This window comes from Pavona decussata, unplaced genomic scaffold (genome assembly GCF_977016875.1).
Source record: "Pavona decussata unplaced genomic scaffold, jaPavDecu1.1 SCAFFOLD_51, whole genome shotgun sequence".
NCBI lineage: Eukaryota > Metazoa > Cnidaria > Anthozoa > Scleractinia > Agariciidae > Pavona > Pavona decussata.
Window position 1 is genome coordinate 3600001 of NW_028145473.1, and position 120000 is coordinate 3720000.

A 120000-nucleotide genomic window follows, 5' to 3' on the forward strand; every position below is an offset into this window, starting at 1 on the left:
CAGTTCTTTGATGTGGACCAGGGCAAACTAGAGTGCAAGTTTTATTTACAGCCAATGTTCTGGAAGAATCTAGAACTGCTGATGCAACAGCATTGCATGGTGTTATCACTAAACAGCTTCAAGTTTTGAATATTACCTTTAAGAACCTAAGGGGTCTTGCCATTGATGGGACAAGTGTAATGACTGGTAGGAACTAGCAGTGATAAAGGAGGTGGAGAGGGAGGTCACACAACAGTGGGAAATCTTTGACAACTCTCCAAAGAAGCTTGCGGCATACCTAAAAGTTCAAGACGAGATGAAACAACTTACACTTGCGGCTAAGGCAAACAAGAGAATTGGCAAGCGGTTAAAGAAGGCCTGCAAAACACAGTGGCTATCTTTTGACACTGCCATAGCAGCAGTATGTTCAGACCTACCTTCCATCCTCCAAACCCTGCGTCAGACCCATCTTGCTATGGTCTCCTGAAGAAGCTTATGAAAGTAAAGAAAATAGGCACAATTTACATTCTTCGTGAAGTTCTTCCTGTACTAAGTGACCTTAGCAGAATGTTTCAACAGGATACAATCAACTTTCCCCCATCAAACCGTCAATCACCGTTTGCAAGGAGAAACTTGCTGCACTTGTTGAGAGCAAATCTCCAAGTATTTGACAAGACAGCCATACCACCTAAACAGAGTGATAATTACATGGATTATGGCAAAGAGCATATCGATGTTCTGGCTTCTCACTACTTCCCAGGAGATGAAGTTTGTCAAACACAGCTTCAAGCTGAGTGAAAACTCATCAAGTACGACCTTCTCACATGGAAGCTGCCTCAAACTGTCGGAGATGGTAAACTTTCTTGCGCATAATGGATCATGCAGCAGCTCGTTAAGCAGAAGTTTTCTCACCGCGGACACTTCCCTCTGATGATCTCTGTTGTAAAAATCCTTCTTGTCATTCCAGTATCAAATACTTTGCCCGAAAAGGGGGCTTCCAAAGTGAAGTTAATCAAGAATCGCCCCAGAAGTCTTTTAAAGGGGGACATGCTAAATTCGCTGATGCATATCAGTTTAAATGGTCCATCTGTTACTTCAGAGGAAGGCCAGCTAGTAATCAGAGATAGCGTGGTTTCCTGGTTGGCTGCTAAAAATCGCAAGAAACTTCCATCTGTTTCCACTGCCACTGGTCCTTCCACACAACCAAAGCCAGCAGAACCCAGTACCTACACACAGGGTACTCAAACAGTGGTTGAAGAGCTCGCAGAGTAAATGCGTGTGGATGATGAGGTTACCCTTGCGGCTGAAAAACTAGGGCTTCCTTTAGATAATGAAGTGGATTATCATGAATCGGATAAATCTGATTATTACAGTGATTTTGAAGATGATTAGAGCAATCTAATCTGTAATGAAAGAAGTATAACCTAAAACATCATGGTTTCTTCAATTTTTTGTGTTACAGTTACTTACATTTCAAACAGTGAATTCAAAGAGTACACACTGACAGAAACCGTACAATACTGTGAAAAAGAAAAGTTGTGTTGAAGACAAAATACAGTGTAAGAGAATAGTAGTTTCCTTCTTGTGCACTCTAGTTTAACAGGATATGGCATGTTGATGTAAAGAAAATAAAGATAAGGGAAGGCATGGTGAATTAAAGTGGTCCACGCCAGTTATACATGACTCCAGGTAATACACAAAGGTGGATTCCACAACTATAAGATCAACTTAACCTTTTTTTTTATTTTACTTAGTTTATTTGCCACACACAATTAAGTTACAATGATTACAATGGTTACAAATGATTACAAAGTTACAGTGATTAACGTACAAGAGATAGAAAAGAGTGGGAAAACCATGTACAAATCAACACAATGATTGCTGCAAATAGGCCCAGATTGCATTTCAGTGCATCATTTTTGGCAAAAATGTCTTGGGGGAGGCCCCCAAGGACCCATCATGAAAGAGTGCTGACATCCCTCCATACCCTCCTGTAGCCGTTTTTCCTTACACCATTATGTCATATGACCATTTATGGAAAACGTAGGTTATGTGTGAGTAATTCTGTTTCCCGAGTCAACTCCGAGCCCAAGTCACATCCGAGTCCGAGTCAATTGACCGAGTCACTGGTCAGCAGTGAGTAATCCCGTTTCCCAAGTCAACTTCGAGCCCGAGTCTCATCTGAGTCCGAGTCAATTGACCGAGTTACTGGTCAGCGGTATACCTTTTAAACTCCTGGCCACGAGGTTTGTCTTTCGGAATGGCGAAGATGGCAAGTGGTAAGTACAATGTTTATCAAATTATGTACATCATAATATGAGTTTACATACAGCTGTAGTTGTGTTCTTTACATAAAGTATGTGCTGTTGATAATAGAGAGCTTTTTTATTTTCACTTCTGAACAGATATAAAGGACAGGGACGGGATTAAATGCATAAGTTAAGTCCGTTTCTTCTATTCTTTTTCTTGGTTTAACCAGCAAAGTTATGTAAATAATTTGTTCTTTACTCTCTACAGCTTCCTGAGTCTGTGGAAGTTTGGACCATCAACAGGTAAATAAATACGGCTTTTGTCACTTTTAAGGGAGGAATGCATCTAGGGTAAAAATTGCATGCACAAATGAGGAATAATTTTAGTGTGGGAAGCTGCGATCATGTTGGCTGCCATGCGGAGAGTAATAATGACATTTTAAAAGTTTATTCTACTTTTTGTCACTTTTGAAATGGATTTTCTATAAATTAAACCTGTATGTTTAATGCAAGCGATTTTTGTTTGCAGTGACTGTAGTGACGAGGAGTTATCTTTTCTAGCGTGGGACCTTGAGCGCGCAAAGGAGCCCCAGTGGTAAGCCATTACAAAATTGTCATTGTCAACCCAATATTTTGGAAAAGCATTTTTCGAAGCTTTAAAGATCATTGATCAATTAAGCTTATAATATTAAAACAAGCGAAAAACACCGTACATGACCCCCCCCCAAAAGGTAAATTCTGCCCCCCCCCCCAAAAAAAAAAAGAAAAAATGCAGTACACCCCAGGGTACAATTGCCTAAAGTATGTTCGAATTCCTTGCAGAGTGAATTTTATTTAGCAAAACGTTTTTAACAATATTAAACAATTCCCTTTATTTATCCATCTTAAGCAGCAAAAGATATGGTTCAATTTAAAGTAAAAGTATTTCAAGCTACATGTGCAATTTGTTGATCAATACAGTAAGAGTTGAAAGATAATATCAAACAGCTGTGTGATAGAGAAATTTCTTTTTGTTTGTTCCTAAGAAATTATATGTATCTATTTTAAGGTATACATCCTTTGGAAAATGCTTGTAAATGGGTCATCACAAAGCATTCATTACATACCAGGCCAAGGTGTTCAAATTGTCATGTTGAAATGACCAAGGGTGATCTAAAGATAACATGTGATGCCCGATGGACACCACCCCCCAAGAACAAAGAAGGCCAAAGCTTCACAGTCCCAAGAACCTTCCATTATTGTTTGAAATGGGAATGTGTCAGTGGAACCCCCCCCCCCCCCACCAAGCGACAGCTCCATCACAGAACCTCCACATGTATTCCGTGTGGATTTCACTGCAAAGTTCACTCCAGACGAGTGGAAAGTTGTTACTTTTCATTGTCATTCGACTAAGGGACAAATCATTATTTCTTCTTGTGTCATGTTGTAAAGTTGACGGTTGTTGTTGCATTTGTTGCTGTTGACTTTTGAAAAGTTGGGTTGACCAATGAAAATATTATTGAAACAACTATGGAAAATATATATTTTTAATATATAAAATTGGGTTACATGATCAGAAATAAAAATAACACCCCAGAGAAAAAAGTGAAAGTCAGTGCCTCTTTGTAGATTAACAGAAAACTCTTGTTTTGTTAAATTTATGAACATTATTATACTGCTTAACAACTTCTTACATGTAGCGAAGCACGGTATTTGTGTCATGTGACCAACAAGAAATTTTCAAAGGTAATCTGAATAATCTTCCCACAAAACGTTGTGTATCTTTCAGTGAGTTGAAATTCTAATAAATTTTTTTTTAAAATTAACTCCACCCACTCATTTCTTTGTGGAGAGATAAGTCTCATTGTCATTTGTTTGCTTATTTAGATAAGAGAATTTGCTATTGCTTTACATCAAACACCTTTGTTAAAGCAAATTTGTCTTAGCTGAAATTTTAACTTTTTAAAGTTTAGAAGATAACTTCCCAGGCCCTTTGACCTGCTCTGATCAGTCTTACTGCAAAGTGAATTTTAGAATCATTGCAAAGTCCAGTGAGCCTGTAGTACACAACTGTGAATGGGTGCACACACCACCTGCCAAATTTGAGACTCGAATGGTATGAAGATGAACCATATAACCACTGCACCAACCCTGCTTTGTATGGCATATACTAAAACGAGAAATATGAAATGTCAGTCAGTACGCAGTTCAATCCAATCTAAGTCCAATCCAAGCCCGGTTACCAAGCTCTTGTAGACATCGCAAATGAAAATAAAATTGCTGCCCTGTAAAACTACCTGAAATCTGAACGATATGGCGGTTAACAAAAGTAAGATGGAAAAATCCATATTGTGCACAAGCCATACAGACATGACATTCACACAATTTCAAAAGCTGAGAGGAATTGTCTTCTTCAGTGGTTTCCACTTTTGCGAGGCCTAGGCTAGTAAATGCAAAACTCTCTCCTCGTTTTTTTTTTTTATAAACAGTGATATATAAATACAGGCAAAACTCTATTTTCTCTCCAATGCTTGCCACGCTGAGAGCTTATTCGACCTCATTCGGGTTATTACAAAGTAATTTATCGGACTAGTCTGGGACCGATCAAGCGTTCGTTGTTCATCTGCGCGTTTGAACTTCCAAAACCAATGGTTTCCTCCATCAAGCATTCAGTGTTGCACTGAAGTCGTACCTTGTTGGACCATGAAAGAATTTGGCAAAAGAAACTTCTATTCAAAGCGATATTTTTGTAATACTTTTGGTGTTGGTGAAAAAAAAAAACAGCTGACCAGTGACTCGGTCACATGACTCGAACTCGGAGTTGACTTGGTCAACCTGTAAACTCGGTTATGTGTGGGCAGAGATTAAACAGACTTCAAGTTGTTGTTGAGATCGAGTAGTTGCGGATGTTTCTGCCTATTTTCTAAATGCTACAAATCTGGTGGAGAATCGAAAATCCCAAAATGACTACCGTAAAAGAATTACAAGGTATCGTGGCAGGCCTTACGGCAATTGTTATGCAGCAGGCAGAAGCACAGAAGGCAGCAAACACTCAAATTGCTAACCTCACTAAAGCATTGCTCCCACATGGCAGACCTCCTGCAGCTCCGGCTACAGCCCAAGTAAATTCCTCATCTTTACGAATGCCTGCTCTTCGACTCCCGCAATTTTGTTATGACCAGAACACTCACAACGATGTTAACGAATCTTTCGATGTTCAAACGATCCATTTGCAAGCCGCAACTAAGCTCACCTTGCTACAACAAGAATGTATTGGCGAATGGCCTAATTCCGTCTTGTCAATAGAAAAGGCTAAATTTACAGATGAAACAACACCTCTCCAAAAGCTGGACAGTTTTAAACAAGCCTTAAAATCAGCATTTACCGAACCACCAGAAGTACAATGCCGTCGTCTGACGTCTGACTTTTCTACGATACGACAGCAAGTCACAGAATCAAAAACATTTCATGCTTAAAGCAGAAGAGTACAAAGATCTTTCTGAGATCGCCGAAGCTGCAAAACTGATCAAACGTTCATTCAGCCCTTCCCACATTCAACCCAATAAACAATTGCCGGAACAAACTAACCCTCTTACCACGAATCCAGCTCCTGGCTTTCCTCATGGTCGAGGCAAAGGATCCCGATGTTATAGCTGCAACTCCTAAGGCCATACCAAAGGCAACTGCCCCGAAAAAACACAGAAAAACCACAATTCTACGAATCCCCAAAGATGTAACAAAGTTTGCCGTTTATGGAACACACATCAAGGATCTCCCTGCATCTTACCAGACCAATTATGCAGATATGGCCATCTTTACAACTGTAACACTTGTTCCAAGCCGGGCTGCAAGGATATTAACCATGCAACAACTCGTCCACCTGTTGCAAACTCCTGCAAAGCTCAACCACCACAGGCAACCAAGCCGGGACACACACTTCTCAACCACCATCCCCTGGTGTCCAGTCTCAGTCTTAAAACCGTCCGCTGTTTTTGATGCCGACTTTACCCCATTCTTCAAATGAATTGCCTGTTAACCTGAATCGTTCTATTTTGTCATGTCAACACACCTCAGCTGGTAACGTCCTTCAGCTTCCACTTGATTCCTGTTGTTCTGTTACACTGTGTAGGCTGGATCACGCACACCAAATCAACTCCGCAAGACCTGAATTGAAGTACAAGAAACTTGAAAAGCCCATTCCAGTACAAATGGTTGATACTAGTGCCTCTCTGAATGCTGTTGCTGTCCAAGAGGTACCAATTGCCTAGCTTCCAAACAAAGAAACACTACCAGGGGTATGTGTGTGAAAATCATGTGAAAAGCATGTGAAAAGAAGCAACAATGTGAAATAAATGTGAAACATGTCACATGTGAACAAGAGCAGAGGTTCACATGCATGTGAAAACAACACAAGCCATGTGAAATTTTTCTAGTCATGCATGTGAATTTTTTTCACACAGGTGAAACAATTTTGTCATGTGTGCGAATTGCTTTTAGTGCATGTGAATTTTCTTTCACACATGTGAAACATTTTTACCATGCATGTGAATTTTTTCTAACATGTGATATTTTTTTCACATGTGTGAAAAAACCTTGTCATGAATGTAAAATTTTCCAAATACTGATTAATGAGTCCTCAGCGGCAACAAGCCAACCTAGTATGTGTAGTACTGGTTAATCTAATTGCAAAATATATTAAATAAATTGGGAGTTATATACTCATATAAAATAAAAATAGCTAAATAAATAGAATTAGTATTGTAATGTTATGTGGCAAATAAAATAAGTGTATAACATTAACGTATATTTAGTACTTAAAACTGTACACCAATAAAATTATATTAAGCAGTCCTTGAGAAGCACAACCCTATTATACCAAATCAAGGCTGTTAAATTGCCACAGACTAGCCTCATTGATCTCTTTAGGAGTGACATGGGTCTCATAAACAGAAACAATTATTATTTACACATTGTTAGAATTGAGAAGCCACATTACAAGGGAATTCTCATCATCTAATGCTGTGACCATTGGTTTAGATATATTGTCTAGATGGAAAACCTTCTCTTCTAGCTCTCTATAGCTAGTGTCAATGTAGAGAAGGCCACTGTCCTTGTCAGGCCTTAAACTGTTGGCATACAAATCAATATTTACAAATTCAATTGTTTCATTTTGATGCTGAAAAGAAACAAAATGTTTAATTTGGCCAATCCTTGTAACACAGGGGCCACTCTTAATCACTACAATAGAGGATACTGTTCCACCAGTGTTTGCTGTATGACCCTTCCATTCATCAAGTTTCCCTGTTGTCTTGTTTTTTCTTCCTGCAGAAAATGATATTCTTATATTTTTCATACAGCTTTCATCAAAATGCAATCCACATTCTTCTTTACAAAAGGCCAGCTCAGCAGGCGAAAGTTGGTAATCGTTTCCTTTTTGCCTTTGTTTGTTGTCAGAGCCAACCTCTTCATTTACGAGGATATGTGGTTGTTTGTTGACATCTACAGACACTCTTCCCGAGTACCGCATATATTGGACCCAGTCAAAGATCTATGAAAACAATGATTAAAGTCATTAACATTTCTCATAAATGGTGAAGGTTTAAGTCTGGATTCGAGCCAAGTGGCTCATCTGGCCATAGCCTATCACTTGGTTTCTAAATATTTGTCATAGAGTCATTCAATTATTAATCCTTTAAAAATTAATGTACTAGTAATTCAATTATTATTGGGAGCAACTTTACATATAATTATATACTTTGTGATTGGTTTTTGTAATATACAATTTGGCAAACAACACACATGCATGCCAAAGCCAGGGTGACAATTTCTACGGTATCATACTAATCGAATGAATAATTTATGGTATCAACGACTAGTTTACTTGCCTTATAGGTTTCCATTACAGTTGCCTCTGGATGGAGGCGATTCATCACCCTTTGACAGATCCAGCTGTTAAATCTCTCATAGACATACATTGTCCAACTGTGCACTGGGCCGTGTTGTTGAATCCCTTGCACAATGTGATGCAGAAGGTGGAGACTCATTGTCTGCATAATATGATAGTTCAAAATATTGTGTCATTGTAAAGTCACAACTTGGTGAATCGTGGTGTACACATGTACTAATTCATGTTTCCCGATAGGCTCCCGCTCACATTTATATAACGTACCATGTGTTAAAATTCTTTTTAATTGAAATTATGCCTGGAACAGTGGAATTTAATTGTTTGAATTAGTGCCTATCCCTGCAGATCATCTTCATATGGGTGCATAAATAAAAACAAGATTCACACAGCATTAAAAAATGGCAAGCCCAAGGTAATATTACATGGATTTGGCCAAAGTCACATATTTCTAGTTACCTTAGCCAATTCAGACCACATGATGATCAGTTTATTCTCAAGGAACTGAGTGCACAGGAGAATATCTATTATAAACAGAATAGTAATGTATATGTACCATTATTGGATCATATATATGGCATATATATAAAAATGAGACACTTACCTGGACAATGATAGGGAAATCTCTCTCAAGCATTGCTAACACCAGGTTTACTTCCATGTCAATGTTAGATAAGTCATCAGCACTGATTGAGTCCTGAAATAGCAGTGCAAGTACATCTAGTAACTTAAAGAAACTTTTTCTCTGCTTATCACCCAGGAGACCTCTCAAACAAAACTTCGTGATGCCATCAATTGCAATCTGAATAGAAAATTAACATCAGTAATTAGTTTGAAGGCTGCCAACTTAAGCTTAATTGGTATATCTGGTATATAGCACTTAGTAGAGTTCACCTCTATGTGTGTACGGATCATGAACTGGATCACAGTGAAAAAGGATCGTTTAATTCAAGATGCAATATGATGATACATAGTATAAAAAAGGGACAGGTTAAACACGATTCCTACTGACCGCCAACAAATGTAATAATGAATTGGTGTCTTAAACTTACTTACATAAACCTACCTGCTTCCAGTCATGGGATTTGATGTAGGTCTTCTTTAAAAAGAAACATTTAGGTTTCCAACCATATGCAGATGGTACACGAATATTCTTTACTCTTGTGTCTGCAATTTTCATTTCATTTTGAGAGAGACGAAATGGAGCATTTGGGAGATTTGCAGGTTTCTTCTTAGTTGATTTTGTTTTCTTGCCTTAAAAACGAAATAAAAAAAGTATAAGGTAAGTATATTGTGCTTGTTTAAAACTTTACATAAAAGCACAAAATTATATGAAAAAACCTACAGCTTTCTTGCATGCATGCCTTGCAATTGCTTGCAGACTGAGAGCTTTAATACATTTATCTTCCAGTTGTAATTGTTTCCCTAGCTCTGACCAAGTGATATTAAAGACAATTTTAAAAGTGAGATGTTAGGCTAGTAAAACAAGTTTCCAATGTATACTAGGCTAATCTCAAATTATGCTCCACTGACCTCAGTCAGAAGAACTAACAAGTCAAGATTCAGGGGAATAACTCTAAATTTCTTTTTTTATATTTCCTCACTCCTTTGAAATAGGGATCAATGGATCAGAGAATAATTGGGAACTAGTCTATAAACTTTATTTAACCTGTTGCAGCTGGTCCATCATCATCTTGCTCGTCCACCCATGAATCTGGAAATCGACCAAGTCCTTTTTCTGTTATCCTTAACTTCTTCGAGTCACCTGATCCAGTGAACAAAATGTGAAATTCAGATATCACATTTTTTAGGAGATGCATCATGTCAGGGTAAACCTGTTTGGTGCGGTCAAATTCTGGGAGCAGCATGAAACAATGGCAACCCTTGCTTCCTGTTGCTTTGGCAACATTGGCAGCTTGTGTGGCATTTTTTGCCTTGCCATGGGCAACACTACTCCACAAAATGTCCATGTTGGTAATCTTCTTGGGTGGGGGTTGATTTTCAAGTTTTTGTTCCGGGAAATTGCTGCAGTCTTGCCGTAGAACATGGTCTTCAGGAAGGAACCGCCTATTCTCCAAGTACACCACCTTGTCAAGACCACCCACATGTTTGCCTATAGAGTAAAAAACAGTTAACTATACCCAAATATTTGGAATACGTGTTATAAAATGATATCTATTACCATGTCCTGACGTGTTAACACTTGTGTCATCATTATATGGTTCCAAAACCAGTGGTATACTTTTTACAAACATATTGAATGTACTGCAAATAATGTATCTGAAGAACTTCATGACAAATTGTGAAATGATCTTAAGGCTGGTGCGTGGCCGAAACTGCAGGGTCCAAATTAAAGTTTAGTAAATAGTCATAAGTATTACTTTTCATTAAAGCTTGAGCATTAAATAAGTGTTAATCCCCAATACTAAAATAGATGGCCCCAGGCATTGCATTATTTGGGTATATCGACATATGCATGTTGGCTCAACATTTACTGTTTGTATGGGAATCTTAAGGCATATAATTTTCTTACAACGTTTCTTATCCCATTCCTGGACATATAAGTCCCCTGAATTATGTCTGAGATAAAGTTAAGGCTCATTGAAGTATATCACTCTCAATAATTGATTGGAAACACCATTATTTCAAGTGCACCCTTCAGTTTCCTACTTACCATACAATTAAGCTTACCTCTGATTTCACACCACATGCACCCCTGCAATGCATTTGCTCCAACAGCACTAAAGAGTTTATTCAGGCCTGGGTAATCCAGTACATAATTTAAGATCTTAACTTTAAACGTGAAGGGGGCTTTTCTGAAAGCATCGTAAAACTGAGATCCTGACAGCTTCAAAAGCTCATCAACAACCAATTCAAGATAAGGGTCAACTTTCTTTGGCTCACGCCCATTGTTGCCTGGAATTATCCCCACCAGAAGCATCTTTTCAAACAGTTTTCTGACGCGTTTTGGGAAATTAAGGACAGTTAGCATTACGGGCCACATGGAATAGACGACCTTGTTACCACTAAATGGATTAACTCCGTCTGTGGATAGTTGCAGGGCCAAGCCACGAAAATCGCCTTTGAAAAATCCAGTTTCGGAATAAACTGACTGCCAATTTTCCGATACGATAACATCCTGCAGCGTTGAACTTTCAGAATCAACACTGTGAGACTGCAAGACTTCAGCGATTGTAGCAGTGCCAAACATTCGTCTCCATCGGGGCTCCAGTGGGTAGTAATACAACTTTCGATATGGCTTTCCTTTGCTGATGTACCGAGGTTCTTTACATTCTGGGCAACTTTCCTCATCGGAGTAGTCGTACCAATCAGTTTTGCGAAAAAGTACACAGTCATTGCGGCATGCATGGTAAGTCACGCAGGGCAACAAGAATGGCTTGATAAAAGAAATGGCTTCATCGTAAGAAGATGGAAGATAATTATCTCGTGGTAAAATTTCATCATGATGCAGTCGTAGGAGATCAGAAAGAGCGCTTTTGCTTGTTCCAGGGTGTTCAGTAAACCACGAGAAGTAGCCACACAAAGCCCGAAGAACGCTTACTGTACTTCCTTCAAACAATGGCAAATTAGCTTTATCGCTACAGTACAGTTCTTCTTCGTCTGCAAGTTGTTGTAAATAGTCAGGTAGCTCACGAACACTTTCAGTGTTTGTCGATTCGCTTTCATCGCCAGAAGAACCAAAAGGCGGAAAGCTATAATCACTATTCTCTGATGAAGGCGAGGCCGTTGATTCCGTAGTCGCGCTTGGAGGTGAACAGTCACTGGGATCATCGTCACATGCAATACCAGCAGAGAGACTTCTCCTGGAAACGCTAGATTCAGATGAAGAAGTTTCGTCTAGCGATGAGAGTTTGGTTTCTTTAAGTGGTGGTTCTTTAATCTGAGAACTGCTACATGGCATAGAATGAGAACCTTCTTGTATCGTTGCATTGTTCTCGGAACTGTTTTCTTGCATGTCTCTCTCCTCGTTTCCTTCAGAGGACACGGATTCGTCTGCAAGTCCAAAACGCTCAATATGTTTGTTAACATCGCTCTCACTCAGTTGCACACGATTTACGCATAGCGAACAAGGACACAACATTAACGATTCCTGTCTGTGTTTTTGTTGGGATTCGCGCATTTTTCTCTTCCTATGTAGCTTCGAGAAAGGCATTCTGTGAAATTAAGTTCCACGTCATACAACGAAAAATGTATCCACAAATACTTAGTGCCAAATTTACAACGAACAGCATCGCAAAACACAACACCATGCTTTGAATGCTTTGAATTTTCTCACGAAAGCAGTTTCCAGTGTTTCTTCGTGATTATGCCACTGCTGCTGTACTATATCTGTCATCAGTAATGTGATGAGTTTGTATCTTAAATTTTGTACTGCTTGCACGCAATCACACGAAAATGGAGAAATAATCAATTTAGACAATTTCAATGCAGGACAATGTATCTTTCTCGAGTGGAAAAGCAGTACTTAAAAAAAAACTGAGGAAGGCTATTTTTCAACAGCATTTACACCGACTTCCTTTAGAAGTACCCAGACCCTTTTACCTGAAACGTCTTACCGCTGTTCACGCACGTCTTATTCTAAGATATCAAGCTAGCCATGGATCACGCACACTCCCGACTTTTATGTCATCATAAAACGAGCCCATGTTCTCTGTTCTAATAGAACTAATAATGTCAACAGCTCGGTTTCTCGGCTTTATTTTGAATGTTAGTCAGAAAAAACATTTTAGGCAAACAAATGTGTCAGTATTGGAACCCCTATTTTTTTAAGAGCCCAACAATTGTCACAATTCTGTGCCACATGATCCCTGATCTATTTCTAGAACTGGATTACTATTGGTCACATTTCACCTTAGCGTGACCTGCGGTAAATTCAAGTTCTTTTCTTCAGCACTGAGATCTCTTTGACTTATCAGCATTCAGTGCAGAGTTGTTCGGCTGTGTTCTCAGTTCTGTTGCCCTTAACCAACTCTTTTGGTAAAATGGAAAACCTTAACTTTAGTCCTGATCAGCTAAAAGAAATCTTATCACTTTTCGCAAGTGGAAAGCTTCAACGGGTTTTTGAAGAGGCTTCCAGCTCCATGGGGTTGCACTCCAACGTTCTTCTTACTTCAAATGGCATTGCTCGCAATAATCCGAAGGAAGATGTCGAAGATCAAGTTAGTGAGGATAAAACTGGGATGGCGAACCTTCCCCGGAACTGGGCGAAAGGGAATCGGACGGGAAACAAATTTTTTTGGAGTTGAAGGAAACAGCCCAGAAGTACACAGCACGAGAATTACTGGAGAAAGCAAACAAGGGGACGAAAGCTACTTCGGCTCAGCAAACCTTTAGGGTGAGTAAATTGTTCCCTTGAACTTTTTATAAAGCCGTTCTCCATGTACATATTGAAAAAAGAACTGTGAATTCCCCTTGAATTTGCAACAGAACAATTGTTGCATAATTAATAAGAGCGGGAAAATTCCCACCTATTTTAACTGCATAATAATTAGGGACGTCACTTCGTAGTCTTCTCGTGAAGAAATCAGTAAAGAAATGTTCCACCTCAATCCCAAAAAATGACTTTATTTTCCTTTTCTTGGTCGTGCAGTTTGTTTTACGCCGAGCAGCTAACAACAGTGGGCTGTGGGAAAATCCCCCAACCATGGCAAAAATTGGAGGCAAAAAGATGGAGCGCTTTCTGAACCAGGCAAGTGACTTGCTGACTTATTCATGCTACCAGGGTAACCCTGTAAGTGCAACGTACGCGAAAGCGCGAATATTAGGTGGCCTTTGTACAAAACTTCATAACTATGACTTCCTTCAGCCACGGAGCCTTTTCACAGGCTACTAATTTTACCATTTTGTTTTACGTAATGGGCAGTGATTGGGGGATTATGACACTGTGTGAAGGTAAAATACCGCTATGTTTTTGTGTTACACCAATACAAATCCCGGCCTGATTTTTTTTTTCTTCAGGTTACTCAAACACTTCCGCAGTTATGTGGGCAATCTCGAGAAATCAGAAATAGGCTCGCCGAAAGCCTTCGTTACAGGAGAAACCAGCTAAATAACACCAAATATTGGGCACGGGCATCAAAGGTACTATATTTTATTTGTTTCAGCAAGCATTTCTATTTAAAGTTTATCTGCTGATTTACGAACTAAGCCTCTGACCTCAATCCCTTGATCTTTTACAGTTGACATCACATATGGTAAGCTTTCAGAGTTTTATATAAGACTTAACATAATAAGCCGATCGAAAGTCGTTCACAAAGTAAACAAAAAAAAATGATTTGAAGAATTTAGCGTAATGATAATTTTCCATTCCAAACCAAAAACAAAACAGCAGTCACAAGTGCCATTCAAGTTAAACCTTTAGAGCAACACTATATAGTAAACTGAAGAGAAAAGAAAAATACCTGAATAATTAGTAGGATGTTGTCGATTGCAGCTGTATTCGATTACGCAAAGGAAAACGGTAATTTATTTAACTTATAGCAGTCAACAGAAAAATCAACTTACGAGAGAAACGAGTTTCAAAAAATTATCGTGAAACTAGAATTTGATACTTCCTTTGCTGTTCATATTGTGACGGGTACGCTATTCCTTCTAGTTACGATTGTCCCAGAACCAAAAATTTGCTCCTGTACGAGAATCCTCCGTTGGTTTATAGGTCATGTAATACAACACGATCTATCAAAATTGATTTATATTTGTTTCCGGGTCCTGGGTAAATATTTATAATGTAATTGAACCCAGAAAAACTCCACTTGAAGAAGACTTTTAATCGAATGATTTTTCTTAATGTTTTATAAAGCTAAAGAAGTATCAGTCCATTGCCACAAAGCATGTTACCAAGTCACCACAAAAGTCAAAGAGTTACTCAACAACAGAAGTGGTAGAGAAGGCACTTCATGAACAGATTATTTCAGATGAAGAGGATGAAGGCTTTCAATTCTCTGCAGGGTAATATGACATCCTTTGCATTTCAGATTTGATATTTTGACCATAAGCTGTTTAGTATCAGTGACAAACAACAATTTATTATAAGTAAAGCTGGAATCCATTCAGCACATTAATGCTTGTTAATTTGTTATAACTTCAGTATATAAATGGGGATAGATTTGAATACTTTGTTTTTTTTATATAGTTCCATATAAGTAACCCATGAGTTAATGCAACAAACAAAAGGTCGAGTCCATTTTACTTACAAGTTTATTATTTGACTTCCACCTCTTTTATCAATGACTAGACAAGAACTCTTTGCGATGGAAGGAGCTGAACGCCTGGCAAGAGTGACATTTGTGAGACAGTCCTCAAAAAATGGTATGGGTAAATTCTGTTTCATAATACATGTACATGTAATTATTTTGTTATTTTGATTCTTCTCTCTTTCTTTTTTTATTTTTATTTTTTGGCAATTGGGTTCCTGTTGCAGTTAAAATTATGGCTATCCCACCAGGATCCAAGTGGCCATTTCACAAGGGCATTCTTTGTGATTAGTAAACAAGGAAATTAATGTTAAATGAAGTTGTGATGATCTGAAAAGAAACAGCTGAGATTACAAATGTTAAGTTGTTGGTAGTATATATTAATAACTGTGCGACCTTGATATTGGTAACTTATATACATTGCCATTCATACCAGCTCTTGTGTTTCAGATGAATATGCCCTTGCTGTAATGCAGAGCAACTACATTAACAGCACCAGGATGGTAAAACTAAAGGGTCCTAACAAGCAGGAATTTCTCCATGAAATTCAGGTACGTACCCGTTTCAGCTTCGCGAAACGTGCACAGTTGACTCTGGGAATAATACATATTGAGGGACAGAATGATAAACTTTAATTAGTGTAAGTTTTGAAGAAATGGAGATTATTAATTGATATTTCTTGTCAATGTTTACAGAATGGGGCAAAGTTCTACTGGCATATGAACCAATTAGTTCCTCCTGTGGCTAGCAAGCTGAAGGAAAAATCAAAGGACTCCCCAATGCCACCTACAAAGAGAGTAAAACAGTCTACAGTAAATGGACCCCCCAAAAAGAAATTGAAGGTATATAGTAAGCTTACCTACATGTAAGTGGAAGATCTATAAGCAGATCTTTGCTGACGTAAATTGGTTAAATTTTGCCTCATTAGCATACAACTTTGTTCCTAGAAGGCATCATGCTATATATCAGTGGACTAATAATCAGCAAAAGTTTTATCTCTTTGCGGACAAAACTGCAAGATTTCTGGGTGGCAAAAGGGCTAATGCACCCATACATTCTTTGTAAAATTTTGAGTTTTCAAACCCAAGTCACGGAAAAAGTAATGATTGAACATATCGAGCTCAAATTTATAGCGAAAGTTATAATTATTTGTGTCTAATTCTTTCAAAATTCAGAACTAGTATATCTGTAGCTCTATAATAGAAACTGAATAGCTCTATTAGAAACTGTTGTCTGAAATTTATATTGGGAGTGGGGGTGAATCACAGATATTCTGCAGTAAAAAAGTTACCAACTATATAGCTAGAATAAAATAATCTATTATGACCTTTTCCTTCTAAAAATACTTAATGTCATGAAAGCACTAAAACGCGTGGCTAGAGAATCGAAAACGTAAAGAAGATCCAGATGAACTTTACTTTTTTTTTTTCTTGTTTGGCCATAATATAATAAAAATTTTATTAACTGAGGTTAATTAGTTGGTATGTATGCGATAATCTTGAAATTGCATGCTCATGAGTGTAAGACCTCACTGTTTTCCATCCATATTGCATACTCACACCCTGAGTCAAGATTCTCCCATGCAGACTTCACTACGCTCTGTTAATAAGAGCTTAAATTAAAGGTAAATGTACTCCATATTTTCCCAGATTTTAGTTTGGCCTAAGTGCATACTGATTGTTTAAAATTTAGGTTTGTTCTTGATCAATTGCAATTTACATTCCATCTTTTTTTTTTCAGGTCAGCAAGCAAGTAAAAAAGAGAGTTGAAGGTAACCAAAGCAAAAAACTTTGTTAAAATCAGAATTATTAAAGGATATCTAGTGTATCCAATTGCATGCATGTTTGCGCAGGAAAGGAAGAAAAAATATTTCTCACTTTTTAAACAGCCAAAGCAACTGAAAATTTGTTCACATGTTATTTTTATTTCTGCTGTTTTCAATTAGCCTATATATCAAATGCTTTTTCAGAATCATCTTTTATTGTTGATGCTACTACTTCTGAGAACTCAAGTCATGATCAGCTAGATGACTCTGGCATTGGCAATGGACTTGAGGTGGCTGCTGACTCCGGACCCTTACCTACTGAAGTGTGAGACAACTCGCCACCTTGCCCCATCAAGGTAAGAAGTATATTATTAAAGTATATTAAAGTATAAAAGTATATCATAGATAAATATAACTATATCAGTGACCATGCGGATAACTTACCAACCTGGCCACACACACTACCACCCCCAATTGGGCCTTTTAGAAGCAATGAAAATTAACATAATTAACAATGCAACAGTACAGTCATTTGTAAAGTTTGCTTCAGTGATAATGAAGAAACATTAAAGAATACTGTAGACAATTCCATTTTATTAAGCAAGATCTAACGCATGTACTGTACTGTTGACTTGCAGGCACATGATAAGGAAAACCTATATGTGGGCCGCTGGGTGGCTGTGGCGTATGACATCGGTTTTTTTGTGGGAAAAGTGACAACTATTGAAAATGAAGAACGGGTAACAATAAACTTCTTGATGAAATATAAGGACAGTTTTAAGTGGCCGAAGAGGAAGGACACTGCCACTGTGAATGCCAAGTATATTTATTACTCTTGCCCACGCATTCAACAAGTGGGTAACATTTTTATCATATATAATGAAGATTACGTGCAAACTCTATATGAAAATTACAAAAAAAAGTACATGTGATTGAATTTTTCATTTTATATTTTATTTCTTGCTATGAGTAATTTTCACTAAGTGTTGAAAGTATTATTAATTTGTCAATTACTTTCGTTTCTTTTTGCTACACTTAAAGTTAATGATTGACCTTAATTAAAAACTTGCATAAATCTTATGCAAGTTTTCACATTTTTCATGTCAGCTACGTATACGTACAGTAGTCAGAGTGTTGCTAATTATTTCAGTTTTGATTGGACCAATTGACTGTTTTGTGTTCCTTGTGATTGACCAGAGGCAGAATAATTACTTCGGTTGCACTGAACTGAAAATTGCTTCAGCGTTTAGGTATACAACCAACATATGATTATATGACTAACTATTATATTTCAGTGAGATTTTTTCCACTGAAATTTTAAAGTACCATTATACTTTTACAATTATTTTCACCGCAGGTGTAAATTAAAATTGTGCTGTCAGTGAGACCATTATTACTAAATACGGTCATGGTTATGGAGATTTTATACTAATTATACTGTAGTCATCACTTGCATGCTGGAAAAGTGACACATGTGAACAGGTGTACAGGATGTAACTTATAGAATAGTGTTTAATAGGTTGTCCTTGGCTGATACAATTCTAGTCATCATCGGTGTGTTACGTTATATATATACATCTAAATTTGAAGGTTAGTAACTTTAAGATTCCATTTACTTTATATATAGAGATATAAATTAAATTTGTATAAGAATTGTACTATTCATTGAATTCATTGTATAAGAATTGTACTGTTCATCAAATTGCATTACGTATGCAAATATATTGTAATAATTATATTGCTTGTGAAATTTATTCCCATCTACTCATTGTGCACAGTTGCGCATGAGATCATATAACACAAAGTGCAAACTAAAAATTAAAACGGTACTGCATGTACATGTTATGTCTATCAAAAAGTGTAATATTGCATGTGAACTCTAAATGTAATGCCACCATGCAGGTGAAATTATGTTTGTTAAGTAGCATGGGAAAGATATAATAGTTATATTGCCTTTATTTGATTAAAAAATGTGTGAAACCTCTTGTGAAATGCTGGTGGCATGGTGGTGAAGGAGGGTGAAAATGTGTAGTTTCAATGTGTAAACGGCTTTAAAATGCAGGTGAAAAAAGTGTGAAACAGCATGTGAACTTGTCTGCTTCAAATTGAATTTGCAAGAAACTTCATGTGAAATGAAGGTGAAAATGCATGTGAATTGAAGGGGTGAAAATTCAAGTGAAAATGCATGTGAAATTCCATCAAGATTGACTTAGAATAAACATGTGAAACTCCATGTGAAATGCTGGTGAAAATGTGTGTGAAAGGGTTGACATCGTTTCACACATGTGAAAAATGCATGTGAAATACATGTGAAAAACAAGTGAAAAGTGTGTGAAAACAGGGTGGTTTTCACACATTTTTTCACAGGGTATTTCACATACATACCACTGGTAGTGAAACTGTTCATGTTGCTCTTGTTGTGCCCAATATGTCTTGGCCATTCTTGTTCGGTGAAAATAACTTAGCAGCTACTCACGCCTTCTCTGACCACAGAGAAAAAACTGTGACATTCTGTCACCCTGCTATGAATTTTACTATTTCATGTGATAAAGAACCAGTCTTACAGTAACCCAATGCTCTAGTTCCTGCCTTCTTATTGGAAAACCAAATGGTCACGCTGCACCCACCAAGACCACTGTTTACCGCGGTCTAAACCTACTCACCGTTTACCTCACTTTAAGTGCAGCATCCATCAGGTTGCTTGGAAACGACTTACGGCTAACTGGTCATGAACTGGAACTGAGTGCATCCCCAGTATGAACTGTCATGGACTTCCCGTCCGACACAGGCACCTCTGATTTTCAGCAACTCAGAGCTATGTTCTTGTGCAGTGTACAAAGAAGAGCGCTCATGTTGATCATTCCACCTTTGGTTACCTGTCACCTTGTGCTGCTCAAAGTAAAGCTGAATTCCAGGATGCACTACACCAGCACAGCTGACATCATTTCTTCATCACCCGATGCCTATGACTCGCTCTTCTGTCAGTCTCCTGTCGATGCCTCTCTTCTCATGAAGACCCCTTCACCTATCAGGTTTAGTAAAAGAGACCCAGTACAACCACACTGCCCTAAGCAGGCCAATCAGGAAATGCTTACAGCCGGTCTTGTTCAAAGCTCCTGTTTACTCCATCCCTTCAATCATCCTGATAACATGGATGATCGAGACCTACCTCCTCTGTCTGTTGTCGAACTCGATCCATTTTCAGAAGAATACCATCAGAAACTGCGAAATGAACTGTGCCTAGAAACTGATGAATGCAGTGACGTGCACCCTGCAGTCCTCAATCCATTGCACTGAGCACCACATAAACACTGGTAATGCACCGTCTTGCTACAAGCCACTATACAGGATGTCACTGTCAGAACTTAAAGCCGTGTACGATCAAATCAATGCACTGCTAAAACAGGACATTATTCAACCCTCCAAGTTTCCTTGGGGTGCTCCAGCAGTTCTTGTACATCGTAAGGACTTACACGGAAAACCCTAGCCTCCTCGCTTTGCGGTCAATTATCATGCACTTAACTCAGTCACCAAGAGTGATGCATTTCCACTTCCTCAAGTGATAGACATCCTTAACTGGTTTGGTGGTGGCATATCAATTGCAAAATTGGACCTCGCTAATGGTTATTGGGAGGTTCCCGTCCGAGAGGAAGACCGTGAAAAAACAGCCATAGTCACCCACTGTGGATTGTTTGAGTTTGTCTCCAGGGAGCGTGGAGACTTTCCACTGAAAACAGTTATCGTACATGTGGGTTGCAGTTCAGTCTGGGAAAATCTACCGCCAAGGTGATATGCCAAGAGTTTGAAAGGGCCCTGTGTCTAAAAAAAGACTTGCTCATTCGATTCCCCTACATTGACGAGGTTCAAGAAGCAATGGATGACTTGAAGAGTACAAGTTTCCACCAATTGTGGTAGTTATTGATGGTTGCCACTTTGAAATGTATGCACCACCGGAGAACAAGGAGGACTACTTCAATAGAAAGCAATACTACAGTATAAACCTGCAAGGAATAGTTAGATTAGAGTTGCTTTTTCATCATATAGATGTACACTTTCCAGGAAGTATTCACCATGCACGAGTTTTAAGGCTGGGTGGATTTTTTGATCTTGCAGAAAATGAGGACATTACAGCGCGCACAAGAATAGTTCACTGAGAACTGTTGGGGCCAATGCTTGTGGGAGACGTTTATCCTTTAAATAATGGGTTAATTAATCCATTCTCAAACTGAAGGCATATTTCGCATCAGAAAAAAACGCTTTAATGTGAAATTAAGTGCAATGAGATCAGTGGTCGTGAGAGTGTTTGGCTTGCTTAAAGGTCACTGGAGAGCATCACTAAAAAAGATTGAACAACATCATGTTTCTGTGGCTAGGACCGTCACAGCAGCATGTATTTTGCAGAACGTTCGAATAGTTCAGGGAGATGCCTTCGATGAAGATAAAAACCGGCTTGCACCTGATGATGAGGGTGATGACGATGAAGCACAGGATGGTACATCTACACGTCAGTGTGCTAGATTTTTTAGTTGCCCAGGGACTTTTGTAATTTTTGTAATATACCAAATTCCCTCGGCAACTAAATAATCTAGCATAGTTTGACGTGTACTTTTAATTTTTCTACTTCATGTAGACTTTAAATTCAGCCATAATTATGTGTTATATGCATCTTGTAATAAAATGTTTTTCGTAATTTTACTGTTGTAACAATATATCTTTCTAAAAAAGTATATCTTTCTGCTCTTCAGCTGTCACATAATACTTGTTTCTAGAGAATGCAATTTGCAAATTAAAAATTACAGAATTTATTAATTAAGCTTAATTTGAATTCTTTGAAGGAATTCCCACTACCATATCAATGAGGTACAAAGATGACTGTCAGTCTAGAAACTATATGGTTCAAGAGGAACAAAGCTTATAAAAATATTTATAAATGTTAAATACCCATTTTAACGTGAAAATTTAAGACAGCAAAGTGATTGATTTTAATCACTTTTTAAACAGTCCTTTAAGATGTCTTTTAAACCAACTGCCAGAGCCTTAGTTTGCTCTGTTTGGCTTTGGATAGCAGCCTGTTGAACCTCCATACTTCTCTTAAAATGCTCGCTCTGATTTTCCACTGATAAGTGCCACATGTCGCATACTCCTTGCATGTAGGGGTCTTCATCTTGATCGTTGGCCAATGGCATCTTTTGTTTTCTTTAGGCCATTTGCCATCTTGAATTTTCCTCCGGCTTCCCTCGGTGGGGAGCCATCTGAACTAGTACCACCAGAGCTTGGTTGAGGATCTGATGTTGTTGTTTCTTTTGGAGAAAATTATGCCAAGAAGAGATCAAGAAGAAGAGGAGGATGAGGAAGTGGTTGTCTTCACTGAAAAGAACGATGACAGTGTTGGAGATGACGACGAGGGTGGTGTCAGACTCTGAATCAGATGCTGAGATGCAGAAGAAATGATTCTGGAAAACCTAAACTACCTGTAACCTAATAGTAAGCTAAAACATTGCTTGCAATAAACTAAAACACCTAGAAAAACTAACAACAACAACAGCAAAATTGTTTCCTGTACTCTATTTTATGTTAATTATTATTTTTTTTTTTGGGGGGGGGGGGGCGGGGAGTATTTAGCGAGGGAAAACGTATCCGGGCGAGTACAATGAAAACGTCACTCACCCAGGTGAGTGCTGAGAAATTCAAGTTTCCAACCCCGCAGCACCCATTTGTTTGAAAGGACAGGTAACGTGTTAGTCGGGGAAGAGCTCAAATGTCAAGTTTTTATTTCTGACGAGCAAAAGGAAATCGATCTCGCTACAACAAGAAACAATGTCCTGCAAGTTGTGAAAGATTTTCTTCCCCCTAACTACATATTTACAAAGCCTGTTGGAAAACAAGAGCGTGCACGTATTCCTGTAGCCTTTGGACAAGAAACTTTTGTATCACTAGGAAAATGTCTCGTTCATGATGATGAAGATTCACTTAACCTGTATCTTCAGGAAACAGAGTCGGCGGCAAAAAGGACTTCGAGCACACTAAGTACCCCGAAACCAAAGTGTCTGCGTCAACAGCCCATCTTTAAGTACTTTCAGACTTCTGGAACGACGACGACTTCAGCTGCAGACTACAGCGCAGCACGTGGGCGAGTGTATTTGCACTCAGAATCGACCATAGAAAAGGCCACAGACCGAAGACAAGATTATTATAGGTTCTGGAACGAGAAAGCGGAAGAGTTGTGCTCATCGCCTAGCTTTTCAAGATATTCTAAGCAAGAACTGCATGGGATCATTGACACCCACTGGCGAATGCATGCCACCGAACTGTGCATCCAAGATGCCGAGCGAGAAGAAGAATTGGCGAAATCTCTGTCGCAGGAAATTTCGGGGCACAAATTGGCCTTATCGGCAGAAACTGTCAGCAAGAACTTAAATTTATTACGAGAACAAGACCGGCAAATAAGGTCTATAAACGAGGAGATTACTGCACTGCGCGCTCGAGGACTCTCACCACAAGTTAAGACGACTATCAAGCAGAAAGAAGAAGAACTGAAGAATTCCTTAACAGAGCTGAAATTGGCACAGGATCGTTTGCGAAAATCGGTTGCTGGTCTGACCACTTCGCGAACCAAGGCGCTTGCTTCGGTAAAAAGGAAGACCCAAAAAAGAAATTCTCAAGCAAGCAGTGAAATTGAAACGGACCATGGAGACTCCTCTGAGGAGCTGGCAACAATTAATGCCAGCGACGAAGACGACATAATTGCCAGACAGGTGATCGATGATGACTGGTAGTTTAAGACAGTTAAATCACAGCGCGTGTTTTTTTAAGATCGTGATTACAGCAAGAAAGTGTATCTTGGCTACAGTTTTTTAAGCCTGGTTTACACGTACGACGGAAGCATAAGAATAAGCATAAGCACAAGGATGTTTACACGTGCAATAAGTATAAGCATAACGTGACATACGCAAGTGCAGAAGCAGCCGAGATTTGATTCCAACATGGCGGAAAATGGCAACGCATGAGTAATGGAAATTGTTCCATTCTCTTGTGCTTGTGCTTATGCTTGGGTCGTTGCGTCGTACGTGTAAACCGGGACAACGCAAGCATAAGCACAAGCGCAAGCACAAGGCGCTTATGCTTGCGTCGCACCAGTTTACACGTAGGTTTCTTGTGCTTATGCTTATGCTTGCGTCGTACCTGTAAACCAGGCTTTATTTGTTAGTAAATGTGCAATGTTTTTGTTTAGGAGTTATCAACTTGATGTAAAGTTGTTCAGTTTATGAATTTTACACAATAATTTTGTAAGCCAGCGCGAGCACAGTAAGGTTGCAGTTATTCACTAGTGAAAGTGTTGTTTTTGTTTAAGAGTCATGATTCAAAGTTGTACAAAATTGAACAAATTTTCACAGTAATCTCGTAACCACAAAGATATTAGAAACATAATGGTAAAAAATAAGGGACCGGTTTTTTATTGTTACACTATATACATGTTTGTTGCACCATTGCAAATAAACTCGTCTTCGTCGTTAAATGTTCACTTTTTTTCTGGTAAAGGTAAAAACTTAATAAACTGTGACCGTAAGTAATAAGCAACTGTTAAATCAGAAGCTACTGCGGCTGCAGACGTCTCGGAAGGGGACAACGCAAACTTGAGAGAAATTATTTAGAGTAAAAAAATCATTCTGTTTACGTTTCTCAAACCTTGTTACAAAGACGCTACAATTTTACGTCCCTAGGACTAAGAGGGGAATCTGGCTGAAGTTTGAAAAAGCCGAGAAGTAGGCAGACTAAGCTGATAATTGTAGACCTAGATAAAAAAACACCTAAAAAATACAAAGTGCGAAGGTGTGAAAGTAAATAAGCGTTTTTCTTTTCATTATTATCATTACACCAAACAACTGAGATTTCAACGGGGCTAACGTGAAATTACACAACGGTGGCGCGCTGGGTCTGGGTACGAGTAGGAATGTGTCAGGCGTTTCAGGTTCTTCGTTGCAACAATGTTGCGACGGCTCGTTCTTTAGTATCTTGTTGTTCGCGTTTTCTGCTGTAAAAGGACCTGCGAAGGAACTTAGATTGTCATTTATGTCAGGTGAGAAATATGTGAACAAAATATTTCTACTATTTCAGGGTCTGAGAGCGCTGAAGTGTCACCGCACAAACCGTTCGAATCGCGTGAACTGTCGGTCGAAATGACCCCTGCAGAAGACTTTTTCAAGTTCAAACCCCCCTCCCCTGGATTTCCAGAGTCTTTGACCCCCCCTCCCGCGAGAATTTCCACAATCCCATCTGTCGGGGGGGTGTGGATTTTTTCTGGAATAACCCATTCATAGAACTTTTACCATTGGTATGGGAAAGAATATGTGCATGTAACTGTTGCCAAGCGTTGTTACCATTATGTAATGGCTCAGCATAAATGTTATCAATCAATGGACCTAAAATGGGAGGGTATTCCTGTCTGGATTTCAAATCCCTGATGTAATTTAACAGTTTTTTTCTCTTAGTAGATGCAGCTAGGTTTGTTTCTTCCACTTCCCTTCTCTTTGTTTCTACCTTAGCTGCTGTCTTAAGCCTTTCTTCATAAAGCCAGGGTTTCCACATGCAATCTGCAGATGTACCTAAAGTACTTTTGTCATCGTCACTCACATTCCCAAAGGGAGAAAAACAGTGAGCAGTTAGGTAGCTCTCCACTAAATGTGGATGCCCAATTCATGTCTGACGGCACACGATCAAAAGAGAATTGGCACATATTGAGTATTACAGAATTTCTTGTTAGAACTTGCTGATATGTATGTAGCCATTGACCAGTGTGATCAATTTATAATGCATTTTGGAAGTGAAAAATACCATTCACGGTAGCAGTGGGTGCTGATGGGTATGAAGATAGATCGTGGACAAAATGTTCCACTCGTTGTTTTGTTATGGCGTTTCATCGTTTTCGTACGACAATACTTCTAGTCAAGCAGCTGTTTTCTGAGTCCGACTCGCCAAATTGCCAGCTCGACTCGGCATTCTAAGAGGTCAACTCATCACTTTGTGAGTTTGTGTCGTCATCTTGTCAGTTCGATTCGTCGACTGGCCCTCTTTGACCCGTCGTTTTACGAGTTTGACTCACCACTGACCACAACGGATAGTCGTCGTTTGTCGTTTTGTCATGATGTTTCATTGTTTCGTTTTGGCGTTTCGCCGTTTCGACTCACAGAGGCATAAATTCGACGTACATTACACGAACTGTTTTCTATTTTCCTGCGGTTTTGGTCCTCTCCATGTGAGATCCAAAACCGACTCGTTGAGAGATGGAGGAGTTGTGGGGAATTTTGCAAAACGCCATAAGCAATTTCGAAGACATTAATTTTTTAATTAATTAGTTTATAAAAGCGTTTTTCGAGGAAACGCTTATGTGTATTTATATTAGTTCCTAGGTGATTGGTTTTTAAATGGGGTTCAGGACTCCTTTACAGATTATCCTTGGCCTTTTAACCATAGATTGTAATAAATAAAAAAATGAATGAATGAGTAATGTAGCCCACATATTTGCAAATAAGCTCATTTGTTGTTGCTGGCAAATCATTTGAGTCGCTATTTTTGGAACACACAGACTGAAAGAATGATGTTTAGTACCTCAGAGCCCAAAATATTTTACACTTTTAATTCTAGCCAGAGCTAGTATTCTGAAGGCTGTAATTGTATGTCAAGCTTACATTACCACAGGCTTATTGACTTGTCCTATCTACTTTGTTCAAAGCTGAAGGGGTCTGTGTCACCATGACTTTGAAATAGCACTAAACATTGGTTTGTTGCCAGTCTTGATGAATGCACTGAACATATTTTGTGCTTGAACGAAAGTTTCGTTTTTCTGTGTCACACGTTGATTAATGACACCCAGATTTTTGACAAAGAGACCCTTTCTGCAGGTCAAACATGATAGGACTGGTAAGGACAGTGAATTAAGCTTGGAATACCCAGCTTCAAAAGCAAAGCATTTTTGCCTAGTAGGGTCCTAAGCCTCCCTTGGCTGTTGTATTCTTCTTTGTTTGTTTTGACTTGTCACAAGGTTCAATTAAGATTGTAAAATATCAGCTGTCAATGATATCTGTTACTTGGCACGTGAATCAGTCTTCGTCTATTGTACCTTTAATTCTGCGAACTTTGTACTAAGCTATCATTCTGTAATCGAGCAAGCAGTCTCTAGTCTTTCTCTTTTTGCTGCAAGCATATCATGGGTACACGCTCACGAAAATCCAAGATGCCCATATCTGACGATTACACCACAGGCCCAGCTCTCCAAAATCTGTCGGGCTACCTCGAGAACCCTTTTCCATCTCTCCCTCGTGCAACAGCTGATCAACAAAAGTCCCAAAGCACGAAGTCAAAGAAAAGCACACCACAAGAGATAACGACCTCAGCAGAACATCAACCTTTGTCGTTCGATAAGCAGATCAAACTGGAGCAATTTAAGCAAGGCAATCTACAGTTGCAGTTAGAGATCACAAGGGCGCAGCTAGAGCTAGTGAAGCCAAGCCCAAACATTACACCCTTCCAAGCTATCAGTTCAATGAAACCAGAAGCACCGTCACCTCTTGACAATATTCTTGCCTCGACGCCCTTTAGACCACCAACCCAAGAAGTACTGGTAGAGGGTGGAAGTGTTCCAACTCTCAAAGACTTGCGGGCCGAAGACAAAAAAAAGCGCAAACATCCTTCCCTCTTGCCTAATGATTACCTTTTCTTCGCAAAAGGTAAGATAGATTACGACAAACTCTAGATTTCGGAGTTTGTGGGTGGCTTTCTCGAATTCTTAAATAGTCAGTCAGAGTCCGCGCAACAGTGCTATTTAGCGAATCTCAAACTGCCATGGACCTTGCTGCCACATATTCTTGGAACAGCGAACGGAATTTCCACTTTTTAATCAACACAGCGGTTGAAGCTGGGCATTTGTCTCTCCAACATTTTGACCAGATAAAGGATAGGGCACAAACTTTCTTCACCCACACTGATTTGCCTCCAGCACCGATCAGTCGATGGAAACTTTGACAGTCTCTCTTTGTTCTAAAATGGTAGTAGTCTAATGTGAATTACCAGAAATTATCAATAGCCTCCCTGTGTAGGATCATTGGAAATGATTTCCCAGGGTCGAGTGGTGGTGCAGGAAGGGGGTCTTTAAGACTAAAATCTTTGACAGAATGTATGAACCCAAACTGGAATCTCCAAAGGGGAAGAGGGGCTGAAACCAAAACTCCTATTTGGGGTGTTTGGATATCTTCTGGAACAGGGTATTTGAGCAAAGCCACAAACTTCAATATTATTATATTAAGGCAAAGAAAAATGGTCAAAGGTGCAAACATTTAAAAAGCTCGGCAATGAGCACCAGCTGGAATGTCTTGGTTTGACACAGCCAGGAGAGGGGTGGGCTGGGGTTTGCATTGACTGGTGCATTATTGTTTCTAATATGTAAATTATAAGCATAGAGTAGTCTGAAAGAGTGACTATATTGTCAAAATCTCGGTTACATCAGTAGTAACATCTCAAACTGTGCTTTCCTCAGGGCAGCTTTCCCACAGTACAGGTCAGCCTCTCATGGGCCACAACCCAAAGCAAGGAAACAAGGCCCGACATTTGTCCTCATTGTGATAAAGGACACCTGTACCCATGACTCTATTCTCCTGCACTCCCCAAATACAAACAAAACACCATCACTGGCTGAGTCTCATACTTTAAGTCTTGCTGGTCTGAGTAAGAGGAAAGTTGTTTTTCCAGACAAGCGAGGGGACTTTCTGAAATTAAGAGCTACATTGGAAAAACTTCATCTGGAGAGATTGGTCCAACCCTCCCTGGGCGATGAGCAAGTCAAGACATTCCAATTCAGAGTATTAAAGAACACTTTGATACATGCCCTGGGGGGAGTAGTGGAGGAAGCAGCAGTCACAGCATTTAAGGGGGTGGCAGTCTCTGGATCAGTAGCCCAGGAATGAGCAGCCAAGGAACAAACAGCCAAGGAGCGAGCAGCCAGGGGAAAAGCAGCCCATGAGTGACGGGTTTCTCTTCTCAGATATGTAACACAAACAGAGAAGCAAGGTTGTGGGTGGATCAACTGTCTGAAATGTTTCCAGATTCCACCAAATGCAAGATCGAAATTGCTGTTCAGAGGTCAGCAACACTTGAAGAAGCTGCAGATCATGTGTGCGAGTTTCAAGAAGAAATAGTCATGGTCACAAGTGTACCTGAAACATGCACTGATGGGACATTATATTTTGCATCGTGCGAAAGTGTGGTTGAAAGCCTTATGGCCAATGTCAAGACAGATGATTACAGCCTCAATGTCGACAGAGATAAGGTTTGGAGAGGAGCGCTAATATTTTACAAAAAAAGCTTTCACTAACAGTCACATATTAAGGAACAATCTAACCATTTCCTTCAAAGGAGAGGAAGGTTTAGATGCAGGCGCCATTAGAGCTGAGTTTTTTTAAATGTTGTTGAAAGAAATTCAACAACGGTTTTTTGAGGGTTTAGAGTGGTCTATGCTTCCTATGAAAGACAGCTCCAAAGGCCTACTGTTTCAGCTTGCTGGAATTATTGTGAGCCACACCATTGCTCAAGGTATGCAACCCCACTGTATGTACTCTCTCAACTATGAAGACAAGATATCCCACTTAATGCAGGTACTTTATCGTACTAGTACTATGGTTTTTGTTAAATTTATGGTCATAACTTTCAAAAGTACGTACTAATCTAAAACCCCCAACCGTGTTTACACTCTCGTCTAAACGCAGCTATTGACCAATGAGAGCATGTGTAGGAGCTCACTTATTTTATAATGCTTTTTGGGAATAACCATAAAAGAAATTCAAGCACAACCTAACCGTAGAAAATAATTTTTTTGCTCAGAAAATTTGCCCCCCTCCCCCTCTCTTTCTCAAAAATAATACACCATTTATTTTCTTTCAAATATAATAATTAAAACAAAAAACAGCAAGTGAAAAGTAACTAATCTCAAACAGACTTTTTACCTTTGCAACCTCACATGACAAAACACTCAATTCCTACCATACATAATAGTTTAACCCTTTCACTCCCATGACCTGAAAGCAGCAGGCATTACATGAAAACCAATGTAGCCTGTGGAATGCATTTCGTCTGGCCCGTTGTCCGAGGAGCACCATGTGATTTTGTTGCCATTGCAGAGTTGAAAATCATTAACTCCAAGGAGCATGAACTAGTCATCCGCAACAACATGGGATCACTGAAAGAACTTGAAGCGTATGGTCAACATGCGGAGGGAGGGCAGCTGCTACCTCTCAAATACGATGACCGCTTATATGAGTGAAGCTGCTCTTCATACAAACGGCTCCTGTCACCATCTTTGCAAAAAGCAATAACCAACAATAAATGATATAAACAGTCTGCAACATAGAGCATAAACTGTATTCAGAGGGAGACTGGGGCTAAGATAAGTATTCCAACATGATGTACAGATACAATCGCTGTCTGTAGTTACAGCATTGATATTTTCGCTGTTCCTGGTGGTGCTCAGGGTCTTGCATTTATCACAGCACTTTAGACACAACTGTTTCCCATACTGTGCAGAGTGTGCCTTTCAAATGTGGTTTTGGTCATACATAGCAAAATACTTACAAAACATTGTCGCCGATAAGTTAACAACACTTCACCAACAGGTCACTAACAGTTTGCCAACAGTCGGCTGTTTGTCGGCCAAATGTGGGCCAAGAATTTTGACCAAAACTGCCAGCTGTTTGTCACTCATCTGTTGACCAACTGTTGGCCGCTTGTCGGTTGACTGTCTGCCTTATGTCGGCCAACTGACAGTCGTCTGATGGGAGACAGTTGAAGAAGGGAGCTGTTCTTCACAATTGCTCAATTTTTATTAGCTGCGTTTACACTAGCCATTTTACCCTTAGGTAAATGGCTCTTTCCCACGGAGAAGCAACTTCTTGTGTGAAACAGATTTTACCTGAATGAAATTGACAGGAAATTTCCATGGATAAAAAAAAGAAAAAAGAACAAAGAATTACCAATGACAGTTCCAGAGGTAACTTCTTTGGGTTAATAACAACCAAAAGCGCCTCACCCAACCACAAGAAAGTGAAATGCACCAAATACTAGAAATCCGTGTTGGTTATATGCTGTGTCCATCTTGGCACCAAATCGTACCCTCTACTGCATTTCATTCTCAAACCTCTGAGTTTTTTTTACGTTTAAATCTGTTTGTATGGTAGATTATAGCATATTTGACATTTTTATTTTTCTGCAATAAAGATGTGGAGCAAGATCTTGCTGCTAGGTTTCCAAACTTTTCTGAGGCAGCGAATTGTTGAACAGGCTGGCCCTTCGTACAAAGAAGAACTCCCGAATACCACCTAAACCTTACCTATTTTCCTTGGGGAAGCCAGTTGCAATTCGCTGTCTTGTAGCCTTGCCGATAGTGCACAACTGCTGAGCAGGACAAACCAGGAGATGAATTGCTTAATTTTAGCTTACAGAAACATCCTAACAAGGCGAAAAGAGCATATGGGACAGTATTATGGATGAATTCATGGATTTGTGCCGTGAAGCAGGAATCAATACTTCCAAAACTTTAGCACAGATTAAGGATAAATGGAGAGGACAATTTGAAGAATACAAAGCTGTCTGTGACAAGAACAACAGGGCAGGATGAAACCACAGATCACAATTTTACGATGACATCAACGAATTCATGGTAAGGCCAGACAAAATGACACCACAGTCCCATTTAGCTGCCATGATGCTACTAATATTCTGTTGTGAGGCTTGCGGCAACAATTGAGTGCGATAATTTCTTGGAGTAATTCCTTGGCGTCTTGCTTCTTCTCTGTTTTCATTTGTTCCTGTACCTCAGGAGGGCTTCTCTGTGAATAATGTGAGAAGGGAAACAGTTTTCCATCAAAATGGAAGTTAATTGTTTGACATTGTTCTGAAAACCATTCCAAGTATTGTAGATTTTGAAAGCCATATCCACTAGTGTGCAAATAAGACCAAGTTGCAAAGAATAGGACGTGCCGCGGAAAAAATTAGTAAGTAATCCGTATAAGCCTTCTTACGATAAACCGACGTTACATGAGATTCGGGATAACTGTTGTCAATCAGGACATCTAAACAGGGGGGTTGGCGATTTTCCTCCCTCCATAGTAAATTTAATGTTGATATGTTACAAGTTGATATAGTCAAAGAATAATAGAGCATCATTTTCATTGTTAAATAAATATAATGTATCATCAACATATCTGCAATAAAATAACGCTGCAGCCGTTGTAGTTATCAAACCAGATCCTTTTGTGGTGACCCATAAAAATGTTGGCTAGGACAGGTGCGAGGGGACAACCATTGCCACACCATCAATTTGGTCATAAACGTTCCCATTGAAGGAAAAGTGGGTCTGAGCAGTGGCAAACAAAAATAATTCCTTTCGATTAGACTTGCCGAATTTAAGATCAGGGTTACCCTCTACAATGTAATGTGTGGCCAAGTCAATGGATTCTTCAAGTGGTATGTTGGTAAACAAACTCTTAACATCAAAGGAAACCATCGATTTATCATGAGTGGATAAGTTGGTAATTTCATTAACAAAGGAGAAGTTGTTGTGGAATGAAATAACAAGGAGTGAGCATAAGTGCTTCGCTAAATTCTAATTATAAGTACCAACAGAAGAGACTATGGGGCAAAAAGGGGAGTGGAACCCAGTACCAAGGCCTTGTGCATTTTGGGCAAGCCATAAAGTCTTGCAGGTTGTTACTCAGGGATATAAATGATCATAAATTTCACCAGCAATTTCTGCCCTTAAGTAGCGTTATAACTTACACTCTCTTGTAATAATATTGTAGGATTGGCCCTTAGCTGCTTGAATTTAGAACTGAGATAATGCTACATACATACGTACGTACGTACGTACGTACATACATACACACATACTTCATTTGATCCTGCAGGTTAAAAAGACTGGCAGCCATTGGCTGATGTGGATCTGCATTACTAGTTTACAATAATTACAACTAATAAAAGAGAAAAAAATTTAAAGAACCAAATATGTACAATGTACGAGTAAAAAACAAAAGATAAAAGATAAAAATAAAGTTGAAAGTGTCAATAATAATAAAAGTTATGTGATTTATTTGTGATCAGTGAACACTCCTTTTCCAATTTGAAACTGTTAATAAATTTGGAGAGTTGCTTTAGACGATTTTTAAATGTAGTGACATTATCGTCGTCTTTAACGCTGCTGGGAATTGAGTTCCAGATCATAGTTCCTCTGTGTCGAAGAGAAAGTCTGCCTATTTCCTTTTTGGGTCTGTCCAGTACCAGTTGTTTGGATCGTCGAGAGTCATACTTTATCACTTTCACAGAAAACAATTCAGTTATTTGTGTTGGGCCAGCTTAATAAAAAGCTTGGTGAACGTGTTTTAGTATAGTTTTTTTTTATACATGTATGATAGTGGCAGCCAATTCGCTTTTTTTAGGGATGTAGGTGCAGTGTTCGAAATTGGCGGTCGTCTGAGACGACCAAAAAGTTTACCTGGCTACCAATTTTTAGTAAAATTAAGAGGCTGGTTGCCCAGGGAAAAAACGACGGACAACCCAGCCAAAATAGAAAATAAATTAATCATAAACAGCACCCAACTTACGTGACAATTTTGTTTTGTCAATGTCCGATAGTGTGAAGTTAATAATAATGAAATTGACTCAGCTAAGCTTTTCCTGTGTTTTGGATATCTGTAAATTTTACAAAACATTGCCAGATACGAAAATGTACGAGACAAACACAAAGTTTCATGTCTGAAGGCGATCAAAGACGCCATTTTGAATATGCCACAACTTAAACCCAGACTTCCGCGAAAATCATTGCCGCACACTAAGAACTTGACCGCCTCAAGCTCTACACAGCATGTAAATAAAGGTAGGAACGTTACCACAATTGTTCTCAAATTCTTTACTTCGGTTTTGATTTGTTATGTCTTCAATTAGCAGTACAGTTACAAAGTGCAAATGTGGCGTGAAAATGTGACAAAAATTGATGTTTTTTTTAGTAGTACACTTAAATGTGCAGGTTTTTCTAACGGGCAACCAAGGATTCATCAGGGCAACCAAATTCATGGGTTTGGTTGCTCGGCTTTTGAAATAGGGACCACCTGGATTTTTTTTAAATTCCGAGCACTGTAGATGTTATCTCAGTCGCCTGGTAGGTCATGGATAAGCCTGGCTGCTTTTGTGTGGATCTCCTCCAGTTTACTGAAAAGCGGTGCTGTACATCCACCCCATACTGTGATGCAATAGGTAACTCCTGGGACAACTGTTTTGAAATAGATTTCCTAGAGTACTTTGGGGCGAAAGCATGGCATTCTCCTCAAAGCTCCAAGCTTTTTTCTGTAACTCTTGCATAATCCATCGATGTAAGGTGACCAGGACAATTAATTGTCAATTTCCACGCCTAAGCAGCCTCAGAGTTTACAAAATCAATACTGTTTTCTTCGTATCAGAGTTCTTGAAGGGGGCCAATTAGAGCTTTTGTGGACAGGAGCATAGCTTCACTTTTGCCATTATGAATCGAGAGTCTGTTTCTTTGTGACCACGTGTAAATTTGTTTAAAACTTAAGTTCAGGTGCTGGGTGACAGTATCAAAGTTGTCGCCAATGCAGTAAGCCGTGGTATCGTCTGCATACATCTCGACCTCGCCTTCGGTAACAGCATCGGGCAGGTCATTTACTAATAATGACACTATTGTCATACAATGGTCTATCCAAGATGACCACGTCATTCCCTTAATCCAGTTTGAGTAAGACAATGTCCTTGTTCTTCTTTAACTTCTTTAAAATGTGGAAAGGCTTGACATCACTTTGGGAAGGCTGATGAGAGGAAACGTATACGTTTACAAGATGAGAGAAGTCCGCTTTAAGGTTTCCAGATTGTCCTTTGTCAACAATGTTCTTAAACATGGAAGGATGAATGAGTTTGAAACAAGTATAAATGTCGAATTTGCGAAGGTATGATGTTGACCTTCAGAGCTCTTTGTAGTATCAGTTTGGGAGGATACCAGTTCTGGAAGAAAGTGTGATGTCACATTTCTTTTGTTCTTGCGAAAATACGCAAAAATCGGCAAAAATAATGGAGAGAAATTGGGGCCAAATGCTAAAAGCTCCTTACCAGTCTCTGGGCCCAATATCTGGGGACGTTGAGTAGCAAATCTGGTAGAAACAAGATGGCTGCTAGCACGGTTGCATTTTGGGGACGAAAGTAGAGTTAACAACGGATATTTCAGCCAACGAAAGTTTGTGGATTATGGACGTCACCGCCATGTTGGCGGACATAAAATGAAAGTATACCTTTTTTTGTTTTGTTTTCTCTGTCACAGAGAATTTGCTAGTCCAAGAGAACAATTTTCCTTGAATGTGCCGTTGACAAGTGTTGTTTTTGGAAAGTTTCGTCGCTGGTAACCACCCAGGAAAAATGGTGACCCTTTTTAAAGTTGACTGCTTGAATGCTTTACTCGTACACTGTGTGCATTCCTCGATATATCGCTTCGATCTAGACAAGAGCGCTTATGTTCGCTCAGTCATAACCGTATTTGAGGCATAATTTTAGGCATCATTTGAAGGTGTGATAAATCAGTGAGAGTATAGGAACTTAATTTATAGTTTTACTACTTCGAAATAAATTTGCAAGTGTTTGCCAATCGCTGTTTTAAAGTTTGCTGATGTTTCATCTTTCATGCTCCTACTGTTACAGTTTTCATTCCTTGCTAAATTGTGTTATTGTGGGGAACTCAAAATCGTTACTTTCCCGAGGTTAACAGAGTGGGTCACATGATATCGATCTCGTATTTCAAAGTCATTGTGCATTGTTGATTCATTGTTATCTTAGTTCGTGTTCAGCTAGCTGGTTCGATAGTTAGGTCGATATTTTTGTTTAAGTCCTAAACGCTAATGTCTCAGTACAATTTACGATCGCTTTCTACTCGTGATTATGCGGCAATGGATGGCGGCGATTTGGATGATAATGAGTTCGATTTTCCTCCAGCGATAGTTCCGCCTGGCACCAGTAATGGCAGTAATGGCAATCCAGCTAGTCAATCTTCCACTCCCCTCACTTCAAACAGAGAAGCAAATGGATGGAAAGACGAGATTGCTGAGTTGAACTTAGTCGTTACTCAGGCCAAGGCCGAGAATGCAGACTTAGAAAGTCGAGCAGAGCTCCATGCACTGCGTAAGCGGAACACTCTCTTACAGAGTAAAACTGCTCGCGACAAAGCGTTTCCAGCGGAACGTGCAGGGGCCAACGAACCTTCGGTTACGATTAAAGATCTCTGTGCTGATCCTGCCTTAACCGCTAGGGTTTCTGCTGAAGTCGATCGTCTTGGGCTATCTTCAAGCGACTCGGAAGACAAAGACGGGGCGTCCAACAAGAAGAGTGCCCGAGGTACGAAACTTAGGTCAGGGAAAACTGCTAAGCTTACCAGTCGTGTAGTCACGCGGCAGTTATGGCCACATAGTTTCCTTAGCCTTGCTTATGTATCAAAAGACTGGAATTATGATGAGCTAACTCTCGCCGAATTCGCTGCCGGAGACGCCTCCATTTTGCAGCTAAAACGCCTCTCTCCTGATGAGCGTACTGGATGTCTCGATCATTTCATAGTGTTGATGTATCTTGTAACTCAGTCTGACTGGCCCGCCGTACAAGAATTTCATGTAGCTGTCCTCTTTGAAATTGAGTGTGGCCGTGCTCGTTGGGGCGATTCATTCGCTCATTTGGAATCTCAGCTTCTTCGAGCTGCGACGACCAAACCTACAAGCAGCTTAGGCTCTTCTCGCCAGCTCGGTGCTGAATTATTTTGCCGCAACTTTCAGAGCGGAAAGTGTCCTCATAGCAAGGATCATTACGGCATGATTCGCAGTGAACGAAAATGGCGACAGCATATTTGTGCCAAGTGTTGGACTTTGTTGCGCTCCATTATGAGGCACACAGACTTTTCTGAGGATTTCCCAAGCCTTCCAGCTTCTCCACGCTCTTCTCTGGATCCTTCTCCAGTCACATCTGCCTGACTTTTGAGTGACGCCGTGTTCCCGAATAACTCTTATTTTCCAGACTCTAGTAATTCAAGACTTTCTAAGACTTTTTTGCCTGTTGTTGAGCCGGGCTTGCGTTCTTGAGACATTGATTGTTATGCAAGTTCTTCACACGATATTGATGCTCCCGACCCACCGTTTTTATCGCCAGACTCTAGAGTTTTTGCGCCTGATTCAAGATGTTTTACGACGTGTTCGACGGTTGCGACTTCTGATTTATCTTCGCCCCCTGATGGCAGTGTTTTTCTTGATTTACATGCCCGTGTTTTCGAATCTCGTGTTTATAATTTTCAAGGTCTTCGTTTGTCAGTGCCCTCATCGCTTCGCGTGCCGGTTTGGAGATCTTATCTACAGGAGTACACGGATTATGCCGTTTCCGATTTTTTGGAATTTGGCTGGCCAGTTGGCTTTGATCGTTCGTGTCCACTTCCGAAAACTGTTCAGTTTCACAATCACAAGGGAGCTATTAATTTTCCTGACGCAGTTGATATGTACTTGTCATCGGAGACTGGGAGACATGCGGTTATTGGTCCGTTTGAAACTAATTTTTTCTCATGTCCGGTTGCGGTCTCTCCTTTAAACTCTGTTCCGAAGCCAGATACTACCGAACGACGAATAATTTTGATCTCAGCAGGCCAGTTGGTTCTTCGGTAAATGACGACATCCCTTCTGGAATTTATTTAGATCAGGAGTTTGAGCTTGTCTACCCAACTGTCGACCTGATCGCTGATCGCGTGGCAGCACTCGGTTCTGGTTGTTTACTGTTCAAACGTGATTTGAAACGAGCTTATCGTCAATTCCCAGTGGACGCTCGTGATTATCCACTGTTAGGATACCACTGGAATGGTCATTTTTACTTTGATGTCGTGTTACCTATGGGACTTAGGACTGCTGCAATGGCTTGTCAACGTTCCACGAACGCTGTTTGTTATTTATTATTTGGATGATTTTATCGGTGTTGCTCCAGCGGCGAGGGCATCTCGTGATTATGACTATTGCGGCTCACTTCTTACTGAATTAGGACTTAAGAATCTCCTTCTAAGGCTTGCCCCCCATCCACATGCATGACTTGTCTGGGTGTTCAGGTTAACACTGTGGAGATGACCCTTTTTGTCACCCCGGAGGAACTTACGAAACTTGAACTGTTATTGTCGCATTGGTTGACAAAGAAATCGACGATCAAATCAGAACTGAAAATACTCAAAATAATTAATTTCCCGAGGTTAACAGAGTGGGTCACATGATATCGATCTCGTATGGCAAGGTCATTGTGCATTGTTGTTTCATTCTTATCTTAGTTTGTGTTCAGCTGCACGCTTGATAGTTAGGTCAACATTTTTGTTCCCGCGCTCCCCACCCTTTGGTGGGCAGAGAGGTTGTTATTGTTCTGTTTTCTTCTCTTCCATCTCCTCGTAGGGGTGGTCGTGGGTTAATAAAGCCTTTCTCTTTGCCAAACAAGGTATGTATCAATGTCCTTTATAGTATAGTTGGTGTTCGAGGGGAATTTAGTTTCATGTGTCTTGACTGCCTACAGAAATTGTAAGAAATGGAGGTTCATCACCAAATTATAGAGAACTCTTGCCGCATTTGTGGAGCTAACATCAAGTTAAAGGAAAACGAAAGACAAAGTGCAATCTCTTCCAGCAAAAAAATCTCTCAAGTGTGGCAACAAAATGTGGCTCTGGATTCCCCAGATGTGCAGCCTTTACATATGTGCAATAAATGTACAGAGATCTCTCTGTGCGCCAATGCTAGCTATACCTATGTGGAGAATTGAGATGCAATCAAGGCTGCAATGCAAAGATTCTGATTATCTCCATAACGAATCTACAGGAATTATTTTAAAAGTTGTTCCAAAAAATTATATATTAAAAACTTAACTGAGTAGGAAATAAGCATTTTTATATAAATTATAACCAGATGATTTGTGACATAGCATGGCTCTGTATTGTTTATGCATCCAATGTGGTAACTGGTGGACTGATGTACAACAACCCACTGAGAATCCCTCTAAAAATCAATGAGCATTCCTTTGTCATTTCAGGTGGGATTTTTAATGAACTTTTTTTTTTTGTATAGGGGTGTGCATGTCCAGGGATTCCATGTGGCGAATCTTGTGCGGAATGCTTCATCAAGAGCAAGGCAATTATTGGAGAGTAAGTACATGTACATTACACTACAGAACTTACAACAAAGTGGAAGGGTGAAATGTGAACCTTGTTCATTTTGACCACACATTACAAAAAAATGCAAAATAAGAGTACAAAAAATATTTATTACAGGGACAGTGGTGAGAAAGCCTTAGGAGAAACCATAGGGCTTATAGAATAAGGATTCCTCATTACAGAGGTGTTACATACATGTACATGTATACTGTTTGAAGACTGAGTCGCTTGGTACAATGATTATTACAGTTGAAAGGAATGGACGGGAAACAATCAATAAACATTTGAGGACAAAACATGCAAGGTTAAAAATAGAGCTACAGATGCTAGATTTAAAGGAGGAAGGAGATACTGAGTTACAAATGTCTTTATCTAAAGAATTAAAGTACCTAGGTCCTTGATAGCATACAGAAAATAGTGTGGTGTTGGTTCTACAATGCAATTCTTGTGTTTTATAAAATCATCGTGTTGTTTTACAGGCGTTAAGATAACTGATGGGATTGCCATCATGCTTTTTTGTTATCAAATTAATTTGACTTGATGCTGATGTCCATTGTCATTGCATTATTAATGTAACGAAAGAACATTTACATTTATTTTGACACCACTATGATTTATCTTTTAAATATTTCAGATGGACAGGCATAAGGGATGATCTCCTCTTTCTCCTCGAAGAGGAGCTTTGTGATGTCAACTTGTGTGCTTTGCACTGTGAACTGAGAAATACGGAGCAGCTGTTGAGTTCCTTGGGCAAGCATGCATATGAATGTGGTGGGCTCAAACAATGCAATGCTGTTTTGTCAGAGTATGGCCCCAACAGTATGAGGGGGAGAGATTGTATTGTAGTAAAAGTAAAGCCTGGGCAGGAACGTGCTATTAACAGGCACAACATTCAAGTCGTGTCTTTCTCTGGTAATACAAACAACAACAACAAAGTTTAAAATTACCACACATTTTGTGTTAACCAAAAAAGACAAAAAAAATGTGATAAATGCTATTTTAGTCTTTGTCCAAAAAGTTGTTCATCTGCAGAGACTGTAACACTTGGCTTCAAGTTCTTGCTTAATAAGCAACAGTAATAAATTTAACTTTCATTTTCTCTACTAAAATTATTTAACAGGATTTCACTGCTTCAACATGTGACTACAGTCTCACTTACGATTATGTGTTTGTGATGTTAGCCAAACATTGTGACTTTAAGGTGGCTTACTACAGTATTTTTGACAACATAAATATCACGCGTGCGCGTACTGTCACGTAAGCCCCACGCGAGTAGAAATCACGCGAGCTCTCAAGGTAAACCCCAAAACAAATATGACGACCGCGAAAGAAATTTTCCGTTTGGTTTGTGAACGGTTGTTCCCCTGGCCGAAGAGTCATAACTGGGCTTCCCTTTAACAGATGCTAGTGTCAAGGCTTTTGAAAAAGATTGTTTTGCCCCGTGAAAGAAGTTTATTGTGTTAGCGCGACCTGCTTAATCACAATGTCAACGTCACATGAAGCCAATGAAGAAAGTCGGCACGACCAGAAAGTACAACCATCTCCTTTAGTTTGGCTAAGTTTTGCGGGCACAGCTTTAGTATAAGGCTGGTTTTCAACGCACAAAAGCGTAGTTCATGCAGCTGGAAACAACAAAGGCAGTTCAACATCGCTTACCGGTCTCCGACTCCAAAGAAAGCGTAAAACAACTGCTTGTATGAGCAGAGGAAACGAGCGGTTTTGCTGCGACTTTGTCACATCCCCGCACTGCGTCCCCGTAAACATTGGCAAAAATATCTCCGAACTTCACTTCTCTTCCTTGCTAGAAAAAAGGTACATCAACCTTTCTTTCATTCATGTCCCCTCCCGGAGAATCCAATCGATGGAAACCGATGATCGGAAATTCAATAGATCAATCGATAAAATTAGTTAATTGGTATCGATTGGTATCGGCCAATCGATGACCAATGGATAACCACACAAAAACCGTCGATTGATTGCTATCGATTGGCTCAGCAACCTCGAACAGACCTCACGCACGCTACCTATCCGATCATCTGCCATTTTTAGGAAGCCCTATGGACCCAGTCTTTTCAACTCAAAGAATATACCCCGTTGCACGTGTACTCGAATTACGCACTTGCCCGTCATTGCCTTTCCGTGTCATAATGTCTAAGCAAGACGTCCGGGTAGAGGCTTTACTGAATATAAGGTGCATCGTCAAAGGCTATCATCTTTGCCGTTTTGAGGTGAACATCGGTGAAGTGTTCACTGCAAAAGAGAAGAGGGGAGAACGCGGAAACGCGTTTAAAGTTGTGAACCATCGTGGCAGCTCGCCCAGGCCTGTCAACCCCATTATACCGTTTTAAAAAGAGAAAGAAGAGAGTATTGAGTATTGAAATGTATTTACAATTACTGTGTACAAAGTTGTTTTTTATGCGTCGATTCCGGTTCCGTCAATCTGCAACCAATCGATACCAATTTATCTATCGATTGGTATTGATAATCGATACCAATCAATAACCACACGAATCTTCGCCATTGATTGGTCATCGATTATCAATATCAATCGATTAATTGATATAGATTGGTATCGATTGATATAGATTGTCATCGATTATCGATTGGATACTCCGGGTCCCCTGAAGTGCTCGCGGTGATTTCACTGCTATTGCGGGTGCGGGTTTTCCCCGAAATTAGCGCATGCATGATACAACTTTCATTGTGATCACAAAAAGAGACTTTTAGGCGCCAAATTCTCAAAAAGTAGTCATACAACCCATGCCCAAATTTTGAGAACTGGGAGACTGGGACTGGACACTATGTAGTCAAGATGTCGTGTTGAGCTCCATGCCGAGCAAACGTATTTTCCACTTAAAATTAGCCTTACTCGTTACCACTCGCGCTGTATGTCTGGTGTACGACTTAGATCAGGAAAAAGAACAGGCAAAGCAGGAGTTGTTGAGCGGAAACCAAAAGAAAAGTCAAAGGTAACGAAAGAAGAGTCGACCGTGAACGACGCCATTCTTGAAGAGCTCAAATCCCTTCGAAGTGACCTTACAAAACAAATGCAAATAATTAGTGACGAACTCGCAACTTTTAAAAACACCACTGATGCCCGACTTGCGAAGATTGAAAACGTAATTTCAAAAGTTGAAGCCGAAAGTAGAGAAGCTCGAAGAAGATGTTGGCGGCTTGAATACAACGCTAAATGAAACAGAGAAGTCTTTTCAAGAATGTAACATGGAGTTGAAGAAAAGAGTAGAACGCTTGGAACTTTCATTTTCATTCATGTCATTCACGAGATATTAATATTCGAGTGCTGGGTGTGGCTGAAGAGGATGGCGAAAATTGTTTTACGATAATACAGAATTACTTTACTCTTCTTGGTTTCCAAGATGACATCGGCGAAATAGAAAACGTACACCGTACCGGCAAGAAACAAGATGGCAAACCCAGACAAATCATTGCTAAACTCTATAGCAGACCTTTCAAGAGAGAATTTCTTTGTGTCGCTAAGAGGCCTGAAAATAAAGAAGCATTGAACGGAATTTGATTTGTTGAAGATTTCACTCCTTATGACTTCGAAACCCGAAAAAAAAAAAGCACTCCCAATCATGAAAGAGGCTTTCGACAATGGCAAGAAGGTGCGATTTACAAGAGGAAAGCTTTTCATAGACGCTAAGGCAGTACCTGTTGACTAGCTGTTACCAAATTTGCTTACTTCGGAGCACAACAACGGCAATGCTCTTTACAATTAATACCTGGCGATGAATTCGCTTGTGTTCAGACGGCCTGTGCCAAAGAGCACAGGAGCGAACTTTGTAAGCTCTAGAAAAGTCCTGTTACTCTATTTCTTAGTTTTCGCTTTTGTTTTAAGTGGAATAATTGTTTTATTAAAAACAATCAAGAAATATTGTAAGTTATGGCTGGTTTCGCTTAGCAAGAACAACCAGAAGACCATTGTAATGATCCCTATCCTTGAGCATGGTATAATAGCTCATATACCATGGCCGCTAAGCCAATCAAATCCCTGGAATTGCATTATACAATGATCCATTTTTTAATGATGATAATTATTATGGCAATGATAATGATAATGATAATAGTGGTGACTGCAGGAGAACCTGCTCACATCTCAGTTTTGGAATAAGTCATAAGATACACTCTGAGGTCTTACAAAAAACTTATGTACAAACGCATTCGTAGAATTTATTTTGTTTGATGTTAAATTTTCTTAAAACCAACCCCTCTGCTTGAAAACTAAAAAATGAGAATTAAAAAGTTCAGGTCTGAGGCTTCATTAACCAACAAAAGCTTGACTAAGAAAAACATACGATTCGCGTTTGCACCTGGATGAAACTAGTGCAGAATAATTCTGCCCATTAATGCTAATCCAAAAGTACTCTGTTTTAGTAAGAAACTGGAAAACATGAAAGATAAACAAGGCCACGTGATAATTTCTGACGTTTCTTAAACTATATAGTAACTCAATACTTTACCTTGAGCCATTTTCTGCACAATCGTGGAATTCGATCTGTAATTTAGGTCTGCAAAGTGATGAGAATATATTCTTTGGGCAGGTGTAGCCTGATACTGGTAAATAAGCGCTAAACGTTGAGCCTAGTTCTGCACAGCAAAATCACACTAGCCACCATCTTGAAAATACATAAGGCCTGGGACTAGTGTCGCAGGGAAAACTGGTACCCAGTTATAAGGAAGGGCGGGAATTTTCATCTAATGTCGCATGAACATGGTGAACAAGCAAGGTGAAATGTAAGTTTAAACTAATTTGAATTTCCTAATGGTTAAGTTTTCATTTCTCTTGAGCTTAAAATTTGTTTTCTCTCTAGGGATAAACAGGGTGATCCCAAAAAAGGTATGGGATTATTTTTTTCTGAGTATTAAAGCAAACATGTCTAGATCTCCGCGAACGCATTTTCCTGAATAAAAATTAAAGCAGTATCCCAATTGTTTAGTAAGTTTTTTCCATTTCTTTGTTTCATTTCTTTTTTTCTGTAGCAAAATTGGAATTAGAAGAGAGCGCTGCTGGTAAGAATACTGATATCTAGCTTATAACAAAAATGCAGAATAAATAAGTCATTTTTTCTGTAAAACGATCATCTTTGACCTTTCTCTCGTTAGGTTCCTCATATGTACAGTTAAACCTTCAAAAGAACATTATTAAAAACCTTATTTTTAACATTATTTTAGAAGACATTGGAACAGTTATTACAGACAAGAATAAAGAAGAAGAACCTAAGAAGAAGCAAGGTAAAAACACTTCACTCTGTGAATCTTTTTAAATAACTGCCAATCTTGTACCCAGAGTCCTAAGGGTTTTTGGTCAGCGGGTGGGCACCAGGAGAGAATCTGGGTATTCTGCATATACCCACTGACCTTTCTCTTGTTAGTTCCTCATATGTACAGTTAAACCTTAAAAAGAACATTATTAAAAACCTTTTTTTGAAATATTATTTTAGAAGACATTGGAACAGTTATTACGGACAAGAATAAAGAAGAAGAAACTAAGAAGAAGCAAGGTAACAAGACTTCAATCAATCATTAGTTGTTTATTATAAGTCAAGTGAAGTGATTAAAAATAAATCTCTCCCAACATACAGTCTTAAAATGAATAACAACTGTGTCTTTTATTCCTGAATTACAGAACATCAACATGGACATTACAGTAAGTGAATTAACTTTTAAATAACCATTTCACAATAAGGATGATAAACTATAGGCCCTGTCTTACAACCTTTGTTTGTTAACAACTCTGTGGAACATTTAAGAAACAACCCACTGGTCGCAAAGGGAAGGGGACCTAGATGTCTGCAGGTCTTTGTGTATATTAGGGGAATAATTAGGTGGTGGGTTTATTCTAGAAGCCAGATCATCCAAGAGCCACATATTTCATCTACTCAGTTTACATGCAGAAAGCTGAATCTTAATATACAGCTATTTCAATTAACGTTGTCGGATTAAAATCAAGCTAAAAGACAAGACCGCAATGTTTTGTGGGATTATTTTTTTATGAATAACTTCATCAAAATCATCCCTCACATGCAGGTCATTCTACTGCTAATTACAACCTATTGTTTTCTCCAGGCATGACTGATTTTGATGAATTTATTCATAAAAATCCCACGTAAACTTTCGGTCTTGTCTTCTAGCTTCATGCTTTGAACCGACAACGTTAGTTGAAATGACTGTATATATATTTTTTTAACTTTCTTTTCAGGATGCTGGTTTTGCCACCAAATGGGCCATAGAAGGGGAGAGTGCCCAGAAAGAAAGCAAGGAAAGAGTTGGTGGTCAGAATTACGAGATGTTGCTGATTGTGATGGTGAATATAAATATATTCTTTGGAACAATAGAGAAATTAAGATAGGCGGTATAAAACGTGTTTTATAAACACTTTTTTTCAAAAGGTATTGAGTATACCGAAGACTTATTCTATGAAAAGACAAATATTGACCCTATTAATGCTGTCAGAGGAGAAAGGCTTTTAAACCCCATTTTTTTGACGTGGACAGGATTAAGAGACTACAAGGAGGGACGGATCGAGAGTAAATATTGTATGCACGAAGTAAAGATACGTTAATAGTTGTAGGCTTACAATTGAAACTTTCGTTGTCAAACCAAACTGGACAATCTGTTCCTCTGAATCGACAAACACGTCCACCTACTTTCAATGTTGTTCTTAATTGGGAAAATTTTAAATGTCGTGACTACTATCGATTGTTAATAAAGCTCAAGTATGAAAAGGCTAAGAAATGGGCCAAGTTAGGGGAAGAATTTGATTTAGAAGATAATTATATCACTGAAGCAGTTTCCAGTGAACCCTACTTCCGATCTTTTCAATATAAAGTATTGAATTCTATTCTTTTTACCATTGACATCCTTTTTAAATTAGGCTACATTCCAAGCCCTAACTGTTCCTTTTGTCAAGATACCACTGAAACTAGAAACCATATATTGTTTAGTTGTCCCTATTCACACTCTTTTTGGATGGACGTTGTTGCGAACATTCTAAAGAACATAAGTAGTTCCTGTTGTCTCTTACTGCGTGACGTTACCAAAGGAATCTTGAAGGAGGGAATGGATCTAGTTAAGTATGTAATAGTTTTAAGAAAAACCTATTTATGGAGTTGTAGGCATAAAGAGATTAAACCGTCTGGAAGCCACTTTAAGAAAATTCTTGAAAATAAATACGAAACTGAAAAATATCTTGCATTTAAATCAAATAGAATTGTTTCTTTTCGCAATAAATGGAAAAACTATGAAAAGTTGCTTTAAAGTGGCTATAACCAATAACTAATCCTTTTTTTTTAGTTAATTATGGAATATTATCTTGTAAGTAATTTAACAAGTGCACACACGCAAAAAAAAAGAGAAAAGAAAAACCCTTTGTACAACCTTTATAATTTATTGTGCCTTGTGAAACTTACTAGTGAAACTTATGTAGAAGTATTGTTATACAAAAACTGTACACTAATACTCTGTGAAGCTCTCCCTTGGCTTTTTTATTTTAATAATTATTTGCAAATAAGGTTGTATGTTAAGCAAGATTGTATATTAGATAAAGAATGTTAAAAAAAAAATTGAGAACTGGCAAAACTCAAAAAGTATTAACCTCAGGCAGTTTTTTATAGGAATCTGTAAGACATATTTTTATTAATTTAAAATTTGACTCAATTACGACATTTTCCTCTGTGGTGAAAATTCTGTCTTACGGATTTTTGTCTTCTTTTGCAGAAATGTTTATTCATGGCTTCTCTTCAAATCCTGAAATTTTGAGCTAGAGTCGTACAGCTAGTTTTGGAGGTGGAAATGCTCAAAACATTTAGTTTCCAGTCCTTCTCCGAGAAATCGGCCTGCTATTTTTGTTGTTTTAAAGCTTGGCAAAATCGTTTTGAGATAAAAATCATCTTTTCTCACTGTTGGAGTAACAAACAACACCAAAAAAAGTTCCTCCTTACTGTTTCCTTTGCAATGGAATTATATCTTATTTTATCTACTAAAAACTGTAGTAAGCCACCTTAACTGACCATCTTAACCCATTGCAGCCCACGTGTTTTCGACAATTTCACAAATTAGCATATTGTTAATTATTAACCTAATGTGCAGTAAAAATAGACAACTGACTGGGTCAAAGAAACAGCACTCCTTTGGTCTAGAATAGCTAGAATTTCTAATTGTCGAATAAAATATCCTAGCTGCGAATTAAAGGGTCACTACGATCAAAATTTTGCATCCCTTTTTTTCTTCAGCTTTGGAAAGTAGAAGTGATAAATACTTACCACGCCAAATTTTACATCGAAATTCCAATGGGAAGGCCAGTTATTTTAAACGCGAAGTTCAGCTTCGCTGTGCCACCATTACTCGATCGACAAATGACCGTGAACTACATAGAGAGCTGGATCTAGTTGCACTGACGTGAATATGACGTCATACCGCACAACAACATGGCCTGCTTTCGAATGTTCGATCTCACTGAAAGAAGCCACTTCTTTTTATTTTAGTGGCTCAAGGGCCGTCTTTACAACGCACACGTATTGTGGGCACACGAAAGAGACCTAATGGTGGTTGTTTGAACATTTATGGTTCTGAAATACGTCTAAAGGGGGTAATTTCTTCTGACAAATCGTCTTTTTGTACGTTGCACCGAAGTACTAGAGACATATCCTCTCGACGACTTCGACAGATGCTTCGAGGAGACTCAAACGCAAGGACTGCCATACAATGCTACTGCCTCGATGCTTACCTTTCCAGGGTAAACCGAGGGACTAAGTGAAGCTATTAGGCCAAGATAACTGATCGGAAATAAACTGTTTTCGTGAATGCGTGCAATGAAAGCAAGTAACGCGGAGTGGTGGTGTGTCTTTTTTGTTTACAGCTCATTGTAATGCTTTGTTTGTCTGGTGTTCATTACGTCTACTTTCTGTAAGTGTCATGCTTTGGTAAAATAAAAGTGCATAGATACTCCATTTTATTCAAAATTGCTTGTGGTATAATAAATATTGACAATCAACTGCCTCGAGTTTTTCGAATGCTCTCTTTGTACAAAGCACCCAATATATTTCTGAAATACTTGTATGCCGACTGTAGAATACACAGCAAGGCGAGATTTTTGATCTGTATTAAATGAGGAATTGTAATGAAACTGATTGTGACATTGACATGAAAAATTCATCTCTATATATTGAAACAATCACATGATATGCGAAAGTACAGGTCACAAGAAATTTGCAGGCAACTTTCCAGCTAATGTGGACCTGCTGACACTCCAACTTGCAAAATTTTCTAATGTAACCATCACTGATTACTGTGAGTCAAGAAGGTCTTGTGGCAATCCTATTTGGTCTGTGTTATTAACTAATTATAATACTATTATTGAGCAATTTTTTTAAACATCACTTGTAAATATACTTTGACTGCACCTTTGTGCAGACTTGCAGTGAATATTATGCTGAAAGTTATCTTCTGGGACAAGTCAAGATAATATCTACAATTTAATCATATTAGTTTGTACTAGAGAGAACAAATGAACCAAACTGACAAAATTATGAGACAGTATTTTGTCCAAACCCTTTCCTAAGGAGTGTGGAAAACTACCAGTGCTTGGTAAATTTCATCTTTGTGTTTGCATAAGTAATTTTGTATTTGTGCCTTCTTTTGTTTTCTTGGCAAAGTCTGTTATTTGGACAGCCAATTTTACAGCATTTTTTGTACAACATAATAAATTTCTAACAAAAGTATTGCACTGTTTTCGTATATACCAGAGACAGTACAAAGGCGTCAACAAGGTCACCTAAGCACACCATGGTAAATAGGACTACCCATGGTAAATAATGCCATAGTAAATCCCACTTAGCTTTTAGTTTAGATCTGTCAACGACACTTCCTGAACCTTAAAATATTGGGATCTGTATTATTAGGGTTAGTTTAGGGAAGCATGAAGGCATTTTTCACAGTTACAGAAGATACCTTGTCCAGAGGAATGGGGCAGGATCTTACACGAAGGATCACATTGTACATAATGTGCAAATTTATAAATGGAAGGGAGAGGAGGAGAGCTACCAGCAAATTTTTGCAATATTTAGCATTGATATCATATCAATATGACAAGTAGGTACTGGTAATGCAGACTGTGTGTGTGGTTTTTTTAAAAGTTGCTGTCATACCCATGTCATCAAGAACCACTATGCTGCAGGCATGGTGAGAGTAGACAGCAAGACTGGCCTCTGACTTCAAGGGTAAACTTGTCTTTATACAGGGAAGGTTTTTCGCCAGTGGGATCATGGCATGCATTCTTGTGCTCTGAGTATTCTCATTCTTGAAAATGGTTATCAGAGAGGACCACAGCAAAAGGCATACCTTTAAATTTGATCTTAGAAACTGTCAACATAGCTGATAGGAGAGTCTTCAAAAAAAAATCTCCTGGATATAGGTCAAGCACATTAATATAAACAGTGAAGGGATTATGGAAATAGTTTACTGATGGCCCGTTATTTTGTTGGCTTGTTCATGGTGAGGGAGATTTGATTGTTATGTCATAACAGCAACAACAAAAACAAAACAAAAAAGCCCCCTCCCCCCTCCCCTCCCCCCCAAAAAATTATAAAATGTAATAAAGTAAAATATGTGGTATCATTGGCATAAAAAATGGCTTTGATATTTAAAGCAGGCCCTGTTCTTGGCTCTGGTTATTTTCTGAAGGCCAAAGTTAAAACCCACAGATATCAACATCCAACATACGAAAGCCAGGCTATTTGACAGAAGGAAAAAGCTAAACAGAAAAGAAATCAACAAACACATAGTATAAGTATAAAGCATGAAAATGTTTGTGGGGTCATGTAAGATAAAACTTACAAAGATGAAGTTCATGTCGCTGAACAAAAACAAAAAAATAAGCTGTAGTTTATGTGAAAATTTAGGTTAAAGTATTTTGGCCAATCTCCAAGAATAATTAAGGTATATCTGTGGAAAGGATGGTCATTCTTTCATAACTATAATATTTCAATTTTATGTCTGTGAACATTGTGTGATTTTGTGGGAAAATACACAATACTGTTACAGCACAGTGTTATGCTGGCTCTTCTCACTCAACATGTAAAACGATTACAATTACAGTCTCAGTTTTAAGTGAGATCAAGAGGCTGGTTTGCTTGTTTCATTCAGATTCACACATCCTCATTGACAAAGGAACAAACATTATTGAAATAACAAAAATGGGTAAGATATGTTGCAAGCCTACTAAGGTTTCCTCTTAAGCTGTCCTCCTAAACTTTCTTATTAATCTTTAGTTTTCCAGCTGCATTTGAGGGCTTTACAACAATTTATTGATGAATGTTACTTGGACTGTGGCTTTAAAATATTAGGCCCCTCATGATTACTTCATTTACTGCTTGAAAGTTGTTGTAGAATGAGGAAGGGATCTAACCAGGTAATATCTGGTAGATTACAGCCCTAGCTGTAGTATTGTACCATTGCAAATATTCTGTAGATTACAGCTATAGCTAACCACTTTTCAACTGAAGTTAATTATACATCATTTTAGTCTTGTCAAAGCTTTATTGAACTATAAAAAAAACGAGGTTAATAGTTCTTTTTTTCTTGACTCATTATGCAGCTCTGATTGATACTTGCAAACACCATACATGCCACCAACATAACATCAACATGTATTGGTCTGGAGTTATCCATCCTATTCAATAATTTGTTGCTCAAGTGCTTCTGCGAATGGTGATTAGGTTCTGTTTACTAATCCCAAATAGAAAACATGCCCAGAATATTAAATAACCACATGTCTACCTGAATTCGTTTCTTCTTCGGCTTTACATGTAAATCCCAGGCTTGAATGAGCTGTTCGCGTGTCTTCAAAGCGTATTCTTTGCAGTCATACGACTCCAAATCCACCGCCAAGGAAATTATAATCCAAGATATTTAGTAAAATTGTCCTTTAGATCGCTTTTCACCAAACTGGATGGCGAATCTTACAAATAATCTTGCCTATTCACTTACTTAAGGACTTTCGATTACTGAGGTTTACTGAGTTCTTGCAAGGAACGCACGATGTTCGATGCGCGTATGACGTCACACAAAGATCTCATACAAGCAACCGCATTTTAGAATCACCACGGGCGTCACTTTGCCGTCGGAGTAATGGCGGACGGGTTTTCAACGGTTTTCGGCCACTTATTCCCAGGATCAGTAAGCTTGTATAAAGCTAATTAATAGCTATTTTTGCAATTACGAACTCATTTAATGGATTGGAACACGGAAAGGGCGAAAATAGAAGTAAAAATTTTCGTCGTAGTGGCACTTTAAAGATTACTCGAAAAACAAACCTGAAGGTAAAAATTTCGAAAATTTCGATGAAACTTGATCCTCGCGCGACATAGCAGTAATTTGATCCACTTTCGAGAAGACGTGTCTGTTTATGCAAGATTAGGCAGTCATCACGTTTCATCAATGAAAAAAGAAAGAAAAACAGGCAATAAAACTTTCATAAATGAAAACTTTTTTCAAATAAGTTTTTGTATTGGTCTTAGAAGAGAAGAAAACGCATATAAGCAATTGTGAGTCAATTTTGAAGCAAATTTATCGACCTGTGCGGAGCACGCTTTTCAAAAATTTTGCAAAAACTGTTCAGAATACGCAGAATCGATCAATTAGAATAGTATTTCAGTACAAATTCACAACCAAACCTGTAATTCTTTGTGAGTTGTATTGCGAGAAACACTCGAACATCACCAAGAAGGTCCATGGTGAAAATAATGATTTGAGATGCCCACCAGCTTGTCGCCTCGGCAAAACTACAAATTTTCCTCGAAGCATAATTTCTCCGCCGTTAATGCTTGGATTTCTGCTGTTGAAACTGTCGGATATTCCTTAAAAGTTCCTCTTTCGATTTACCGTTTGGAAAAGTTGTGTTTTCCTTCCGAAAACGCGAAATTGGCGTCTTGAATATTTAAGCCTGAAGCGTGCGGCCCGTCATGATGGCTGAAATATTTTTCGGAAGACAAAAACCTTTTTATGCCGATACAATGCACTGAACGGAATTCGGGAGCTCTGCGCGGGGGCGCACTAGTTTGCTGAAGATGATATGATGTACAACAAATGAACAAGTCCAGATTTGGCATTCCTTGGCCACTTAAATACTGTGGCGGTTTTAATTGAAACTCAAATAAAAGTGAATTGTTTACAATGCCAATGGTAATTAAAATATCATTTTCAGCAAAGGTGGGGCGAAAAAGGCGCCCCACAGCTGGTAAGCGAAAGTACAAACATAAATGATAATCCGAAAGATGGCGAGAAGGGAGCGGAGGGCGGGAAAATTGTTTTCGCCAGGAGATATACTCGCTGTGATGGTGAAAGCAAGAGGGAATTCTTGCCAATGCGACCAGTCTTTTATACTAGCGGACAAATTAGGCTCTCCCACACGATTGGCTGTTATGTCACATGACAGACCACCATCGGATTAACAAATATGTGCCTAGACTACAATCGGTCAATGTATCGACATAAATAACATCATGCGTTGACATGATGTTTGGTTTTATGCCGATACAATGCACTGAACGGAATTCGGGAGCTCTGCGCGGGGGCGCACTAGTTTGCTGAAGATGATATGATGTACAACAAATGAACAAGTCCAGATTTGGCATTTCTTGGCCACTTAAATACTGTGGCGGTTTTAATTGAAACTCAAATAAAAGCGAATTGTTTACAATGCCAATGGTAATTAAAATATCATTTTCAGCAAAGGTGGGGCGAAAAAGGCGCCACAAGCCACACACAACTGTGGCAGCCCCACCAAGACACCACTGCAGAGCTCGCGAATTGGAAACAAGAATAGCGAGTATAATATTGAATAGAGAATAATTTTGACGGATCAGTAACAGCCCATGACTGGCTTACGTCACCGCTGAACTGTAACAATACTCTGCTGATAACAGGCGCACGCAAAACGACAGAATATACGGTATGGCAGCCCATGTCTGACCCAGGGGTCTATCACGCTATAGTTAAAGAAATTGAGTTAAATTTATAAAATATGTAAGGAAAAGAATAGTTGTTTTTGTTACAGCTAAATAATTATCAATGGAAACTGTAGCAGCCCATAACCAAACCCATTGTACCAAAAAACACTCGATAGAAGCAACTAACTAGTTGACGACAGAAAATGTAGCAGCCCATGTCTGTCCTACATGGTCGTCAGTGGGGTGTACAGCGATAACTAACTGACAACAGAAAATGTAGCAGCCCATGTCTGTCCTACATGGTTGTCAGTGGGGTGTACAGCGATAACTAACTGACAACAGAAACATGTAGCAGCCCATGTCTGTCCTACATGATCACTCTAGTCACTGTCATTAGCATAGTACTTATAACTCTCCAGAAATGATAGCAGCCCATGTCTGACCTACATTTGTTGGAGTCATACACAGAGAGAAAAATGATAGAATTGAGTTGGTGCGTGACCTGTTCTACCTACAGTATTAGACTTAATTGGCGTGAAGGTGTTCAGAGCGTATATATAGTTTGAAAGCGTCAGATTTCCAGCGGCCAAGAGTGCGGATTTGAGCGTCCGAGAAACCCTTATCGGCCGCAAGCAAAGCAGCGCCAATTCGGAAGCTGTGGCCCTTATATCTACTAGGGTCAAGGCTGCAAAAGTGTAAACAACGAGAGAGTTCGGTGTTAAATTGGTAGACCGTAATAGGTGCGAGGTTTTGTTGACAGAATAACGGGCCCGGTAGGGCCCCTCGCGTTTGGCAATATTCTACCATTGCTTGCACGGGGCAGAACGGCAGTTTCCTCGCGTTCAATTAAGATTTCAAAGGGTTTCCGGTCGGTATTGTGCTTAAATGCGGTAATAATGATCTTAATCATTTGTGGTTGGCCATTGTGTACCAAAAATTTTAAATCCTTAAATTGTAATATGGAATCGACACGATCCACACTCTTAGCCGCCAGTTCACCAACACGAAAGAAGCCGTAAAAGGCTAATAAGAACATCGCGGAGTAAAGACAACGTTGAAAGGCCGATGAATTGGTGTGACGGAGAGATTTAATAAGCTCGTGCAATACCGGTCGAGTAATGGGTAAACGGAGGTCAGCCAAACGCTGGCGGCTTAAAGCTGTTGACAGCTTATGAATCAAAAACGATTTAGTTGGGTCGGAATAACCTTTGATCTTGTGAACATAACTGATAGCCGAAAGATAAGAAATCGTAGAAGGTGCGAGTTTCCTTGCCGATAGGTAAGATATGAAAAGAGCTAATTGGTGAGAAGATAATGGTAGCTGGGGGGTTGATGACCCACAAAAACGTTCATAAAAAATTTGAAACGACCCCCATGCTCTCTGGTACGATTTTTTGGTGCCGGCCGTTAGAGCTGAGCCTAATAAATCCCTCAAGTGAGTGACCAACTCTCCGGTAGAAGGTTCGCTGGTACTGTTGTTGGGAATTCGTCTGCCTCTGGCGCTAGTTCCTTGAAGTTGTCTACCTGAAATCGGGAGATGTAATCGGCTTGGCTGTTCTGCAAGCCAGGAACATGCCGAGCACGAAATAAAATATTATAACGTAGGCAACTAAGAACCAGGTCACGTAGAAGAACCATTACTGACTTATGCTTAGATGTTTGATTGTTGATAATCTCCACGAGGGCAGCATTATCTGTGAAAAATAGCACGCAGCGGTTAGCCATGCTAGTCCCCCAAATGTGGACAGCAATAACAATGGGAAAAAACTCGAGGAAAGTAATGTTGAAACTGTGCCATTTGTCAGGAAAAGCGCCGCCAAACCAGTGCTTTCCAAATATCGCACCATAACCTTTTGATGCCGCGGCATCTGTATATAATTCAAGTGTAGAAGAATTGTCCCAGCGATCTGACAGAAAAAATGCCCTGCCATTAAAATTATCTAGAAAGTCTAACCACATGCGTATATCAAGTTTAGCTTCTCTGTTTAAACGGATGTGGTGATGAGGGCGTGTCAGACCGGTGGTAAGGTCAATTAAGCGGCGTAAAAATGCACGGCCTGGGATGACAACTGAACAACAAAAATTCAACAGGCCGATTAAAGATTGCAGCTCGCGCAGAGTAACGGTAGATGAAGTAAGGTGCGACATTTGGTAAGCTTGTCTAGCGGCAACCTGGCCTCCTGATGCACAGAATCAAGCTCTATGCCAGCGAATTGTAAAGTGGTATCTGGTCCCACTGTTTTCTCTTCAGCAATTGGGACTCCGAGGAATTTGCACATAGCGAGAAAATGGTGTAGATCTTTGCTGCATTTATCTTTATTAGGTGCAATAAACAAAAAATCGTCTAAAAGATGTAAAACGGCAGAGACATGTAAGTGTTGCGTGGCAAGCCACTCCAAAGAAGAACTGAATTTTTCGAAAATAGCACAGCTTGACTTCAAACCCATTGCTAGACACCGATCAAAATAATATTCATTCGCCCAGTTGATACCGAGTAAAGGGTATTCCAACGGGTGAACAGGAATAATACGGAATGCGGAATTAATATCCGTTTTAGCCAAAAAACAACCGGCCCCGAAGTTTTTTAGAATAGAAATGGCATCGCTAATCGTAGCATAATGAACTGATGAGCATTCATCGGGGATGGAATCGTTTACAGAAGAACCTTTAGGGTATGATAAATGGTGAATTAATCTAAATTCGTTAGGAGTTTTTTTGGGAACTAAGCCAATGGGCGAAGTGCGAAAAGTAGGATAAGGGGGAGCCTTGAAAGGTCCCACAACCCTACCAGCTTCGATTTCCTTCATTAATTTTCCTGAAACGACGTCCGGGCTCTGTGGCGCACTTTGTAAATTAGGGGACTCAAAAGGAGATAATTCGCCGATGTAAGAAATTCGAAAACCATACTGAAAGCCATTAACTAAAAGGGTTTTAAGGGCTGGAGTATAACCGGCTAATAAAGCCTCAAACCGGTCCGCTTTTACGGGCGTGACTGGTGGGCTGTCCAACACTTGGAGTAATAACTGGCGATCCTGATTTGCCAACATTGGAGCGCTGGTGGGTTGGTGAGACCTGACATTGGCTGGCGGGATGTTTGGCATGGCATTTAAAGCAAACATGCTCATATTGACATCCCCTACATTGTCTTCCAGCGTGAAACGTCCAGCATGTCCCTTTTGGGAAATTTTTTAGTTTTGGGGTGTCGTCAGAAGCCTTCTCTGAATAAATGGTTACAAAAGTGTTAAAGGCAGTAATCCACTGCTGTATATTGGTCACTTTTTTTGGCGTGTGAGAAGGCTCAAGTGTTAGCTGGGGTTGACCCGAGGCACCCGCAGTGGAGGTCATTGAAAGGGAATACTTTTCACGGGGGGGAGCTACTGACAATAACGCCCCAAAATCAATGTATTCATGAGCCCAGATTTTGGCTTTGATTTTAGCACTAACTCTAGCACCTAAATTCATACCGATACTGGTAAATAGCTGACGGGGTTGATCTCCAGCACCCAAGGTAGAAAGTTGTGGATCTGTGGACTGCGTACCTGTGAGTTCTGTAAGGTTGGTAACCTCCTCGTCCACCACATGAGCAACTTGACGGTCTGCTGGACGGTCTGCTGTGGGGTGGCTGTCAGAGACATTCGCTAGGGGCTGCACGGCCAAGGCATCTTTAACGGCTGCAGAAACAGCAGCGGTAATCGTGGAGGTGAGCGCTTGAAGATTCAACTGGACCATCCCCGAGCCTTGAGGAGGCTGGGCTGGAGGAGGTTGAACTTGTAGCATGGTAGCTGGCTCGGCCACTTGCAGATCAGATGCAGGCAACGGGCGAAGACACTTAGCACGTCTTGCAGGACCAGCAGAACGCTTCTTAGGTGGCATGATGCAGCGAGAAGAAATAAACTAAACAATAACGGAAGTTAGCGGACAGCCCTAACCCACATGCAACGGAAGCGAAAGCGGGAAAATTACAACCTCAGAGGGGCCGAATTAATTAAAGTAACCGCCAAGTTTTTGCGGTATGTGCAAACAGGAAAAAGCTGTTTACCGACTGATACGACGACGTTTTGTCCTGGGAGATTAACAAAGCCCATTTTCACCAATAAATCGATAAGCTTGACAGAAATACCAGTGCATTGGACACACCTACCGAAATAGGCGATCAAAAAGGATTGTACACTCATGCGGTATACTGCAAGCAACGATAATAACCAAAGCCGGTATAAAACAAAGGCACACTAATGTACTGTGCACTCAGGTGGCTAAAATGATTAGCCAACCACAATCAGATAAAGCCAACGTGAGCAGCAAGTTATTCATATGTATGCGGCAAATTCCTGCCAGCAAAAATTAGCTGAATCACGAGGCAACAAAAACACGGCTTGGTTTAAAATGTACACTGTACAAATATTTAAAGGAAATCAAGGGCTTGGATTAGCTACAAACAAATAGTCCGGCCTAGTGGTCGGCACGTGAACAATAACGCAATGACCTCAAAACGGCCCCTCTGAGACTCCGAAAAAACTTATATTGCCCCTGTCTATTTAGGTGCACACCATCACGAGCGAGAAATCTCTGGGAAGAATTCCAAAAACCCCGATGACCCCAGAAAAAGGAATAAGGGAGTGCCTCCAGGAACGTTTTAACATAGCTGTTAAGTGCGCGGACACGCGCGTTAAATACAGGATTGGATCCTAGAAGGGTTTGGCATACACAAACAAGCTTAACATTGTACGTGTCGTGCAAAATGGTTACTAACTCCTCAATAGCAGAACCCACCACTAAAGGATCAAGCCGGGAAAGATCGTTGGTTCCCAGCTGTAAGATAACTATGTCTGGCGCGAATGAAGCGACCACGGGGAGGTCGTATTGCATCGTTTTGGCCACAGTTCTACCCCCAACACCATGCCATTTGAATGTAGCAAGGGCAGTTAACAAGAATTGATGGTTATGGTTGGGGTTTGCGGCAACAAAGTATTCTAAACGCCTAATGAATGAATGCCCAAGTATTAAAATCTTAGGATGAGCCATGCTAATACTAACCAAAAATAACTGCTACAACTTGCCTGAAAAATTGTTTTCGCCAGGAGATATACTCGCTGTGATGGTGAAAGCAAGAGGGAATTCTTGCCAATGCGACCAGTCTTTTATACTAGCTGACAAATTAGGCTCTCCCACACGATTGGCTGTTATGTCACATGACAGACCACCATCGGATTAACAAATATGTGCCTAGACTACAATCGGTCAATGTATCGACATAAATAACATCATGCGTTGACATGATGTTTGGTTTAGTGTCCAGACTCCCCTAAGACCTAAAAATATATGCGCAGTCGGTGGATTCTGATTGGTCAGTCTTTTCCAAAGACAATTGGAACAATAGAGGACAAAATTATCCGTTCTAGGGGAGGTAGAAACCCTTGCGCGTGCGTGTGAGGATTTGCGGTTGGTTTTCGGCGCCTCGGCCGCTAATGGGTTAATCGATATTTACAGTTGTAAATAATCACAGACATACATATGCTCCCTACATAACCTTAAACCACAATCACCCTTTAGTATTGGAACTCTGTCCAACCAGATAATTCATGTAATCTTGACAGCAAAAACTCATTGCTTTTTAGGGTCCACAGAACGGGGGTTTTTGGATAATATAGAAGAGATTGTGGTTAGATCACTACCAGAGGAGAACTTAAGAAATTTTATCAAGGACCGAGATGTGATTGAAACATACTTACTAAGGCATCGTCCACACGTATCTGGAAATTTGTGAAAACGCCCTTTTTTTGACGAAAACGGCTTGCGTTCACACGTATCCAGCGTATTTTCTGGCTGTATCCGGAAATTTTTGAAAATGCTCTCCAGAGTGGAAATTTTTTTAGCCAATACGAATAGGTATACGTGTGGACGGTCGTATAAGGAAATTTTCGAATACGCTTCCGACATTCTCCTGGATCCAGTCTTCACGGCGAGCAAAAAAAATATTTACGGAAAAAATTTCCGGATACGGGTGGACATGGCCTAAATCAAGTTACATTCTGTGAAGAAATGGTTCAGGTATATCTTGTGAATACAATATTCATGTGCTCTTCAAAGCATCCTTGGGAGAGTTACAAGCAGTAACTTATTATGATATGAAAGGTTAACGCTGCATGCTTTTGAAATGTGTCTGTAAGGGTAATAAGGCATAGATTCTATATGAATCACTTTTATTTTCATAAAGCAACCGGCACATGGAGGTACAGTCAACTCTATCAATAAATTGTGGACACCATCAGAGCTGCTAGTTAGTGTCCTTAATAGTGAGAGTGGATAATGGAAGAAGATTATTTCAGTAGGTTATTAGTCTGTAATTTACTTTTACCAGGGATTAACCTGCAAGCTGCACTTGTCAATTTAGGTTATTTTGTACTGAATATCCTCTTGCATGTCGCACATGTCAATTTGGGAAATGTTGTTTATCCTTTCTGGTTCACCCAGGTAGAAGTCCTGGCATTGATATGTGCCTGAGCGCTTCTGGGATATGCAACATGGAAATTATTATTTTGAGTCGCACATATCAATCTAGGTAATGTTGTATATCCTTTCTGGTTCACCCAAATAGAAGTCCTGGCATGTACGTGCCTGAGCGCTTCTGGGATATGCAACATGAAAATCATTACTTTGAGGCAACATGTCAATTTAGGTTATATGGTATATTGTTTCTGAAAATTATTTTGAGTTGCACATGTCAATTTAGGTAATGTTGTATATCTTTTTTTGGTTCACCCAGGTAGAAGTCCTGGCATTGATATGTGCCTGAGCGCTTCTGGGATATGCAACATGGAAGTCATTATTTTGCGTCGCGCACGCCAATGTAGGTTATATGGTTTATGGTTTATTGTTTCTGAAAATTATTTTGAGTTGCACATGTCAAGTTAGGTAGTGCTGTATATCCTTTTTGGTTCACCCAGGTAGAAGTCCTGGCATTGATATTATTATTTTGATTGGCACTTGTAATTTAGGTAATATGGTATATCGTTTATAAAATATATTTTTAGCTGCACATGTCAATTTAGGTAATGTTGTATATCCTTTCTAGTTCACCCAGGTAGAAGTCCTGGCATTGATGTGTGCCTGAGCACTTCTGGGATATGCAACATGAAAATTATTACTTCGAGTCGCACATGTCAATTTAGTTAATGTTGTATATCCTTTCTGGTTCACCCAGGTAGAACTCCTGGCATTGATATGTGCCTGAACGCTTCTGGGATATGCAACATGAAAATAATTATTCGAGCCGCACATGTCAATTTAGGTAATGTTGTACATCCTTTCTGGTTCACCCAGGTAGAAGTCATGGCATTGATATGTGCCTGAGCACTTCTGGGATATGTTTGGCTTTCATAATAAAAACTTCTGCTATTGAGCCTAATACACATGTTGCTGACTCATTCGGTTGTTTCATTCTAATAACTGCCGATTTTGCATAATGCTGATATAAGGAACTGAGACTAAAAAAAAAAAAAAAACAGAAATCAAACCACCAAAACACTGCAAAGGTCCTTAGGCTTCTTGCAAAATGCTAGATTCACTTTCCAAACATAGGAGATTAAAAATTACACGTGAAACAGCTGGAAACAGCAAAGAAATCTAAAGTGAAATTTCCTTTTCTTCTCTCACCAATGAATAGTTCGTAGACTCAATACATATTGTTCATGTGACTTTGAACTGTTCGCATAAAGCGCTGGCTGATGGCCTTCTTGGCGGACTTGAGTGACAGTATAAGTAGCACCTTGGTTTGTGTTGATTGGTGCCTTTCGATCCTCTCTTAGGCTTTTGTTTATTGGGGGATTTCCATCCCCCTCGTTCAGACTAGAAATTGTTCCCTCGGCCGTCCGCCTTGGTACCGATCGGCTGTTGTGTTGTTTGATCGTGGGCATCCACGCTTCAGGAATTTCAATTCCATTATCCCTAGTGATGTTGTCAACAACAGCCTAAGAGAGGATCGAAACGCACCAATCAACACAAACCAAGGTGCTACTTATACTGTCACGCAATCAGTCTACACCATCGCCTGATGAATACTAGCAGTATAGCCGTCGAAACCTCGCCATCCACATCTTTGTGACTCAATCGTGAGACAAACGATTAACTTATCTATCATTTTAAACCACGATGACCAACACCTTTCATAATATTGACCTGAAATATGGGCACACAGCCCTAAGGTTGATTCGTCGACACGAGCGCTGCTGATGCAAGCTTGCGCGATATGCTAACCACCTCACCTTTCTCATAACGTTCGTAAGGAACCACGTTGTTCCTAGAGACCCTCGGGTCCTTTCGCCAGTTCCAACCAAAGGTGGTCACAGAGTAGCCGAACTAGCATCCTTGAGGTTGCTGAGAGAGAATCAGACTAGCTCAGAGGGCTAAGGGAAATGCGATGCAAGATAGCCACTCTACAGCGAAGAGTAAAACAGCCTCTCTTTCGCCTAAAGATGCTTCTGAGATACTTGAAAAGATCACATGCAATACAAAACGACTGTTTAATAAGACCAGAGGCAGACAGAAATGAAAGTTTGATAACCTGTTGATCGAGAAAGAGTCTTCTGTTTCAATGACTAGAACACCTCATGTTGACAGAACACCTCAAGCTGACAAATCCAAATGGGTTATCAACTTATCCTCCAGGTCCTTAAGCGACGCTGAGGTATCTTTACTACAGAAAGGGTTAAATTTTGCTGTAACACCTACAAGCATCTCAGCCACTGAGATAGTTGCTAAGGTTGAATCTGCAATAAGACCACTTGATGCAGAACAGGCACCCACTGTCAGGAGAAGCGTAAACCCTATCCCCCAAAAGGCTAAGCCTCCTGAACCTAATATCACCAGGGAGATGAAACAAGCTCTCAAAGGTTTAAAAGAGGATAAGAACATTATGATTCTCCCGGCAGACAAAGGTCGTACCAGTGTAGTGCTAGACAAAAACACCTATAACGATAAACTGAAAACACTGATTGAGAAGGGTCCATACCGACTTCTTAATAAAGACCCAACGGATCGTCTGAGCCGAAAGTTGACTGAAAAGCTTCTGAACCTGAAGCGAGGTGGGCACATGACAGAGTCCGTATATAATAAGATCAGGCCCAAACATAAGCAACCACCTAGAATCTATGGCCTTCCTAAGATACGCAAGGTAAATATACCACTGAGATCTATAGTTTCTTGTGTAAACACCTTTGCTTATGATCTGTCTTCCTACCTAGCCGATGTGTTATCTCCCTTAACAGGGAAATCAGAGTATACAGTTAACAACTCAGCTCATTTCGTGTCCACTATGAATGGTGGGAGGGTACTAGAGAGCGAGATCATGGTGTCTTTTGACATAGAATCACTGTTCACAAACATACCTATCAAAGGCGCCGTACAGACTGCGTTACGGAAACTAGAAGCTGACCCGTGTCTTGCTAACCGCACGACTTTAACACCTGCACAAATCTGTCACCAAGGCATGGGCGAGACACAGGAAATCTTTATTCTTGATGCGAATGACACATCGCTTGCTGTCAAGGAATTTCGACAATTTGAAACCAAAGTGTTTTCTCTTGCGAGTAGCAACCCCACCTTGTGGCATCCCAACTGAACCAAAGGGACACTCATTCCATCCTTTGGATGACATGAGGGATACGTCTTCTGCTTGGCTTAAAGTGAGCTTGTCTTTCCATCTTGTCAAAGTTAAATGAAAAACCTAGACTGTGTAGCTCTTTTTATAATACCGAGCTTAAGATCCGACGACGGCGGGTGTCTATGACGGTGGGCGGAAGTAAGAAAGTTGCAAAATAACTTCCGGACAGCCGTCGTGAAAAGTTTCCCGCCGTAGCGGGGTTGTTTACGATGTCAAAATGCCGAGTTTGCCGTAACGTCTTAAACGTGAGTAAAATAATCCCATTTTAGGTCTTATTCGGCGAAATTCTTTGATACTTTCGATAGTTAAAGGTTTTTCAATCTTAGTGGATCGATTTATTTGAGCATTTTATGAAAAGAAAAAGATTTTTAAAGGATTAATCTCCGTTTCATTTTATCAATGTTGGCGGCTGTCAATGACCACATGGAAAGCCGCTGTGGCTCTGTCACGAAGCCGCCAATTGCAAACCACAACCAGTAAGTTTTCTTTTTTTCTTGATGTACTGTTAGGAATATGTATTAAAGTCAATCATTAAATACCCTTTTTGAATTCTGTTGTGTTGTAGCTAAATTAGACGAGTCGTCCTTCATCGAAATAACGCGTCAACATTCAACATTAATCTCGCCTCAGTTTGTTGACAACACAAAATCGAGCTTGTTTTGATCCAGATCCATCCGACAGTTTTGAATTAACAAGGAAAAAGGCAAAGGAATCATCGCAGAACCAAGTTTTGGTCTATGCAACATTTAATGAAGATACAATATTTCAACTATATTCCATTAAGTCATAATCATGTCGTGGCACGATGTGATTATGGCTCTGGAATGGTGGGATGATTTAACGAATTTTTATATTTACAAGTTTGTTTTAAATCTGGTTTGGAATTGTCGGTATGCATATTTACATGTTGTCTTGTTACCTGCATTGAAAAGATGTAATTTTAAATGGCAGAATCTTTATGGAATGGGTAGAAGAATTTCTGTGTCGTCGAAGCTTTTAAGGAGAGGGCCATGAGCCGATCTAAACGAAGCTATAAGTACAATAAAAATGATTTAACCCTTTCTTCAACTCGTAGCCGTCCTCTGGTCAGTTTCTGAAGGTTTACTTTTTACGCCTTATGAAGGCGGCCTCTCCCCAGTTTTCCACAGTCATAGCTGCCATCGCAGACACCCGCCGTCATCGGATCTTGAGCTCCCTAATGATTAAGCGAATACTGAGGAACACTCAGGATCGAGAAACACAAATCAACACCTTTTTGAAACAATATACATTTGTTTTTTTGTCAAAAACTGCTTTAAAACAAGAAATTATCTGGTTTCACAAGATTTCATTTCATTTCTACTGTTTGACATTGAAGAGATAATAGAGTTGTGACATTAACCAATCGAAAAATTAAGCATTTTACCCACGCGTCCGTGTTCACGGTATAATCAACTGGAGCTTGAAATAGTAGCATCGAAACGCACCAATCACATAGCTCGCAAATCTGTCCACAGTGACAATTTTTTATGTTCAAACACACCAATCAGGTAGCAGAGCAAAGTGACCAATCAAGTTGTTTTGACTCAGTTATGAAAAAGCCCCGAACTAAGAGTTGTTACCCACTTGTCTTTACAACTGTTATCTCTTATCTGTTATCCCCATCAACTATCATGGATTGTAAAATTGTAAGAGTTGTCATCGGAATGGTGAGTTCATTATATTTGTTTAACATGTCATTATGCTCATTCGTTAGGACTTTAAAAGTATTAGTTTCGCTTCTTGTTTGACTTAAGCGCAAAGTATTTTGTGTAGGAATGTGTTGCAGCATGCTTCTCTTCTCCGTTAGTTTCGCTTCTTGTTTAACTTAAGCGTAAATTATTTCTGACATTGATTCATTACAACAGTTAGGTTGCAAGCTAAATTCAAAAATTGGTTATTCGCTTTGACTTGAAAGCAAACTATTGCCGTTTGCTAAACTTGAGTAGCATCAATACGTTTTGGTGAAAAGAAATCGTGCTTTTCAGCGCGTTACATTTTTCTGTTAGTTTCGCTTCTTGTTTGACTCAAGCGTAAAGTATTTCTGACATTGTATCTGTGATAACACAGTTAAGTTTCGAGTGAAATTCAAAATCTTTGTTCGTTCTAACTTGAAAGCAAATTATTGTTGCGCGCACATGAAATCAAAAGGTGTCTTCAAAGAAACCGTGCGCGCAAAGTTACTGGAAAAGTTTCGCTGCGTGTTTCAGTGTGTAGAATCCTGTGCTAGGTTTTTTGCAGTGCGTTAAACTCGAACAATTTTATTCCTTGTTTGACTTGTGCGTAAAACTATTTCTGTGAGTGTATCATTAGGTTGTGAGTTAATTCTGACTTGAGAGCAAATTATTACCGCGCACGTATGGACTTTCGCTTCTTGTTTGACTTGAGCGTAAAGCATTTTGTGTTGGAATGTGTTGCAGCACGCTTCGCTTCTCAGTTGGTTTTGCTTCTTGTTTGACTTTAGGGTAAATTATTTCTGACATTGTATCTGTAATAACACAGTTGAGTTTCAAGTGAAATTCAAAATCTTTATTCCTTCCAACTTGAAAGCAAATTATTGTTGCGTGCACATGAAATCAAAACGTGTGTTCAAAGAAACCGTGCACGCAAAGTTACGCGAAAAGTTTCGCTACAGCTGTACATGTTTAAGTGTATAGAATCCTTCGCTAGGTTTTTGCAGTGCGTTAAACTCAAACAATTTTGTTCCTCGTTTGACTTAAGCATAAAACTATTTCTGTGAGTGTATCATTAGGTTGTGAGTTAATTTTAAAATCTTTTTTCGTTCACACTTGAAAAGCAAGTAACTTTCGCGTGCTCAGCTTTCTACTGTATACATTGATTTCTTAAGGTAAGAATTTAAAAGTATTTATACCAATGTAATAGAAAGTAAGATTTGTTTTCTTTACAGAATTTGGACGAGTGCGTAATTTGTTGGAAGGAAGGCTGGGATATTGAGAAGATGTCATGCTGTGAACAAGCTATGCATAGCGAATGTCTGGACACCTTGAGGTTAACATTACTTCCAAGTACCTCCAGGTGTCTCCTCTGTCGGACGGAGCTGCCCCTTCCTTGGAGCATGGAAGAAAAAGTTGAGCAAAATGATTTATGTTGGACTGTAAAGAGGTAAATTATATTTATTTACTCTTGATATTAAAGTGTCAATTGAGTTTTCTATAACTCACGCTTGAGTGAAATGGTTAATTTAACCCAGCGAATAACTCAATTGTTTTTTTTTTTCTTGTTTTCTCAGAATTGCTGTGCACTTAACGCTCACAGGGCCGAACACTTTTCGTGCGTGACGTGTAACTATTTTTTTAGACTACTAACCCTATACCAGATGATGGATTTGGCCATAAAGTTGAGATCCTCAGTTCAATGTGGGCACGAAAATACAGAAGAGTGTGTCAGGTGTCCACCGCTTAATAGATCAATTGTAGAAAATTATTTAAGTCAACCTTTATAATTTTTGTTCACTAGTATTTTTAATAATTTATTTTTAATTGGTTTCTATTCAACAAAACTTTGATATGTAATTTTAATAATCAATATTTCGCAGTCTTTATATTTTTCTTGAAAATAGTATGAGTGTTTTTAAATAAAAAATAGATCATATTTTTGTATTAGTTTAGTATTTTCGAATAGTTTCTTTTTCCAAGTGTAATAAAATAAATTGTTATCAAATGTAAATAAGTTTTTTTTTTTAAATTCAATTTTGTAATTTTAATAATTAAAGGCAGTTTTTCCATTCAATGTTGTTTCTTTACGGTGTCATTTTGAATACTCTTCTCATTGGTTTATCACACGTCCTTTGTTCTTTGCCTATATCTGAACCACCACCCGGTTGGTTGGGCGGAAACGCACCACCAAAGCACAGTACACTTGATATACTAAACTCCAAATTATACATACACTTGCATCTTATAAATCCCTCTTACACCTAGATGTCTTGCATCTCATTAAACCCTTCCCCATATCTACCAAAACCGGTTTAGGTGACCCTACTAAACTCCAAATTATACATACACTTGTATCTCATAAATCCCTCTTACAGCTAGATGGTTTGCATCTCATTAAACCCATCCCTATATCTACCACATGTCATGTCATTTCATTTAACGTTTAAAGCCGGTTTAGATGACCCCGGAACAACCTCATTAACTCAGGGCCGCTGCATAAATGAATAAAATTCTCCCAAGCATCCCGAATAGACTACTTATCCTAAACAAGTGCCCTCTCAACCATTTGGTTATTAAAGAGGGTAAATGTTCCGTGGACGTAAGAGCATTTAACAATCTCTGTTTGGAAAGGTAAATAGATGACTCTGTTATTGATATCACGATTGCTATATTACACTCTCAATCCCCTTTCAAAGAATCCGTGTTGTGCCTCCCAGCACATACCATAACCTTGCTCAATACTGGTGATGAGGATTTCATCCAAGAATGTTTTAAGGAGAAGCTACTTAATATCAATCCTGAAATGCTCTGTTTGGTTCTGGTTCCTATTAACATGAGTGACATGCACTGGGGACTTATGGTCATCGATGTTCGAAGCAGAGAGGCCTTCTTTGACGATGGACTTGGATGAACCTTTCCAAAAATATCGCTTGTTCATCAGATTCTCAGGCAACTTCATTCTTTTTTCCCAGGATGCGCGTCTTTCGCTTTTAAACATTGGTGTATGGTAAGTTTTAAACGGTTTGGAATACTAAGATTAATTTGCCCAGAAGAAGAGTTCTCTTCCGCATTTTTTCGGCTCATACGCACTAAATCAGGTTCACATGCACACATTTTCTGGCACCAGAGTATACATTTCAATCGTAGTTCAGACGCAGACGATCTTAGCCAGTCTAAGAAAAATTAACTCAACACTAAAGAGAATGAAATTACAATAAAGAATAGTATGAATAGTCCTTCTGTAATTGGTTGAAATTAAAATCTTTGAGATGTTATTCATTAAGGAATTGATACCTGAGTTAAATACTCAGAAAGACTCTATTCGCACCAAACTCCTTACATGGCTGCATGCGAATACTTCATTATAATCACGTATTTTCGCTTTTATTTGTCTCTTAGGAATTCTTTGACTTGATAATGATGTTAAGGAAAAGTCGAAACTTCATCGCTTTTTGAACCAAGATGGTTTTAAATTTTTTAAACTTTTCAACATTATCGCAATTTTTCATTGTTAAATTGTTCAAGAATAGCAAATACAAAGAAAATTCTAAAAATGTTACTAACAAGAAACACAGGCAAAAAGAATCCTTACATGCCACAAACCTTTTCTAAATTGAGTGATAAACAGTGTCCTTTCTTTTCCTTATAAAACCTTTGGCTTTTAACTGCTTAAATGGCCGTTACCTTCCTGGTAGCACCAGTAAAGTTTATTAGTTTCGTAGTCAGTTGTAACATAACTGTGATCAAGCCGCTCATTTTGCCACTTTTTTTCAGGGTCAAAACCCAGTGATAAAGTGGGTGATGCCCCAAGGGGGGAAAAAGCTGTTGACTCACGAAAGCGATTCAGCGACTTAGAGCTGACAACCCTGGACACAGAGTTTGACAGCTCTCAGGGGAGACCTTCAAAAGCTGTCATTGAAACCACAGCAAAGGTGCTGAAATTGGAAGAGAAGCAGGTTGGTGGAAGAAAAAAATACGGAATAAATAGCAGAGCGAATAGCTGCAAGTGAAAGGCATTATTCCCGTATTATCTTATATCACCTGATAATAACAACTCTTTTGTATTCGATGTTTCTTAATCATTATTTCAAATGAGCTTCAGCTTAAATTCAGTCGTTAAAATGTTATTTTTTTACGCAATGGGGTCACGCGATGGTATGTGGAGCTGTATTTCTATATTATTCTAGTTATTTATTTATCTATTTAATTATTTATTTAGATTACAGATTGCTGAAGATTCACCACAAACATGCTGTCCCCAAATTGACAGCGATTTGGTTTCTTATTACTTATTAATTAATTCTGTTCATTTCTTTTATGGTACGTTTCACCTTTTACTGACCACGCTCAATTATAATAATTTTTCAATTACTTATTACACAGCCCCATAAGCTATATTAGCTTTAAAACCAACCGTGTGTTAAGTAAAAGTTGTTGTTGTTGTTGTTATTGGTTCAATAACCAAAGAAGAAGAGCAAAGCAGGACCTGTACAAGCCTGGAGAATACAGTGGTGGATCCAGCGAACAATAAACGGCAATAATTGAATAAAAGTCAATTACATCTAGGTACTTTAAGTGCATGAGCCAGAGGGGGTTGTCAGTACCACCTGGGGGGACAAAGGCTAACACTACTTTTTGAAAAGTAAATTACCTGAAGTTAACAAATATATGTGATAGCAATCTGTTACTCTCAGCTATGCCGAGATTTTAAGGTAAAGGGGTGAGTAGTGAAATTTGGCAAAATTTCTCAATTTTTTTTACAATCACTTTTAGAAGGTGTCAGTTTTTTGCTTTAAAGAACCAGAAATTGCTTGAAAATATTTGAATATGATAAAGAAAGTATTTAAATGCTGTGCTATGCAGAAATATACCAGAGCGTGTGCTAATGGTGGCATCCGCTGACCACCTGATAACATGCTTCTGTGGAAAGCCACTAGGCAAAAACTAACGAATTATTTGCAATTTTTTACTGTTATTGGTGTGAAAAACAAGTCTAAAATATGTCTTTTTAAAGAATTTGCACTTTAGAAGAGAACTAGATAATCAAATGACCAAAAAGCACTTTATTTTATAGATAATTCTTCTCTGTTATCACTGTAAGTTTTCAAGATGGCGGATGGCTAAATATTTGTAGGGTAGGAGTTGCATAGCATATCTTCGTATATTGGTGTCTTTGAAGTTATAAATGAAATAAGTATACCATAAAAACTCTATCTGAAACACAAAAAGCATGTAATATTTATAGAATATGCTATGATAGAATTACAGATAAGAAACACTCAAAGGATTACAAATAGTTTGCTTCATTTTGTAACAGTTTTTGATTGAGTCTACAACTGATGTAAGTTTGAGGTATCAAAAGTATTTGGGAATTGGCGTTGTTGATTTAAGGTTAGTTTTATTCAATTCTATGGCTTTGATACAATAATGAAGCCATGATGAAAACACATGTATAGACTCAAAACTAAAACCTGTTTTTATTAACTGTTTTCAGTCTTTATTGAACCTCTATGGCTAGCAAACCAGGCAACCATACATCTATCCTTCATTCGGAAACTGTTGCAACTGACTCGGACGATCATCTCATCAGCCCTTAAAGTTATGAATCATGGTTGACGCTATTTGAGGGTGCAAAAATTCGTAAGTTTACACCTGTGCTAGATGTAGCACAAAATCTGGAAGAGCGCGAAGTCCCTTCAATATTTTATCACAGAAAATGTCAAAGTATATTCACCATGAAAAGAGACTTGGAAACAATAAAGAGAAAGAATCAGAACCCCCACGACGAAGAGGATGAGGATTTCAAAGCAGCAGCAAAGAAAAGAAATGTAACAACACCAACACGAGGCTACCCAACTGAGAGTCGACAAGACGCTTAAAGAGAAAGCCCTCGCCAAATGTGACCAGAGGATTTTCGCTGTTACCAGCAGGGATACAGTCGCTGCAGAAGCGCATTACCACTGATCATTTTACAGAGAATATACGAGACCCGAAAAACATAGCTCAAGTTCTTCCACTCTAGACGAAGGGATGATGCCGAGGAAAAGGCTTTTAGTGATCTATTCAAATACATCCAGTTAGAGGTCATTGGAAAAAAATCAGTTGTTACAATGACAGAGCTCACCTCAAAGCTTGAAATATTGGTGCAAGCTCGAGGAAAAGAGAAATTGACTGAGGCAACCAGAAACCATATGAGGAGGAAAATAGAAGCGGAGTTTCGCTCTATTTTATTAATATTTCCAGATGACAAGGGCAAGCTTATTGTTGTTACAGATAATTTGAGTGTGGAGGACATCATGAAGATGAATTTGGCCATGAAGAAAGAACTTGACATTCTGAAACATCATTCGAGCGATATTGATAAGATAATTGACCAGAGTTCCAATTACATCCACAAGTCCACCTTGGACATGAAATGGAAGTCACCATGGCCTATACATCCATCTGACGTAGATATCCGATCATTTCCAGTCCCAGAGAGTCTGAAGCGTTTGTTGATGAGTGTGCTTACAGCTGATGTCAGTAATACATCACAACGAATCGTGAATCTTGTCTGCTCTTTTAGTCAAGACATCGTCTATGCTGTAACATGTGGTAAAACAAAGCCCCCAAAAGCAAGTTCTTTTATCGTATGGTGTGAAGACCCTGACAGGCAATGTTGAGCTTTTGCTAATACTGAACAGGTTCGGACATGGTATATCATACCACCAGCTTGAAGAAAACGACACAGCACTTTGTATAGAGAAAATTGCCAGTAATCTAAACCAGAGCCCAATTATTCCCAAAGATATTCAAGCCAACCTTTTTACGAACTTAGCATGGGATAATATTGACCGTTTAGAGGAGACGCTAACAGGGGAAGGAACAACTCATCATGTAAACGGTATCATAGTCCAGCCTCAAGTGTATGGTCCACACCTTCCTACTGCAGCAGCACCAGTTATTGAGAAGCGAAAACAGAGAACAATCACACAGGAACTTCAACCTATCAACCCTTACATATCAGGTGGAAGAGTGGGACCACAATCACTTACGACTGGTGGTGCAACTGATGACGAGAAAGACCAAAGCAAACTTGCGCTCAAGAAGAACTTTCTTTGGCTGCTTTCACTAAATATCTACTGTGTCAACCAGAAGATACCGGGAAGGACTGGTTTCAACATCCAAGCACGTAATGATGCGATAACAAAAGAGAGTTGGATACCTTCCAACTATAAATGCACCTGCGACTGAGATGAAAACCGTCAATGAAATTCTTTGCAAGTCGGATGAAATTAGAAAAGTGCTGAATCTGAAAGAAATAGTTGTTGTCATGGATCAAGCATTGTATGCCAAAGCAGCAGCAATCAAATGGCAGCATCCAAACACTTACAGCTTCATAATCCTTTGCCTTGAAACATTCCACACAATTTGCAATTTGATGTCCATTATCTGAAAACGCTTTGAAGACGCCGGACTGAAGGACTTGTGCATTGAGTCAGGGGTGATTCCTGAGGGATCCATTCGAAATGTTCTTACTGGGAAGATGTATAATCGAGGCGTAAGAGTTCACAAGTGCATATATAAAGCTTTGATGAGGTTAGCTTGGAAACAGTTTGCCCTATGGGTACATGAGGTACGTCCAAACAAGTTACCTGCAAATGATATCACTCAACAATCACATGATACAATTCTACAAAGCACTGGTTTTGGAGAAGTGCATCGATTATGGGATGCGTTCTCAGACCATCTCCGGAGTAGATAAATATAAAAAGTAGTAAATATTGTATTGTATTGTATTGTATCTCCGGAGTAGTAATGGTGAACAGTCCAAGTTCTGGATGTCTTACATTGATATTGCCAACAACACCCTGCTTGCACTGATTAGAGCTTCCAGAGAAGGAAACTGGCTGTTACACCTTCATGCTATCTGAGCGATGATACCGTGGTGTTTCACTTAGGATAAGGTTAACTATGCCAGATACTTACCTGTGTGCTTGGCAGAGATGATAAATCTGCAGACTGACCACCCTGATGTTCATCAAGGACGGATGGCAGGACACTTCTCTGTTCAGCTGTCTGAAGGAAGTACTTTTGCCCGTCTCCCTGTTGACCAGACAGCTGAGGTAACGATCAACAAAGATACAAAAACAGCTGGTGGAGTTACCAAGTTTAGCTTAAAGACAGGAGCCGTCAACCGATTCTACATGACTGCTGAGTATCGGTGTTTGTTTTTGACTCAGCTCAAATCTATGGTTCAGACTTAACAAGCATAGCTACTATAGAACCCAATTCTGAGGCTACAGATACTGGGTCTCACTGGTGCTATGGGCAATGGCCTTCTAATTGGCAATATCAAAACATTGCCATTCTCGAGTTCTACCCTATTGTATTAAGCCTATACCTCTGGGCTGCAGCTATGAGCAATCAGTGCATATTGTTTTTTACTGACAATGAATCCTTGGTTCATGTCATTAACAAGCACACTTGTAAGGATAGGGTTCTGATGGCTTTTGTTCGAAAGTTGGTTTCAATTTGTTTACATCACAATATTTTGTTTAAAGCCAAGCACATACCGGGAGTTCGCAACCAATTAGCTGATCCTCTATCTCGCTTGCAGGTACAGACTTTCAGGCACCTTGCACCACCTCACATGGACTCCTTGCCCACAGAAATTCCCCAGTATCTGCAGCTTCAGAATTGGGTTCTATAGTAGCTATGCTTGCTAAGTCCAGCCTACAGCCTTCATCTATTCCAACTTATCGGCGGGCTTGGAGATTATTTGACCAATTTCTTAATGCCATTTTTCATTCTGTTAGTAAGCCGTTTCCCTTCGCACCCCATACATTGGCTCTTTTTATTGCTTATATGTACGACAAAAAGTATGCTCCATCTACTGTAAGTTCATATGTTTCTGCATTAGGCTATTCTCATAGATTTTTGGGCCTTTCTGATCCTACTAAAGCCTTTTTTATAATCCAGATCTTAAAGGGTTATGGTAAGATAGGTTCACGCTTAGATAGTCGCTTACCTATCACCCTTCCAGTATTCAACAGAATCATTGAGTCTTCTGCACAGCTAGCTATTACCCAGTATCAACGTTGTCAATTTCAAGCAATGTGCTTGACTGCCTTTTTTGCTTTTCTTTGAATTGGAGAGATAACCTACAATGCACCTAAAGATGCAGGTTTCCCCTTACAGGTTCATCAGTTGGCTAAACTAGAAGATTCCTCAAAGCGTGTGGTGGCTCTCAAACTCACTTTCGGAAATTTAAACATAGCTTCAATCAGCCTCCATTCTCTATAATTTTCCATCGCCGTAACTCTTGTTGTCCGGTACAATTGCTCCTAGACTATTTATTATTACGGGGAAACCAGCCAGGCCCACTTTTTCTTAATTTGGATAATACCCCAGTTTCACGAACCATTTTTGCAGAACTACTTTCTCTTTCCTTGAAGGCTTGTGGGCTTGACTTGACACGCTACAAGGGTCATAGTTTTCGCATCGCGCTGCTTCTTTTGCTGCAGAATGGGGAATGTCTGACGCTCAGATCAGAGCTTTGGGTCGTTGGAAGTCCAATGCCTTCCTTAAGTATATTAGGATACCTCCACTTATATCTTAGCTTGTTAGAACATGGATGGCTTGCGCGGGAAGCCATGTGCAGGTACCTATGAGGTGATGGGACTAATTAGCAAGAGCAGCAGTCTCATCACTTTTTGGATGCTGCACCCTCAGGGAGTTTGGGGTTGTGATTAGCAAGGGCAGAAGTTCTCCATGCTCCTTGTAACAGTTAACAGCTATCCTCTCCTTTCCTCATTAATCTACCTTTGTGTAGTTTCTTTATCGCATAATTCGTCAGGGTTGGGAGAACAGATTAGCAGGGGCAGCTGTTCCCCCATCCCTGTATAGACATGCATTTCTTGTCCGGGTATAGCCCCATATATTGGGGAATCCTCCTTTCTGCTATTGATATCTGAACTGCTTAGCAAGGGAAGCAGGTCATGTTAAATTTATCTGGTAATACTTTGTGTCTTCAGGTAGTCAGGGTTGGGGGAACAGATTAGCAAGGGCAGCTTTTCACCCTGCACTGTAATAAGTAGCTATTTTTGTTCCGGTTCATAGCTTTCTTATTTTGTTTGTTTGATATCTCGGAATGATGGGGGAATCCCCCTCTGTACCATAGACTCTTGAACTGACTGTCAGGGGCTGCAGTTCATGTAATATTTTGCATGTTATTGCATTTTCCACATTGTCACAAACTGATTTGCATGGACAGCAGTTCTACTTGGTGGATTTAGTTTTTCGACTATCTCCTTTCCAATTTATTTTGTGGGCTGCACTTCCCTTGGGTGGGGCGGGCATGATGGTTATCATTCTGCTTTGGCGTTTTTGTGCCCTCACCTTTACTGGGCTTCACACATTTTATAGAGCCAATTGTTTTTGTAATTTATTCAAGAAAGTTTCAATGATTAAATCGGCTTTGGGTCTTTGCCCTCAGCCATTTTACTCCATGTGGGTTTGTCTGTTTTCATTCTAGCACCCAGTAAACAAGCGCGGGTTATGCAGCCCACTAGTTTGCAAAGTTCCTAGCCTGAGGAGGGGAGAAAGGCATAAAGTGTGTACCGGTGCTGACCAAAACAATCGTGGTGGAGGACCGGAAAAAAATTGCAAAGCGACAGAAGCGATATTGAATGCGAGTGGTGCAAAACAAGGCACATTTCTTCAGCTTTCTTGAGGTAAACATTCGCTTGCGGATTAAACGGGATGACCTCTGCTTTTTTCAGCTTTTAATGCAACTTTATTCAGCTTTAATGCCATTATCAGCGCCATACAACGCTTTACACCCACAATGCTTCTACAAACTCGATCAAGCTGATATTATTTTTGCACTTTTATGTCCGTTCCCTTGACATGTTGATGTCAATAGACATCGATACAAATCGATAGCCAGCCCTGAGAACTCTGTGATTATCAACTTTTACCGCCAAATTAAACTAATCAATTGACAATTATCGAGCACTATCGACTTATCAACTACCTTTCCAATGCTCGATTTTGATTGACATGTCACACCCTGTTTTAACTGCACCAGAAGCTGTCCGTCCTTTGGCCTTTTTGAATTAGTTATATAGCTATTTCAATTAACATTGTCAGATTAAAATCAAGGTAAAAGACAAGACTGCAATGTTTTGTGGGATTATTTTTATGAATAATTTCATCAAAATCATCCCTGCACGTGCAAGGGATTGTACTGCTAATTACAACCTATTGTTTTCTCCAGGCATGACTGATTTTGATGAATTTATTCATAAAAATCCCACGTAAACTTTCGATCTTGTCTTTTAGCTTCATGCTTTGAACCGACAACGTTAATTGAAATAGCTGTATATACTATGTATATATAAAAAAAGACATACTTAGGAATATAATAAGGTTTAACCCACGGTACAAGAGAAATGTCAAAACCAGCATAGGAAGAGCATTCATTAGTCTGATCAACAGATTTTTCCCAGCTGATCACAAATTGTGGAAGATATCCAATAGAAACACTATCAAATTAAGCTACAGCTGCGTGCCAAATGTGAAGATAAGATAAGATAATTTATTTAATCTCAAATACACAGGGGGTGGTCTTCCAGTCCCCTGAGCCACAGGCTCATGATAAAAGTGTTTTACAATATAAAAAAGCTAATTTAGTCAATAGCTACTAATTAAATTAGAAAATAACATCTATCTATAAAGATAAATAGATAAAAATAAATCAGGTCAAAAGCAATTGCTGCATTGACAGCCTATAAAATTAAACTTAGTTGAAAGTCTTCGAAAGGATGATGCATTAGGTGCGTTTTTTACGGCAGATGGCAACTGGTTCCAGATGCGTGAAATCATGAATGCATATGAGCCATGAAGGAATCTACTATTATATGAAGTTTGTACAGCATTTAGACCATTGCTTCTAAAATGATATGGTGTAACTTGGGGTTTGAATAAATTGGCTACACAGCCTGGACCATTCTCCTTGAAACATTTAAAAGATATCATCAAAGATCGTTCTATGCGTCTATTTTCCAATGTATTCATGTCTGCCATCCTAAGGATTGATTCATAATCAGTACTTTTCCCCATGTTCATTACAGTTCGTAGACCATAATGGTTCGCATCTTCCAGTTTCTTGTGGAGTGTTTTACCTATAACCATAAGTAAAGAGTTGCAGTATTCAAAATGCGATAATACAAAGCTCTTATAAAGAAGCAACATAGTACTTGCCGGTACTAAGTGCTTAAGGCGGCAAAGGGTACCTATCTTAGAATATACTTTCTTCAGCATGATACTTATATGTTCTTTAAAAGATAATTTGTTATCTAAACATATTCCTAGGATCTTTAAATGGTTGTTAATATCAACAGGAGTGCCGGCAACCTCCAGGTCATATCAATAGGATGAGTTCCCAAGAATCATCGCTTGGGTCTTGTCGTCATAAGCCTGTAGATAGTTAGAGGCAAAGCAGGAAGATAGGTTTTCCATGTCTTGGTTTAATAAATGAACAAATGGGCTATAACCTGCCGTATATTGAGTTGTATCATCTGCATAGAGGCGGAGGGAAAAAACGGTGACAGTTTCGTTTATGTCGTTCATAAAGATGTTAAATAGTAGAGGACTAAGGAGACTTCTCTGTGGAATGCCACATCGTACCGGTGATCAGCTAGCACACTTGTTATTGCAGATATGATCTTAAGAGTTGAAGAGCCGGTTCCTGAACGCCATACGCCTTTACTCTTGCACGCAGTAGATTGTGGCATATATAGTCAAAAGCCTTGGACAGATCCATGGCAATCACACCCATTTCCTTATTTTTGTCAAGGGCACTTCTCCAATCATCCGTCAGCTTGATCAGCACCATAGTGCATGGGTGTCCCTTAAGGAAACCTGACATGTTCAATAACATGTTCCTGACATGAAACAAATAATACACGGACACAAAGATATCAGCCTCAACAAACCCAAACCACAAAAGTGTGCAACTGCAGGAACAAAGCTGAGTACCCATTAAAAGGCAAATGCTTGATAAAAGAAATGGTGTATCAAGCAGAGGTTACCACCAGTGGCAACACCGAAACGTACATAGGGCTAACGGCCACAGAAATTTACTCAGCTCAGTGTCGTTCTTCTTCTTCTTCTCCTTGTGTGTAAATGACTGCTGGTGGTTTCTCCATCAGGTTTTAAATTCTGGGGCAGTAAAAAGAAAAGAAGGAGTTCACCATCCATTAAAAAGGCCAGAGCCTACAATAACCTCTCAAAGCGATGAAATCTCTGCATTACAGTGAAATTCTTTATATGTAAACTCAAAATGGCAACCTTGAACAAGCGTAATGAACTTTTATCAACCTGCAGACATCGAAGAAAATACATTCTTAGATATAATAGTTAAGTAAACGCGCGCACATGTATCTTTCAAATCTGTAAGCATTTGTTTCAATGGTCAATTGTAACAATGTCATGCGTTCATATTACTGATGTAAACTTTAACGATACTTCAGTGTGTATGGTGATTAACTGATGAGTGGATCAACCTCACGTTGATCTACGAAACAGAGTTGTATTAAAATCCATATGTGCTCACATTGAGTACTCCAGCGACTTCTATAACCGCTCCTTTCCTGTAGAGCACACTATTGGCTTCACCGGTGATGAACACCTGAATTATAAACTATAAATGTATATATAATTTATTTGCCACACAAATAAAGGAAATATACAATACAAAGTAACAAGAAAAGAAAAGTGGGGAGGGGACCTAAAAGAAACTATAGAGAGCTAATAAGAGGTTAGGTCCCCTCGAACTACGAACTTTTAACAAGAGATGGTGTAGAGTTAGTTCATTATTCATAACTTATCATTAGTTTACTCTTAAGTATTTTCTGAAAAGAAAAAATATATTTAGAGTTGATGACTTTGTTGTCAAGTGAGTTAAAAAACTTGGGTACCTGGAAAAACACCGAAAACTTCTTAATATGTGGGTTCATATTAGACCACTAAGTCTTCTCAGCAATCTCTCAAGTCGACTTAGTATGGGGGGGGGGGGGGGGTGTATTGTATTAGCTTGGCGTGCTTGATTGTATTATACATGTGAACTGATAGGTCCAAAATGCACGATTTCCGACTTAGGAGCAGCAAACTCAAAGGGACAAAGACATTCTTAAGTCTGTTGGAAACACGACTTAACACTTGCTTAGGAAACATGATTAGCCTATGATATGCAAAACCTGTCAAAACCACAGAAAATTTATCAGAGTCAAGAGCCTGCGTTTTGGCACTAAACCAAAACATGTATCGGCTCCTGGACCACCATATGATTCTCCACCGTGTTCCACGGATTTCTCCTCATATAAAACGTTAATTCATGTTAGTTGAACCCTTTTGTTGTGCCTACAGTTTCAATTTTTTCTCAAGGCTTTTCTGTTACATTTTTTATCAGTGTCATTTCACTAACTAGCTTTTGCTTTTGCAAAAATACAACTGTGATAATAACAGCGATTTTAAGGCCTCTTGGTCTAATTTTCTACAGAATTTCTGTGTCTTGAGGCAAATCAAAGGAAACTGGATAGAGATCCGTCTTCTCCGAAATTAGAAACCAAGATGCATATGACAAAAACAAAACAAATAATTTTTATCACTTATCATACCACCACCTGAAAGATTAGGATAAGAAGATTTTTTCCCATCTGAACGACTAAGCATACTTAGGCTGGTTTAGGTTGACTAGGGCTTATTCTGCTTAAGACCAACTTAGTGTCTAGTCTGAACTCACATAATGTTTGTGTGACAATAGGGCAGACGGTAGGCATAAGAATTTATAGTATTGTAAGAGTAGAACTGATTCTTTTGGGAGAAGTTGTAAAACCTTGGCGGCAAGAATGAATGTTTGCAAGAATACATCAATTGGCCTAGTTGAAGCAAATGGATATCATGACCGAGAAGAATTGGGACTAGGTTTTTTAAGTGTTTCTGCAGATTTTTTGCGCCGATTTCAAAGTGTCATCGTCAGAGATTTAAAAATGGCAGCCTGTTGTTCGATTGATGAACTTCCTGGGCAATTTCCAACACAAAACGACAATTTAAGCGATTTCGGTAGCTCTGATTCAGACTCTGTCCTCAGATTAGCACACACCGCTTTCTAAATTCCTTGCATTTTATTTTCAGAATCAAGTCAACAATGGAGTGGTCTGAGGCACATGATGTGCTTCTTTGCAGGGAAATGCTAGCTTTGAATCCATTCAAGGCAAAAAGGAAGACGACACAACGGTCAAAGATGTGGGAAACAATTGCCCAGAACCTTGAACTAATTGACCAGCTGACCTTTAGGGTGACAGTCCGTGCTGTCCAGGACAGGTATTCCTAGCTTGACGAAAATACAGAAAGCATATGCAGACTGAGAAGAAAGCCAGTGGAATCACCCCTTAAGTTTCTGAGTTGGATGTTCTTCTAGAAGAGCTAATTGGACTGGAAGATCTGTCACAAGAGGAGAATGAAGAAAAGACAAAGAAAGATGAGCAAGACAAGGTCAAGGCCCTGGATATGAGAAAAAAGCCATGGAAAAGCTTTCAGACACAAAAACCCTAAGGCACGAGAGGCAGATGGAGAGCCAAAGAAGAAGACCAGGCGATCTCCTGGGGCCACCACTGAATACCTGAAAGAAAGAAATGAAGTGGAGTTTGACCTGAGGAGGCAGGAGCTAGAGCTAGAAAAGAGAGAACAAGTGGAAAGGAGCAAGAAAGAATATGAAGCAGCAAAAAGGCAGGAGGGAATGACAAAGGTGATGGCACAACAAAACCAGATGATGGTGAACTTGATTAGCAAGTTTCTTCAAAAATAAACCTCTTACCGGAAGAACTGTTGGGTTCCTTACATTTAATAGCCTTTGTGTATTAATTATGCTTTAATCACAATTTAACTGTTTCCTTTGTTAGAAAGCATTCAACGCTTAAAATACTATCTATCACAAGGTTACTGGCTGAACCATTGTCCTGATTAAAAGCGTACTGTCTTGTTTCAGATTTCTCACTTTGGGTTTGGTCACCTACTTGCAGTTGTATGAAATATTCATGTTTTAATGTTTTTGTTTATAGAAATTGTACAAAAACAAGTGTGGGATAAGGAAAATGCTTCCTTTTGATTATTAAAATCACACATGGTAATTGTTTAAGAAAAGTATTCATTTAGTGTATGAGGTTCCAGCTCAAAAAACTCTGACGTCTGGTTGCCACACAAGCAAGTTATAGCATTTAGTATTATTGCACATACTTAAGAGCGCCTGTCTGCAAAAATCAAACATATCGTGGCAAGGGTGGAAAATTCGATTTCTTTCATATTTTAATGTTTGATGGGCTACGATATAACTAAAATCACAGTATAGTTTTTTCGGTGAAATATCCTTTTATTTCAAAGAAAAATGCAAATAACGAAAATCCGTTAAAATCGTCACTTGAGGCGCTAAATTATTACATGTGTTTGAGAACCTCGCGTGCAGAAGCAAATCATCCTACCGCCTTTAAAACACTCAAATAATTTTTTACAATCTCTAAATATCTGTTAGAATGATTTTGGGAAATATTGCGTTGTTCTGTGTATACGAAATAATTTAATTTCGAAGGCATACAGTTCACTGCAGTAAAAGTACTTCGTGAATAAAATTAATTTTCACCATGTGCGAAACCTTCAAATCGATTAAGCTTCTGGTGGTTGAATGTTAGAAGGATGGTCTATAGATTCCTGTAAAAATTTCTTTGGGCAAATGATTGAGAGCGACGCGAGAGCTTTTCAAAGTCCGTAAAATATGCAAATATTTTGACCCTCCGCGGTCAACTTTGAAGTTGAAGGTCAGACAAAAATTTTAGTTCACGCACATGTCTTAACTCATATTAGGTTAAACTAATCACACATAAAAGCATTTCGAAATGTTCTTACCTGATAATATGCTTAAAAGACAGGTCCAATGGCCATTTAAGCGCGATTCTCTGCTGGTTCGTCGCAGAAGTTTGAGCCCTGTTTGTAACGTCCGATGTACACCGCGGAACTGTCGATGTGTAAATTAAGTGGTTGAATACAAATCTTTGATCAACTTTCGGCACATTTCATCAAGACTGCATCTTCTTCGACGCCTTTATAGTCATTTGTGAAGTGTTGCTTGGTTTATAGTGCACGAAAATATTACATCTGATCGCTGCTAGCCAATTGCATGGCATAAAAATGTCGGCGTGCGTTGCAGGCAACCGTTTGTTTGTCACGCAATACAATGTCATGGACATTTTAGGGGGTGGAGGAGAGTGAAAATGCGAAAATGCTTGATTACTGAACATGTACATATCCAAGGCAACAACAACAACAACAATTAAGATAGTAATTTCTTTAGTTACGTTCTTTTGCCCTTTCCCTTTATTTATTCGCGAATTCGTTTGCGCCCGCGGGCTGGGTTGTTAGGAGCATTCCCGGTGGAGAGGGGCGCGAGGGGAGGGGGGGGGATGGTGGGGGTGGGATTACATTTTACAAAACGGTATCAGTAGACTTATTGATGAAGATCACTGCATCCTTTAGCTAGCCCTTTCAATTTTTTTAATACAATAGATCCTAGTATGAAACCAAAAACGAAGAGATATTTCATGTCTAGTGTTTTATTCTTATTTATTTATTTTTTCATTCAGATGACCCCAAATATCGCATTTCCGGTATTAATAGCAAAGAAACAACGCACCCCTACATAACAAATTGCCTTACTTTTGTTTCTTGAGGGAGTTGAACCCTATGAGAACATTGCATAACCCATTTTTTGGTCCCTTCATATGCCCTTGCTGGGTGACCTGTGGCTTCATCTGGGTGTTTCTTCCTTGGGGGTGTTTTTCAAATACTATCAAATTTATGATGTCTAAAAATTAAACAATAACTAATATCAAATTGTTACTAAATTTAAAAATATAATTGTTAAAAAAAATTCAGTCGAATTTATCAGGGCTATGGCTATGGCCATTCTGCGTGTGAAAAAAATCGCCAAATTAAATTTTGTGGCTTCCTAAGTAAACAAACCTTGGTTGTGCTAATTTTTTGGCGCCGTTTGTTTGCTTAGAGGCGGGGCATGAGTGAATTTTACAAGTCAAGTTTATTACACTGAAAATGAAGGGTTGTTGTTCTTTCAAATCCCTTGTTGGTGGAGTTTGTGGTTGTGACGCTAAAGATCGAAATCGTGACACTAAAATTGTTCCGCTACTGTCGTGTGATAAGGACATCGACAGACACAAGTCTCAGAATAAATTCACCGGGCCTGAAGATGAGGTTGATCTGATTTTATGTCGAGCAGCTAAGTTTAAAAAAAGTCAAAGCTTGAATTCAATGACGATATGTCCAAACCACCGATCAAAACTTAGAATAGGTTGGAGCAGAGGGTCCAGCACTAGGTGCAGGGTTCCGGAGCAAATTTCGAGCCATGGTAAAGGAAAGGAGTGTGGCCGAAAGGTGAAAGAGGGCTGGGGAAAAAGGAGTCTGAGGTTATTTTACTCAAGACTGGTTCCTTCGTACAAATTGGGTCAGGTAAGTTTTATTTTTCATTTTGTAGGTTAAGTTGGGTTATCAATGCTAAACTAATTGGTATTTCTTCGTTATTTAGGTGTATGTAGGACATGTAGAGAGAGGTTGAAAGATATGACAGATGATCCTTCCTATCCAATTTCACAAATGGTAATTGATTCCAATATCAATGATCAAATAGCAAGAATGGCGTTGGTGAGTGCACGACACTTCATGTGACGTGAGGAATAAAACGTTACTACTTAATTCATTAGGTCTGGTGGAGTAAGTTGGGTAGACCAGGCTTCCCTGCCTATGTGCAAAAAACAACAGCACACATGACGTCACATCGAAGACGTCATCCCATGGTGTATGGCCGTTCGGCGACCACACCTTCCGCCTGTTTATATCCTAAAAGAGGCCTAGGTTTCATTTTCTATTTATTACGTGTATATAACGCAATCCATGTCTAAGGAGGGAATTAAATGACTAAAATAGTTATGTGTACTGTCAGAGCATCCCGAACACAAGTAAAGGACTTGAGACGATTTTGATGAGCTTTGAAAATCTTTATTACACTCCTATAGACCCATGCATACGGTCTTGCATGCATACAGAACTTTACAAACAAAGCTGCAAGCAAATTAAAGGCATACCGTTTGACTTTATGCGTGTTTGTGTGACTAAAGTTAACACGTCGCTCAAATTTTTGGCACTTTGTAGTTAGTGGTAATTCTGAAGGCAATTAAGTTTGGAATTTCTTTATCCGTAGGATGATGATGAGGTAACCTTTAACCCTACCAGCGTAAGTCCAGTATCATCTCGGACACCGAAGAGCGTAATTTCGATTCTTGAAACACCGTCAAGTGTCTATCAACCGTCTGAGGGTGCTACAACTCCATCTGGAGATGACTTTGAAGCGCGTAGCACTTCAAGAGAAAAGCTGAATTCATTTTTGACTGCCAGAGACATTAGCCCCATCCGTTACTGCATGATTACACCCTGGGATGAAGCTGCAGGAAGAACAAAACGGTTTCACACGCGCAAAGCGAGACAGGTTGTCATTGCAGCTTTGGAAGAAATAGCACCCATAGCGCAGAGATGTTGCTCAACTGCTTGCAGTCATCTAAAGAAGACGAACGCGACATAGATTGAACGTTGATGGGAGTTCTTGTCGAGTGCTATCAAAATGCAAGTCACTGGAGCACGCGTAGACAGATACTGTCGATCATGGCTGATAAGGTCAGCTTTAAAGTAGTCAAAACGTGGATCCCAAATCTTTCCAGATACAGATACAACATCGCGCGGCACCATATCTTACTCCATGGTAGAGGCTCTGCTGTTCCTTTAGCTGAAAACACAAGAATGAGAGTCTCACCAGTAAAACTTGACCACTTCTTGACATTCATTACCAGTCCGTACGTAATGCAAGATTTGCCATTTGGTGAGAAAACCTTGAAGTTGTCCTCAAACACCGAGATTAAGATCCCAAATGTCGTGAGGACCATGATTCCCGAGCAGATTGTCCAGCAGTATCAGCGCTATTGCCATGAGACTGGCTTTGTCCCGATGAGTCGCCCTACACTCTGTAGGATACTTAAAGTTTGCTCCGCGTCGGTGCGCAAGTCTTTGCAAGGACTTGACTATGTCTCAGCAGAGGGCGCAAAGGCCTTTGACGAATTGGTAGATGTCATTGACAAGCTAGGTGACAACTATGGCAATGGGCTCTCATGGGCAAAAGACCAAAGCGAGAAATTAAAGATAGCAAAACGTTATCTGAAAGGTGACTATAAGGTAGGTCTGTAATTCAATACAATGAATTTAGAATTCTCAGGTGTAATTCTTTGTACTAAGAGAGGATCGCAAGGGGTAGTTCGTACTGATGTCTTATCTTCGGGATATCTTTAGTAGCCTTGAAGAATAAGTTTGTTTTAGCATCCTTTTTTTTTAATAATGTAGATTTTTTTACGTTACTTGACGTCATATTACGTCATAATGAACAGTTAAAAAAACGCCTCTTGTAAAGCAAGCTACAGACTCTCAGGTAAAGGAACATTGCTTTCAAGGCTTAGTTACGACGGAAACCCCTTGGGAGTATGCGTTTTCATGTACTGTACATTCGAGGGTTAATCCCTGTAAACGAAATGACTCGTATTGTACTGTGACTTATTAGTGACCACGTACTCAGATTCAGTTGTTTTAAATTTACATTTTCATAGCATCGTCAGTGAAAATACGTAGAATAAATTTCCCACCGTTACCATTCGATTTGAGGTACATGTATCACCAAGTTCCAGAGTTCCAGATCATTGTAGGGCCTACGCCCTGAGTTATCAGGGTGATCCCGATTACGTCAGCACCTGTAATCATGAACATGATCTTAGATGTGATCGGTGCGACTTGTTCTCGAATGTAGTCAGTGAAATTGAGTCTGCACTGGAAAATGTTGACATCTCAAGTGAGGAGAAAGATGAGATGAAATATGTCGATTCTTTAGCTAAAAAAAAATCGAAGCATGGAAAGCTCATTTGCTCAGATCAATCAACCAAGATGAAGCGCGGCTGGATGTCTTAAAGAACCTAGACACTTACTCTGTACTTTTAGTCCTGGATTGGGCCATGAAATACCTCCCAAGAGGGCCAATCCGACTGGTTTGGAAAGCGAGGTATTTCATGGCACATAATCACTGCCATGAAAAAGTCCGAAGATCAACCTCAAATGCTGACGTTTGTGCACATTTTTCAAAGCTGTAACCAAGACAGCGTCACAGTTTTGGCTATCATTGATGACGTCTTGAAGCAGCTCAAGACAACAATGCCTGACGTAAATCGTGTGCACCTCAGACAGGATAATGCTGGATGCTACCACAGTGCATCCACATTACTGGCAATTCAGCATGTAGCTAGCAAGTACGACATTAACGTGAAACTGGATTTTTCAGACCCACAAGGGGGCAAAGGGTCGTGTGACCGCAAAGCAGCGAATATCAAGAATCACATGAGAATATATCTAAACTCTGGTCAAGATGTTGAGACTGCCGATCAAATGAAGAATGCCATAGAGTCCACTGGTGGGGTCCCTGGAGTAAGGGCTACGTTATGTGATACACAAGATATTCCCAAGTCCGCGCCTGTAAAGTGGGACGGTGTTAGCTTCATCAATAATATTGAATATGGCAATGAGGGAATGAGAGTCTGGAGATCGTATGCAGTTGGCCCTGGAAAATTCCTGCCGTGGAGTCACTTTAATTTACCGGAAAGCTACTCCGTACCAGCGCTAAACAAATTGAAAGAGGCCAGCATTCCAAAAGCTCAATTTACTGCAATCACATCAAGGAGAAAATTATCCCAAACGCAGCAAGAGGATGATCAATTGGGATTGGCTATGGCGGAAGCTTCAGATGAACAGAGTGACGAGGACAAAGAGTGTCATGATAAACTGTTTTCATGTTCTGAAGAGGGATGCATAAAATCCTTTCAGAGATTTTCGTCCCTTCAACACCATCTTGACGTCGGAAGGCACAGCTATGCTCTAGAGAATGAAACGCTTTTCGAATAGGCAATGATGTCATATGCAACAAAGTTAGAACAGGGTATTGGCACTGTTGAGAATCCTGTAGAAGATATTGAAACACTGCAGGCACTGGATTCCTGTTCATCGTTGCCAATGGGGTGGGCTTTAAAATCCGCCAGTACTCAAAGAACCCGACTGACCGAAAGCCAGAAACAATACCTCACAGAAGTTTTCCAAATCGGCGAGCAGACTGGGCATAAAGCCGATCCTTGTAATGTGTCTAAGTCAATGAGAAAGGCCAGAAACGCAGATGGCTCCTGTAAATTTGATACTTCACACTATCTAACATCTCAGCAAATTCCAAGTTTTTTCTCACGCCTTGCTGCAAAACGAGTTGCTGCAGCGGAATCTCAGGACGAAGAAGGTGAACACCAGGAGGAGATGGATAGAATCCAAGAACAGAATATACAAGATTTAAGCAACAAAGTCATGGCAGAAATGTCCATTCAACATCCCATCATATATGACACACATAACATTTGTGAAATAGTTGCTTGCTCTAAACTCTCAAAATTTTCTGTACAGATGCTTCAGGACATATGCAATTTTCATGAACTTGACATCTCATCAATAGCCATCAAACGCAAAAAGCCCTACATTGATCTTTTGACGAGTTTAGTACAAAGCTGCAGCTGCCAATTTGAAGAACAGACTCTAACATAAGCAGTTACAGTCTTGAGGCCTCATCCAAAGGTGGAAAGACGACTTTTTCACTCCAGTAAAAAGCTCAAACCTTCATTCAGGAACATAGTAGCTCATTGGTGTTACAAGGCAGCTTTTGGAAACTTCGTCATAGTCTGCAAGCAATAGAAATACACAAGTACTTCAATTACACGAGCAGCTGCCATAAAGGGATGGCTCCACGAAGGAAGATAGCAGCCAGTGAGTAAAGGCCTATTGAAGTCACATAACTCACTAGTATACTTAAAAGACACTCCTTACCGAATGAATATGCTGACTACGCGGTACAAGCCACCAAACGTGTCTGGATGCTACCGGAAGTGAAATTATGGTCTTACGTGTCGCGCGTGGAACGGAACATTTTTTGTGAAATGGAACGGAACATTTTTTGTGAGGGATGGGGGAGGGGGAGGGGATGGGTTGTTACTTGTTTTCAAAATCTGACAATTGGCGGAGAGGAGTGCGTATCAAATTTGAGGCCGAAACCATTGTTTCCAGTATGTGGCATGATGATTGGTTTATGAATTTAGGCAAGGGAAGGAATGTATACCAGTAACGCGAAGCGAGATCAGATCTTACGGGTTGGCTTTAAACCAAGTCCTACCACGCGCTTCCCACCCCACCCCATACCAGCACTCCTCCACGGTCCATAAATAGTAACATTAACCAGTCCTTAAGTGTCGCCCATCTGGTTGGAAACAGAGCCACTATTTCACATTTCAGACTGCATTCATTAGTCAATAGGAGCTGATTCTGCTCCTCCCTTCAGTCATGTCTGTATGAACAAAGCACCATATCCTATTACTAGCCCCATCCATCGGTCAAGAACAGCATATTTTTCCTGCAGCGATAAGCTATGACCCTGGGGCTATAACTAGTCAAATAACTACCACTGACGTGCTGTTAACATTGCGTAAGCTGTTAAGTTGAGCTAATTTTCTTCAAGTTTTGGTGAACAGACTAGCATAGTTACTAAGAAGTAACTAAGCAGTGCTAACCTGCAACCAGTGGTAATTCATACTAGGGTTAAGCAAAGATGAAGCAAGCAAGAAAGAAGAAATTCCTTAAATAAATCGTTTTCTTTGTTAATTTACAGTCTTGTAAGTCTGACAGTGTTTCAAAACTAGAGTGTGTACTAGAACTCAGGGCAACTTTCAATCAAGCACTTTAGCCGTCGTCCACCCACCCCGCTCCCCCAGTACATAGTTCGACGAACAAACGGCTATATACAATGCAAGATATTTTTCTTTTCATACTAGGATCTACTGCTTTAAAAGATAAAAAGAACTAGCTAAAGGATGTAGCGATCTTAATCAGAAATTTTGTAAAATCTAATCCCACGTACCACCCTCGCCGCCCCAACCCCCCCACCCCCCTTCCCGCCCTTCTCCGCTGGAAACGCTGCTAACAACCACGCCCGCAGGCGCAAACGAATTTGCGAATAAAGAAAGGGAAAGGGCAAAAGAACGTAACTAAAGGAATTACTATCTTAATTGTTGTTGTTGTTGCCTTGGGTATGTACATGTTCAGTAATCAAGCATTTTCGCATTTTCACCCTCCTCCACCCCCAAAAATGTCCATGACAATGTATTGCGTGACGAACAAACGGTTGCCTGCAGCGCGCGCCGACATTTTTATGCCATTCAATCGGCTAGCAGTGATCAGATGTAATATTTTCGCGCACTATAAACCAAGCAATACTTCAGAAATGACTAAGCCGTCGAAGAAGATGCACTCTTGATGAAATGTGCCGAAAGTTGATCAAAGATTTGTAATCAACCACTGAATTTACACATCGATAGTTCCGCAGTGTACATCGGACGTTACAAACAGGGCTCAAACTTCTGCGACGAACCAGCAGAGAATCGCACTTAAATGGCCTTGGGACCTGTCTTTTAGACATATTAACAGGTTAGAACATTTCGAAATGCTTTTATGTGTGATTAGTTTAACCTAATATGAGTTAAGACATGTGCGTGAACTAAAATTTTTGTCTGACCTTCAACTTCAAAGTTGACCGCGGAGGGTCAAAATATTTGCATATTTTACGGACTTTGAAAAGCTCTCGCGTCGCTCTCAATCATTTGCCCAAAGAAATTTTTACAGGAATCTATAGACCATCCTTCTAACATTCAACCACCAGAAGCTTAATCGATTTGAAGGTTTCGCACATGGTGAAAATTAATTTTATTCATGAAGTACTTTTACTGCAGTGAACTGTATGCCTTCGAAATTAAGTTATTTCGTATACACAGAACAACGCAATATTTCCCAAAATCATTCTAACAGATATTTAGAGTTGGAAAAAAATATTTGAGTGTTTTAAAGGCGGTAGAATGATTTGTTTTTGCACGCGAGGCTCTCAAACCCATGTAATAATTTAGCGCCTCAAATGACGATTTTAACGGATTTTCGTTATTTGCATTTTTCTTTGAAATAACAGGATATTTCACCGAAAAAACTACACAGTGATTTTAGTTATATCATAGCCCATCTAACATTAAAATATGAAAGAAATCGAATTTTCCACCCTTGCCACGAAATTTAAAATTTGTCTGATTTTTACAGACAGGCGCTCTTAATACTTTATATTACCAGCAAATAGTTGCCACTACAGTTGACACCGCTAGTAAGAACTCTTTTACTGTAATGTTCATTAGCCGCCTTGATGCAACTATTGTTTTGTGTCTATAATGTTATGGAAAAATGTTATGTTTCATATATCTCATACCTTTCAGACCTAGACGTTTCCTTGCTTAATTAATCATCTCTATAAATACACGCTTTCTTTGCGCTATAAACGGCATCATTACCCAATACCCCCATTCTGTTTATTTATAAATACCATTCAGGAGACATTATAAGTTATTGTCACCCAATCACGTTTGTTAAGTCACATCTTGTCTTAGGTAAGCAATCCCATTTATACTGTGCGCGCCCTGTTGAGCACTCTAAAGTGTTTTAAGCTGTAAGTATATTTAGCTGTTCAACAATGTGTTCAAAGAAATCTGGGAAATACCGCGGCTGTCCGTGTCGAGATGAAGGTTTGTGATGCCACTTTACTTTCAAGCGTGGAGACAAGAAACCTCCGCAAATTCGCTATTGGTGTTTCGCTGAAAACCAAGATCAATCGTCTTCTGGTTCCAGAGGTTGAGAGTGCTTTCTTGCGACAGAATTGTCTTTTTTTTTTCATTCTTTGGCAGCCTACCATGGTTTGGCAGAGATAGCGACAGTTGGCGTGACCACAACAAAGTCGTTTTTTTTTTTTCTTCTTGGCACAACCTTAATTCAATAAAAAACCTATGAAATTCTATGATGTAATGATGTCTTAACACACCGGACTGTAAATCATTCACATAGCGCAGAAGATCCTCAGAAAAAGCCAGGACTTTGAGAACTGCAATTTTGATATAAGCTAAAATGGCCGCCACATGACTCAATGCCCGTAAAGCGCACTGTTTGACAAAGACTCTTTAATATTTAAAAGCTGAAGTAAATATTCAGTACTTTTGAAACTCAAAGCTCGTGCACGTACCGGATGCTATTGAACCATCATTTGGTAACTGCAAATGGACGATTGTAGCTTGTGGATTGAGTAAATGTTTCGCGCCAAATATCTCCAGCGTGGCATCGCCTGACTGGCGTACACCGCGCACTTTCTCACAGAAAAAAAAATCACCACGGCCAAAGCTTTACCTACAGGCGTAGAATTTGAAGGACATTGGCTAGTTTTTGGCGTTGAATTGACATGAAATACACCCTGACACACGGGGATGCATCGATGCTGGAGTAAGAAAATATTAGTACCCCCTTCCCTTGATATAGGTCATATTTCTAGATTTCAAACGTTCTTTGGGCATGCTTGCAGAACCACCCCTTGAGCATGGTTCCCCTATGTTAGTCTATGAATAATTCATAATATATTGGTTGTTTACAAGTAATTTTATGCATTTTGTCAATAGATGTTCCAAGTGCGTTGAATTCGAAGAGTTATGGGAATCCAGGAAGAGGTAATACAGAGCAAGTACAGAATGCAGGGCACTTATTTGCATGTCACTAAATAACAATAGTTCCCATTGTGATATGCCCCATTCTACAAAAGCTTCTAACACATGCAAGTGAGGTGGACTGAAGTGGCTTGTATTCTGTAGTTTTACAGATAATGTCACAGATGAGTATCGTAATGTTGTAGATCTGTTTAGTTGTTTTGTCAGAATTGAAGAAACAGGCTTATAAGAACGCAGTTATGTAGATTATGGTTCTGAATCAGTTATTGTGAGAGGGAGGTTAAGAGCTAATGTTCTTTTTTGGGAAAGCATTGGTGCTTCTCATTTTGTTCTTAACGTTATTAGGGAAGGGTATAAAATTCCCTTTTACTATACTCCTACGTCAGTTTTTCTTCCGATTATGCCGATTTTGTTTTAGGACGTTTTAGAACTTCTTAAGGTCGGCTCGATCGTGCAGTGTCCTTGTCCTCCAGTAGTTGTGAATCCACTTTCTGTTTCTATTCAACCTAACGGGAAGGAAAGGCTCTTTCTGGACCTAAGACAGGTTAACTTTTTTGTTAAGAAATCTAAGATTAAGTTTGAGGATGCTAAGTCCTTTTTGGAGTGTCTGGTAGCCTCACCTTGCACATGGGCTTGTTCGTTTGATATTATTCTAGTCCTCAAGTAAACGTTAACAAACGGAGAATACAGGAAAAATAATGTTTGGTTGTGGTCCGAAATATTTCAATGACCGCTTAAAATTAAAGCATGTTTACAACACTTAAGCGCTGTGAATTGCGGATGAATTACACAAGTCCAGCACAAAATGTTCAAAGCAATTCATAACTCTGTGAATCTTTTTCCTACAGAAATAATTCTAGTCTCTAAGTAAATGTTAACAAACAGAGAATACAGGAAAAATAATGTCTAGTTGTGGCCCGAAATATTTCAGTGAGCGCTTTAATTCAAAATTAGAGCGTGTTTACAAAACTTATGCGCAGCGAATGGCCAATGAATTAGAGAAACCCAACACAAAATGTTTAAAACAATTCATAACTCTGTGAATATTTCTCTGACAAAAATAATTATAGTCTCTTAGTAAACGCTTACAAACGGAGAATACAGGAAAAATGTTTGTTTGTGGTCATGGAGGCTTACATAGAGGGGCGGACGTTTGTACGGACGGTCGGACAGTGACGTCATAACCAAAATTTTTCGCATACATGGGTTTACCAAAATCTTTTATCAATGGGGCCCCGCACGCCCGCCTCCAGCGTGCTATTATAACTTTATTTATGCATGCATGCATGGTATTTCTTTCAGGTACATATGATAATAATAATATTAATTATCATTTTTTTCTCTCAATTGAGTTCAATAACCACACATAAGTTCAGTGACAGTAGAGGTTAATATTAGAAGATTTTCTTTTCTGTTTAATTCAATAGTTCAATAAGCACATAACCAGTTCAAAAACCACACAACAGTTCCGTGACAGCAGACTTAAATATTGAGGGGGTTTGGAGAGGGCTTTAGGGGGTGAGGTCCACATCTAGAGCTTGCAGAAAGAACAAATACAACTAAATAGTATCTATATATTACAAACATTGTCAACAAGCTTACATTCTTTTAAAAATCCATTAAACCCTTACCCAATGTTTTTCTCTACATGTATAACCATACTTGGCATAGGTTGGTCAATAATGCAGCCTGCTCCGGCACTCATTTCCGCTTCTTGCTTGTCAATGATGCAGATATTTTGTTCCGCTGAACAACCCTGCAACAATGTAGAAGCCCCAATGGTACTATGAAATAACAAATTTTGTGTTCCTGTCTGTGTATTCATATTATTCTGATTTGATACCACCTGTGTAAGAGCAGGGAGTGAGCAATTATGTTTATGTCATATCAATAGGGCCTCCACATTTTACTATTATAGTTTAAACGAAATTTTTAGGGACTAAATGTGTTTAATGATTGCTGGTTGATTAAACTATTTTCTTTTATTGTAGAGATTTAAAGAAAACTCAATAGGAAATTGACTCGCAAATACCCTCAGGATATGGCTAGGAAGAAGCAGATGACAAATTGAAGAAAGTGATGAAAGACTGAAAACAATAACATATGATGGCAGTTCTGTTACATGATTTATTACAACGGTCATTTTCTAATAAATTCTTTCCTATTAAAATGTTGAAAATTCTTTTCAAAATGTGATTGTGTATGAATCCTTATTCAAAGTGCGACTGCCTATGCCGACAACTTCACTTGTTCTAAAATTTGATTGGCCAAGCGGTCAAGCTGACCAGCCATTGGTCGAAGCTGGGCAGCTACCTGCTTGGTCTCAATCACACTGTACGGAGGTGATGATGTTCTCACTTCAATTATTTCATATACATCTTGCACAGATAATTTAGCCAATCAGAGTGTTGTCAGCAAAGGAAGAGTGAACAGAACATAGTCTGTAATAGATATATTTAGCCAAGCCTAAAAGCGGAGCTCCAATTTTTTTTATAACATTTATAGAATTATCTGTTTAGCGTATGAGCGTAATAACCTTACCAGTTTCCATCCTTTCTGCAAGTTACATATCTTTTTAGTGCGTATGCAGCAAAGTGCCCATCAACAATAACAACAACAATGTAATACAAAGGGCAAATTTTTTTGGAATGCCGATTTGTTGTAACAGAAGGCAATTTTAATTCATTTCCGAGGGCAAAATTACTTACTCCTGATAGGTCGAGCGGCAAAAATACTCGCTCCAGATTGGCTGAGCACGCCAGTTCTACATTTCGTTTGTTTCTTCATTTTGTGTCCAAAAATAACGAGTTCTTTCCAGTTCTTTGGAGTTTGACTGTTTAAGCCGGGTTGTTTGTACCACAAATACATGGAAATCATGATCAAGTGCTGCAGCTAAAAGGAAATTCCTAAATGTCAAGTTTTCGTGCCAAGAAACAGCAAAATATTATTTGTGTCAAAGCTAAAAATTGGGATCGGATTGACTACTGTTTAGCTGAGAAACTGAAATCAGTCATGGCGACCAAGTGCTTTCACCTCCCTACTTCTTCTTACAACCAATGATAACCGAGTATAACAGTGTCCTTTTGATGGGAAGAAGGAGCAGGTCAAATTCAGTGGAAGAAATGACTTGGTAGTTCCTTCTTTAGATCCATCATATGCTGTGTTTTATCGATCTATTTTCGCTGATTTTCAAGTGGTAAGAAGCTTCATTGCGCAGGTGAACAATAATTTGATGCCTGACATCAAGTCTTATCGTTGCTAGTTTACTCCTGTATTAAACTTATATTCTTTCTTCAATACATGTGTAAAATTTACAACTCAGTCAATATTGCTCCTACTGAAACCTAAATAAACGCCAAGGAAAGGAGAACAGGGAGAAATCACTCTTCTTGGTTGGAGAACCATGCGGTGCGATCAAAATTGCCCCAAAACAAAATGTTCAAAAATTAGCTTCTCCACGAATATTTGTCCTATCGAAACGATTGAAGTATATTTGTAAAGCTCGAAACATGTAAAATAAGGAAAAAAATATTGATTGTTGCTCAGAAATGCATTAGACTAGCAAGCAGCTAGCAAGTTGCCTAAATTGGTAGGTTACGTTCAAGTTAACAGAGAAAGAACAATTCACCGTCGTTTTGCTCATGTTCTCCACAAATCCCTTAAATAAGGTCATTTCACGTTGTTGTTTTGCGGATGACGGCAAAGAAATGTACCAAAATTTAATATGCGGAACGATTATTTTTGTTTAATTGTTGTTGCTGCCGTCGCCGTTGCTTAACAGGGCTCCCAGACTTATTTGGCGCTCGGATAAAAATGTTTGAAGAATCATAATTCGGTCAATATTCCTCCTACTAAAATAATTCTGGCCCTTACAAAAATGTTTTAAACACTTTAACGCTTGGTTGTGACTCGAAATATCAGAGGGTTTAAAATTTGTGCATGTCTATACAGTCCAAGCGCATGGAAGCAGAGCGGCGCAAATGCTTTGCATGTACACGGCTCCAAAACAAAATGTTCAAAAAGTACTTCTGCGAATATCGGTGGTATCGAAACGGTTAGGTATCTGTCTAAAGCTTGAAACACGTAACATAAAGAAAAAATACCGATTGTTGCCTGGAAGAAAGCATTTTCGTCTACAATGATTTGTAGGCGGCCGTCAAATTACACGTCATGACAATATTTTTGGTGTAATAGAAACTGAGCGACCTGGGGAAAAATGTTTGGAAATTCAAAACTGTGTCAATTCTGCTCCTATAGTTATAAATCCAGTCTCAATATAAATGTTAACAAATGAAGAATATTGCAAAAAAGTCTTTGGTGTTTGGTAGAATTAGTTTGAAGCTTTTAAACTTGTGTGGGTTTACAAACACACGAGAGCTGTGGTGCGAATGAAAAAAACAAGGCCACAAAAAAATATTTTTCTAAAATTAATTTCTACACCAAATAATATCGATGATATCGAGAATTTAATAAACAATCGAAACATCTGTCGGTAAAACTTTAAACACGTAACATAAAGAAAATTAGCGATTGTTGCCTGGAAGAAAGCATTTTCGTTTACAAATGATTTGTAAACGGTCGTCGAATCACGTACTGCATGATATTTTCTGCCAGAGCAAGATAGCTCCCGGAGGAAAATGTTTGGAAATTCAAATTTGGGTCAATGCTTCTCTTATAGTAAAAGTTCTGGTCTCTAAATAGACGTCAAAAAGTGTAGAATACTGGAAAATAGTCTTTGGCTTTTGGTAAAATTATTTCAGAGCTTTTAAACTTGTGTGTGTTTACAAACACATGAGAGCCGCGTGGTGCGAATGAAAAAAGCACGCCCACAAGAAAAATATTTTTCAAAAATGAATTTCTACACCAATATCGATGGTATCAAGAATTTAATGAACGATTGACGCATCTGTCGTTTAGGCTTTAAACACGTAACATAAAGAAAAGTTATGAATTGTTCCCTGGAAGAAAGCATTTTTGTTTACAAATGAGCTATAAACGGCCGTCGAATCACGTAAACATTATATTTCTGCGAGAGCAAGATAGCTCCCGGGAAAAAATGTTTGGAAATCAAAACTGTGTCAATTCTGCTCCTATAGTAATAGTTCTAGTCTCTAAATAAATTAACAAATGGAGATTACGGGAAATAGTCTTTGGCTTTTGGTACAATTATTTCAGGGCTTTTTTTAAAAGCTTGTGTGAGTTTACAAACATATGAGAGCTGGCGGTGCAAATAAAAAAAAAACAAACCGTGACGGCCACGTAACACAATGTTCAAGAATTTTTACACGAATATCGATGGTATCGAGAATTTAATAAACGATTAAAGTATCTGTGTAAAGCTTGAAACACGTAGCATAATAAATCATCATCGATTTTTGCCTGAAAGAAAATATTTTCGTTTACAAATGATCTGTCTAAACAGCCGTCGGAATCACGTAAACATGGTATTTTTTGCGAGAGCAAGTTTATAGTTTTAAAATAGCTTGCAGGGAAAATGTTTGGAAATTCAAAACTGTGTCAATTCTGCTCCTAATTTTTAACCCTTTCCCGACCAAGAGTGCCATATGGCACAAGACGCAATTATGAGCTCAGTATTTGGTCAATTTGTGTGAAGTTTGCACAACCAAAAGATCTTTGAAAGATCTATAAATTGAAGGCATAGAATCATGCCCCACTCCTATACGAGACTTGATTTACCACCCCTCAAACTTTTGGATTTTTTTTTTCTTTTTACGTTAAGGGTCCAGTTGATATCTTACAACAAGCAATGCACTGAGAGCTGTACATTAAGCTATAGTTTAGGGGGATACCTAGTATGTACAACGAATGAGAAAATTTTCAATGGTTTTCTTCTTTCGTTTTGGACTTTTCTCACTCTAATATGTGACCTCCTCCATCTCTGTTGGTGTGATTTATTGCACACCCCAGAAAATACCTTTTAAATGGTATATCACATGTGGTCTCCCAGTTCATAGTTAGCGATTTAGAGAAATTCACCATTTCCCTCGGACGGGAAAGGGTTAATAATTCTAGTCTCTAAATAAACGTTAAGAAAAGGTGAATACAAAAAAATGAAGGCTCTTTAGTGTTTGGTATAATTATTTCAGATGAAAAAACACGGCCACAAAATATTTTTCAATAAGTAACTTCTCCTCGAATATAAGTGAAATTGAAAGCGATTAAAGTGTCTATGTAAAGCTATTTTAGAGTTCTGAAAGTTGCCATAACTGATCACGAACGGGTAATATAGACAATCGTGAGGCTTCTTTAAACTTACTTTTCCGGCCGGTCTGCTTTAACTTGCTATTTATCGCTCTCTTTCACGTTAAACTTCGCTTAATCGTCCCCGCTTTTCTGTTTCCTTTTTCTCTCTCTTTCTCTTCTTTCCACGTTTGTCAACATATCCAACGAAAAAATGTAAATTGACTTTGTATTTTGTGTTCTTTAGCATTTCTGTTGTAAACGCATCTCGCCATGCAACTTCCTGCCAAACAAACATGGGCGCATTAGCATTGTGGGATTGCGTATGTACGGGCGGTCGGTCGGATGCATGTGACGTCATAACCAAACCAAAATTTCTCGCACAGATAGGTTTACTAAAATCTCTAGCTATGGGGCTCTGCAAGCGCGCCTCCGGTACGCAGAGCTCTGCTATTACAGGCGTCTCCTCCAATAATTATTATATTCTCCAGCAACCCCTAACCCACCCCCAACCAATTTTTCCTGTTCCCTTATCCATTCTCTCTCAATTTACGCCTGCATTGCAAGCTTTAATAATTATTACTGTCAAGAGAACATGATACTGTACATGTCAGCGTGACAAGTAAGTTATATAATATACATAATTTGAAAGGGGGGGAGCTTATTAAAGTTATTTACATGTACAGAGACTAAAGATTATGCCACAAGATTTATGACGTACACAGAGTTAAACAACGGACACTTTCGTATTAATAAGGAAAGAAAGGAAGTTTCTTAAGCTTATGAGTTGTAAAGCCATTAATTAATGCTCTCAAAGTCCTCAAAGTCCTCAAAGTACAAACCTCCAACAGATTCCAAGATCCCTTAGCAAATACTTCAAAATAATCGATGGCCTTTTATTGAGTTGTAGCAATTTATCTACGAGTGTTTCAACTAGAATTTGAGCAGAAAATAGACGTTTTTTGGTTTGTACTACGTGAATTTAATTGCTCTTTTGCAATGCAAAGTACGTTCTTACCGCGCACCTTCTGTTCGTGGTCCATTCCTCGATGAATGAAAACTTTGCCCCAGTCTTCGGCTCTGTTATGAAAAAAAGTTGAGGGGAGGGGAGGGGTGGTCAAAGTGAAAACTCGAAAGTCGAAATTGAGAAGTGAGAAGTGCGATTCGAAAATGGAATTTTTTATTTCGACTTTCCAGTTTAAAAAGCTACTTTTTAATTCGACTTTTTATTTCGTAAATCGACTTTTGATATTTGATTTTTCACTTTGAAAATCGACTCTTGATTTTGAGTTTTTACTGTCAATGCCATACCGTCATCACATCCAACTGATTAAGGATAAGCAAGCTGATTTCGCCGATTTATTGTTTGATGCAGACTGCATAAGACGAAGATTCTTCATCTCTGCCACTTTAATCTTAGCTGGCAAGGGAAATTCTAAACAGTAAGCTTTCCTTGCATCGGCAATTTGGATAAGCTCCCCCGATCAAGACTCCACAATGAAACACAAAAGTAGGTAGGCACCCCAACCTATTAAAAGCAACAATTTAACCCCACTTATAAATAACTGAATCAACTGCGGAGTAAGAGACAACACTGAAGAACTTGGGAGGGGGATTCCACGCACAGATTGATCGCGGATAAACTTCTGCATCAACTGAAGTTCAATAGAACGATTGTTGGTGTGGAAGCCTCCCATGATACCATTGTACCTTTCAAAAGAAAACAACCAAAATGCATAAACAGGACCAAAATCTAAAATACATTCAGTGAGGTGAGTATGCATGTGCATGTTTGGAGTAACGAGCTCTGCACCATAGAGCCTCTGGAATTCTACACAAAATGTTTGCAAAAGGGATCCTCCTCTGATGGCTTCCGCGATTGTAATACAAGGACTACAGAGTAACTGACACGCAATCACAAACACTCTCCACACTTCTAGGTGATTGTCACGCAGCTCGTCTTTGAGAGTGTAAATCGACATGAGCAGTGTCCACGTTTTCCACTGGTCCGCAGTGAACCCACCAAAGCTGATCCTGATTTTGTTCGGCAGCCGACCAAGCCCAGATGGAAATTGGACGTCATCGACCTTCTGCTGGATAAGCTCCAATTGCGCATCGGTGATGATTCTGTGTTTCTCGTTGAGCCAAACATTCTGCATGACATGTTTTGCACTCCCCAAGAGCATATTGTGCATCGGATCGACAATTGTAAATCGAACACAGTCAAAATATGGCAGACGCAAGAGCTCAGTATAACGTGTTCAGTACTTACTTTCTGAATCGTGTTTGTCTTTCATAGTTGTTTGATTTTGTGTTTCCTGGGCTTCTCTTCGGTGTCTTCTTCACCAAAGTTTCCTTTAACACTTACTTGCATTTGCTGCATCCCCTCCTCGCTGCAAAGCTTAGAAATCCACTCACCTATTTATTTGAAAGAATAATTATCAATACACAAGTGTCTGCGTTATTCACTCGTGTCTGTTTGTGCTTGCGCTTCATTCTCGCTCCCAGAACCAGTTGTAATGACAGTTGTGAATTCAAAACAAATTGTAACCTGAAATTAACTAGTTACCGTATACGTTCAGAGCTCAGAAATGAATTTTTTTCGTTTTCATAAGGGACCAGCAATCAGTATTAGGGGTGGGGGCTGGCAGCCGGAAAAACGGAGACCCAGTAACATATGACTCACTGACTGTCATGGACTGAATTCCACCCTATAAATTACTGGGTGAAATGTCCGATTGGCAAGAGCCTCAACAAGTGACATCTTCCATTTACTTCAGATGGAAAAGTACGCATTTTTAAGTTTTGAATGTTTTCATTGTCTTCAGGAATAAAGTAAAAACCCATGTATAAAAACCTAGATTTTACTAGTTAGCCTAAACAGGTTGTTGTAAATAATTGTAGGCTTCATATAGACAGGTTCGTATGTAAAGGGGGTCTAAATCGAAAATTTTAACCTAGCAAGTTCCTATATTCTAGGTTCTTATACGTGCGTGTTTACTGTGCTCAACTTAACTTGAAAAGGTCTTAAATAGCCACAATCATTTGTAGGGTATATGAAATTACCGATTCAAAACTGAACGAAGTATTTTCCGATTACAACCAACTCTAGCCAAACGTTTGTCAAATGCCCCACTACAATGATCTGAAGAGGGGTCAAATGCCCCACTATGCGGAACTGAAGAGGGGAAGAAGCGCCTGTGAAAGGGCGGCCTTTCCCAGACCCCCATCAGCTTCTTGGCTCGCTTTTCTCGCCATATTTTCTCCCCTTGCCACTATTTAGCCCTATCCCCAGAACAAAAGCTAATTCTGAATGTGTAAATTTTCCCACTTAGTAATAAGCTTCTGATTAAACGTATAAATACCTTTCTAGCAGCCGGTAGATCCGAGGCAACACACAGAAGAACACCGCGCACAATTTCGTCTCCAACATGCCATTCATTTCACTACAGGTTGCCCGGAATTGCATCTCTCTGTGGTTGGGGAACGGGCGATGACAGCAACATTTCGGGATTCTCCGACTTCCAAGTGTGTAGAAACAGTCGGAGAAGAGATACAAGGAATGGCAGTTCAGGAACACAACGTATTTAGTGAATCTGTCACAGCCTACTCCTAATGTCTTTTGAAGGAGATAAACGAGGTTGGCATCAAAAGAACAACACCTCCAAACCAAGGAACTTAACGCTGACAAACGGTAAAAAGAATGTTAAAAAACTTAAGCACAGTTTCTAGAGCGTTATCCAATATTTGCAATAGCCCATTTTACAGTTGTGTGCTAAGTGACCTGGTCTTTGATTCTAAGCGAGGCTGGGGGTGACCTTGTTTTGATACAAACCTCACTGCTTTTCATATGTAGATCATACTGTTCTTATGCCAACTATATGCATTTACATATGAAAAGCAGTGAGGTCTGTATCAAAACAAGGTCAACCCCAGCCTCGCTTCCAATTCGAGACCAGGTCACCAAGCACACAACTGTAAAATGGCCTATTGTGCAGTCCAAAACATCAGAAATAAACAAATCCACTTTAAAAGAGAGAGATGTTTTGCATACGTTTCTGTTCTCACTTCAGCGTCAACAGAGAGCAATGGCGGTCATCCAGCCTCTAAGTTATCTTCAATCAAAACGTCCTTGATTGCATCCTCCCACAATTCCATACTTCCTCTTACTCTTTCAAGGTCGACCTCCATGTATTCTTCATCGTTGACGTCTTCTGCCTCATCTGCGTATTCTGGAGATAATACGTCGTACTTATCATCGTAATATTCTTTTGCCCAGCATTCTTCATCCGATGAATAACGTTTGCCTACATCCCATGATCCCATTTCTTCGTTGTAGTAATCACGTTTGTGTCTGCGATAAAATCTCAGTGCGCCAAACTCGCCACGATCAGGACAAAAACTACTGTTACCTTCCATTTTAGTATTAGCACAAGCGAGCACAAGTTCCCTAACCAACTGTCGAATAACCAATTTGAAAATCAACAAGCTCACATTAGTCCTCCAAAACGACCCTCCTTCCCAGTCTGGAGCAGACTGCTAAAAGCGCGGGAAATAGATAGCTTCGGGAAGCTTCGTTGAGTGTTTTTCACACTGAGATTGCTGGGTTTTTTTAAACAATGAGGGGTTTAAGCCATGCTGTTTAAACGCCATGTCAGAATATGGATCTCAAAGACAAGATAAAAAAGGGACAAGGACCCTTTGTCATCCGTTACGAACGTCAGGTGCAACGAATGTCAAAAGTACAAGCCGAACAGAATCTGCACGGCCATTACTAGAGGAATTTCCAGCTCTGCTTGCGGTTAATGCCGGAATAGCCGATATGCTGAATGATATCAAAAGTCAAAATCAGAAAATCCTTGACCAATTGGACCAGGGAGGAACTGAAAAGAGGGCAAAACTAGTGCCGAAAAAAACTGAGGTAAGATAATAATTTACGACTTGGAAAGAGCAGTAAACCAAACTTATGCGACTGTGACAAGGTTCAGTAGATAAAATGTCACCTTCTATCATGATACCTAGGGGTCTATCTTTTTCCGAAGTGTTTTTTTTAATTCCGGAGTACAAAATTTTACAGTTACTGCTCATGACATGTGCACTTTGTCCTTAATAATCTAAACAAGTGTACTTTGTAGTTATTAATCTGGAAATTCTTCTTTTACGATTAAAAATCGTGCATGTTACGATTAATATTCGTACTATTCAAGATTACTAACTAACTTTGACACATTTAACAGTTAATAATCATAAAGTACGCGAACGTTAATTGCGTTTGACAGGAAATGCAGTTATTTATCGTAAATTGCGTTTTCTCGGTCAAAACAACAATCATGGGACGATTTGACTTGACGAGCCGCCATTTCGAAAATTATTACGAAGTCAACCACTGCTCTTCACTGGGCTTGCTTTGAAATAAATCTTATACAAACGAATTCCTTATGGGACTAAACTTCCCTAGAGTTTTACTTTTAGTTTGCCCGTGAGTTCGCGAATTATATTTTCCTCATTTTCACTCTTCGAAAAACAACAACGCGAGCGGAATTTGTCACTTACAGCAGTGTGATTTATCTGAAATGTTTGCGAAACTTTTCAAACAAAACGATGATCTTTTCAAGTCTTATTTTGAAATAAGTAAAAGAAAAATTTGTGTAATGGTTTCACAAATTCAATAGATTTGACGTTTGTGTTTTATTCGTGTTTCGAAGCTTATAACACACCATGAAAACAAGTGGTCGAAAGCTTCCGCGGCTGTCAAACTCGCACAATTATATTTTTGTTAATTTGCACCGTTTCGCGTATAAGTTTTGGAAACACGTGCTTTCAAACAAAGAAAAATGAAAGGTAGGTCGCTTTGACCTGATATTATTTCTACTTCTGAGAATTTCTACCGAATTAAACTTAGAAATTGATCACAAACTGGGAAAGAAAAACCCCCGGCGACGAATTATTGCTATCTCTAAATTCACTCACGCGCGGTACATGACATATCAAAACAATAAACTGGTCTGGGTGATTCTGGGTCTGGGTGGGCGTCTAGGTGATTCAATAGTTATTATCATTGTTAAAACTGTAAAATTGCTATACGTTAGATAATAGTTGCCTTAAGATTGTAAATAGTACTCGATAGTAAACTTTTGATGCGAGTCAAAGCTAAATTTGACTACACCTTTGATACAACTGATGAGAGTCAAAGGTAAATTTGACAATACCTTTGATAAACATTTGTTGCAAGTCAAAGGTAAATTTGATAACACCTTTGATAAACATTTGATGCAAGTCAAAGGTAAATTTGATTACACCTTTGATAAACCTTTGATGCGAGTTCAAGGTAAATGTGATAACACATTTGATAAACCTTTGATGCGAGTCAAAGGTAAAATCTCAGTATGACGTGGGACACCTTTGATGTAAGACAGAGGTAAATTTGAGTACACGCGGGTACATCTTTGATAAGCCTTTGACTCGAGTCAAAGGTAAATTTGACCACATGCGTGTACACCTTTGATAAACCTTTTACTCAAGTCAAAGGAAAATTTGACCACACGTGTGCACACCTTTGATAAACCTTTGATACGAGTCAAAGCTACATCAAAGATCACTTTTGACATATGTAAAGGTGAGTCGAATGCGGCCTTTGTCACCTGTGATTCGAATCAAAGGTGAAATCAAAGATCACCTTTGACACGAGTCAAAATTAATTAAAGGCGTGTCAAAGGTGGCCTTTGACATGTTTTTGACCACACATTTGATGTTGCGTAAAGGCGTTTTTTCGTGCAGTGTTAGGGAGAGGGACAACTCCTCACTTTTTTCTCACCTCATTTATTGTATTATTATATTATTAGACGTGACCATTTATTGTTACACAAATAAATTCAATAAAGCATCTTTCAACAGTTTCAACTTCTTGTCATGTAGTGATCTGTAGTCTATCGTAGCATCGTAGGTCACAAAGGGTACATGGTCATGACATCACTTATCAAATCAGAGTGTCTGGATAGTCTTGATCAGTCTTGAGAAGTCAGCGGAAGTTCGACAGATCTAGAAGTCTCATTGCAGACATGACCAGACATTGCAGTATTGTAGTTTTATTTTAGACATTTTAGGTTTTTAGGAATATCCGTCATATGTAGTGGTTCTGGAGGTCGTTACAGTGATTTTATTAAGCTGACAATTAGCTAAAGTCAAGGGTAAACACAAGAAGAAAAAGGACAAAGAGCAACACAAATTTCACAGCAGTCACGGAAAGGTTGGCAAGAGTGTGAAATATAAAAGGTTACACAATAATGATGACAAAACCCACAAGAGAAAAGGTGAGAGGTTAACTGAAATCATAATGGTCAATGTTGTAAATAAATTTTTTGCGCCTAACATTCAGTCGTCAGTTTAGCCGCAGTTAAAAGCAAAATAAAATAACATTAGAACCACGAGCTTGCCATTGTGTTCTGCCGTCACTGAGCACAGCGGGACGCAAAGATTGTAAGTTGCACAACATTCACGTGAACTTGCAATAGAGGATAAGATAAAATAAAGAAAACAACTAATGTCACTAATATTACATCATTATGAAGATTGGTAAGATTTGAGAGGCTTTCGATGTCTTTCGAGCTTTCGAGCGTAGGTTAATTATTTACTGTGATTGTCAGCCACAGTTTGTTTAAGGGATCGTGTTTGCGTCTCACAACCTGATAGTTTTCCTCATGTCGCTAGTACTCTTATACCAATCCACAGCCCCCGCCGCAACCACTTTCGTTTGTTCTCCCCAGTGCGACCTTTACCTCAAGGCAAGACAGCTTGAACTCCAGTGCTGATGTGTTATTTTCGACGCAAACTATACTGGCTATAAAACCAAGCCTCGTTGGTATTGCTGGAAGATCAATTACCAGTTCCACACCTTTTTATCTTGGAGTTGCAGCTCAAGATATCCACCAAGATCAGCATAGATCGCATTTGCCAAAGATCAATATCTTTATTCCCTCTGAGCAAAATATATTTCTTTTTGAAAGAAAAGATCAAGTCAACTTACCTAAGGAAGCTGTGGGATTGGTCCTTGATGCCTTGACACCACCGGCTAGCGAGGAAATAATACTACCAGAAGAAATTTATGAAGGAGTGGTCAGTGTTTTTAGGGAGGCAAGGGAACCATGCATTGAAGGTGATGAATGTATGACAGATCCAGTTGTGGAGGATGCCGATTTCTTGACGACAATCTAAACGGTGTTGTCTGTGCTGACTCTGTGATCTTGTCTACCATCTCCACCTCCCGCAGAGGAAGAAATATCCGCCCACCGACCAGATTGGACTTGTAATTTATGATTGGTAACGGAAAAGGTTTTAAGATGGGTGTCAAAAAGTAATTGGTTTTGCATTATTACACTATTTGATTGGTTGAGAAAACTCGCACCACTGTTCTCAACCAATGAGAAGTACAACCAAAACCAAACATGACTTGCTTGCATGCATGCATTTTCCCATGCTTGACCCCAATTGCATATACTTGCTTCAAATTTGTAATTGGTCAGTTAATTGCAGGGGCACAAAGTGACACATTTTTCGCTGTACATACAATAATTAGCATTTTCCTTTGATTCTTTGCTCAAACCATCAGCATGTAGCAAGCTATAGAGTGTTGCCTGTGTATGACCATGCGTAATAACTGTGCAAGACTTAGGAGCTTGACTGACATCAACTATATAAATACTAGGAAGGATACCAGTATCGGCAGTCAGTATCATAATTTAGAACTATCAGTGCAGGCAGCAAATTTGATCAAGGACAATCAACTAAGTGTAAATATTTTTATATGTATTTCAATGGTACCACATCGCGAAAATTTAAGTACCAACAGCGACATTTGCCCTTCTAGCGAAACTTCGACAGTGACATTTTTTGTTAACCCTTTGTGGACCACTGTTCGATATATCGGACACCTTAGGTGACTGCAATTTTTTACTCAGCAGTGATCCCAAATTAAAGTTACCAGGCCCCCACGGTTACTTTCGTGTTTACAGCGCCTGTAGCTTTCATTAGCGAGTATTTTCGTCTTTCTTTGAGCGTTTCATCAATATTTTCCGGCTTTTTATTCGCGATTATCTTTGTACAGCATGTCACGCAGGGAAATTATTTATTCTGCTCAAAATGTGGCCGACTTTTTCCAAGGAACCTTTGATATTCGTCAAATCGGACATTGAAGGTTTCGAAGACGATATTTCTGATGTCGCTGAGTCCTTAGATTCAATTCCAATGGAAGAAGATGAAGAAGATTTGCCAAGGTTTCCTGATGAAAGCAGTGAAGCCGAAGACAGTGACTCTAGCGAAGACCGTGATTCTGGCGAAGAAGAGAGAGAGCGTGGCCGTCCTGCACGTTTTACATTTGAAAACATTGCATGGAGTGAACAGAGGAGTGAGATCGATATTCCTCAATTTCGAGAAGAAGTTGGTCCTACAAAAATTCTCCCAGCTGAAGCTTCAGCAAAAGATTTTTTCTCCTTGCTGGTGGATGACAGGATGCTAAGCAATATCGTGCGTGAAACAAACGAATACGCAAAACAAAAGCTAGAAGAGTCTGGGAGAGAATTGTCACTTTGGAGCCCGGTTGATTTGACAGAACTAAAAGCATTCATAGGGCTTCTTATTGCAATAAGTTTCCATTCTCTGCCTTCATTGAAAGATATATGGAGTGAAGATTGGATTCTTGGCGTGCCTGCACTCACAAAGGTAATGAGCCGGAAGAGATTTCTTGACTTGTTGTATAACATGCATGTCAATGACAATTCAACAATGCCAGCTGCTGGAGCAGAAGACTTTGACAAACTTTACAAAATAAGACCATTTCTTGACGACTTGAAAACCAATTTCAAGGTACAGTACAACCCTCACCGGGAGCAAGCTGTAGATGAGGCAATGGTAAAATATAAAGGAAGAACTTCTTTGAAGCAGTACATGCCAATGAAGCCTATAAAAACAGGCATAAAGTTATGGTGTCGAGCAGACAGTATCAATGGGTATATGTGTGACTTTGATGTTTACACAGGTAAACAGCCTGGTGGAGTTCAGCACGGCTTAGGCTACACTGTTGCGTGGAATCTTTGCCAGCACATAAAGGGCAAATGGTACTGTGTCTTTTTTGACAATTTTTTTACTTCTTGTAAATTTATTGAAGACCTTTACCGAGAAAACATTCTGTTGTGGAACGGTCAGGCAAAACAGAAAGGAATTTCCTCCTGCACTCTTCCACAAGGACACAATAAAGAATTTACCTCGGGGTAGTGCTTTGTGGAGAATGAAAGGCCCAATTCTACATGTCTTGTGGATGGACAAGAAAGCAGTTTGGGTTGCTGGAACCACAAATGCAGCTCCTCCAGCTGACCTACCAGAAGTTCAAAGAAGGGCTAGGGATGGAACCCTACAAGCAGTGACATGCCCACCCATAGTGTCAACCTACAACCAATACATGGGTGGGGTCGACAAAAATGATCAAATGAAATCATATTATCAAATTTCTGTCACTGGGAAGAAGTGGTGAACAAGGCTGTTGTTTGACCTTATAGACAGGGCTATCTACAACGGCCTTGTTCTCCACAATGAATCTCCAAACCATAGGAAAAAAGACCTGAAAACCTTTCGGAATGAGCTCGCAAAGAATCTGATGGGTTCTTTTTCGTCACGTCGGAAGAGGGGAAGAGCATCCCTTGAACAGCCTCAAGCCAGATTTGCGGAGAGGCATTTCCCTGCCTATCTTCCTTGCAATGAAAGTTGAAAGAGAATGGAAAGGAGATGCACAGTCTGTACAGCCAACAAATCAAAAAAGAAAACAAGTTTTTATTGTCCAGACTGTGATGTTGGATTATGTGGTGCCCCGTGCTTTGGAATCTATCACCAACAAAACTAAATAATGACAAGGATACTCCAAATCAGTCAGAAATAGTACATTTTATTACTTACAATATTTACTAAGGGGAAAAAGCAAAAATTTGGCAGAAAATAGAAATATCTCAGCTTTAGTATTGCTTTATCTCATTTACTGCTCTTGCGAGAGGAGTACCTTGGTCAGAATAAGTGACTTTTTATTGTTGTATAGATGTAATTACTTGGTAAATTAGGTATCAAAACAATAGTTAGGAGTTGTGGAAAATAATTGGCCACACAGCCGATTTTTTGAGCTGCTCACTTTTGTTTTATCCGCATTTGAAAATGGGAGAATTAATCGAGGTTTTGCCTTTGGTTAAATATTAACTAATATTATGATGTCATAATGACGTAGTATAATGTCACAAGTTAACTTTTTGACGAACATTTTTCTTGGAAGTTAACTTGTGAAAAAATTATCAAAATATGTTAAACAGTTTTGGAGATATGGCTATTAAATCAGAAGCCACTGAAAAGTTTGAAAATTCATGAAAATTAATTTGGTCCACAAAGGGTTAACAAAACAGGCGACAAGCAGGCTTGAAAACACGCAACAAGCGACACCAGAACCCCCCTTGGAGGGCCTCATATAGGGCATTTTCCATTTTCCAAAAGATTACTAAAAATTCCGCGAATTTAAGTGCGAAATGTTCATCGGTGAAGAAGAACATGTTCCATTTGACACAGGTTCCATCCATTCCCAGGCTCCCTTCTCCATCCAATGTATTTCATACCAAAATACACAATGGGGGCACAATTGTTGTTGTTGTTAAACGAGATTGTAGAGTTGTCTTTGGAAGAGTCTCCTGAATTCAAAAAATGATCATTACATTCCTATCCTTCACCAAAATTAAAGTTTTTTATGAAAATATTTGCCGCGATATACGTTTGATGAATTTAAAAGGCACTCCAGGATGACTTGAGGGACCATTGCAGTTCTGTGCAGAGAAGTACAAGCGCCCACAGGAAGAGCTCATCAGCGACACACACTTGAAACAGCTGCTGTGAAAGGTTGAATGACAAAACACCTTGTTTCATTACAGATACAAAATTTTAGGCCTCAAGGCAGGAAATAATCGGAACACTCAAAGAACCCAAGGGTGAAATGTAATGTTTTCTTTGATAAATACTACTTACCATGGACATACCTGGCACAGTTGTGATTAATTAACGTTTGAAAATCTGGAGTCAAGCCATGGCACACTGAGCATTCGTATAACGTACTACTTGAGGAGAGGGAAGTCACCGATCGAGGGAGTGGAAGAATTCCGCCATATTTTCTTACAGAAGATATGGTCGTGAACGGTCTGGAACTGGTCAAACCTTCTGAAACTCGTAAATGGAACACGTAGAAGCATGTTCCATTTACAACCCAACCAGAATTTCAGGAACCTCTTGGTAAATGGAAGACGCCCATAGAAACTCTCAAGTTTCCTTCAAAATAACTCAGGCAGGAAAGAGTTAAAAATGGGATCTGTATGAGCATGGAAATGTGATTTATTTATAATTCTGATAATGCGCTTTTGCACAATAATGAGACGGCAGTGATAGGTTTTGTATGTTGAAGCCCAAACTATATTACAATAATAAAAATAAGGATAAATTAAAGAGTAGTATACACATTATAGATTATATTATTGTTGCCATGTTGTCAAGAGAAGAGTAGTCTTTAATTCTGGTTTAACATTGTATGATAAATTGACCAACACTCTGTATACTTGAAAGTTGTTGTCTCAAGTGCTTTATTCAGAGTGGCAGGTGGGGTACTTACTCAAGGACTTCTAAATGGTATAACAGATTTTCCATACCTTTCAGTATCATACCAAACTCAAATGTCGCAATCTTTTAGTTTCACTTCCTGCACTGTTTAGTGGACAGGTATTCCAGTCATCTGTCAGAGGAAGACACGGTTACAATTTGAAATGAAGAAAGCGTGACATTGCCTTTTGAGATTCAATGATCTCGATAATTCTTTTTGGGAAGGTTACTCAAGAAGGCGACAGAAAGTGGGTCTCTGTTATTGACATCTGCACATTTATTACTTTTGCATGTTTAGGCCTTTGTTTGTCGTCTTCCCTTCCCCCCTGCCCCACTGTTCAATGTTGGATTCCCAACAATCCACATACGCGTCAACATTGACTTTTTAAGCTTAACATTGAAACAGGGGAGGGGAGGAAAGTGTAATCAAGGCAGAACTTTGGAACCTTCCCAAGAATTTTCTCGATGATTGTATGAAAATGAAACAAGTTCTGTTTGACGTTATCACATCTGAAGCATTTAAGATGGAGAGTTGAGGTTATGTTTTACATTTGTACAAATAGTCTCCCATCTATTGCCGGTATCTTAGGTTAATAAACATTATTTTTACGAAATGCATAAAACATATCTATTGTTGGTTGATGATAGTGTGACAAGATATGAGTGTGACAAGACTGACAAATTCAGTTTTATAAATGTGCAAGGTGTAGTTTCAGTTATTGAATATAGTGATGTGCCTAGAACAATTCTTTGATGCATAATTCTTTTATAGATAATACAACTTTGTGCCTATAGTAGCCTTGTAGTAAGTAATAGCGTTATGCTATGCCTTATCCACCAACCTATTGCACTTTGTTAGTCTGAGTCCCGAACGTATATGATACTGATAAAACATTAAACGAAAATTATGGCTCTCCTACTTTAATTATATGGTTAAGGTAAGTTTTTTCCAAAAGAAACAGTTGTGGTAGGTTTTTTATTGTGAACGTGAGGAGAATTTTTACTCCCACATTATTGTACATGTGGTCTGTTTTTTTGCGAATGTTAAAGATCATGTTTCTCTCATGTTGTGATCGTGGTAATTGTCTCTTTATAAGTGATGGCACAATTGGATGATCAATGCAGAGTTACTACACAATGGTCGTCACTGCAAGAATATCCCCAGAGAAAAGAGCATTGGTGATATTTGAGGCGAGAGGGGGTTTCCGTTTTCCTTAAATTGCTGAATCAAAGGCTCCTAAGAGCTAACTCATTCATCCATATAACCAAATTGTGGTGAAAATGTGATCAGTTGTTGGAGATGTTGAAGTTACACTCCTTATCCCATGCAATCAAAATCGAGATTAACATTAAGGTCTCTAGCTGTAATTACAAAAAAGTTTGTTGTTGGGTTGATTAATTGATATTGGGGTTTTACGAGATAGATAATATTTTGCTATTTTTGTCCCATGAATGGGAGTTTGAGGAAGGAGACACAAAACAGAGTATTCACTGCAAAATCTGTTCAAGCAAGTAGAATGCTATATCCTAACACAACATCTAACTTTATTTTCCTTAAATTGAACAATACTTAATGTTAACAAGCTTAATCTACAAAATGTTTGAAAGTTGCTCTTTAACTTTATTTATTAACATAGTTAACACTCAGATGCAGTGATTAAATAGGAAAATATGCAATTATACATACTTTCAGATATACCTGATCAAATCTTATATAGAACTGAAACTAAATGCTAGCAGTAATCTGCAACAGATAGTGGAAATCGACAAAAGGAAATGCATCCTCTATACAGTTCCTACAACTACAAGATTGAGGTTGTTATTTAATTGTAAGTAACAAGAACACAGCATTTCTTAACAACAATCAAGGAAGTGTTAATTTTTCTGTGGCAAATTTTATCTTCTTTATGGGTAGAAGTGTTGCACATATCTTGCCTGTATTTAGTTTTGTGACATGTGCTTTGATAGGGAAACTTTGCAAGTATAGTAACATTCTAAGGGCCTCTTGATATTAGCTCGGTAACCGGGACGAATTCTGGGGTGTGTTCATATGGGAATTTTCAGCCCGGTTTACCGGGATGAATTCAAGAAAGACAATCAAAATTGTGGAACATAAATTTGTATTGTTTGCAACTTTCAAAGCTTTCTCTACCCTTGTAACTTTACTAATAAAGCTAATTCACATACTTGTAAAGTGGAAATACTTCCAAGATCAAAACTATGCCACTTTGTTGGCCGCTATGTTTTGAGAGCGAAGCTATTTTGTTTAAAAACTTTCATCGTTGTCACTGGGCTGGAGTGTTCATATGGGAAAATTTTCATCCTGGTTACCGTGATGTGGGCTGCAAAAACTGAGATCTCGGTTACTGGGTCAGCTCAGCCTCTGATATGAACACATCGATATTTTTACAAAGAAAAGAGCGGCGACGCGAGATCTCGGAAACCAAGCCAGCCTGGTTTACCGGGCTCATATGAAGAGGCCGTAAGTATATCTCACCTAATCTTATATAGCACTGAAACTAAATGCTCTAGGCAATAATCTTCAATGCATAGTGAAATGTACAAAAGTTAATGCCATCTCTGTGTAGTTTTTATGACCTCAAGATTGAGGTGGTTGTGATTCAAGTCTAAGTAACAACAACAGAACATTTTTCTACTACTGGTATATCTCATCTACCAGGGGTAATCTTATATAAAACTGAAACTAAATTTTAGGTGAAAAAAGAATATGCAATGTTTTTGCAGTTGCCAACTACCTCAACATTGAGGCAGTTGTGATTTACAATGCAAGTCTAAGTAACAACAATACATTTTTTAACAAAAGTCTTGGTACTTCTAATCATTGTCCTGCACAATTTGCATAGCGTGTTCGTCACTGCATATACATCCTAGTGGAAGAGTTTTCGGTCCACTATCATTAAGTTGACTTTGTAAATCAACGTTTTGGTACCAACAAAGGCAAAGAAACGAACGTACATTACAAGCGATGGAGTTAAACTTCTCCTGTATGTAGCTGATAAAGCTTTGCATTACACCATAAATCTGCATCTTAACAGTTTTTAAGGTAAGTTTGTTTGCCAGTTTGATAGCTGGGCCTTGTACGGCAATCTGTATAACACATGTACGCGCGACCGTGGAACCTGATCGAAATTTGCGCCGTAAAAACAGATTTAGCCAGATTGTAGGTCGCTTCACTTTTTATGTATGTGTTGTAAGTTTTAAAGCAAATGAAATAATCGTCAACAGAGAGAATTTACTTACCGAAATGACGTGTGAAAGAGAGTCAAATATTCCTACCAAAAATGGCTTCCTTCTCTGGCACGGAACACGAGGCGATGAGACCCAATGGACAAAAACAGCCCCTGGAGGGGACGGTACGTGCGCGGGCTCATTTTTGGAGTAAAAAGAATGTCTTGGACTAATTTTATTTACTTAATACCCACCTTAAAAATATAAATTCCCTCACGGTGTTTTGCAATCTTTAATTAGGCTTGTTTTGTTTGCTATTCGTGGCAAGTTGACTTATTGGTCAGCGGTTGCTCAAATCCAACCAAGTTTTACGTCACTTCCGCTATTTTCGCTAACGACGTCACATCCGTCTACGCAGATTTTGCTAACGCCGTTTTGCCCATCTCTGCAAAAACTCATCCATTGCTTCGCAAGCTCCGCAATGAATGAGTTAAAAATGCAAGATCTCAACATCAGCTGAGCGAATTTGTAAGGAGGGTCTCAATAAGAAGAGAGCAAAACCTATGACATGCAAGAAAAGCGGCCGTCCAAGGAAAATTTCCCCTCGCGTAGAACGCATGTTGAAGAGAAATCTCTTGAAAATGAGAAGTGCGGGGGTTGCAGTTACTGTAAAAAAACTAGTTGAATATAGTGGACTTAAATTTCAAACAGCAACTGAGTGAACCTATTCCAGATGCTTGAATAACATGGAGTTTTCGTCCCTGCTAGCACAGAAGAAAGGGCTACTCGACGAAAGCAACAAGAAAAGTCGTCTCCAATTTGCGAGAAAAATGAAGCAGTATAAGAGGAGTAATCCAAGTCTTTGGTCCAACGAAGTCGCTTTTTACTTAGATGGGGTGTCATTTGTTTTCAAAAGCAACCCAATGAGTGCTGCAATGACCCCTAAAGCCCGAGTGTGGCGCATAAAGAGTGAGGGGCTACAAATAACTAGCAAAGGGTCTAAGGACTTAGCTGAAGGAAAACGTTTGCATATCATTGTGTCAATAGCTTTTGGCAAAGGAGTTATTTTAAAAGAACCATATGAGAAGTTCAACGGAAATTTTTTTCCAAATTTCATACGGCAACATTTTAATCTCTGTTTTGCACTTGCAAGACCTAAGACCGCATTTTGGTAATGGACAACGATCCCAGTCAGGTTTCTAAAGTAGCAATGAGGGCTTTAGAAGACATTGAGGGAGAATTGTTAAAAATTCCAAGTTGTAGTCCAGACATCAATCCTATTGAAGGAATCTTTCACATTGTAAAGAACATGCTTGAGGAAGAAACCATTGAAAGAAGCATAACTTAAGAGTCTTTTGAAGAATTCCAAACTAGAGTATTGCGAATACTAGGGGATTTAGACACTGCTGTTATTGACAAAGCAATTGATAGTAAGCCCAGGCGAATGAGAGCAATCATTAAAGGGAAAGGCTCTAGAACAAAATAGTAAATCGTTACTGTATTTCTAAACATTCTGATATAATTAGTTAGCTGATATATACAATCTTTCTTAAGATATGTTGAAAACTCGCTATTTTAGCTATGTGTACAATAAAAGGGAACAATAACAAATTGTTACTTTAATTAGTCCGCTTTTTCATGACGTCACCTGTCAATCACAGTTATTATTGAGAGCTGTAAACAAACGACAGCAACATTACTCCATAGCAAAATGCTTAAAAATTCGGCAAGCTTTCTCTCTTCTTACTACAATTTCCATGCTAATGCGTTTAATAGTCATTGAATTCATCATACATGTCATTAATTTGTCAAATCACCCTCCAGTTACTGATATTCGCAACAATACTCCACAAACGTTTGTGTTTTTTAATATCAAATACCTTAAGCTTTTTAATTTAATGTACATTTATGGAGAAATGTTCCATTTCACCCCTAAAAGAGCAACGATTTTTTTAGATTGGAACACTACACAGTACATAGATAAGTAGATTTAGAAAATGTGCTTACTCCAGTTTTGGCAATATTTAAATTCCTAATTTTAATCAAACAAAAATGGAGTAATGTTCTTTACTTCCCAGCGGTGGAGTATTGATGTTAGCGATAAGGAGATCAAGTTGGTAATGTTGTGGTTGTCAGCAAGTCAATTATTGTGTTGCGAAATCAGTTGAGCAAAGCAATGTCCACAAGGCACTAAATAAAGTTGCTCCGCTGGGGGAATTTGTCGCCTGAAACGGAAAAATTGCCAACGAACATTCATCATTTCGATCATTTCGAGTGGCAAATTGCCCCTCCTTTGATAAAAACAATTTGCGCATCAGCAGTTGCAAACACCGGGGTATCTTTGCTGAGCTCAATGTCACGCTTGGAAAAATTTTTAGGAGCTGGTAAATGTACAATATCCCCTTCTAGTAGTTGCAGCATGTCAGCCAACGCCATTATTGATGTTTTCCAACCGAAGTCGTTAAGTAAAATAATGTCCGCTTCTTACGCGCCAACCCAAGCGAATGTGCCGTTTGCAGGGTTACAAAAAGTGTTGTAGATTTCCTTGTGCGGGGAAAGCATGAAGTTTTCCCACAGTTGGCAGCTCCATTTCTGTACTTGCCCCTCCCTTGTTCCAATAACGTAAACACTGCTGTGGAAAACACGCTTACTGCAATTTCATTTTGTTGCAGTAAGGTATAAGCGGCTTGTAGCCATTTGCCGTTACAATCAGCTACACAGTTTGTGTCCTTCATTTCCTGTAGGAGTTGAAGACTCGACTTCTACCTTCTTACGTACTTTTCTTCCGCTGTAGACAACTCTGGGGCAAGAGCTAAACACTCGTCAACAACTTTTCCTCCACGATTGCAAATGAATTCAGACAAATCTTTCTTTCCCTCTCGATTCTGTGCTGCTGCAAAAGTCATAAGTTGGAGTCGTGAAGTTATTTTCTTGGCCTGAATCAATTCTGCGATTTCATAGGCAGAAAGGCCACGCTTTCATGACTTCTGTGTGGGATTCTTCCTCTTGCCAGAACTGTTCCCTTTACGTTTGTTGTTATGGATAGCTTGTTCTGTTTTGGGAGGTGAGCGCACTTGTTAAATCTGGGTGGCAATTGGAATGCACAGCCTCGGTGTCATCCTTCGTAGTACATTTGTATGCAGAGTAGTATGTATTGTGATGCGAACTGAAACTGTCTTTGATGCCAAATGAGTCATCTAGAAACTTATGTACTCTCATCCACCTTGTTCGCTTCTCCAGCTTGAGCGCCATGTGAAAATGGGAGCTGTTCCGTGCTTCAGAGGAACTTGCATCAGAGTGGTATTCCAACGCAACAACCCATTGTTTCAACTTTACACCTGTGACCGCCATCCATGCCTGCTCTACTACTTCGGAAAAAGGCTTCTCTTGTAGGTATTTTGTCTAGATCTGCTTTACTGTAGGCAATTAAATACACCAGTCACTGCTCGCGTTCTCTAACGTCGTGGTCGTTAAGGGTTGCCATATTGTAATCACTAAACGAGACCGGCGTGACGCCACTCCTTGAGATAAGCGTCTCTGTCTACTGACATAACGATTTGCACACTCTCCCCCCAACACCCTAAAATAATGATAAGGACTGGAAATGGACACCTGCATTCTGTTTTGCAATAAACTTTGTGGTTTACAGTGAAATCAAACGTAATAGAAGTAAATTATAAGAATATGCTACACTGAAGGTATTTAGAAAACAACAATTCTACACTTCCTTTAAAGTAAACATTAATTACCAAAAATAAAATTCCTCTGCGAAACACGGAGAACAACATAACAGAAACTGCAGCTCGCATCACATCTTAGAAATAAGGTGTGGAAATTTGTCCTAGACAACTTTCACAAACTGTAGAGACCCAACGTACACATCACATTTCGGCAGACAATCAACGACAAATCTTTATGGGAAGGTTACTCAAGAAGGCGACAGAAAGTGGGTCTCTGTTATTGACATTGGCACATTTATTACTTTTGCATGTTTAGGCCTTTGTTTGTCGTCTCCCCTTCCCCCCTGCCCCACTGTTCAATGTTGGATTCCCAACAATCCACATACGCGTCAACATTGACTTTTTAAGCTTAACATTGAAACAGGGGAGGGGAGGAAAGTGTAATCGAGGCAGAACTTTGGAACCTTCCCAAGAATTTTTTTGATAATTGTAGGTTCTTGTTCAGTACCACGAAAGCCGTAAGGCTTTAGTGGTGGAGAAAGCTTTTGTGGAAACAAAAAAGAAAGATAATCTGTTCATGTTGTCCTTCAGCAGCATGGTTAAAAATATATAAAAACTGTTCAATTGAGGCCTTACACTGCTGTTAAAAACTAAAAACTAAAAACTGAAATCCAAGCTTTCGCCGATCAACGGCATCATCAGGGATGAGAAAATATTCCACGCGCGCTATATATATATATACAAAGAGAGTGTAGGGTGAAGGGTGAAATGTGTAAAAAATGTGACGTATGTGTGAAAGCTATAGAAATAAAAATAGAAATAAACTGCGAGCGTATACAAGGTTCTAATGATGGATTGTAGTGTCTAAAATTAAATATTAAAATAGCAGTTCCGCAAATTCAGTACATTCCTCTCGGGAATTGAGTGTCGGTTTGTATTTTCTGATATAAAATGCTTCGTAGAGGCGTAGATTAGCGGGATCGTTTTCGCTCATAATAATTTTGATGTTGATGCCTTTATGGTCGTTGTTCTGGCAGGAAGAGATGTGTTTTTTGACGGAGGAGCTATCGTTATGGATGTGTTCTCTTAGGCGGTCATGGATGAAGCGTGTTGTGCTACCAATGTAATGTTGATCACAGCTGTTGCACGTGAGCTGGTACACTGCATTTCTTCGTAAACACAATCCGGTGTTAGCGATGGGGCATTTGTCTCTGGTGCATTTGCGCTCCGTGGAGGTGTGGGAAAGGGCTTGTCTGAGCGTGTAGGACTTGTGGGCAACGCGTACTGGGATGTTTTCCTTTCTAAAAATGTTAGTGATCTTGTGATTGAGTCGCTCAGAAATGTAAGGGATCTAAAGGTCTTGTGATAGCACTAGCGTCAAACAACACATTCTCTATTTGTTTGTGCAGGTGTTACTCGTATCGCCAAACTGGTGGTGCTCTATCTGCAAATCTGTTGACAGGACTTTTCTACGGGTTATAAACCTGCCTATGGGCCTGTATCTATGAATGAAATAAACAATAACTATTATTAAATAGTGTTCACAGTCTTGAATGTATACAACTTTAAAGGACAATTGGTAAAGTGGTTGTACTTAAACCCATTAAACACTATCTAACAAAATTGAAACAAACGAAAACAACCAAATAGTGTCTGATAGTGCTTTATGCTGTAAGGCTGCATTTATCTCAAGGTTTTGTTACTGTAAGAGGGTGGGTAGTAAATGGCTAGGTGTTTTCTTTAGAACACATTTGCATTATAATAAAATATTCAATACTGATTTCCTGACATGGGTTAAGAGGATCCAGGTATTTTTGAAAGATTTGGATTTCAGCTGAATAGAATTTCTCATTTATTTTTGTAACCCAACATGTAACACTGAATAGACTAAATGCAGCTTGTATTAGCCAAAAAAACTCTTGCACAGCTTAAAGGCGAAAAAAATATATTAACAAGACAAAATTGCCCCCGCCCCTCCCCTCACAAATAAAATGGTCCATCCCTTACCGTATACCTTTAGGTGTCTCGCGTCCAGTTTAAACACGATAAACCCCACATCAAATTAAAGCTTCTAGAGCTGGCTATCACACTATACCAAGAATTTTGAAATAAAATGAATTACCGAATTTTAGCTCTGTCTTCTCGAATCAGATTTTTTACTTGGAGAAGACACTTTAAAGAGCTAAAACTCAATGGGAATTTGTTCGTTTGCCTTCAAATTTCATACATGTCCAATACACTCCACCTGAGTCCAGTTGACTTCACTCCCAGGCGGATTGAGTCCGATCACGACCGGAACTGGAAATGAGTGCAAGGCGTCGGTGGTACCGGAAGTAAGGGGTTAACAGGAGCAAGCGGGGGGTTGAAAAGTTGGCAAACGGACTCGATCGGATCCGATAGAGACAGTTCGTCTTGACAAGAGTCAATCGGACTCCCGGAAGTCTGTTCGCGCGAGACAAGCACGCTACACAGGGAACATTACTTGTTCTTTAAGCCATACAAAACAAGCACGCTGCACATGTAATATTAGTCGTTCTTTAAGCCATACCGGCAACAAGCGCGCTAGACATGTAACATTACTCTTTCTTTAAGCCATACAAAACAAGCGCGCTACACATGTAATATTAGTCATTCTTTAAGCCATACCGGCAACAAGCGCGCTAGACATGTAACATTACTCGTTCTTTAAGCCATACAAAACAAGCGCGCTACACATGTAATATTAGTCGTTCTTTAAGCCACACGGGCAACAAGCGCACTACACATGTAACATTACTCGTTCTTTAATCCATACAAAACAAGTGCGCTACACATGTAATATTACT

General features: G+C 39.2%; 4 protein-coding genes and 3 pseudogenes across 5 annotated transcripts; 6 read left to right on the forward strand and 1 right to left on the reverse strand.

The window, feature by feature from the left end:
- Window positions 1–7170: 7170 nt before the first annotated feature.
- On the reverse strand, window positions 7171–11320 carry LOC146481124 (uncharacterized). The gene is made up of 6 exons (XM_085108976.1): window positions 10801–11320; window positions 9779–10222; window positions 9176–9363; window positions 8714–8911; window positions 8093–8254; window positions 7171–7755 (listed from the first exon to the last, which is right to left on the reverse strand). The coding sequence occupies exons 1-6, from the start codon at window positions 11318–11320 to the stop codon at window positions 7171–7173; spliced, it is 2097 nt and encodes a 698-aa protein (XP_084965102.1).
- Window positions 11321–27207: 15887 nt separating this feature from the next.
- LOC146481125 (uncharacterized) lies at window positions 27208–28107 on the forward strand (annotated as a pseudogene).
- Window positions 28108–35988: 7881 nt separating this feature from the next.
- Window positions 35989–37395, forward strand: LOC146481126 (uncharacterized). Its single transcript, XM_085108820.1, has one exon. The coding sequence runs from the start codon at window positions 36024–36026 to the stop codon at window positions 37137–37139; it is 1116 nt and encodes a 371-aa protein (XP_084964946.1). The 5' UTR covers window positions 35989–36023; the 3' UTR covers window positions 37140–37395.
- On the forward strand, window positions 37260–44184 carry LOC146481127 (uncharacterized; annotated as a pseudogene). The gene is made up of 3 exons (XR_014864573.1): window positions 37260–39319; window positions 39963–40099; window positions 44161–44184. The product of XR_014864573.1 is annotated as an uncharacterized LOC146481127 (transcript).
- Window positions 44185–44265: 81 nt separating this feature from the next.
- On the forward strand, window positions 44266–66709 carry LOC146481128 (uncharacterized). The gene is made up of 7 exons (XM_085108834.1): window positions 44266–44359; window positions 44522–44581; window positions 44791–44850; window positions 44976–44996; window positions 45549–45653; window positions 65880–66094; window positions 66222–66709. Exons 4-7 carry the CDS (start codon window positions 44985–44987, stop codon window positions 66268–66270), a joined length of 381 nt encoding a protein of 126 aa, XP_084964960.1. The 5' UTR covers window positions 44266–44359; window positions 44522–44581; window positions 44791–44850; window positions 44976–44984; the 3' UTR covers window positions 66271–66709.
- On the forward strand, window positions 61886–63265 carry LOC146481129 (uncharacterized). The gene has a single exon (XM_085108977.1). It carries the CDS (start codon window positions 61886–61888, stop codon window positions 62909–62911), a length of 1026 nt encoding a protein of 341 aa, XP_084965103.1. The 3' UTR covers window positions 62912–63265.
- A 16082-nt stretch (window positions 66710–82791) lies between the features above and the next one.
- Window positions 82792–85755, forward strand: LOC146481130 (uncharacterized; annotated as a pseudogene).
- The last annotated feature ends 34245 nt before the right edge of the window (window positions 85756–120000 follow it).

What these genes read in the sequence shown, in the direction of transcription:
- LOC146481124 (XM_085108976.1), bottom strand. Translation starts at nt 11,320, where the DNA reads ATGTTTGGCACTGCTACAATCGCTGAAGTCTTGCAGTCTCACAGTGTT. An exon ending in CATGTGGTGTGAAATCAGAG is followed by an intron (nt 10,223 to 10,800) that starts GTAAGCTTAATT and finishes TTTACTCTATAG; the next exon opens with GCAAACATGTGGGTGGTCTT. An exon ending in ATTTCCCTATCATTGTCCAG is followed by an intron (nt 8,255 to 8,713) that starts GTAAGTGTCTCA and finishes CATATTATGCAG; the next exon opens with ACAATGAGTCTCCACCTTCT.
- LOC146481126 (XM_085108820.1), top strand. Translation starts at nt 36,024, where the DNA reads ATGTCTCAGTACAATTTACGATCGCTTTCTACTCGTGATTATGCGGCA.
- LOC146481128 (XM_085108834.1), top strand. An exon ending in AGATGTTGCTGATTGTGATG is followed by an intron (nt 45,654 to 65,879) that starts GTGAATATAAAT and finishes TTTTCTTTACAG; the next exon opens with AATTTGGACGAGTGCGTAAT. An exon ending in TTATGTTGGACTGTAAAGAG is followed by an intron (nt 66,095 to 66,221) that starts GTAAATTATATT and finishes TTGTTTTCTCAG; the next exon opens with AATTGCTGTGCACTTAACGC.
- LOC146481129 (XM_085108977.1), top strand. Translation starts at nt 61,886, where the DNA reads ATGACTAGAACACCTCATGTTGACAGAACACCTCAAGCTGACAAATCC.